General features: G+C 36.0%; 2 protein-coding genes across 3 annotated transcripts; both read right to left on the reverse strand.

Moving 5' to 3' along the window:
* Window positions 1-2,138: 2,138 nt before the first annotated feature.
* On the reverse strand, window positions 2,139-11,409 carry LOC140141842 (uncharacterized). 2 transcript variants are annotated; one of them, XM_072163710.1, is made up of 8 exons: window positions 11,273-11,409; window positions 7,985-8,101; window positions 6,289-6,501; window positions 5,065-5,209; window positions 4,322-4,368; window positions 3,791-3,983; window positions 3,025-3,101; window positions 2,139-2,642 (listed from the first exon to the last, which is right to left on the reverse strand). In XM_072163710.1, coding segments are annotated over exons 2-8 (708 nt in total). In that variant the 5' UTR covers window positions 8,016-8,101; window positions 11,273-11,409; the 3' UTR covers window positions 2,139-2,640. The 2 variants fall into 2 exon arrangements, with proteins under 2 accessions (XP_072019811.1, XP_072019810.1); XM_072163709.1 differs by lacking the exon at window positions 11,273-11,409 and adding an exon at window positions 10,958-11,246.
* Window positions 11,410-26,335: 14,926 nt separating this feature from the next.
* On the reverse strand, window positions 26,336-63,019 carry LOC140141843 (tudor and KH domain-containing protein-like). Its single transcript, XM_072163711.1, has 11 exons — window positions 62,908-63,019; window positions 56,302-56,467; window positions 54,993-55,111; window positions 48,665-48,866; window positions 36,781-36,923; window positions 34,562-34,736; window positions 33,514-33,704; window positions 30,986-31,164; window positions 29,660-29,724; window positions 28,653-28,804; window positions 26,336-27,651 (listed from the first exon to the last, which is right to left on the reverse strand). The coding sequence occupies exons 2-11, from the start codon at window positions 56,402-56,404 to the stop codon at window positions 27,430-27,432; spliced, it is 1,551 nt and encodes a 516-aa protein (XP_072019812.1). The 5' UTR covers window positions 56,405-56,467; window positions 62,908-63,019; the 3' UTR covers window positions 26,336-27,429.
* Between the last annotated feature and the right edge of the window lie 81,160 nt (window positions 63,020-144,179).

Consider the following 144,179-nt stretch of genomic DNA (forward strand, 5'->3'; position numbering starts at 1 on the left):
AACTTTATTGACAGTGGGCATCCCTACTATAATTATGTAGTTTTATCCCCTCCACTCACATGTGATGTGTCTCTCACATGTGATGTGAGAAACACATCTCATATACTCGCTAAACCATATGTCCTAGCATTATTTTGACGCCACTAGTCGATTGAGCCCCCCCCCCTGTTTCTATTTGATATACCCCCTCTCTCACCCGTGATATATGCTTCCTATAAGAAGTTGAGAGACCAAAACACACTCGGGACATAGTGCTTGTGACCCCCATAATGGAATCATTTTTGGTGGTCCCCATTTTTAAAACTCTCTAATCACCATACCTTACACCCTCTCTCTCTACGCACGAAAAACGACGAGATATGGAGACCCCTCTACCCACTGAACCCACTCTGTAAAACATCGTTTTCTTAACTTTTCTGCCTACCGTAGAAGTAAGTGGGGACACTTGATGTTTTCAGTGTTTTCGTGTCCCCATATCCCTTTGTGAATGAAAATCCTGCAAATGTCCCCACATTTCGGGATCCGTTGGTGCTCTCTCTCTCTCTCACTCTCCCCCCTCTCACTCTCCCCCTCTCATTCTCCCCCTCTCACTCTTCCCCCTTTTCTCTCTTCCTCTCTCTCTCTTTTCCCATTTTTAAGGGCTCGCCGGGGGGTGTCCTGGATGGGTGATGGACATGGGGTGAAAAATCTGGTGTGTTCTTCAGATTTTCATTTTCTTGTATTCCACCTAACCTAAGGTTTTGTTGACACGTTCTTCGCGGGCATGACTAATAACATCAAGGCCAAAGTAATAGTCACTGATCTCTATATTGAATATTCCAGTGCACATCTTTAAAGCCGCATCTACATTATTAAAGTCCCCTGTTCCAATATCTGTGGTCCCATTCAGTGATCCCAGCGAAAGTATAAAAAAATTGTGTAGGCCTATAAATCCCTTAAAAGTGAGGGATGGGGTCGTTAAAATGTCATTAGGTATTTCTGAAATGTAACACTAGCTGAGGGCAAAAAACAAGGGAACCGCAGCATTATTGACAAAGATGAAGCCCCATTGAAATACATGTAGCTAATTTATATAGATTACAGATTCATGTAAAATGTCTTATTTTGTCTTTCATACACGGCTTTCGGCGGTACTACTAGCCCCTATACTAGCAGGCTATGTTAGCACATCTATGACAATGACAAAGGTACCAAAATCTGAGCAAATCACTGAATGGGCGTTTAATAATAATCATTTGTAATGCGCCATCAATCTAGTAGAACTATTCAGAGACGCGGATATGAAAAACAAATAAGTACAATTAAACATTAAAATACATATATTTGGGACTCCCAAAGACAATGACAGCCCCTTGATGTTTACATCCGGGGTTTACATTTGGTAATTCTTTTAAGGTTGGTCTGAACCCTGGAATTATGAAAACTTTCGGGCCTCATAACTGCTAAATTGTTGGTCTAAAGTATATAAAAGTATACATATTTAGAATGGCAAAGACTTGATAAGTTCATCTGTGAGGTCAAATTTGGGCCAAAATGCTAATTTTGGGCCCAAATCCCAAAAAACTGTTTTTTGGCCCACTTCTTTTTCGTGCATCCTACCAAAAAAATTCTTGGGCCAAATTTTTTTTAAATTAATTTTTAAAAACTAGATACAAATATCTAGGAGCCGTTTTTTATTTTTTTAAATTTGGACCAACTTCACCAAAAATATTTGAAATTTGAGCGAAAATCGGGCTTTTTATGATTTTTTTGAAAATTCAGCATTTTTTGACCATTTTTGGTGCAAATTTCGAAAGTTGGTCGAAATTCAAAAAAATGAAAAAACGGCTCCTAGATATTTTTATCTAGTTTTTAAAAATTAATAAAAACATTTTTTTGGCCAAAGAATTTTTTTGGTAGGATGCACGAAAAAGACGTGAGCCAAAAACAGTTTTTTTTGGGATTTTGGGCCAAAAATGAGCATTTTGGCCCAAATTTGACCTCACAGATGAACTTATCAAGTCTTTGCCATTCTAAATATGTATACTTTTATATACTTTAGACCAACAATTTAGCAGTTATGAGGCCCGAAAGTTTCGATAATTCCAGGGTTCAGACCAACCTTAAACTCTAAAAAGGCTAGGAGGTCAATAATACGATTTTGACAAGTTTTTATTCCACTATCATGTTATAACAATCAGCATTTCTTCACCACTCATTTTCAGAAAAATAGCAACAGTCGGTTGCCAACAGACTTTTATTTGAGAGTTTGAAAAAACAAACCACCTTTATTTCTATCGGCTATTGTCGTCGCCGTCGTATAATGTTCTGTATTGTCGTCGCCGTCGTATAGTGTATTTATATTGTCGTCGCCGTCGTATAGTGTTTTGTATTGTAGTCGCCGTCGTATAGTGTATTTCTATTGTCGTCGCCGTCGTGTAGATATTGTATTGTCGTCGCCGTCGTATACTTAGTGTATTTCTATTGCCGTCCCCGTCGCAATATTTTGCTATTGTTGTCGTCGTCGTCGTCGTTGTGGTTGAGAGCAGATATAAATGTATATTTTTTGGTGTGGGCAATATAGCATTAGTGTCAATGTTAGCAAATTGCTCGATCATGTCGATACTGGTTCGTGAAGCCCATCACTGATTCAGCATGGTATCCTGAAGGAGAGATATAAACGAAACAGTCAAGTCTTAATGGAATAATAACATTAAGGCGTTGAAGTTTGCAAATGTGTTTTTAATTAGAGTAGTAAAAGTGAAACAATACGATAATCTTATGCTTAATGTTTACTAAACTTTTATAAAAACTTCTGCTCCTGGGTGAGCATGATTCGTGAGGACAGCAATAGAACTGCAGCAGCAAATGTAAAATAATAATTGACTATTTTAACACTTGCACGCATCTGAGATGTCACGCTATTATTTTTTCTCTCCATTATTTGTAGGAAGAGAAATGTCGAGAAAATAACGCGGCAATCGTAACAACGATGTGAATTAAAATATCAAAATATTCATTCAAAGCGACACGTGTCATACTTACAACAGACGAGTGTCTTAGCTTCCCATATTGGTACTTCTTTACCCGTATGCTTGCCTTCCCTTGTCGTACAGTAGCACCTGAAATAAGTCAGAGAAAACAGTAATCGAACCTGAAATCGTAGTTAAGTGCATTGATGATAAGTCCCTTTCCTGTCTCAACTAACAAGACACTTGAACACTTTAAAAGAGCCATCTTTTGATAAAGACTTTGAGATTAGAAACATTGGACGTCAAAATCCAGTATTACTCCGTAGCATCAAAAAGCGTCTATCATTCAAGACAACCTGAATCACCCCTTTCTCATTTCCATCTTGCTTTTTTGTTCTGATCCTTCCAGCCAATGCGGCAGTCCAAATATTGCAATTTAGGGAACTGGCATTTTCTTCGGAAGCTGGGGGGGGCAAAAGTCGGCGTCAATAAAATTGCAACCCCCCTATATCGGCAACAAAAAAATTATACCCCGCCCCCACCACCACCGATACACCTTACCCCCTAAACAGGCTAAAATTGCATTGAAATCAGTCTTTTTGAATAAAATAACACACTATCTGTGGTCATCTTGTGACTCCCTACATCAAAGACTTTATGACTCACCTATTTTTTTTACAACAAATTCTCAGTATAATTGGGACCCACTCCCTCTTGAAGAAAATGCCAGCCAACTTATGCCAGCGCGGATTGTACGGACAAGGATTGTATCAGAACTCGACAGCATCAAGTCCACACGGACAAATTGCACTTTATACAAACCAACCAAAGTAGCTTACTTGGAACCGAGACACTGTTTGGACTGGTAGTATCCATCTTGAGTACAATATGGGAGACGAGCTTCAATTATTGGCTTCCCGGTCTTAGTGGCTTCATTTATGGCTTCACGAGCGGCTTCATATTCATCACTACAAGGGGCAGAAGTGGTCACATTTGGATCATCTCCAAACGGACGTCCTCTGTTAGAAGAACCTAAAAATAATATTTAGAATAAAAGATCGTATTAAGGTGACAGCGAGAATTGAAATTCGTCACAGGTTATGAAACGGTTAGTGAAAAGTCTGAAATATCAGCCATATTGTATCACAGGTCCAGGAACACGAACAGTCATGTGGGATGCACTGATCTGGGAAAATTATCCCAAAGCATGTCCTTAGGCATGACACCGTAAAGCAATGATCTCGTCGCGTGCGGCCAATTATAAAAATGTTATTGGCTATCGGACAAAAAGCTACTAAGTTACAAAATAAAAGCGACCTAAGAGGATAATATTTGACATTTCAATAAGTTTCGGTCATGACTTTTCTTACCTCTTCCACAAGAACCCGGTGGTGCTTTTCCAGGAATGCAGAAGCATCTGCAAGAGACGAAAATAAGAAATTTTGGTTATTTGGTTCTTCATGTGACATTATTATGACGACTTCCTATCTTATTGCCTTCATTCGGCTACGTGACATTATTGGGATGATTTTTTTTATCTTTCTCGCCTTCATTCAGTTATTCACGTGACATTATTGGAATGACTACCTGTCTATAATTGCCTTCATTCGGTTCTGCACGTGACATTATTGGGATGACTCAATATCTTATTGCCTTCGTTCGGTTCTTCACGTGACATTATTGGGATGACTTCTTATGATTAGGTTCTTCATGTGACATTATAGGAAAGATTTCATTCGATCTTATTGCGTTAATTCGGTTCTGCACGTGACATTATTGGGATGAATTCTCCGAAATACTAAATTTTCCAAGAGCTCACAAGAGGTACTTCCACCGGTAAATTCGTGACCACTAAAACATGTTAATTCATTGGCATTGCATACGGTGATGTTAGTACAGAAAGCTAGTTTTGGGTCTGACATGGGTCAGACTTCAGAAATATTTTAGTCTGGGACTAACTCTTCCAGTTGATGCAATTCCGGTCGTATCTAAAAGTGAACCTCGCAATATCTAACTTAACTTTCGCTCTTGTATTCAAAGAGTTTGTATAGGTAGTGTTTGAAGTTTTTATTCATTTATTAGTTCTGTAATAAATTGTTTGATTAGTGCCTACACAGCGCCATGACATTCGTGGTTTCCATAGTAACCGTCGCAGTAGGGCAGTGGTAGACCAATCATGGCAGATCTACCATTCATCCAGATAACACGCTCTTTAACCTGTTCCACAGTTTCAGAACCCTCGCAATAAAAAGGCTGTCCTATAGGATACATAACGAAATGAAAGTGATATATACAAAAAGACAAAATATAAGTTTAGAATCATTATATAGTCTGCTTACAAAAAAAAGAAGTTATGGTTATTGTAATATTGTTCCGAGAAAAATATCTAACTCGTGCACTCTTCTTATACTCCAAAACCACCATAGTAAGTGAATTATGGTGTCGGTATGTAGACAACAGATCTTAAACTTTAAGGCCTATTCAGTGATCCCAGTGAAAGTGTTAAACAATTAAAATGGTATATAAATTGCTTTTAAAGTGACGGATAGGTCATTAAAATTGTCACTAGGTATTTTTGAAATGAAACATTCGGCTAAAAACAAGGTAAATTGCAGTATTGACAATGTTGAAGCGCCAACTACACTCAGCTAACTTCGCTACTATAACTAGAGAAATTACAGATTCATGTAAAATATTTTATTTTGTCTTTAATATGCAGCTTTCGGCTTTACCACATGCACAACAGGCTATGTTAGCACATAAATGACATTGACAAAGGTGCCAAAATCGGAATTTTGATGGTTTTTACGATCCTCCGGAAGAGCAAAACACTGAATAGGCCTTTATACTCTGACCCTACTTGAGTGTGTTTTCCCTTGCGGCAGACATATCGGGTCATTTTCTACCACCGTGTTTCGCAGCGGCTAAAATTATCCATGGAAATAGTAGTATTTCCATGAATTATCCAAAGCTAAATTGAGCGGATCGAGAACTGAATGCGACGTCTGAGAGAAAACGCACACAAAGGACTCGGACTATTCAGCAGCCCTTGCTCGGTTCCGCCATGGTAGAGCTTCGAAGTGAAGTGACAAAAGATATTAACCTGATATTAAGGACAAAATGTAAACATTGCACAATTATAATACGGATGGTTCAATTCCCATTCATGAATCCCAGTTCTAAGCTCTGCCCTCAAACTTGATGGCCTTATAGCATGTATATACAAAGAGCAAAAACCCTGGCATTTTCTTCTAAATCGCTGCAAGCCATAGCATTCTCTATATTGGAAACTTCTCCCCACAATTCACATTATGATGTTTTATTAGGTTTGTCATACCTGCATCTGGTATAGAAGGGGTTGAGAATTCATGAGGAGGGTCAGAAAATGTCCCGATGCCATTGTCAAATACGGGAGCCACTTTGACGTGGTAGGTAGTGGAAGTTGCTAAACCTTCTATTGTGGTTTTAGGTGTGTTTCCAGTGACAAGGACTCGAACGAATTCAGTCCTTGACGTCACGTAGCTGCCTGATGCATATTCTACTGCATAACCTGTAATTAATAATGGAAAGTTGGAGAATAAGAAGTGGCAACAGAAAGGACATCTTAATCTTAATCCGCTTTGCTATAGTCCCGGGGGGCACTCCAACTTTGGAGGTGACGCTATGTGGGCTGTAAAGACCCCTTTTTCAGCATCGCTGTAACCCAAAGACCCCATATTTTTTTGCGAACACGTGCTCTGTAACCCGAAGACCCCCTATTTTTCCATTTGATCTGTCACCCAAAGACCCTTACAAGTTCAATTTGAACAGCAACTTTCATTTTTCACTGATTTTGTTACTTATTTTGAAAAAACAATGGAATTTGAAGCCATTTAGAACTAGAAATTCGATTTTCGAGGTTTTTGTGGCGCAGTTTCGGCTCTCACCCAAAGATTCCATTTAAAAAAAGGTCAATCATGTTCTCATCCAATGACCCCATATTTGTTACATTTCGCTCTCACCGAATGCAAAAAATCATGCTCTCACCCAATGACCTCATATTTTTTACATTTTGCTCTCACCGAATGCCTTAGTGCGAAAGTGCCAGCCCTACACCTATATCCATTTCATATTGAAGTGCCCCCCCCCCCGGGGGGCTATTATAGTACCTTCATTATTTAAAAGGAACTTTGGAATGGGCTATTTCCAGAAAATAAATGCACACCCCCTATAGAGTAGTAACTTTTCAATAAAAGAAATGTCTGGGTATGTCCAAGTTTGCTTTGTGAAAACGACTGGTATTCCAGTTGCCAATGTTACTTGAAAAAGTTTGGAAATGCAATTAAATGAATGAAATATCACGAAAATGTTCAAAATGAGGTCTCAAATTGCGGATTTCTGATAATGAACTATTTTTCTGCTGGATTTTTTTGCCTTTGCACACTTTAAAAGTCTTGATTTCCAACAATTACGACTGGACAAAAAGTCCGGAAATCCGAACTGCTCTATAGGGGGTGTAAATCTATTTTCTGGAATAGCCCAATAAAGTGATGCCACTTTCATTCTAATTTGAAATGTAACCCTTAAATGCTAATAATTAAGTTAGTTTGACTCATTTTTTACTGCTATTAAACCCTAATACCATGATTAACTAAGACCTTAAAGCCATTGGTCCACATGATTGTTATGCCCAATATGAAAGACTAAGCCTGAACAGCCTGAAGTGCTGTAATTAAAGTCAAATTTAAGTTTTATATTAAATCAGGAGATCTCCGGTTTGATTCCGAGTTCACCGATTGAGTGATGGCTAATAAGTCTCGCGCATGTGTATGATTGAATCAGTGACGCATAAACTGTGTGCATATCGCTAATCGTCTTATGTCTTACTTATACGTCCCAGCTGCGTGAAGCTCCGCTCAATAATAATATGATCGGGGAGCTAATACACGCATTGTAGGCGCTGGAATAAACCGCATATTATTACTTTAAAGCTGAATCCAACGCTTTTGCATAAAATCGAATCGTAGGCATACTCAGTATGCAACGTCACCTACCTGTTATCGGTCTTGAACTATTTGGTGGCATCCAGTTGAAGAGTGCTTTCAAATGATCTGGACCAGTCACTGTAACTTGGACTGATGTTACATCTCGTACTATATCGTCCCCTATGACTAAAAAATTGAGTAACAATGAAACAGTTGTAGTCATTGTAAACAAAATAATTGACTATGTACATCAGAAGTCTTGAAAATCAACATGAGAAATACGAGAAAAGGTTAATTAAACTTTATACAGGGGCCAATTCAAAAGTGCGCATTATCTTCTTGAAACCCGTCTCCAATATGTCCAATGTATTCCTCTACCATTAGGACTCAGAAACAAAGTATAGTTTGATCTATTTGTGACCAAAAAGGGTCACGTGTCAAATGTTTGCGATCTACAGGGGTCAAATACTTGTAAACGCTAAACTTATTTGACCATTATTATATTTTGATGAATCCAAGTGTGTGAAAATATTGGATCCAAAACATAATAATGATAAAATTGGATGCTTTACGCCCATTATTTATTGGTCTCGCTAAGAGTTTAAAAATATTGAACTCGACTACGACTCGCCCAATTTAAAACTCATGGCTCGACCAATAAATATGGGCTCAATCGATCCAATTTTATATCACAATAATGTCACAAATTATTCCTTTTGCAATAACAATTAAAGAATAGTTTGCACCTGGGGCACATCATACATTTTTGGTGAGGATGCTCACCGTGAGCTACCGTGAGAATGTGGATAACATCGCAAAATTGGTCATGTTAGCTCAGCCTCATGGTCTAGGAAGTTCAATGTGGATTGATATAGACTATATAGGCCTAAATGTATATTTTCTGAATTTTTCTCCATGATATCTGTATGTAGGTGATAAAATCACCAGAACCTTCCCAATTTCGAAAGCGTTCCTGAAGACAAAGTAAACATCATAGGTCGAAATCATCATCAAATTGACCTTTTCGCTTATAACTCGAGAACGGTGCATCCCAGATAGGTCAAACTATGCTTTTTTCGGAATCTTTTAAATGACAAGAAAAATACTGTGGTGTGGTGTTAAGATTATATCTTGTATGTTGATTAGTGTCTTCATTAGTATCTTAATTATGTTGCTTCCCCTCATCTTTAATAATAGGCCTACTTGACTGGCCTACTATATTGCATTCAAACAATTCCCTTCGCTGAACCCCAGTTGTTGGTTGCATGGGGAGGGGATCAAATTTTGCAAATATAGGTCATTCAGTGTCATAACAATTATTTGGAGGGGGCTGATTTTGAAAAAGTAGACTTGGGGCGGATTTTGGAGAGAAAAAAGACTTGTTTTCAAAACTTTGAACCTTTTTGACCAAAAAACCTCTATTAATTGTTACAAATTTTGTCGCTCGCTACACTCGCAAATGGGACTTTTTGGGTTATGGAGGGGACTCTTTTGGTATTTAGCGATGGGGCGGGGTGGGGGCTGGTGGACCCAGTAAACGAGCAGGGACCCTTTTTGCCGAACATTATGAATTGTTGATCCCAATTGTTCGCCAGAGCGAATTCTAAAAATGTTGGTAGAGCTCGAAACGGCACACACTCATACCTTTCAAATAAAACGCTCTAAAATGCTTGAACAATACTAGGGAAACATTTCAATATGCAAAATTTCTGATGTTTTCCGAGGAGAGGACTTAAGGTTATCTAAGGGGCCCAATCTTAAAATCAGAGATCCGGGGTAACATTTACGAAAGGCGAACCAATAATTGCTTGCCCCCATTAAATATCAAATTTGGATTTTAACAGACCGTGAGTAAGAAGCAAGTAATGGTTGGCATTATTATACAGGCAACCTTTTTAGCATGTCGAGAAAATTAGGGGGGGTTGGCAGGTCATATTGAAATTTGCCCACCCGTCGTGGGACTTCTAGCTACTTCTGAAACTGCTCACAATTATTATTTCATGCACACAAGTTACCCAACAAACACAAAACGTCATACATGTACAGACAACACTTTTGAAAACTGATTGAATGCAAATCTAAGGGGCCCAATCTTAAAATCAGAGATCCGGGGTAACATTTACGAAAGGCGAACCAATAATTGCTTGCCCCCCATTAAATATCAAATTTGGATTTTTAACAGACCGTGAGTAAGAAGCAAGTAATGGTTGGCATTATTATACAGGCAACCTTTTTAGCATGTCGAGAAAATTAGGGGGGGTTGGCAGGTCATATTGAAATTTGCCCACCCGTCGTGGGACTTCTAGCTACTTCTGAAACTGCTCACAATTATTATTTCATGCACACAAGTTACCCAACAAACACAAAACGTCATACATGTACAGACAACACTTTTGAAAACTGATTGAATGCAAAACATATTCTAAAATAATGTAATGTTTACAAAATATTTTGCCAACATTTTTGCCAAAAATATTTTGCAAAAAAATTGACATTTTTAAAATGTTGTGTAAGTGCGAAAATAAGGGGTGGTGCAATAATTATGTGTACCCCAGGATGGTGAATTATAGGGGGGCAAAGATTTTTGGCAGGCCGAAAGGGGAGGGGCAAGCATTTTTGGCAGGTCGAAAGGGGGGGTGTCAAGCAATTTTTGGCAGGTCGAAAGGGGGGGAGCGATTTTTGGCACAGATATTTTGGGTACCGTTTCGATATTACACCATAAAAAGTTGTAGGAAAACGGCAAAGATTTTTTGGCACGTCAAAAAGGGGGGGCAAAGATTTTTTGGCACGGTCAAGGGGGGGGGGGCAAGCAATTTTTGGCAGACCATTTTGAGAATTCACCACCCCGGGGGTACACATAATTATATGCACAACTCGTAAGTTATTGACTAATACCCGACATTTAAATGTTATCAAAACCAAAACGCGTTTAATATAATTATAACATGTTTATAACGTTTTAAAAATATTTTTGTGTTTGGTGAGTATTTTAGTTTTATGAAAAATAAGAAACACAGTGCAATAAGAATTGACCGTACATACCTCCAAAGACTCCGGCTGCAAAACAAATGACGAAATATTGTAAACGCAGTCCCATTTTTATGTTGAATATTAATTGTTTTCAGTTGCTTGGGTTACTTCTCGATATTTTCGCATTCAGCTAAAATAGCTCTATTTTACAAGGTAAAATAAATGGCTTTTTACAAGGACGTGTTATCTCGCATTCTGATAGTGAATAGCTAGTGATATCGGGACCAGGAAATCAATCCCCGGATCAATCCAAACCAGCACAAAATGTTACTTTCCCAGCTCAGTTCAATTTTCAAGCATTGTTATATAAGTTTTAGTTTTCATTACCTTATGAACCGGCACTCGCCAGTTCGAGATTTGTTAACCTTCTACGACAGCCATATGAATTACCATATTAATCTCAAATGACATTTTAGTCCAAAGAGTCTATGATAAGACAAAGGGAAGCAGGTGCGCAGTCTTCCAACAAGTTCACCAAAGTACAGAACGGCATAAGGGGCTGTGCAAAAATTATGAGCCCGGGGGTAGGCCTATAACATTTTTAAACGGCCTGCCAAATATCGCTTCCCCCCCCCCTTTGCCTAGCCAAAACATTCTTGGCCCGCCCCTCCCCCAATTTTAACCTCACCCAGGGCTCACAATTATTGCACAGCCCCTAAAGGGAACTACGAGGGTGCTTTAAAGTCATAATACACGATTTCGGTCAAATTATAAGTGACGTCAATTGCCAACTTTAAGTCTAAGGGGTGGTGCAATAATTATGTGTACCCCGGGGGGGGGGGGGAATTCTCAAAATGGTCTGCGAAAAAACGCTTGCCCCCCCCTTTGGCCATGCCAAAAATCTTTGCCCCCCTTTTGACGTGCCAAAAACCTTTGCCCCCTTTTGACGTGCCAAAAATCTTTGCCCCCCCTTTACACATGCAAGATTTTGGAGCACCCGAATTTAAAACCTGAAATTGTCTTATCATATAAATGCGAGCGTAGCGAGTAGGAAATTTTGCATATTTGAATGTGTTCCTATAGGTCTGTCACACTACGACGGACTGGATCAACGTACATCACCGAATACAAAAATATTTTATTCGGTGGAAAAATCACCAGTCCGGCAGAAGATTCGGTGGGATTTTGGGTCCGATTCCCGTTCGTCTCTCTATGCGTTGTGGCCGCTAATAATCCTGCAGGCGTCTTATATCCGATCGTTCAACGTCCGACAAATAACCGGATTTGGGGGTCCGATTCCCGTTCGTTTCTCTATGCGTTGTGGCCGCTAATAATCCTGCAGGCGTCTTATATTCGATCGTTCAACGTCCGACAAATGACCGGATTTGGGGGTCAACGTCCGACAAATGTCCGGATTTGGGGGTCCGATTCCCGTTCGTTTCTCTATGCGTTGTAGCCGCTAATAATCCTGCAGGCGTCTTATTTTCGATCGTTCAACGTCCGACAAATGACCGGATTTGGGGGTCAACGTCCGACAAATGTCCTGATTTGGGGGTCCGATTCCCGTTCGTCTCTCTTATGCGTTGTGGCCGCTAATAATCCTGCAGGCGTTTTATATTCAATCGTTCAACGTCCGACAAATGACCGGCGAATCCGTGGCATGTGGCACCAACAGGGACGTCCACCCTATCAGAAAAGTGGGGGAGGAGAGGGTGTTTGAGAGGGTTTTTGACCCCTTAGAGGCAGTGACGTAGCAAGCACTTTTTCAGAGGGTGAACAAAGTGGGGAAAGACAACTTTTAAGAGGGTAAATTTTGACGAAAATGGTCAAATATTGGCTAATAAGTACAAAAGGGCTACAAATCTGATATATCAGGGCAACCAGCGTCCGGGGGCAATAGAGGTGAGAAACCTTTCAACAATGAAGGCCCAATTGAAGCCATTTGTCATTTTTTGGATCAATTTTAGCACTATTATTGGGTACTATTTTAGTACCGAAAGAAACGAAAGCTAAATTGAAGCCATTAAAAAGTTTTCACCATTATTGTATAATATAAACAATTGTTTTAAAAATAACACGTGGATGTCCATAGCAGAAGCAAAAAGGAAGACTTGTCCATTTTTGAAAATGAAGGTCCAATTGAAGCCATTTGCATGGGGACTGTAGGGCCTATTTACATTATTAGGCCTAGGCCTATTGTGTATAAAATTAGTTTCATAAATTGAAATTTGGAAAATAGTGTTGAGGGCATCATTTTTACACTATTATTGCCTTAAACAAAAAACAAAGAAGGCCCGATTTGAATTTGCAAAATTTAAAATCCCAGCAAACACAAAACGTTTTCGACATCAGTCGCAAAAGGTTACAAAAGGTTGTCAGAAAACGTTTAAATGTCGGGTTATATAAAGGGTATATTAAGAGTATAAAACGTTTCATAACCTCAAAAAACATTTGTTGATAATCTACTGCTCAGCAAACAAAAATGTTTTACAGAAAACGTTTAAATGTCGGGTTATATAAAGGGTATAAAAACGTTTTCATAACATTCCAAAAACATTCTTGAAAACTTGATACAAAACATTCTAAATAGAATGTTATTTTGGGGTTGAAAAATATTTTGCGAAAAATGTTTGCCCAAAATATTTTCAATAACGTTTTAAAAACGTTTTCATGACCTTTATATAACCCGACATTTAAATGTTATTAAAAGGTTTAGAAAAAAACATTTTAAGAACATTTCTGTGTTTGCTGGGTTCAAATATTTTAACATAATGTTATTTAAGTATTGACACAATATTTGGCAAAATGTTTGCAAAAATAATTTACAATAACATTTTTGAAAACATTTAAAAATATTGTTGTAGTGTGTTTTCATACAAAATGTTTTAAAACGTTATCATGACCTTTATATAACCCGACATTTTAATGTTATTAAAACGTTTTTACCTAAACCAAAAGCCAAAATATAACTTATTTAAAACGTTTTTAAAAAGTTTTTGTGTTTGCTGGGATGTTACACTGATCCACTGACACTTAGATATAAGACTTCAGACTCGTAATTTCAGGTAAAGCATGCATGGATTGATATGTTAAAGTCAGGAATAGACCTATAAGTCCGTCTAAAATACTGACTTTGGTGACAAAATATCACGGGCCCTGCATATGGACTGGCCGGCAGTAATTTTCACAGACTTTTTGGGGCAAGGAACCACATTTAAGCACTGTCTATAATAATCACAGGCCTATATTAGGCTTACTTGTACTACTGTCCTGGGCCTACTCAATAACGTATACAATTGAACCTTTCCATGTTTTCTCTTCTTTTTTCTTTCTTGTCAATCACTAAAACTGGTAGGAATTTGATATTGCGTCCTCTACCCTTCAGAAAGTGCCCCTCCCTCAATACTACTTACATGCATAGGCCTACTACTAAATTACGTGCAATTTAACTTTTTCTCTTCTCTTCTCTCTTCAATTTTTCTCACTTTCTTTTCTTTTTTTCTCTCCTTCCCCCCTTTTTTCTACTTGTCAGTCACTAAAGTACTGGGGGAAATATGATATTGCGTCACACACCCTTCAGAAAGTCCCCCCATGATCGATGCACATGTTCGCCATAGGCCTGCATCCGGCACAAGCGCCTGCGAAACACCCGCGGTATATAAACGAAAGAATAACGAACAAACCCAGGGTATATATACAGAACAGTACGAACACACATCGGACAACTTCCGAACATGTGTATTCAGCACACTCCGTTTCAAGTTTTGTACATGCACAAAACTTGAAACGTATTGTCGACGGACTAAACAAACATCACCTAACACGAAACGCATTTGGCGGATAATAACAGGACATATGAAGAACATAAAACGAACATTGACGAACACTAACGGATTTGCTAAAATACCATCCGTTTCTTATACGGAAGACCGATCCGGTGTAGTGTGACACTAAGACGGTATGGATCAACGTACATCACCGAATGCAAAAAATATGCTATCCGGTGGTGAAGGCCTCACAGGAACGTATTTGCAACGAACACGGGCCGAGTGCAACGAACAAAGAACGAACATGAACGAAAGGAGAGCGAACAAACTCCGGCAATATGCAGCACCATACGAACACACATCGGATAAATACCGTGCCGAACATGTGTATTCGGTACACTCCGTTTCAAGTTTTGTGCATGCACAAACTTGCCGACGGACTTAACGAACATCACCTAACACGAAACGCATTTGGCGGATGATAGCAGGACATAAAAAGAACATAAAACGATCATTGACGAACAACAACGGATTTACTAAAATGCCATCCGTTTCTTGTACGGAAGACCTATTCGGTGTAGTGTGACAGACCTATAACGTTTTCCTACGCCTTTTTAGGGCGTAATATAGAAACGGTACCCAAAATATCTGTGCCAAAAATTGCTTGCCCCCCCCCTTTCGACCAGCCAAAAATCGCTTGACCCCCCTTTGACCTGCCAAAAATCTTTCCCCTATAATTCACCCCGGGGTACACATAATTATTGCACCACCCCTAAATAATCAAAGCGAGATGAAAAAAAAGTTGGCAACAAGGCAACAAGTATATTCACGGTGGCGTTCTATGGAGATGTAAATAAAAATCCCTTTAAAAAGGGATGCGTCTGGTCCAGAGAGAAGATTGGGTGCGTTGTGGGCATGGAAACAGACTTGAAGAATCGGAATCAAATACTAGTATAATATGTACTCTCATGGCGTTTTATTAGTCGACATATAAAAATAATTGTAGTTAGTGGTAATTAAATATAAAAATGATAAGAAAGTTTTGATATCTTGACAATTATAGTGGTATTAGAGATATAAGATGCACTTGAGTTATGTCTGAACAATTATAAAAAAAAGACTTAAGTGAATGTGCAAATTGTATAATTTGTCTAACTGATTGTATACTGTTTGAATAGTTTAGTAGGCCTAAACTGTTTGAATAGTAGTATAGCAGCGACAGGTGTTTTCTCTAATTTGATAAATACTTTTTGACACCATTGACCCCATATGACCTTTGACCAAGGATGACCTCTGATTGATAACCTCTGACCTTGGATGACAATTAATTAATTCATTCCATCATTCGTTAATTAATTAATTAATTAATTAATTTTTAATTTATCAGTTTTCAGTTAAAACTGAAAACTCTTTCTGTCACCATTTATTAAGTTATTAAGGGTTAACATATTTTTAAACCAATCCCTGTCACAAAATATGGCCACAAAAATTGTTGTGTACTTGAGGGCAACACAACAATATATTTTTTTTGGCCTAGTTTCATATCGCCAGTCTATTAAATGGTGGGATGGAGAAAGTTCACTGACATCGACCTAGGCCAGGTACGCATGCTACCGTCTCTGTCTCAGACACTGTATGTATATCTTCAACTGAGTTATAACAGATAACTTCTAGAATGTGTCAGAAAGTTCACTGACATCGACCTAGGCCAGGTACGCATGCTACCGTCTCTGTCTCAGACACTGTATGTATATCTTCAGCTAAGTTATAACAGATAACTTCTAGAATGTGTCACTGGAACTCACTAGGGATTTAGTTCAGACACTATATCAGCGTCAGGTCCCGTGGGACCAGACGCGAAAAGGGTGGTGCAATAAGTAAAGTAGGCCTATTTTTATCCCTGGCCCGGTACAAGCTGTATCAAAATGATTGGTACCCTGGGATTGGTACCCATCAGTTTATAGATGTGTCTGACACATCATAATTCAGCATGAGATCCAAATAATTTGTAGATTAATTGCCATAAAAATCATAAACTATATGGCCCTACATTCTGGACGTTTCAAGAGCTTCCAATGTTGCATTGGAAGAGACAGTCTTTTAAATAAACATGCACATTGATTGGGTACCAATCATTTTGATACAGCCTGTATGGTGAATTCTGAAAATGGTTTGCAAAAAAAAAAAAAAAAACCCTCTTCCACCCCCTTAGGCCGTGCCAAAATATCTTTTCCCCCTTTAGACGTTCCAAAAAATCCTTTGCCCCCCCCCTCTACACATGCAAATTTAAAACTTTATGTATTAAGGCAAAAAAAAAAAGGTTCGTCTCAAAGCTTGCGCGCGCATTTGTTTTTAAATTTCTCGTGAGCTTTGAGACAAACCTTTTTTTTTTTTCCTAATATAATGCGAGCATAGCGAGCAGAAAATTGTGCATATTTGAAACTTGTTTCAAACGTTTTACTACACCTTCTAGGGCATAATATAGAAACGGTGTCCAAAAGATCTGTGCCAAAAATCGCCCCTCCCCAGTGCCAAAATGCTTGCCCCAAACCTTTTGGCCTGCAAAAAAATATACGCCCCCTTACGGCCTATAAAAGCTGTGTTGTCCTACAAACAAAACATATTTTGCTGGTTCCAGTTTATTGTGTAAGTCGGGAAATTACAATATATACAAATGCAATTGGGTATTAGCCTATATTGTGTTGATTAATAGGCCTAGATGTTTTGTTTTCCACCAAAATAGTGAGGCCTACAAAAGAACAATGGATACCCACAGCTACCCACGGCCTCGCATTCTTCGAATGGCCACCATAAAAAACATAAAAAGTTTTTGAGTTACTCCACCTCCCCTCTTTCAAAAACTGGGATCCGCATCTGCTTATGGAACCGGCCCTGCCAGAAGACAATGAATTATTGAAGAATTTGAGAGAGTGATGACAGTACCTTTAAACATGGATATACCATCGATACCAGCAACAGATGAAGAATTCCGTAGAATGAGATCAAATATATTCTCAACAGAACAAATTATAATGTAAAGATTCCTTAGACATGTTAGAGGATGGTAAATAATTGGGGAGTTTCAGAAATATCATTATCATCAGCAGGGTTGAAACAGTCAGCAAAAAATTGACTGAAAAGGTTAGCAATGTCTCGAGGTTTATCAGCAAATTACGTCATTGTATTGCTTGGTTATCAGGAATGGATGGGCTACCTGATGATAACTTCGCATATCCCCCAAAATGACTCAAAGGCCGAAATTTGATGTTAGAATAAAACCGTATGTTATTGTGATTTGCGCATACGGGCGAACACCAGATAACTATGACACGTTCCTGTATACTTCGCGCGAGCAACACCTTAAGCGATTCGCCGAGCGCGATTAGCGACCACTGTAGGCCTAATACCATCATGGCACTGTACCGGTATATAATATAAAAATAACGTCGCCAGCCAATCATTATAATATTAAGGCATGGGATCATTAAAGTAGCGTTCTCCGAAAAGTTTTTCGATAAATTCATTAATTTCTCAAAAAGTAAAAATCTCAGTTTAATAAATAACGGTTAAAATGAAAGCCATTATTGGGGCCTAATTATCGTATCATTATAATAGGTCTGGCACCAATGCAAGCATTTGTTTCGGTGTCCCAAATTCATAGTAAAATATGCTGACGCTATTTTTTACAAATCGCCTAGAATTGCATATTTAGGTTTCAGCGATTGCTGAAAAAAGACGGGTATATTTCTGAAAAGCGTTTCCGCTTGGAATGTAGATGCCTATTGTGGAGCTTAATGTCCGTGATTTTAATTTATAAGCTCTTTCATTAACAATTTGCAACGTCTTTTGCACACCATGCGGGTCGCCTGCTTGAATCCCGATATTTTAAAAATTATGGTTTTTTTTAACCAAACAACCAGCAAAAAGAGTTCTCTAAACTGTCCTCTAACCGCAGATAACATTAGATCGACTGTGCTGTCGGTAGAATTTTAACGAGAACCAAAAGTGTTCGCCAAAGTCCGGTAAATATGGACTATCGCGGAATATGGCGTTTTAGTAAAAAGTTGCATTTTTGCCAGTGCTTTTTCTGTTCTTGCTATGAAGAACATTATGAACTTACCTCAAACGTAGAACATAGTTGGCAAATATATTCCGGTTCGACTATGACTTATTCCAGATCATCGATCTTTGCTATTGGCAAACTTATGAGCATATTTGTATTTTGTAAAATGGCGAAAAAATTGCAAAATTGGGTAACTCCACCAGCCATACTTTAACATCTAGTTAAAACGTGTCATAGGTTAGGTTGTCCTTTCCGATTTTGACAGAATGCCGTAACAAGCGTATTCAGATTCTTTCCTATATTGATTGATTTTAAACAATTGATTCGAACCAACGTCCTTGATCCTACTGTAAAGTGTTCAGAAGTTTTTGGATTTTGATCAATTGTACAACAGCTGTGCTCAGTCTGGCGTATAATAAGCGTCTCTTTGTTATTTACATTAGATAAATGAATGGGAAATAAAGAGAGTTTATTATCGTGAGTTCTATATATGTTTGTTGGTTTAGTTTATCACTATGCACAGCTCCAAGATATAGTATACAGTGGGTTTTATTTTTTAATTCATCCCATTATTTTGGCTTCAAATGGACATAAACCATTTTTACAGTTATTACTGATATAATTTCTTCACTTTTGGTAAACCGAAATAATAAACTATAAAACCATTAACTTATGGAATATATTTCCTATAAGGCGCGTGAAAGTCGATACCGAGTTTATCGTTCCCCGCCCGCGTAACTTTTTGGAAACCAAAATACCCGCGTCAAATTTTCAAAATGCCAAAATAATTCATTATTTCCAAAGTATCAGTGTTTTCAAAAATTTTAGCAATAATATTGGAAACATATATTTTTGTTTGTAAAACATATATTCATAACTTGGAAACAAAACCAGGCTTTTTTTCTACCTTTCCTAGTCCTTACCCATATAAAAACATGTTTATAAATCACTTGTGTGAGTTTGGCTTTAAATCAACACGCATTTTAGGTCAATAATGAAATCTGATGAAATAGTGAAAATGAAAAAGTCACCTCACCAACCGGGAAAAAGGGACGATAAACTCGGAATTGACTTTCATGGGCCTAATCTATACTGTCATGTTGGTGCAAAGTAAAGCATTTGAGATTGTTCATCAGGTGGTAAAAGTTGTTCCTGAGAGAATCTTAAGTCCTGTTGCCTTCAAATTTCAAGCCGTAACAGTATCAGAAATGTTGAATGATACCAGGCAGCTGTTAATTGCCTAACCCGCCCCTCCCCCATAAACCCCGGGCCATAAACACAACGCATGCCCCTCACATCCACACACCTCGCTCTGCTTTCACTTTGCAATGAACTCCCCATTAAGAACTCAGGAAATCATTTTGTATTCTTACATGTCAAAACTAAGCATAAGCATGCCATATCTTGCTATTCGGGGGGAGCACTTCAATTATATGATATCTACTAATGAGGCCTACTAATTTCAAAAGACTATTCGGCAACATCATCAGGGATAAATATAATAAAGGTTGTAAATGAAACAATAAAAGCGTCTGAATCAGGATGACGATAAATCCAATGGGAAAAAAGTGTGTGTGTGGGAGGGGGAGGGTGGTGGATGACAAACCATGTGTTCTGGGTGATAGCGAAAGGGGGGTCTTAATTTAAGGGTTATTCAGTGATCCCAGCGAAAGTATAAAATGGTAAAACAGATTTAAATTGTATATATAAAATACCTAAAAGTGAAGGATAAATCATTAAAATTGTCATTAGATATTTTAAAACGTTTTGGCGAGAACCGATGAAAAGCAGCAGTATTGATACAGTTGAAGCCCCGCCCCGTTCAAATGCATGTAGCTAATTTCTCTACTAAATAGAGAAATTACAGATTCATGTAAAAAATAACTTATTTTATCTTTAATACAGGGCTTAAGGTCCTTCAAATTAAAATCTTAGTTTACTGTTCAAGATTTTCAAAAAGGCACGAGGTAACTTTCAATTATTAATTATTAATTACTTATTATTTTCTTTATTTTGAAATGAGTGGTTACAGCCCAATATGAACAGCACATTTTGGCATTGCGGATTTAACTATTTTGCAATTATGGTTGATATTATGCATTGATGATAATGTATAGTTAGGATGATCAAAGTTTAAAGAAACTAGCAAATAAATGTTATTAAAATGTCATTTAACAGAGAAAATGTCAAATAAAAAGAAAATAATTAAATATTTTGAATTTCTCAATTTTGGATGCGGGAGGGAAACAGTAAACTCAAAATCAATTTTGAAGGGCCTAATGTTTGCACATCGAAACTAACAAAGGTGCTGGGCAAGGTGCTAAAATCTAAATTTTGCTGATTCATGGATTTCTACATTCTCCGGATGAAATCACTGAACAGGTTATTTACAGCCCTACATATAGGCCTACTACGCATCAGTCACCTTCATCATATAGATCCTAGAAAATAACGCCACTGAGCTCCCCCCGGACAAGACAAATTTCAGTACCATTTAAATTGAGAGGTACTTGCCCACTGAAGCATGATTAATAGGTGCTAGTATTGCATAATATTATAAAGCGTTTTCTATCGAATAAAAATAGTCTGATCAGTACTAAAAGCGCAGAGTGATTTAAAAATATTACTATAGTCTGGTCAGTACTAAAAGCGCAGAGTGATTTTATTTATTGCATTTTTAATTAAAAGAACCACTTTTTAGGTAAGTTACACAGCTGAAGATGTGATAGTATTGAGATACAACAATATCATGGTATAAACAAGAATATGATCCTTTGGTAAAAATTTCTATTGTCTCTACCCTTAAGCGACCGTCATCAGCCAGGAATCACGGCAGTATATTCGTTTGCTGCCTAAACATAAAAGGAGACGTTTCTCATCACCTAGTAAACTATTTATGAAGCAGTAATCGTTAAAAATAACTTGTCTGGATAAGAAATTATTTTCTGCGGAAATCAGCATGCTTATCAATTAGAAATCAAACAGACAAAATTATGATCAGACGCCTTCAGAAATTACTTCTTTTATCATGTTTATTAACCAGCATTATGGAAGAGTTGTGAAGTATCACACACAAAAAGCAATGCAGGCCCAAACATGGCAAGTTAAATAGGCAAAAATGTGATATTTCTATATTATGGGAAAAAGTATATCAGCCATATGTCTCAAGTTAAAAACATATTCATGACATTGAAAAGACTTAATAATAGAATTCAATACCTACATGTTGTATACATATCGTGATTGACGCTTATATTTCATGACAGAGATTTCATGGCTTCTAACACTTAAATCTGAAGCAGCACGTTGTTGATTTAAAATAGCACTTGCATTTAAGGCACCCGAGAGCTTGTTCTCTCTCTCTCTTTCTCTCAAGTCTTCATTAGGCAATAGAAACAAATCGATTCGATCTTTCGATCGAACATCAATGCTTGGTCGATCCTTATTATTTATGAAATCAATTAATTATAAGTATTGTTAATTGTGATAACATACAAATATTTGCCTGTTTTGATATTCAGTGAGCAACATAAATCAAGTATTAATTTTGATTAATTAGTTGTCAGTTCATTAATAACAATCAACGAAGCAGCATCAACGGTCGATACAAAGATCGAACAAATTTGGTTCTGGTGCCTTAGTCAAGTTCACATGACATTCATCAGAAGCCTTTCATGTACCAGTTGTCACCATGAGCATTAAGTTTTGATTAGATATCAACGATCATTAATTTGTAAAATTACATAGACTTTCAATACAAATACACATAAATATAAATACAGGGAACAAGCTTACATTCATCTGGAAAATAAACACAGCACAAGAAATAAGTCCCCCTCTCAACATTTTGACATAACATTGTAGGTTTCGTTTTGTACCAATAAAACTTTGAAATAATTATGACTGTTTACTAAGTGTTGTGTGAAAATGAAAGATGGCCATGACTTCAGGGCTGAATGAGCCCAAATTGAAGACAAAAACTGCCCTTTTCAAAAGTCATGCATATAACTAAGTTAGTTTTATTGGAACAAATTTTATTTTACGATGTTATGACGACATTTGGTGAGGGGGAGGCTTATTTCTTGTGATGTGTTTATAATCATAATACTAGTAGGTATGAATAGGGTCTGTACAAAGCGAAGAATTCCAGTTCACTAATTAGTCCCAAAGTTTTATTTTACGATGTTATGATGACATTTGGTGAGGGGAGGCTTATTTCTTGTGATGTGTTTATAATCATAATAGGTATGAATAGAGTCTGTACAAAGCGAAGAATTCCAGTTCACTAAACAGTCCCTAAAGTTTTATTTTGAAAAATGAGAGAGCAGCATCAATACTTGCAGTAAGAACCTTTAAGGCATTTGGTGATTTTCACTCTGCACTCGGTGCATGCAATTCACACAGGTTGCCAAAACAGTTCTTTGGCTTGCAACAGAGTTGTAAATGATTGTAACCCACCTCCACAAAAAATTATCTCTTCACCATGTAGCTCATCATTCAAACAGAAGTTGAAGGCTCTTCCTTCTGGAGTAAGGAGTTACTATACCAAGTAACCCAAGACAATAGAGACCCTAAACATGCTCCATATCATTATCATTAGTAGAATATTACAGGTTAACCATTACAGACATTCCTGAACAATGACAAATGATTAGTGTTTATTATAGTTGGTTTCTTTTTACATTCTATACACTATGTGAATTTCACTTTACTTGGTTAAAATGTGGGTTGAAGCCTCATCAGTATAACCAACAATTGACTGCATTGAAGTACTTAAAGGGGATCCAGTTGATCAGGCAAACTTTCAAGGACAACCCAATTAAGTAGGCTTAAAATATAATCAAGTCAATGTTCACCTCTATACCACCAAACTTCGTACAGCTCCCAACTTAATGTGTTTTCCAGATATTTATAGCGGCCTTTAAAGCCAAAGCGCTTATAAACATGGGAGAGACTGCATAATGCATTGGTCCTTTGATGCCGATTTGATTTGCTGACAAGCTATTCATTAAGTGGTACCTTTTGTTCAGGACAAAAGGGTTCCACTGTTTATATTAGTAACTGGTCTGACAGTGTTTTAACGCTTTACCAAGCAGGCTCCTGTCAATAAGCCAGCAAAAAGAAAATCATGTGAAAGCGCCCACTTGAGGGGTAAGGGTGAAAAGACGGGAAGCAGAGGGGAGATCGGGACGTGAGGGGAGGAAGACAAAAAGAAAAAGAAAGAAAGAGGGGAAGGATAAGGGGAGAGAGGCAGAAGAGAGGGATGGAGTGATGAAGTATAGCCTAAGAAAATATAATATACAGAGTTCAAGGAAAAGAAAGGAATGAATAAATAGATGTAGTAATAATTATCAGAGACTAAACACATAACAGCACAAGGCAGCCATTCGATTATGCCAAAGTCTTTATGCGTTACATAATTAAAATGCCCAGTTAGATGTATTTCACACCTGCAAACACAAGTCACCCAATTGTGAAAACTTGATGTTTAACCCTAACCGCCTGGGGGCTTTTTGGCGATGGGAAGGGAAAGAAGGAAAGAATAAAGAGAGCAAAGAAAGAAAGAAGTAACTGTTGTTTGCTCTGGGTGGGATTCGGACCCGAGACCCCTCGCATGCCAAGCACTCGGTCGGCGACACTTTGCCATGGGTCTTGGGCTTCGCTGGCCAGCGAAACCGTGCATGCCTATATATCACTTAGGGCGATTAAGCGTCATCACACCACGTGGGATGCATGCACGAACAGCGAATATAACAAGTAGTATTTTGTAGTATTCAGGAGGGTTAGGGTTAATGTACACTCACGAATATTGATTGGCAACATTTTCCAATATATCAGCACTCAAATAGGACACAATAGATGAATACATGCTGCAGTCCGTTGCTTAAAGCATAATGAACTTTGCTCACAGCAACACTCTCAGGTTTTCTAATTTCTACTATAGGCACGATTGTAAATACCCAATGGTGTACTTTCCATACCTGTGAAAGACTAAGCTTGAAGTGCTCTAATTACAGTAAAATTAAAGAGCTTTTAATAAACCCCTGGGTAGAGGTATACTGTACATTTAATGTGCTGTACAATAACTACAGGCTTTTAGGAGTACATTATATGTCGGAGGGCCTGAGTACATAAATATATAATATATTGGTATGTGAAACTAATACACTACGTAATATAAAATATAATTAAAAAACATAAATTGCCATGACTTATGTACAAAACAAATTTCCACCTTTTTGAAAACACTTACAAAAATGTTGATTAATACACTTTAGTTCTGACACAAAAGCCTGTTACCAATGAAGTCTGATAGGGCATTATGTGATCCGCCACATCAAAACAGATACAACTGCCTTTGGAAATACTCATTTTGATGTCGTAACCATGTTTTATAACTCCTTTGTTGTTTTAAAATGACATATCACATATTTGATATCAGATACATCACTTATTTCACAGGACAAAGGGTGTCAAAATAAACTAAATGAAATTGGTGGCAGTTTCAGTACCCAAAGTCCAAGTATGCCAATGTAGTAATTGCTATTTATTTTGTGATGGGGAGGATGAGGCTGTCAATGGGGTCACCCTCCTTTCAAGTTAAAAAGTTAAATCCTTCCCAAGCCTTTCGGCCCATTGGGCAGCGCCTATCTCCGTTTCATAACCCTAGACCACATGTCTGCAAGCAGAAAAGCTACAGCAGGGGGTTAGTCCACTGGTAGCCATGTGTTTAACTTTCCCTACTCCATTCTTTCAATGCCGAACGCCTGGCAAGAAGGCAGTAGGTACCATTTTTAAAGCCTTTGGTATGGCCCGGCCGGGATTCGAACCCGCGACCTCCCGATCGTGAGGCGGACTCTCTAACCACTAAGCCACAAGTACTGAGATAAAATGATACACTTTAGTACTATGAATACATAAAATGGATTTTTTTTGTTAGGTTCAAATTGTTACAAAATGTAAGCAATAAGGCTCAAATTTGGCACTTTGAAATTGAGAGTTGTAAATGGGCATTTCCTGTTGAAATTCATACACACAACCATATAGAAGATATGAACTTAATCTTCCACACAGGGGGTGTGAATTTCCCATTTTGAATAGGTCACATCTTCCATAGGAGATGTGTAGATTTCAACTGGAATATAGCACAATGTATTGGGCAAGTTGTGATTGTCAGAATTACTTGCCCAAATTTGTCCAGTTATAAAGTTGGCAATTGCCAGTCAATTTCACTGATCAGTTGGTACTCATTATAGAAAACCTGGATAACTGTGTGCACTCAGCAAGATTAATCTAAATTTTATTATAAAATATTTTTTAATATTTTAAATCAAGTTGCCATCTGGTTCAAGCATATGATTATAACATCATTCCACTTTTACCACAGAAGTACATCTTGGCCAACCCATATCTTGGTGGCCATCTCACATCTTTCAATCTTGCTACCATACGCTTGGATGATGCCTCTGCCACATCAATATTTTGATAAAGATACTGCTTTACAGAAATTTTCCATTATTAAACATTAATTGCGCCAACAAATGATAAAAAAGCATACATGAGCCAATATGATCAAAACATCTCAAGATTATTTCATAAACCATTGCAAATAATTCGCTCTATATTGCAATACCCAGCGTTGACTTCTAGGTCACATGTTATAGCCATGGTTTCCAAATTCTGCAGCCACTTGCATGATATAAATGTATGGCCATACTATTTTCCCATCTTTATTTTGAATGAAATATTTTGCCTTCATCAGTATGTAGGTCTATGCTTTCACCTTTGCTATTTGACTCATTAGTATGTCTTTGCTTATTCCAATAAAACAACAAATCTGAATAGTTGAATGAATTTAAAGAAGTTCCATTCCAGCATATCATTGATAATCCCTTCAACTGGAAATAGGAGTACTAGAGCAAAACCTACCACTGTCTTGGCTGGTGGCTTGCCAAGTTTTTCATAGGCAACCCTACAGTTTCTGTCAAAGAAGAACGGCACTTGTTTTCATTTTGAGAGCGTGCACAGCGTAAATACGGAAGTGGGGTTCTGATTGGCTGATTCAATCGTCTGAGTTTCATAACATCAGACGCGGTAATCTGATTAACCGATTACGCGTTAAAACTTTGGTCGGCGCAAACAAAGTTCTGCGTATGTCGCTCATTAACAGGGCGCTCGCATCAATCTGAGCAAGGGACTGCCGTTCTTCTCTGAAACCGAGTGTAAGCACTAACCAACTTCTACTACAGATGAATAAGTGCAATTTACTGCATTCAATTTTCACATCATTAATGACCACATCATGTGGCAACATATTGGATAAATCATGCAGTTTCACTCATAGTAACTTTGCACAGGGGAGAACATGTATGGTTTCTCAACAAACCAGTAAATAACCAATCAGCACGCTTGACATATATTTTGTCTCTCAACAAACCGGCAAACAACCAATCAGCATGCTTGACATATATTTTGTCTCTCAACAATCCGGCAAACAACCAATCAGCACGCTTGACATACGTTTTGTCTTTCAACAAACCGGCAAACAACCAATCAGCACGCTTGACATATATTTTGTCTCTCAACAAATCCTCAAACAATTAAGCAATCAGCATGCTTGACACATATTTTTGGTTTTTAAAACTCACTTACAACAAGATAAATACAGCATCACTATGATACAAACTCTATAACATGCACAATATTAGCCAACGTCATCCTGTCCCTCCATAACTTGAAGGGTAATCCCCTCCTGGTGATGGAGCATTCTTTGGTTTACTAGGACTCCCCATATGTCTATTAGGAGATCCCATTGTCCTGGATGGGGAGGGTGGTGCTTGTTTTTGTCTTTGGTTTACTGGGCTCTTTGGAGCCTTGGGCACTGCTGTTGCTTCTGCATATCCTTTTTTTATCAACTCCTCCAACATATTTTTGTCCTATTGAGAGGCAAAGAAAGGAAAGGAATGAAACAAAATTATTAGATTATTCATTACAGCACAATCACTGAATATAAGTGTTTGATAGGCAAACATAATGACTGCCCCTATTCCAACTGTTTGGGTGAACATATTCCAATTGTTTGGGTGACCATCTCCCAATTAAGGGTTTCCAAAGATTTTTCCCATGACTTCGATTGAACTAATCCGAAATTGAAGCCTCCAATCATTGAGCATTCCTTCCCATTTTTATGTCCAAAAACACTAATATTTTTCTGTCTATTATTCAAAACCTGCACACTTGAAAAAGATTTTCCACAACTTTTCATCCCTTTGGAATTTTCATATCCAAAATCTTCAAAATTCCATGAACTTTCCATTAAAAAAAAAAATCTAGACTCTCATGAGAACTAAGTTAAAATTACATCCCTGGAATAATAAGTCACTAAAACTCAGGGTTATATATAGCTACGCTGGACGGTAAACACTCACTTCTGGAGCCCACCACTCAAAAAGTTTATTTCAATGTTGCAGCCCAACACTGGAACTCAAACAAACATGTGTATTTTAGGGTCCATACCTAAATACCAGTGTGCAGCTTCCCCCAGCTTGCCTGAGGAATCCCACATTCAATGAGAGCTTAAACATTGTGGCTACAGTAAGCTGCAGCTTGGTTAGGGAAGGCTGCACACTGGTAAATAGGTATACTTTACTGAATTTATCCTGAAAGTGCCCAGGTATTGGTAAAATCTTGCTCAAAAATACCAAGTTTCTGTAAATTGCTACCCAGCACTCAAAATCTGCTAGCTAAGTACAACCCTACTGGAACTGCAAACATTATTTATATAGGCACTGTCTTTTGAGAGGAGCAAGAAGGTTTGCTCCTCTACAGCTCTTCTTGAGGGGACCCACAGAGCATTTTGCATATCTTAATAACGCATCATTTCAAACGTCAGCCCCTGTAACATAACACACTAAATCTGAGTGAATACTATACTTACTGTAGTCCCGTTTGTGTCTATTAACTCCACACATGGTTGCTGCATTAGAGATGGTTGGCTATAACTAACTATACGAGCCATCACTGGCTTCCACTGAGCGCAGTAAGTACTGTCTTCAAAAAAGTCACAAGCTGCTTCGGACCATTCTGTATCTGCAAATAATAAATTATTCTATTTTGTGTCAGAAATCTCAAAATGACACAGAGTAGAGTAATTTCGCCCACACCTTTACATGAACCCCAAACCTTCTTACAACAAAAGTTTCAAAAATTAAATTCCAGGAGAACAAAGAATATATGTGACGTGTCATGTCAAAAGGAGACACTTTTGGGCAGGTTATTAATTTTGAGGTTTTAACATATCTTCAATATAGAGATATTTTGCTCCACAACGTCGTTTTCCCCAATGAAGTCGAACATTCTTAAGCGAAGATATTGAGTTTGTAAGTTATGGTATTATAAAATTGGAAATTGAGATATCGGCCTTTATAAAAATATTATTGACAATGTTAAGAGTAGGAATTATCTTGAAAAATGTCTCAAAAAATACAAGATGCAAGTTACATTCCGGTCTGAAACTATCAGACAATATTTTTAACATTAATAACATCACAAATTCGCAACAAACCTAAATTGTGAAAAAATCACACCCGGGCAGATTTTTGGCTATTTCTCCATTTACGATCCTGCCCAAAAGTGTCTCCTTTTGACATGACACGTCCCATATAATGAAAAAAAAGAATAATCATGTATTACTATGTATATACATGACAGAATATACAGCACACATATTGTTTATTTCAGGGTGCAAGTTTTTTGATCTTTACAACATATATTCAGCGTGAACCTCAAGTCTATTGAACTTAAGTGCTGGGTGGTATTTTAATCAAATTTGATTTTACGAATTGATCATAATTATGTATCCATTAGTGTAGTGTTCAAATATGTTCATGTTTAAATGTTAAATATTTGCATTCCCTTTATTTCTTGAGTAAAACTAAGACTCACCTGTAGGTTTAGCACCAGACAATGAAGCTTCAATGGCTTGAAAAGGCATGCCTAAGAAATCAGTTCTGCAAACAAAAAATGGTTATTTTAAGTTTGTTTACTAAACAGGATTCAGTATTATATTCAAATATTGAATTTTGTCGAATGCAGAAAAACTATGTGTCTGTTTGTTAAAGTCATGTTGCACCATGAATTATGCTGATTTCACACTTTCTGCTGCTTGCGCTGAGCGGTGTCATGCTTCATCATGCTGCTTGTACTTTTCTGCAAGTGGAGCAACATGCTGCTGAGGCATGACTATGAAGGCCACAGTGGCGTAGCTGGGATTTTTTCCAGGGGGGGAAGGGCAAGCCTGTATGGGGCGTGGGCCCAAATCCACCAAACAAAATGTTGCCGCCTTCCTCAAAAAAAGGTTGACCCAATTTTTTTTTTTTCGGTGGTTTGAAAAAGTGAAGAGCAAAAAAAAGGAATACAAGGGATAGCGACTTCATTTTGTATCGTTGGCCTATGGATTCTCTCTTTCTCTTTCCTTTCCCCTTTTTTCCATCTCTCTCACTCGTTTATTATTTTGCCCTGCGCTGGGGGGGCAAATAGGCATTGCCCCTACGTCACTGGTTGCAGCTCAGTACCACCAAAAATTATTTCATTTCTCATACGTCAGAGTGGCACCGCGCTCCTAGCATTCTTGGGCAAAGAGGTGGAGTGATCGATATATCTGCTTGCCACTGGTTACTGATAACATTTATGGTGCGACAGCGCAGTGAAGCCAAATCATCATCAGAGCGGCAAGAACGTATGAAACCAGCATTAGAGAACAGGGATCAGATAGCACTGTTAACCCTATATGCCACCCTCTGTAGCTCACTTACCATGCTAAATAAATATAATTCATTGTTAAATAATAACTGTTCAAGCTTAGCTGGATGTAAAATACTACACACAATACAGAAATGGGCCTCAAAAAAAAAAAAATAATGCTCTCAATTCTGCAGTTGACTGTGTCGACCTAATTTATTTGACTGTATTTTATAAAGTGATTTGAATGGCTCTGCTTCATATTGTTTGCAAACTACATACGCCATGCAGTATTCATTGTTTAAAATCACAAAGTTTTATTAAATGATCTCAGCAATGGACATGTGAACATTTTCACTACTGATAGTGAAGATTAAAAATATCTGTGTAGGCACCACTTACGGGGGACTATACTATGAGATGTAGTGAATTGTTATGTACACCCAACATACAATGTACTAGAGGTCCTTATTGAGAAACCATGTACTCATTACAAAAATGACCAATTTAAAACCATAAAAAATTGCTTACTTTATAGAAAGCACATCTGAGCGAGGCACCTGTCCACAGTCCCCGTAGTCTACATAGTAGAGATCTACTTTGTTATCTTCCAGGAAGTCCAATATACGTGCCCTATACCACAGCTCGTCTCCTTGGAATGGGGCAGCTACAATGTCGCCGGTACTGAGACCATCAGCTGCTCTGTATTTCTGTGCATCAAAAAGAGAAAAGAATGGGGAATTTGAAAATGAGATATCACGCACTGATATTTGTGATATTTTATGATATATATATAGTAATAAAAACAGGCACACCAATTGATATTCGTAACTTCATGAATATACGCGAAACCTGTGATTCAATCAAAAGAAATGGACTCCTGGAACACGGTGATACACAATGTATGCGCTACAATGACTTCTGCGCGCGTGCGTACACTAACCGTTATAGCAACACACACGCCCACATCTTGCCGTAGCGTTTCTATGATTGGTATCTCTTGTTGTCAGAGCTACCTGGTCGATTGAGCCTTCATTATGTTATGTTACAATAACATAATGAAGGCTCAATTGCCAAAACAGGAAGCAAAACCATGTAATTGTAGAAAAAAAACCAGAGTGTCCACTGAACGGAGAATGCAGAGCGTCTAACATCATCTACCAAGCAATTGTAAAATCTGATAAAGGAGAAGAATCACACGTAGGCCTAACCAGCAACGAGTTTAAGCTAAGACTCGCTAACCACAAGCAATCTTTCAAAAACGAAAAGCACAAACACCAGACAGAACTCTCCAAACACATCTGGAAGCTAAGGACAATAATGTTAATTTCACTATCGAATGGAAAATATTGAAGTATGCCAATGCATACTCAAATGTGAGCAAACGATGCAACCTATGCATCATGGAGAAATACTTCATCATACGCCACCCCAAAATGGCATCTTTAAATAAAAAAACTGAACTATATTTAGCGCATGCCGACATGCGGCAAACTTCAAACTGAAAAATCTCGCGAGACACAACCTATACTGCAGCTTGAAAGTTAAATGCGCTAGCGAGAGTTAAATTCGCACGCTAATTCCGCAATTACGCTGGAAAGATACACTTCATCTTGTTTTGTTTTCATTACATTTGACTATCCCTGATGAGAGGAGACAGCAGTCTTGAAACAAGTTTGTAGGATATGAATAAAATTTAATGAACTGATCCATCTGTATATTTATTTATCGCTCCTTTACACTTAAAGTTGAGCACTCTCTGAAGAAACTTTAGTTCATTACTTTGGGCCAAAAAAAAAAAGGTTTGTCTCACGAACATTTGCCAAAAAAGCTAAGTGCTATGCTTTTTTTTTTTTTTTTTTTTTTTTTGGTTTAGAAGCTATGCTAATGCGTTGTTTTTTTTTGTTTGTTTGTTTTTAGCCCGAGACAAATGAAAATCACAAGACAGGTATTGGAAAACTACAAGTGGTCTTACAATGAAAGAGAAGCAACAAATTTACAATGTTAATATTCTGTAACTGTATTTTATTTGCCTTCCTAGAGCTGATCACTATTAAAAATCAGTGCAAATTAGGGCATTCAGAGTAACCGGATCGGCGCACCGATGCAGTGCCCAATTCCTCAGCACAGTCCCCCCTGTTTTATTAACTATACGAATACGAACAATCATGTTGAAATAAACGGTAAAAAATTCGTTAAAAAACAGCTACAAAAAATACAAAAATTTATGAAAACAACATGGCTTCACTCGATCGCAGAGTTCTCCATAGGCTAAGTCCTTTTATATTGCATCCACTTTGCTTCGCCGGCTTTACGCTCCGTGCCGTTGCAAGGATGGCGTGAAACTAGCGAGACTGAGGCTACGGTGTGGGTTACGGGCTATCTGCAACACTAATGGCATACGCGCTGCCTGACATTTTCGATGGTTTTCTGACATTGAGGAATTCATTTTTACTACGTTGGTCGAACTATCGGGAACCGGAAAAATCGGGAAAAAAAAAAAAAAACCTTTAAAAAGGTGGTCAGCGCGTGAGACAAACGCTGCTGTATCGCTTTCACATACTTATGCGCTGGGTTCGTGAGACAAACCTTTTTTTTTTTTGGCCTTGTATATAGTTATATATATATTAACAAGTTGCTCCGACAAGAACAATTTTTAACATAGTTTGTTAAATTTGTGTCGGTTACCGATATTCAAAATTATTAAAATCTTTAACAAACAACCCTAAAAATTTGTTCTTGTCTGAGCATCTCGTTAATAGGCACATAATTATGAATACCTAAGATGAAGAAGTGCCCAACTCCATCTGCATAATATTCCCAATACTTGTGGAAGAAAGGCCCTACTCCATGAAGTTGGGCCTTTCGTCCATGGAAACCATGATTTAAATGTACTTGGAAGACCATGGATTTGAGATCTTTCACACAAAAGGAAGAGCTGTCTGCTAGCAATAAAATCCCCGGGTCTAACTCATATTTGTAAAAATGTTTGAGTGTGGCCCTTCTTCCACTCAGGTAATCATATGCTCATTATCTAATTTTTAGGGTATACCACTAACCTCTTGGTTTTCTCTTTGCCTGTAGAATTCTGTCATTTGTTCCACCAGTAAATCAAAATGTCTAGCTTTAGGGGTGATGATTTGAAACCAAAAATGTCCTGGATGCTCTACAGCCGACACGTAAACTGTGAAAAAGTTGGGGTGGCTGGGCAGTTGCATAAGATTGGTTGTAGTGGGGCTACTGGGAGATTCTTCATATAAGAAAAAGAAAGCAAGAAAGAATTAGATGAGTGTGGATAATATTCATCATCATGCATAATTTCTATATAATTTGATATAAGGGCTTAAAACCAGAACAAGGAAAGCTATATGAGATTATACCCATAGAGCACTGACTCAAAATTGCCTGTGTTTAACTTTATGAGCATTTGTTGCTCATGTGGGGCAAATAGTGCACCTATTTCATTTCATCGGTATGAATGATCCATCAGCCCTGACATTTTTTGGCAATTGAGAGCATGCAACTCAGCGGTTAACAATTAACATCCATTGTTTGGCACAACATATGTACACGATACTGGCAGAATGCAAAAAAAACAACGCAAACTGAATTTCAATTTGCCGGTCGCATAGTAAAATTATCCGGACAGGGCATGAAATAAGCAGGAGCAAGGGGCAAATTTACCCCTGCTAAAAGGCAATATGACCCTGGTGCTGAAACAGAACTTTGTGTATTTGTGTAGACCAGGGGCAATATTTACACAAAAACACCCAAAATTCCCCTGGATCTGAAATCCTTATTTCAAGCCCTGTATCCGGAGGTACCTTTGACCTCCTCAAACTTTCATAGAAAATTTTTAATTAATTTCGATTGTTTACTTCAAATTGCTCTGCATCAGATAAAATTGTACCACAACTTTCAAAATGGGGTGCAAAAGTGCACTCCAAGGTAAAAAAATAATTCAAACACCAATTTTGCCCCATCTATAATAGCTGCCCTGTAGACATTTGACAATTTCTGCATTCTATATTGTACAGGTCTATATGATACCTGGCAGCTATTGCAGATAAGGTCTTCTTGCGCTAATTTTTAGATTCCAATGTATACCTTGTTCTTTGGTATTGTGGTTTGGAGTTGGTCCTGGAGTTGGTTGTACGGGAGTTGCATTCATAGCATTTGAGTCGGATTGCCTGGCTGGTTTGCGTTGTCTGCGATTAGCGGCGGCAGATTCTAGCTGTCGCTGGTATTCTTCCTCTTGTTCAATCTCTTCTTGGATCATGGCCTGAACATGATGAATGGGTATAGCATGTAAACAGTGTATCACAAATTGATATGCAGGGATAACATATAATAAGTCCCCCTCTGACAATTTCGTCATAACATTGTAAAGTAAAACTTTGTACCAATAAAACTTACTAAGAAATAATTATATGATTGTTTACTAAGTGTTTTGTGAAAATAAAAGATGTTCATGACTTCATGCTTGAATGAACCCAAATTGAAGACAAAAACTGCCCTTTCCAAAAGTCACAAAGTATGCCTATGCTTGTTAACGGCAAGGCGTGTTGGGACAAGGAATGGAACTGGCCATCTTACAACTCACTGTGCTGAACTCTGCACCAAGGGGATTTGCATGGCTGAATGATCAAGAATCGATACACATTACCGTAAATGTTCACTTGGTGAGGATTTTAAACTGCACTCAAACACATGGGGTTTTCCATTAAGTAACAAGCCATGAATCAACTTTTGTGACAAGAATAGGCCTACTTTGTGACTTTTGAAAAGGGCAGTTTTGCCTTAGGCTCATTCAGCCCTGAAGTCACGGAAATCTCTCATTTTCACACAGCACTTTAGTAAACAGTCATATAATTATTTCAAAGTTAGTTTTATTGGTACAAAATGAAACCTTACAATGTTATGACGACATGTTCAGAGGGGGACTTATTTCTTTTCATGTGTTTAGTATAACTTTGAAAGGAACATGGGGATGCAGATAAAAGCAAGATACTGACAGAGAGGGATAGCGTTGTAGCTTGAAAACTACAGTTCAAAATGACATACATGTATGACAGGTAAGAACCGTCGATGTTTGGATTTTAAAACATTGATATATTATTGGCTACTCAATATCAATAAAAAATCGTTAAGGGCTGGGGTATGAACGCTTTGGACAGTATTTATTTTGGGACATTAGAGCACATCAGACATATCGAATTGCATTCTGAATACAAAGAATGTCTTCTGATATCAATAATTTTGATTTTTTGAAATTGCATTTAATACACATTTTATGGCAAATCATTAAAATTGATATTTTTGATATTTAACAGTACTCAAGTAAACTTTACAAATCTGATGATTTATACTTAAAGTGTATGTAGGTGGGATGAAAAGCCGACGATCAATTGAAAATTTTGACCTTTCAGATTGGAGATATGGATTTTTTTCCCAAAACACCAACAAAAAAAAAGGTCTTTTTGGGAAAAAAATCCATATCTTCAATATGAAAGGTCAAAATTTTCAATTGACCGTCATGCGCTTCCTCCCAGCTACATACACTTTTAAGAATATATCATTAGATTTATATAATTTACTTCGAGGACTGTTATATATCAAAAACTTGAAAAATATTAAATTTTTATAATTTGTCATAAAATTTGTATTATATTGTGATTTTCAAAAAATGAAAATTATTTGATATCAGAAAGACATGCTTCGTATTCAGAATACAATTCGATAGGTCTGAGGTGCTCTCATGTCCATAAAAAAATACTGTCGAAACGCAATAAACGCTCATTCTGGATCCCTTAAATTGATTTTTCTTCCAATTTTACTCATAGTCATATCTTCTACATTCATCCATACATGTATGTTTGCGTCCATAAACTTTCTTGCAGATTGGTCGTTTGAAGAAGATATTGTCCAATTTGTATTTCCAACCATCCAAAATTACAGCACAGTGGGGGATGGTCTAGGGGGCGCTGTAATACTGTGTATAATGTAATTATGCTTAATTTGCAAATTCTATGTCCGAATCAACTGAAATTTTGGAAGCAAGCTTTTTTTGTGGATATATCTAAATTGAACCATAAAAAGAGGATTTGTGCAAATAGTAGTTTAATATATTGCCTTTTTCGTAAGGAAACCGGAGTGAAAGGCCAGTAATTTTGTTTGAAAGTAAGGTTGGTATTAAACGTTTATGAAGTACCAGCGTGACTGGCTATAATTTACACTTCTCTTTATTGTTGTTCGGAACTCGTAATTTGGTAGTTACAAATGAAATTTTGGCTCATATCAATATCAATATCAATATAAACACCAACCTGAGCACATTTGATTTGGTCTACAGTTCCTTTGATGTAGCAGAGTCTTTTAGAATTAGGATCACGTTTTCCGTCAGTCCTCTCTATGAACACTTTGGCTTTGCTGGACCGACTTATAAGTCTTATATTCTCACCGCCTCGACCTAAAGAAAGAGACAAAACGATACAATTTCAAAATTGATTTTATATCAATTCAACAGAAGAATGTACAGAATGTTTTGCAATGAAAAGTTCTATAGTATTTTCAACGTTCTTTGATTAATACGACAGTATAGTTTCATATTCAAAGTTCCTGTGTTGCTTTATTGAAGACCGAACTGTACTTCAATGACATAACATCCTCTCTGTAAGTGGTCTCTTATGATTTTATTGGACCTTGCTCTCAGTCCTTTCACTGTATTTGTGCCTAATACTTAACATCCAAAGCATGCAGAGCGTAGACTTAACCAAATCATTTTGGTATTCTTAAAGATACATATGTAGTAACATTTGTAAAATGAATCTTTAAATTGAAGTGTGTAAACTTAATGTCATATTCAATGTAACATCCTCTTCGTAAGTGGTCTCATATTGGACCTTGCTCTCCGTGTATTTGTGCCTAATACTTAACATCTAAAGTATGCAGAGTAACAATAAGACCAAATTATTTTGCCATTCTTAAAGATACAATATACACGTAGTAGCATTAGTAAAATGAATTTAAATATAAAATGTGTGTAGGCCTATATTAAATCACTCTTAAACATACAAATGCACCTTAAAAGCGAGATTTGCAATTTCGAACACTATACTGTAGGATCTTTGAGTTTGATTATAGTTGCCTACTTTTCAGTACTTTCAGTAAAGAGTGCATGCAGGTTCTCACCATATATGTTCACTGAATTTGAAGTTGACTATAGAAGTTCAGTGAAGTTATCGGTTCTGTATTTAGTCATGCAGCTATTCCATTAGAAAAAATAAAGGCATATTTTCAATGACTTCATAACTCCCAGCCTTGATCAAGGCTAACAGTGTAATATTCGTTTGGCCATTTCACGCTCCCCTTCCCCAAGTTCTTGAAGTTCTTAAACTTTACGCACGTCATATTCAATGTTTTAATTTGGAGTTTGTGTGGGAGTTTCTAAGTATTTGATGAGAGTACACATCAATATATGATCTGGTCATTTGTCTTCATTTTTGCACATCATCAGGTTTCATCAGGGGTTTTATTTCACTCACTTTGTACCACTATCCTCCTCTTCAATCAATGCTATCTTGCTTTTCATCTGATGATGTGGTCAGTCATGCAAATGGGTCATTTGGTGGGCCAACTTATCATTAGATGTGATCTTAATCTTTAACACAGGAAGTCGGTTTCAGACTATAACCTTCAGTTTGGGCTATTCCAGTTAAAAATCCATACACCCCTTGTGGAAGACATGACCTTAATCTCCCACACAGGTGGTGTAGATTTCAAATGAATTCATTTTCCACCCTTGGGAGTGATGAACTGTATAAAATCCGAACCAGAACCCATTCTGGTATTTGAAATTCACAATTCCCTGTGTGGAAGATAAGGTTATGTCTTCCATAGGTTGTGGATTTCTACTGGAATAGCCCATTTAGGACTTACATATATTGATTTTGAGATATAGCCAAATTAAGCAAATATTTCCTTTTGTTTCCTACTGTTTTGGAAACTCTTTAATTGCTCATATCATTGGAACTGGTTGTTCAATTTCAATGGGGTTTTCTGCAAAATGCAGCTTTGTAAATATTTCCGAGTTCCGACTGATTCTGCTTGATCGCATCACATATGCAGCTAGTGTGTAATGAAGCATTGAATAAAGTGCCACCAAGCTCTTAAAAGAGACGTAATTTGATGATCAGTTTCGAGAAATCGGCATGGAAATCTAATCTATGTTTTTGATGACAAATAACCAGTTATTCTGTCCTTCAAATAATAGAAAACACACAGAAAGCTGCTCACAGGACAGAGCTTGTGTTGGCCACACAACTAGATGTATTTTAAATAATAAAACATGGTGCACCAATTGGCAAAGTCAAGGCATCATCTGTTGTGACGCCAAATTGTAACATGTTACGACAACTCCGTGTCTGTTGACGGCCTATTCAATTTTTTAATACGCAGTCTTGATATTTTTCACGTACTCGTAAGGCACACAATGCTGTGAGTAAGTTACTAGACATGGACGACAGAATGATCGGCCCTCATGAATACGCGATAATTCTCATTGCATACAAAAGCACAGGGACTTTGCCTGTTGGGGCACTCTCTATAGTTCTTTAAATCTATGGTCTTGGCCAAATCTTTTCATGAATTTAACTCGTTTGCTTGATCGCGTCACACATATATACCTATTATCTAGAACGGTTCCCAAGAGGTATGCCAAACTAAGCATATCTGAATGAATAATGCACAACTACATATAGGTTAACTGGCTCAACTTAAATCAATACAGGGTTTCCAAAAAACTTTGGAAATATTGCTAATTGATATACTGACGTGTTCAAACCTCTGCGTCTAGTACTAACTCTGTTATACAAAAAATAAAATACACACGTGACGAACTTCTTCAGTACAACAAACAAAATCAATGGCTGCCAAATGACACTTGGTCAACAATTAAAGATCTTAAGATAATCTTCCCCCCTGTTACCCGGGGATGTCGAGCTGGTGCACAAATTAAACGTCGTCGCAACCAAGGGAACCTTGATACTGCTCATATTGTCAAAAGGTCAATGGAACATGCTGAACTAGTGCAAGATGTGAACATAACTAGTCTACCTGCTCAAACGCAGGATCAAACGCAACCTAAAACTATTAAACAAGATTCAAATATCTTTCAGGGACATTGAAACAAATCCTGGCCCCACCGAATCCCGTACTGAGTGCAATAACTGTAGCAGAAAAATTCAAAATAATCATTGGAGATTGCACTGCTCAGTTTGTAGCAAACCGCTCCATCTTAAATGTTCTGGCCTTGAAAAGAGAGAGTACCGGTCCCAAAATCGTCCTGTACCCCAAGGAAGATGTACCAACTGTCTACCTCAGATGCCCACAAATGGAATGACTGCAACTGATGCATCTAGTCAGAGCAATACTACGACAACTCAAGACTTGCAATCGGACTATAAATGTTCTGAACTTGACAATAATGATCACACTAAAATGTTTGATACTCTAAAAGGTCTTCGTTTTATGTGTCTAAACATAAACTCACTGAATATTAAGGTTGATGAACTCTCGATAATTACATATGACTGTAAACCTGACATACTTGGTTTGAATGAAACCAAACTTAATGATTATATCTCTGATAATGAACTTCAAATAAGTGGTTATGATCTCATTCGTAATGATAGAAACAGAAATGGGGGTGGAGTTGCTGCTTATATCAGGTCAAGTTTGCAATATTCCATCATTGATGTCAATGTTCCCATTGAAGGTATGTGGTTTAAGGTGACCCTCCCTTTTACCAGACCTATTATGGTTGGCATTGTGTACAGGCCTCCGGACTGTGACCAATTTTTTGAGCTCCTTGATAGTGCTTTCCAAGAAATTCACTCTTCTAACAGAAATAATCATGCTGAGCTTATTTTATTTGCCTTGGTGATTTTAATTGTAACTCGCATGCCAAAACATCTGCTGAGAAGTCTAAGTGGTCCAGGCTCCAGAACACAATGTCGAATCATAATATGAACCTAATCACTAAAGATCCTACAAGAATAACAAATCACAGTCAAACATATATTGACCACATCTGGACAAGTAGACCAGAAATGTACCATCAAAATGGTGTTGTCCCATGTTTTCTCAGTGACCATTCTATAATTTATGCTGCCAGGAAAGCCAACCAGGACAAATAATTGTGTGGCTAGTTTTAATTTTAATATTATTACGGAAGAAAGTATTTAAAAGATTCTTAAATCACTTCCCACTGAAAAGGCCACTGGTCTTGATGGTGTCAATACTAAATTTCTGAAAGCTGGTGCTAGTGCTCTTGTTACACCTCTTGCTCATATTTTTTATCTCAGCCTTCAGACAGGTGTTGTTCCTGCAGTTTGGAAACAAAGCAGAGTGAGTCCTATCTATAAAGATGGGCCCCGTAATGTCTCCAGCAACTATAGCAACTGAAGATCTTTGAAAGACTTAATTGTCTACGATCAATTTTATGTTTTTTTGTCGCAAAATAACATTTTATGTCCTGAACAGGGTGGTTTCAGACCCAAACACTCAACACTCACCACTCTTGTTGATGTAACAGATTACATCTTAAATCACATTGATCGTGGTGGTTATGTGGGGGCCATTTTTTTAGACCTGAAAAAGGCCTTTGACACGGTCAATCACCCGATCTTGCTCTCGAGGCTTCAGAGTGTTGGTGTTTGCGGACTGGAACTACGCTGTGCTCCTCATACTTGGGTGAAAGAAAACAGGCTACCAAAGTAGGTAATTCACTTTCTGAACTCGCACCTGTGACATTTGGGGTACCCCAGGGGTCAATCCTGGGGCCTCTTTTATTTACAATATATATCAACAATCTCCCTACAGTTGTAAAGAATTGCAAAATAAACCTTTATGCTGATGATACTGCCATTTTCTTTGCCAGTAGAAACATCGATGAAGTAAATAATGTATTGAATTCTGGTATGCAAAGTGTTGCTAAATGGCTTCACCAACATAGGCTCACATTGAATGTTAATAAAACCAAAACTATGCTGTTTGGATCTGCTCGTAAACTTGCATCCTCTAGTCCTCTTACTGTTCATATCAAAGATCAGCCCCTTGAATGTGTCCCACATTTTAAGTATCTTGGCATTATTTTTGATCAGCGGTTAACTTGGGAACACCAAATTGATAAAATCTGCGTGTCACTTTATAAATATATTGGTCTTTTTTACCGTATCAGAAAGTTTTTAGCTGTTGACACCCTGAAGTTGTTGTATACATCCGTTGTTTTACCTAAAGTTGATTATTGTGATCTAATTTGGTCAAATGCAGGCTTAACTCTCCTGAACAGGTTGGATCGCCATCAAAAACGCCTCGGTAGAGCAATCATTGGTGTCCCAATGCGCACTCCAACTCATTTTGTCTTTGATTCCCTAAACTGGGAAACTTTTTCTGATCGTCAGAAATATCATATCTGTCTCAATGTTTTTAAATGTCTTGGGGGCTGGTACCCCCAACCTGTGCAATATTTTCACCAAGTGTATTGATGCTTATATAGCAATCATACTCTCAGATCATCGACCGCTGGGAATCTGGTTATAAATAAGATGCGCACTGAGACTGGCAAGAGAACTTTCCTGTTCAGGGGGGCTAAGGCCTGGAATGATCTTTCCTGAAACATCAAAAATCCCCTTCCTGTCAATGCAAATGTCTTCAAGAACATATATACTAACTTGCAATAATATCTCTTTTATATAGCACATTGTAAATGTAATTATCATATGTTATTTAAATTTCTTGTACCTAGTATGTGTATAATTTATATGGTATTAATTTTATGACTTTTATGTATATTTTAAATACTTTTAAATTCATGTTTGTTGTTTATCTGTGTTGTATCCTGGGCAGCAAGGGAGAATAGTGCTGGTCACTGATTGCATGTCCCAGGTTAAAGAAGAAATAAATAAATAAATAAATAAATGACGTCTTCACATTTTCACACAGACTATTGGGTTACACAAAAGAAATTTTTGGTGGGTATGCTCCCCCGGAATTTGAGGTGGTGGGTCTTAGGGAGCTGATGATGACGTACCGGTAAGAGGAGTTTTGGAGCTGCGAACAAGTAAAAGGGGTCTTTTGAAGCTGCGAAACAGTCAAAACAAAGGGTCTTTCTTGGCTTTCAGGTTCAAGTTGAAAATCGCCTGGAAAAAAATCCCCCAGAAATGTGAGGAATGAGCAATTTAGAGGTCATTTAGAGCTGAAATTATTAAAATCAAAGGTCTTTCTGTGCTTTGTTTTGGTTAGTTAGATCTTTTCAGAAGGTCTTTTGGAGATAGCGGTTCAAAGAAAGGGCTCTTTCCGAGGGAGCATACCCGTATGGTCATTTGTGTTGAGTGCTCCCCCTCCCCGGAACTAGCTAACCTTATTTCATATTTGACAAGTGAACCTTGCTTATTTTCGACAAAGCAAACCTTATTTTTAGACACATAGCTCATTATAATGGCTTGATATGTATTGCACCTAGGGCCGGTGTCGGCACCGTTTTTTGATGTCGACATATTTCATATCTTGATGTCGACAGAGTGTCGATACATTTGGGTTCCGAAAAAATACCAGGACTTTTTTTTTCATGATTTTAGGAATATTTAAAACATTTTAACCTAAAAATATCTAGAAACACCGTCGGCAATTTCAGCAAATTTCCAAGATGCATGTCTTCATAGCGAGCATGTAGCGATGAAGTGTACAATATACACCGGAAAACAAGGCTATGTTGACATAATTCACTTTGTCGACAGGATTCCGACAGAGGACCTGTCGACACCGGCCTTAATTGCACCAGTCCAAAATTACCCCATTGTCCTGAAACATGCACAATTTTGTTACACACACACACCCAACAGAACCGTACAAAAAGTAAATAAAATAACGTAAGATATTTAAAAATCTACTAGTACATAATCAATGTTAATTTTTTCTTCTGCTTGTTTGGAAAGAAAATATTGTTCTCTAAGTTGTCAAATCTATGTCATTATTTTTCCTATGGGAAAACATACACTTACGCAGATCTTTCTGTTCATTAAACTCAATTCTAAAGGGTTAATTTCCATCTGACTGTTATTCTATTTAATTAACCTTCCTTAATAAATCAGGGCATTAAACTCTTCCCTGTCCCACATTTACTACCATACCATGATAGTCAACTTCAATTTATAGCACCCTGGAAAAGTCAGTCACTTTTGCTGGGCGCTTCTTATTAAAATGATGAAGTAATGAAAGTTAAAATTTGGGATTAAACATTAACATGAAAAATCCAGTTATCATAATCCTACTGGTTCAGATGGTAATTTTATGCAGCACTATATTCTGTAATATCTAACCTGCTTATTTTTAAGAGTCTATCTAGTTTAAGGCTTAAAATCGATGAGGCATCTGTAAAATTTGGACCACCCTGTATGTATCGAGTGGGAGGATAATATTGTAAGATTCTTAAAAACAGGAAATTCAAAAACACTTTTAATGAACATTTTGTTCGGTAAGCTTAAAACATGGAAACTGTTGGTAAATATAGAATCATTATGAGCATACCACATGAATGGTAATTATGTTAGACAAACATTCTCTTTGTACAGTCTCATCGGGCCTGTACATTTGATGATAATACATTCGATATAATTTCCTGATGGGAAATCTATAGCAACTATTGGGATTATGTAGGGATTATGTCTCTCCGCTTAAAACAGCCTCCAATTCCCATTGTTATAAGAGGGTCAGTATCAATAGACCTTTTCAAACTGAGTCATTCCGATAAAACCCGAAGCATGACATAATTTCCCCTATCGCACGTGCGTAAAAGTACCTCTTCAGCATCACATACAGTGCAAAGTTCCAATGTGTAACAGGCATCATAAAACTACGATGAACTTTCAACGGTCAATTATGGATGAGAGAGGTACTTTTGCCAAGGATACTCAATGTGCAATCAAGCGTGTGGTGGTATGTCTTGTGTATAAGAGACTAACTTTTGTGGAATAGGTGATGCATAAAAAAAGTTACAAAAAAAATAAACTGATGAAAAATGACAAACATTTGATCATTTCTTTCCATTAGTATTTTATTGTGAAAAACCAAGTAGCTGAGGTGTTAGCTCAATATGCTAGGAAAATATTGAAACCGATGAACCCATGTTCACATTGGCTTAACAAGCTGATATTCACGCAAAAAAGGGTACCGGAATTCATGACATTTCTTGTCCGCCAGTTTGGGTACAATGTGACCCCTATCTTACGGAATAAATAGCGTGGTTTTCCGAACTTTTCTGATCTTGTTATGAAATGGTCTATTACCTGAATACACTTCAGGTATGTTATATTTTGTAATGTACCGTAATCAAAATGAAACAAGTCTGATGTTGTGAAAATTGATTTTAAGATAAATTATGACCAAAACAAGATAGACGCAGCTTGTTTTGTTTCCTCTTGTTTTAAGGTATGCAGTGGTGGACTAGCCCTTAGTGGTGTAGGGGGCATACCCATAACTTTGGCTTTTCACACAGAATCCCACTATTTCTGGCAAAGAATGTTAAATTTTCTTCCCCCTGAAAATAATTCAAAGTGCCACCACTGTTTTGATGCACTTTATTCAATAAATATCTGTCAAAACTAATTAGGCAGAAAGTAAACTTGCTACTAATTATAATTTTACACTAAAATATTTACATCTACATGTACACACTTAGGTGAAACATAAGAGGGCTAGTGGAGTGTGGACAGAAAGCGATATATGGTCATGTGTTATATGGTGGGACCCCAAAATAGTGGGAGGCGTTACATTTTTCTCTCCTCTTCCAGATTTAACTTGTTGGTACAGAGCTATTCTTTGTCCAATTGCATACAGTTTGGGCTCATTATACAGCTTGATTATTCTACTTTTCAAATATGTTTCACAATTTGAAATTATCATTTGTTTAATTAGTGAAAAATATTAAAATGTTAACGAGGATAAACCTGGAGGATAAGCGGTAGAGGATAAGCGGTAGAGGAGTATGTGCAATCTCTATGAGAAATGTTGTGGAAACATGATATATCTTTTTGAATTTTAAATTTTATCATTGCCAAATTCTGTGCTATACATGCAAATCATATCTCAAATCAAAGCTTGTTCATTCATTATTCATATTCAACTATTAGTTTGATCTATTTCATGTTTTCAAGTACTCACTGAGAACCGCAAGTCACAAGACCCACAATTTTTCCCTATTCACTACACACAAATGCCAAGATTTTCAGTCACAACGTGCGTTTTGGCTTTAAATTGTTGTTACTTGAGAATTATACACCCTAAGATAGGAAAAGTATACACTTTTGGAAAGCATTTTACCCAGGGAATCCAAATATGCAGTTAAAATAAATGTAGGATACACTCTAAAGAAAATATTTTCAAAAATGTAATCAACATTTGGTGCGTAAAGTTACGTACATTTTCACACCCTGTATCACCACTTTGGCCAATCATAACATAGTAAAAGTATACATTTTATTAAAGCTCATAGTGTTGCCTGCCACAAAATTAGATTACATTAGAGGTATTCCATATCAGTAGCAAATGCAATAAATTATCAATTTTCTAGTAAAATTTTTTTTTTTCATGATATCACCCTATATATTTTCTTACACACCCTGTATACCAACATCAATTTTGCATTGTTGGATTCCTTGGAACATTAGCTTTCCAAAAATGTATAGTTTTGTTGGTGTGAGATGTATAGTTTTAGACATGCATCAATTTAAGTGAAAATGAAGACAAATGATCAAAATCAGTGTTTGTAACGCAAATGTGCCCCACCATATGACACGTGACCATATATGAAATATATGCAAGATGGATTAAATGCTTACCCCTGTTATCAACAATGTTCAGTCCATGTGGTTCAGATATGAAAATTGTTTGCTTATGAACACAACAAAATTCCTCATTACAAGGCACTACAGTGTACTTCAAATGGAGCTCATATATCAGTGATGTCATAGAGAGAGAGTCATAGAGAGTCCATGCTTTCGATTATGGTCGGCGCAATTACGAAATTATGGTCTAAGCTTGATATCATTTCTTTGTATCTTACTGTTTTTACCAATAATCAATGTAGTTAATGAGCTAAGAATGTTCAAAAGATTTTTAAAATGCTGATAGATCCATCCACACCTTAACAGTCATCTTGGACTCACAACCATTCAAGATTTTCAGAAATAAATTTCAATATATATTTCACTCGATTAGTTCATGTGCTTGACAATTGGTTGCACTTGTATGTGAACAATGTATACATTGAATGCAATGTACATTCGTCAAGCACATATGTGCTATCAAATGATACCATGAAATCGATCAAAGACGAAGACAAGAGATAGCCAGGTAAACCTTTTCCCATATTGTGTGACAATTAAATATATGCCAGATATGTATTTCTCATAATCATCTTATATCAAGTTCATTAAAGTACTACCATACATCTTACTCCACGGTATCATGAGTATTATGACACCACATAACAGGTACTCCCAAGGTGCATTTTGTGTAACCCACGCATGAATCTGGCTGTTCATGACCATTCTCAAAACTCCAGTCACCAACATAGAATATATATATACCAAGGAAGTATTGATTTAACTTGATGAGCCTTAACAATTGCAAATACCGCTTAATTGATTTGGGAGTGAAACTAGTCCTAAGTCAACAGTCTCCTATGTATCCAACAAAATGTATGTTGGTTTAAGACTCACCAATAAGGGATTTTGTTCTAAGATGTGGGGAAATGGAATCAAAGCAAAAGCCTACTTCCAGTTAGATAAGGATTTGTGTCCGGATATAATACGATGGAACTTACAAAGATGTGAAGAAAATTGAATGGCTTATGATACCACTAAATATTACACAAGATATCAAGATTGAAGATTGAATTTTAGAGGATGACGCCTCTGGTAATTTTGGAAAGCAAACAAAGACAAAAATCTGTATTTTCTTGCGGGATTTCTGCACACAGCAAGCATGTTGTGCCAATATTTTTTGCAAATTGTATCAAATAATATGCTTTTAAAAATAATGAAGAAGGAGGTGGCCTATTTGCTTCAACCTAGCTGAGTCCTGATTTTTTCTTTCTCAAAATTTCCATAAGTCAGTTTGCTCGAGCCCCAAACACGTCATTTAAATAATATGCTTGTTATATTAAACTCTTTGTATTGTAAAATGTAAAATGATCACCTTACCTGACATACATACAGTGTTGTAAAGAGTCACAATTGAGAAAGCGAGTCGAGTCTCAAGTCAAGTTAAGTAGGCGAGTCGAGTCTCAATCAAGTCAAGTCAACTGTGGTTGAGTCACAAGTCAAGTCATTTATTATTTACTTGTTTGCTCAAGTCGAGTCAGACACCTTGTATAAGTCTAAACCTCGGTCAAATCAAGTCAAACACTTTGCTTGAGTCATCTCGAGTTGACTTGAGTCAATAGTTGACTCAAACAAGTCACCTTGAGTCACTTCAAAGTGGTAACTGAACACATTAATTCACTGGTCCCCGTAGCTTTTGTTCATATTTCAAGTCCATGCCATGCATACGAAGCAGTGCGAAAGATTGAAGCACCATCTCTGTGCTCGCTTTACAAACAAACTACAACAGGGCTTCTCAAACTGTTTTTCCTGTGGCCCAAATTTCATAAGAAAAATATGGCGTGAACCACAGCATAAAATATTGCTGTTACTTCCCAAAACTTATCAGCAGCGTAATTTATAAAGGGGGCACAATTTCAAAGTCATCCACGGCCCCCAAGGAAGAACAACCTAGGGTTGAAGTGGGCACTCCATGGCTGAATAAAATTGAATCTGAATCTGACTGGCTACAATAGAATTACTTTTCCGGGACAAATGCACAAAATCACACAAAAACTTTAATGCTAAAATGGGTCAAAATTGGGCCTTGATCAATAAAATGGTATGGTGGTAGCCTGCACTTTATAATTGAAGAACCGAATTAAAAAGACTAAGTTTGCGTATGACGTCCTGTCAACTAGACCAAAATGTTGAACTGCATTGCGCAGGTCAGCAAACCCCCAACCACATACAATTATCATGTGGTGTATTTTTTTCTGGAATAGGAAGCAGTATTCTGAATGTGTTTTGAATGAATGAACGAACAAAACGAACGAACAAAACAAATTACCTATAATTCGTCCTATAGCCCTCTGTGGTAGGTATATCTCTACAGTGTCTATGACGGGTTGCTCTGAAATACATTTATTGAGCAGTTGCTCTGCCATCATGGCATTCTCTGGACTACCTCGGATGATCACGACACGATCCTCTTCCTCCTTCAGGCCACTCTCGCCTTGAAATCGAACCCTAGCACCACTTTCCTCTTGGATCTGCAACCAAACAGATAAATATATACATGTAAAAGATGGAAAAGAGCAGACCTCTAATAATAAACCCATATTCCTGGTTCTTCATCATGTGCCTGTCAATTATAGACCCTCTTTTTTGAGACAAATCTGCCACCCATGACCCCCTATTTTCATCAGCTTACACCCAATGACCCTCTTTTTAAAGACATTTACACCAAATCTGCAAATTTAACATTTGTAGCCATTTTACACCAATTTCTAGCTTCAAAATGGCTAATTTTCGCCCCAGAATGTTACTTTTCATGGTCAATGACGCCTAATTTTTAGCGTTTCCACACTGATTGACCCCCATTTTCTTGGAGGCCCCACTGAATGACCCCCTTTTTTCGGTAAAAAAACCCTCAGACCCCTAGTGTCGTACTCTGGTAGGCACATGTACATCACCTTCATATTCTAGTGCCCCCACCCGATAGCACAAAGAACCAGTTGAGAAAATAATAATTATAATCAAGTGGAATAAATAAATAATCAAGTGGAAAAGATGTCTGCATAAATATAGCTGATCTCCTCTCTGATTGACTGTCATTTGGCGTAGTTTGCCAGAGGTGGTGGCATGTAGATATTCATATAGTGATATACCACTACACCACTGCATGTGTATTAAAATGTCCTGCACCATGGTTCATACATTTTTTGACTTATGAACTTTCTCCCCATCCCAATCTTTAATTAACTACTATCTCATTTGACAAGTGATAAGTAGACAAGCAGCATTCACTCTATCTTGAAATCTCATACGGTACCCTAAATAAAGTCTCCCCCCCCCCCCAAATTAGCACAATTTTGGCTAAAATATGTTTATTCTAAAAATCTGGTGCATCAAATCAGGGATAACAATGATCAAATTGGCACAATTTTGGCTCAAAAATTCCTCAAATTCATTATTATAATGCAGACTTGCATACTCTGCTGGGCTAAAATTGTGACATATGGCCTCCTGAGTAAACACTAACCAGTGACAAGATGCACCTGATTATGAGAAATTCTATCCATCTTGTTGCATGCCAAATGCTTCTTGAGGCCAATATAATGGGGGCTTTGGCCAAGTCTCAAGCCCACTGATTCAAACAGAAGAGCACTAACTAATTGAAGATTTCATCACCCTTGCCCTGTTTTTGTTATGCCACTGCATTTTGATGCCTCAACAGTGACGGCGCTTACGGGTGACAAGGGGGAATTTGCCCCCCAAATATTTTTTCTTGCCCCACAGTCTGCCCCCCCACACTTTTGAGGCAAAACCCTCCAAATCACATAAATGTCCCCCTGAAATTCACTTTTCCCCCCAATGCCCCCTCCCCTGAAAAAAATTCCGGGGGCCGCCACTGTGCCTCAATACTACACAGGTTGTCAAACAGGCGACTTTTATATCGTCCTGCGACTTGAACATGGTGACCATGATTTTGTGACTTTTGGGGGGTACTCTTCAGTTTCTGAGGAAAACATCCATAATAGCCCCTTTTTGCTATAATTTTGCTACAAACCTGTGATTTGGTAACCCAGTCAGGCGAGTTTTATATCGTCCTGCCTGCGACTTGAACATGGTGACCATGATTTTGTGACTTTTGGGGGGTACTCTTCAGTTTCTGAGGAAAAACGTCCATAATAGCCCCCTTTTTGCTACAATTTTGCTACAAAACAACAGATATTGAAAAGGATTTTGGGATAAAATTCACAACAACAATTATCAATTTTAGGCCACTTTGGTCTTAAAGTTTGTGCAAACATTTTTGCTGAACCATGAAATGGTATCAGCCTATAAGTGTGAATGTTACTAGCTTACTTACTAGCTTACTTACTAGCTTACTAGCTTACTAACTAACCATTTGGTCTGAAATGGACATATCTCTAAATGTTGACGAAGGTATGACCCCATGAGTGGTGTCATATGAAAGAGGAAAACATAAAGAATATAATAAAAATATTTCCAAACGTCAGAGGTCATCCAGGGGTCACAGGGGTCAAAAAGGTCATTTTAACTGAAAATGCTCCGATTGAGCTTAAATTTAAATGCAATGATCCTTGTGACATTCTAAACATGTTCAAAACATTTAAAAATGTATTTAAGGTCATTAAGGGGTCATAAAGGGGTCAAAGGTCAAGGTTCTCAAAATGCTCCAATTGAGCTGAAATTTAAATGCAATGATCCTTATGACATTCTAAACATTTAAAAATATTTTAAAATTCATTTAAGGTCATTAAGGGGGTCATAAAGGGGTCAAAGGTCAAGTTTTCCAAAATGCTCCAATTGAGCTGAAATTTAAACGCAATGATCCTTATGACATTCTAAACATGTTGAAAATATTTTTAATTCATTTAAGGTCATTAAGGGGCAATAAAGGGGTCATAAGTCAAGTTTTCAAAATGCCAGCTTCTCACGATCAAGGTATATTAAAACGGCAATTAATGAAACAGTCTTATTAAAATTAATACTATCCTGCACAGTATTGCTGCTTGATCAGATCGTCGCAGTCATCCGCCTAACTAATATGGTACCTCGTGCACTTTGCAAAGCTGCACAGTATTGCTGCTTGATCAGATCGTCACAGTCATCCGCCTAACTTATGGTACCTCGTGCCCTTGCAAAGGGCACAGTTGCTCTAGTTCATTGTATATTCTTTACTTTTCCTCTTTCATTAACACCACTCGGGCGGTCATACCTTCGTAGCATTTCGAGATTATGTCCATTACAGACTCCGGGTGACAGTGGTATAGGCCTACCACAATATACTGCCGAAGCCACATGGTTCAGCTATGGTGCGGTTATCGCTCTAGTTAAGTGTTGTGCCTGCAAAATTGTATTGTATTGTAAGTGTGAACTTTTTTGTATTGTATTGTAAGTGTGAATCTTCTTTTTTTGGGGGGAGGAGGCAGTGGGGTATCAGGGTCAGTTGTTTGAGGGGGTGGGTACAATTTTGGCTGTGTGTTACTGTGTGTGCGAAGCGCGAAAAACAAAAAATCAATAGTAGTTAGTACACTATTTTAGCCCAAAAATTAAGGTGAAATTTTGTGTTTGCCAGGCTAATTTTCAATTTTACACTATTTTCCCCAAAATTAAGGTGAAATTTTGTGTTTACTGGACCAATTTTCAATTAATTTTTTTTTTGGAGGGTTAAGAAGTTGAAAATTTCTTTGGGTTGGTTTTAAGGGGTGTTGACATTTTCTTTTGGGGGGAGGTTGAGTTAGTAAAACAATTCATTTGGAGGGGGAGGGGTTCAACCCCCCTAACCTCCCTGCAAAGACCACACTGGTATGAATGAACATTGAGTTAAGGGGGTACTACACCCCTGGCCAATTTTGTGCCTATTTTTGCATTTTTCTCAAAAATTATAGTGCATTGGTGACAGGTAAGATATGTATATTATAAAGGGCAAAGACTACAACTACTGCACTGAAAATTCAGCAACTCAAGGCAAGTAGTTATTGATTTATTGATCAAATATTGGTTTTCCTCATTTTTGACTGTAACTCCACAACTGTTGTCTGTGCTGAAATAAAATTTCCAGTGCAGTAGTAGTTGTACATGTAGTCCTTGCCCCTATAATATACATACATGTATCTTACTTGTCACCAATGCGCTATAATTTTTGAGAAAAATGGAAAAATTGGCACAAAATTGGGCAGGGTGTAGTACCCCTTAAGATACCTTCACTGTCTCTTGCACTATTAAAAGTTAACATTTCCAAACCCTACAGAATTTGTTTTCCCCAATCGATTAATTCACTGATGTATTTACAATTACTTCCAGTTGATTTGACGGCATTTAGAATTTGAGTAGGAAATGTGAAAGGTGATCATCTGGGGAGGATTCAAGCTATAGACACAACCACATCAAGGCCACCGGGTGTCTGAAATCGAATTTGTGGTTGAAAGTAAAATAGGCCTGTATTCTTTACAGCTAGATAGGCAAGTAAATAATATCATTTGAACAAAAACTAATGAGGACCATTAAACCTCAAATGGTAAATTACCTGATAATTGGCAAAAGTGTTGATGTATTCAAGCAATTTAACAATGGCAAAATATATTGCAACCTGTTTTCTATTCCGCTTCTCACATACACTATGGTTTTAAAGCAGGCATGGGCAACCTACGCTACGGATGCCGCCCACCTGTAATGTTCATGCCCCCGCGAGACCATCTAAATATGAAAATTGTTTTAATGGTATTTTCTTTAGCCTATATAAGTGTGTTAGAAGTAAATGTACTGAGTTATGAGTATATAGTTTTTACATTAAACCTTTAATTTTCATGATGCATTTCTTTAAAAAAACACAACATCAAAAGCAAAAATAACTTGTGTGCACTTTAAATACCCTAAAATCCATGAGCTTCCGGTGGCTCCCCTAAGGCAGGCCCCTGGACACCACCCTTACCGCTTCGCATTTTGAACATGCTTGCAATGCACACATACATTTGGACTCCTTTCAATGGACTTCTATTTCTGGGTTTTGAATGTTGGAAGGTACGAGATACATAAATCGAGGAATCTTAAAAGTTTGTGCGAATCAAGGATTCTTGTAAAATTCTCCTGTGAGAGTTTCCAATTTTTGTTGAAAAAAACAATACTATCATGTTTTAGCAAATGAAACACATCCAAATGCTTATCCTGATCTTAATCCTTTTTTTAACCTGGATGAATTGCAGACACTATTCTCCCGTGATACCCACGGTAGGATATACAGACAGCCAGACATTACCGTGATCGGAACTGGCTGTGAGGTCTTTGTCATTACACCTAATGAGCAGATAATAAATTTTTTATATTTGCTTCCCCCAAGAATTGAACGAACTTACCCACTGGCCCCACACTGCACTCTAAAGTTGGACCTACATGTACCTTGCAATGAAAGTTGGTGGAAAGGGGCAAAAACCGGCAATTTTCATCTTTTCGTACAATCACTGCCACAAAATTCAAAGACTTGGCACACGCATTTAGTATCTCAAGAGCATGCCAAGATATTACTCTTTAATCTTATTATTTTAAGTTAATTTTAACTGTGTTTGCTAAAAATTAGAGTGCAAAGACTAATATAAGGCCGTATAAAATTAATATTTTGGTTCTCGTCCAGAGGATTTTCATGAATTGATGAGGGAGGGAGGTGTTTTTTGTTTTGTTTTTTTTTTCAGTGTAAAATCAGCATTGTCTGTAGTTTTCGGTCTTTTCCAACAGTGCTCGAGAGAAACGATGAGGCACTTTTTTCTTCAAATGTGAGATTCTGAGGATAAACCCCTAGAGTACCACAAAAAGACTTGGAAGTGGTCCTTGTTCTCTAATAAACTTATTTATATGTATGAAAAATTCATAAATCATTCCAAAGTCTAAAATAATTGAAAAATCTAAAAAAAAAGAAAAAAAAGGGACAAATCCCAGAAATTGAGGAGGAGGGACGAGAACCAAAACATTAATTTTATACGGCCTAATGGGGGTATGGACAGGTTCAGTGTTCGATTTTCATCTACTTTTTTGGGTAGCAAAAACTGCTCTCACTTTCAGATTTGAGTAGCAATTCCAAAATTGTTGAGTAGCAGTTTGTTTTCACCATATTTTGTCGATTTTTTTGTATACCTTTTACCATCGCCAAAACATTCCTACTTTCAGGGGAATTCCGGCCATAACTGTATCTATCATCTTTTTTCTCCCTTCTTGCAAGTTTGTAGACAAATGAAGTGGCCATTGATTGATTTTCGTATATTTTTTTGTGTAGCAAAAACTGCTACTCACTTTCAGATTTGAGTAGCAATTCCAAAATTGTGAGTAGCATTTTGCTATGCTAATCCAGGTAAATCGAACACTGGACATGTTACAAAAGGTCTGTCAAACCTAAGAAACCTTTTTTGCAAATCAAGTCTACATGTTTGTGATTTGCCATTGACTTTTATAGTTGAACTTTCATAACTCATTCCCAAATCGATTCTCATGATTTATTTATACATTTTTGACCCATTTCACCGTTCCAATGCCCTAAAGGGCTGCCCCCAATGTAAAATAAGGTATGTTGTGAAGTCCGCAGGGATCCATACTATGTAAAGGGTGTTAATTAGGTTGATTAATGTACCACTGGCATGCATACCACCTGTCTCTCATACCTGTTTTATTTTGGCTCCTTCTCTTCCAATGACAGTACCGACCATCTTAGCTGGAATTTTCATCTCTATCATCAAGAACTGCCCAGTTGCTAAATCGTTGGAAGGTTTTTCATACTCCTCTGAAAAAAAACCCACAAACAATCCAAAAAAATAAAATTAATAATAATATAAACCCAAAAACACAAAAACACAATTTCCCAAAAAGAATGCAAAAAAAAAAAAAGAAAAAAAAAAGTTTTTTTTTTTTTTTTTTAAAGAACTTATACACCTTCCAAGGTTGGATCCAGAGAAATGCTGCTTAAAAACAAGAAAAAAGAAGTTAAATATTGGAAGTTTTTTTCCAAAAGCTGGATGAAGTTGTACATTTTAATTACTTTTGCTTCTATTGAATAGCTAGCAATGCATGCTATACTTGATCAGCTCATAATATATCAGCTCACATAGAGAACAGAGTGTTTATGGAACTACTCTGGAGTCCAAATCAATACAGGACTAATTTTTTTAGAATAAAAAAAAATTATATCTTGCTTTGCCATTATTTGAAATTTAGCTCCATCCTTTTATTCAATCTATGGGAATAAATGTTAAAATTTCATATTCAAATTTATTTTTGGAAAATTGTAACTTAAATTTATAGGCTTTGGCACACGATTGCAGCATTCAGTGTTAGGTTGGGGACTCTCAAAATCAACAAAATAGAATTTAAAAATTGCAAAAATCATGTATTCCTAAAGTATGTTATTGTGAGTTTGCAGCACAGACTACTACAGACAACTGTCAAAGCCCCCATGCTTTGTATGCTGTGAATTCTCACATATTCATGAGAGCCGATTGTTTGATTGTGCCGTGTCTGACAATAGAGCGTTGTGTGCCTTCGTGATTAAGATAGGCCGTAAAAATATGCGGTAAGTGTAAGTGCGCAGGAGCTTTGCCTGTCGCATTTCATGGAACAATCAGCCCTCATTATATCGGGTGATGCTGAGACTTTGACTGCTTGTACGCGGTCTGTTACATGTATCTATTTCGTCCATGATATGATTTGAAGTCTTACACGATACTGATTTAATAGGAGCATCAAGGTAGCCCTACCACATGGCCTTTTTTTTTTTACACACTACATACTATGAGACACCACTATATCCTGAGAACTGCTTAAAACCCAGTGACAGCTCACAACCCACTAAGCAGTTCTCGCCCGAGTTCTCGGGTATAGCGTGTTTTGGAGTATAGCGTGTAAAAAGAAAGAAAAAAAGGCCCTGTGGTAAGGCTACATCAAGGACACATCCTTAAATAATACCAAGCAACATACCTTCTTCTCTTTTCCTAAACAACAGATAAAGTAGAAACAGTGATGTTGGGAGAGTGATGGCCAGTGCCACTTTCTGCTTGGTGCTGAGGTCATCCAGTACCATGATGTCTATAGTGATCAATGCTGACTGATGGCTGGATTCTTCATGAGGTATATAACTGGTGGACTGTAGAATAGTGAAATGAAAAGTTTGAATTAGAACATATCATACAAAACATGCATGGGAAGTAAAAATAGTATCATGTTGACAAGATATAGATCCACAGCAAGCATGGGCAACCAGTGGTGGGTGGATCTCAAGCAGTCAGGGGGGGGGGGGCAATGTAAGAAAAAGAAATAAAATGTACCAAAAATGGCTGTGGGAAATGGCAGTCCATAAAGCCTTTCGTGGACAAGTTTTCCCCATTATTGTAGGCCTAATTGCTGTGCATGTACAAATGTACATGTAATGATCATATAAACACTTCAAGGCTATTAAAAGGACAATCAGAATGGTGATTTGCTATTAAGACAGATAGAATATTGTGCATACTGTACATGTACAGTGCATGCATTCATGGGTATACCATTTTTCACCCTGATGTGGCAGTGAAGTCAACACGTTGAAGCAACTGTTTCAGTCGCACATCTATATTGATCAATGTCTGTCTGGGGTTCCTTATAAGCATGTGCGTGTGTACACCAGCACTTTGAGCATATATATGCTAGCAATTTGAGGCTGCCCCCAATGTTGATCGAGAAAACTACAAATGTACAAATGTACGTATCTACTATCCACATGATCCACGACGACACAATAGTTACTATGTGTGGATAGAGATACATGCACGGATCTGTAACTATACCAAGGGTGAAAAAAAGAGAGCTTGATATCGAACCAGGGGCCACTTTAGCAAAAAGTGGCCTCTGGTTCACCAAGATTTGGAGTGAACAGTCCTTCATTTAAATAAATCAGTGGAGCTCAATTAATTGCTCTCCTGGAATTGTTCAGGAGAGCAACTTTGAGCACTCCTGGTAGAACAGAGGAGCTCAATTTGTGCTCCCAATTGAACATGAAGACAGATCATTTTGCGTCCATATCCCATGCATTTATTGTATGTGGACGCAGATAAAACTTCGAAATTTAATCATTTATAGTTGATGATGAAAATTAGAAATTTCAATTTATAAAAATAAAAATATTTTTTTAAAACAATAAAAGCCCCAAAATTTTGACCAACCTGCTAAGAAGTGAAGTAAATTCTGCAATATTTGTAAATGCAACGTCAGGAAATCTTGTACTTTATGTATGCTTTCCGTAACGATGGTTTGATGGGGAAATCCCAGCCAGCGACCCGGTTGATGAAATTCACACTTTGGACTGACGATATGCGGTTAATGTTTATTTACTTATTTATCACAACCTGAAAATATTCAGTTTTTAATGTTTTAAGGGGGTACTACACCCCTGCCCAATTTTATGCCTATTTTTTGCATTTTTCTCATAAATTATGGCGCATTGGTGACAAGTAAGATATGTATATTATAGGGGCAAGGACTACAACTACTGCACTGGAAATTTTATTTCAGCACAGACAAATGTTGTGGAGTTACAGTCAAAAATGAGGGAAAACCAATATTTGATCAATAAATCAATAACTACTTGCCTTGAGTTGCTGACTTTTCAGTGCAGTAGCTGTAGTCCTTGCCCCTATAATATACATAGCTTACTTATCACCAATATGCTAAAATTGTTGAGAAAAATGTAAAAATAGGCACAAAATTTGCCAGGGGTGTAGTACCCTCTTAAGTGTATTTTATCATAAATAATCTACGTTTCCTTTATTAATATTATTGTTATGATGAATAAAAGCAATTTTAGAAAAGGCAAAATCAAAATGATAACTTTTTTTTGCATTATTGTGGCACCACATGTTTTAGCGCCATTAACAACACATTAATTTAAGAAGTCTGGACCCCGAAAGTACGAAAATTTGCTAGAAATTGGCCGAGTTTGTGCATGTTTTTGCACCTGTTTCTGACCACGTTTTGGACCAAAACTGATACAGAAATGTATGGAATACGTGAGCTTGGAAAACGAGCTATAAGCAATCTTATGGTTTCTGCCTGACTCCCATGTGCTACCGAATGTCACAACCATAAAAATGCGCTCATCCAACATGAATTGGGGTTGACGTTGTTGAGCTGCTGCTACGATTCTTAGTAAACGAGGTTGTTATGTCAGTGCTTAGTTGTGCCTTTCAAAAACTCTAGATATTTCTACCATTTCGAATACCCCATTGTTTAAACACAGACCCCAGAAGAGCACCGACCACTTGGTCCATGGTTCAACTCTATTCAGTCACTTGTCATACTCAGACAAAAGTGGCCCAAGTGGTTTTAAGACTAGGTTACATAATTGGCCATATCTTCACTTGTATACCATCAATTTTATTGGAACAAAGCTTATTTGGTGGCTAAAGAAATGATCTTGATAGACATATAAATATCAAACCAAAAAATAAGCGGAATACTTGTTTCATTCTATTTTCCAAATTGTATAAATTTTATTGTTACACCCTGTACATGTACAGTATGTAAAGTAAGTAGGCCCTACTGCAAAATAGTTATCTATGCTCCAGGCAAGTCTAAGCTCTATATGAAGCTTCAAGTACATTGTAGGTATGAGAGGCAAACCTAAAACACGCTTGCTAGTCAGCCAAATTGGCCTAGACCGGGGCCCAAACACAATACATATTTACATAGAAATTTAAAAGAAAAGATTGGTCAAGGAAACCTACATAAATATGTTGTCTATACTTCACATGACCCAAATCTACATGTATGATTTTTTTGGTGATGAGACAATCGCATTGGAATTTTAGAGGATTTTGATAGCAGTTCCACATAGGAAAATCACACGTATCATGAGACTATTATACACATGTGCTGTTTTGTTTTTTAATTGAAGCATTAAATATTGGCTGAATACTTTTGATGAAAGTCAAACTTTAATTTGACAAGATGTAACTTTGGTACGGAAAGTGCTTTAATTTGATATAAAATGATGCATTTTGATGGCAAATTTGAATTCACCTTTCATACCTATACATTGACTTTTTGTATCATGAATGTATTTCAATTCATCATGTTCATGGCATGCTATCCTTTTCCATTGCGTCGGTTATCACTATCAGTAGCATGGATTGAGATTGAGTTAGATTTCTCGATCAAGCCGAGTGGAATGAGCCTTGACATCACTGTGGCACCAGGGTGAAAAATGGCATAGAAAATTTGATTCCATTAATTAAATGTACATCAGACACAAGCCAATCCTGTCTAAAGTGGGTTTTCTTATTCCTATAAAAGATTGGTTGCGCATTCATGAGATGCTAATTTCTATTGTTTTTAATTTCTGTTGTGACGAATAGTGATAGTACATGTAGTAGTAGTAGTAGATCGTAGTTCCCGCCTTTATGTAGGCGCATCCCTGAGTCACAGGGTAATAGGGAGCTGGGGGGTCGAAACAATTATATAAAATCCACAGAAGCGACGACACAGCACATAAATCCTCCACCAACAAACATCTAGGTGACTAGCTAATTAAACACCAAAATACCGCCACGAAATATTATACAGCATCTTGCCCGCTACCATCACTCTTGCAGACTAGATGAAAAGTACATAGGTGATCAGCCCAGGCTGAAGTTAAAGGGCGTTTATTCTTCCATGATGAACTTTCTCCTACGGTGGAGCCTCCTTGTTTCACTTTCTATGGCTTCAAGACTCTTATTATCTGGGGGTAGGGCAGAACTCCATCACAGGTGCAGTCAAGAATGAGTTGCATCAAGGTGCCTTCCTCTCTTGTGATGTCATGCCATGTTAAGCTGGAGTAGGCCTATTCATCAATTACTGCTGGACGCAAGTGTTGCATGTGAAAATCTCTTGTTTGCTCCAGACAATTACATGAGAGCAGGAAATGACCCATAGATTCAGGCTCAGTCTTGCGCATCTGACATGTGGCCTCTGTGCCAGGGTAGTATTTTGCCTTCGTTTCTTGGAGAGTGTATGTTCCGGTTAATAGCAGTCTTTTAGCAGACGTGCCTTGACGGCTGCTCTCTGGGTGTCCATGACATCTGGGCTAGTGGTTGACCAGACATGATGTGGGGCCATAGTAGGAGGTCCCAGTTAACATACTTAAGGGTAGATTTCCTTGCAGCACCGTCACGAAGCCTGTCGAACCAGAAAGAGTTGACTGCACTGTCAACACTTTCTTTCCACTTAATTTTCGATGGTGCCTAGTCTGTTCGGTATAATCTATCAGTAAATGGTGATAGTCTGTTCTGTATAAAATCTATCAGTAAATCAGGAGCTCTGGCAGACGTGGTTTATACTGTAGTCCGACATCTTGGTACCCAATTAGGCGTTTATTGATCACATAACCTGGCGATACTATTGTTGGGCGTCATCGCTATCATCACATATATTGTAACATCTCCCTTTCTTTATAAAAGGAAAACAATTGAATGGCTAATAACATACTATCACATATATTGTAACAACGAACACGCATCTATTCAATTCTCTCTCACTTCACAGGACTGATATTCTTATGGCCAATTCCATGCCAAAAGTGCCTTTGTAACGTCCGTAACAAAGTTTTGGAACATTATTGCTCAAAACAGGAGCATTTATTTCAAACTTGCTAATCATGCCTCCATAGATTGATGTCACAGCTACTTTTTTCATCATGAAAAACGTTACGGACGTTACATTTGAGATAAAATGTAACGTCCGTAACACTAAATCAACAGTGTAGGACGATACAGGAGTATTAATTTCAAACTTGCTTTTCATGTTTACAAAGAATGGAGTCAGGGCTTGCTCAATATAGTTAACAGAAAAAAATAAAACACAGAACTGAATAGAGATTTAAGGATATGTACCATCTGTCAAAAAGGCAGGCACTTTCGCGTAACGTCCGTAACGCTCGTTTCTAATTTCTGTAGCTAATTAACTAAGAAAGCCGAAACAAAATTGCTTCATTATAAGGCCCTTTACACTTGATTATTAGTTTCCTGTTGAAGATTTTGAAAAAGGGATGAGGTGACTTTTAATTATTAATTATCTTTTATTTTATTTATTTAGTTTGAAATATTACAACCAACTATTGACTCGTTTTGACTAGGGCGGGCATTTAATTATTTCACAACAATATTTGATTTTATAAATAAGTGAAGGTGGAGTTGTACTCTTTGTTTATTCATCATTATTGTTGATATTATTAAAGTCAGAAAATGGCAAGTAGAAGTAGTTGAAAGTTATTTTAAAGGAGAAAATTAGAAATAACAATAAAATAATTAATTATTTTGAGATTTCCAATTTTGGATGCGGGCGGTAAACAGGAAACTAATAATCAAGTGCAAAGGGCCTAATGAACATTAGAGTGTGTACTAGTAGCATACTAAGAAATAAAGTGTTATCCTAACAGCAAACATGTGTGCTATTCACTTAAAAGTTGCAAGTTGCATGTATCTGTAACGTCCGTAACGGTGGAATTGGCCTTAAGCTGAATCTATACTCGATCGCCGAGTGATCGAGAACTCTAGCTAAGAATTTAGCTCACCGATAGCTTCACATTCTAGGCTAGAGACCTTTGCATTCAAAATCTAGTTGGATCCGCTAAAGCATGACAACGTGTAAAGCAATGGAAGGTCAGAAGTAAACACAGCCGATCACGACAGGTGATTGCATCAAAAATGTTGCTAAAGTTACACTTCAGCAAAATTGTAGCCATGGTCCAAAATATGCAAATCTTGCTCAAAAGATAGGCCTACAGTTGACTCGTCGAAATAACTTTCATTCAAATTTCAACATTAACAGAATAAATAACCTATGGTGTTAAAAATTGCACCGCTGTCCGACCGAAAAACCATCTATAGTAAAGTAGTCTAGCATCGAATGCGTAACTATCGTGTGCAAATTCGAAGCTATATAGAGTTCTCTAGCAAAATGTCAGTTGCTGTCAATAATTGTTTTGACTTTTAATTTTATCACCAAAAGTTAATAATAATGGAGAAAGGTAAATTAATTAGCAAAATAATAGATCCAGTTGGTTGTGTATGATTCGTTGACGCATTCAAGTGTCAAGCGATATCGCTGGGAAGTTGAGATTTCTTCAACAAACTTGCAAAAGCGACATTGTTTTTGCCTCGGCGATTTGAATCGATTGATCCGCTTGACGCTCTAGAAATGTAAGTTAACACTGAGCATGCGTGAGAATTGCTTTTCGGCAAAAGCGATAGAGTATAAATTCAGCTTTGTTTAATTTAATTTACTCTAAATGATAGCCATCGCTCGGTTTTCTACCAAGTTTTCTACCTACATGTATGGCGCTCTAGCTGAAATACAGCAAGATAATGTAAGATAGTAAAATGTAATCCTGTATTTTAGATAGAGTACACACGTATAGAATGTACGTATGCAGTCAAGGCATGCAAGGTGGTCGAATTCAGCGTCCATTTGTGCATGTGGAGTAAGCTTACAGTTCAAGCTGTTGGAAAAACGCTCAGAGATAAGAAACTAAACAAAACTGCTACAATCTATCACCACAAGAATATTACCTACCCGTTTGCCAAGTGTCAATGCTTGCCCTAATTTGCTAAATCTGTTGGTCGTGGTTCTTCGTAAATTCGCACACTCAGCTCATGTCATTATGCGTCGGGTGCAATGACCTTTGACATGTACAATTGACTGCAAACTTTGACACGGAAGAAGATGAAAACCTTTTTGGGAGTAAAGGGGGTGTGGCATATTCATGATGTGGATTTTATTTCTTTGTTGGGAGGGAGTGTGATATATTCCCTTTCCTTTCATTTCCTTTCCTTTCCTTTTTCCTTGAATTCCTTTCCTTTCCTTTTCTTTTCTTTTTTCTCTTCTCTTCTCTTCTCTTCTCTTCTCTTCCCTTCCCTTCCCTTCCCTTCCCTTTCACTTCCCTTCCCTTCCCTTCCTTTCTCCTCTCCTCTCTTCCCTTCCCTTCCCTTTCCTTTCCTTTCCTTTCCTTTCCTTTCCTTTCTTTTCTTTTATCTTTCTTTCTTTTCTTTTCTTTTCTTTTCTTTTCTTTTCTTTTCTTTTCTTTTTTTCTTTTCTTTTACTTTTTTCTTTTCTTTTCTTTTCTTTTCTTTTCTTTTCTTTTCTTTTCTTTTCTTTTCTTTTCTTTTCTTTTCTTTTCTTTTCTTTTCTTTTATTATTATTATTATTATTATTTTGACAACAGATTTTCGGACAACGTAATCGTATATAAACGAAAAAAGTTATTTAAAAAAATAAAAACTACATACAAATATCTAGCACCAGTTTTTTTGTGTTTTGAATTTTGATCAACTTCACCAAAACATAGGGCCTATGTGAATAAAAGGCATTTTGCCTGACATGATACTATGTCAAAAGATAATAAAAAAAAAAACTTCACCAAAACAAATTGAAATTTGGGCGAAAATCGGCTTTTATTAATTTTTGGCAAAATTGAACATTTTCACCCATTTTTGGTGAAAATTTCTCAAATATGGTCATAATTTAAAAAAAAAAAGACTAAATAAATGGCTATAAATAAATGACTAAATAAATAAATGACTAAATAAATAAATGACTAACTAACTAACTAACTAACTAACTAACTAACTAACTAACTAACTAACTAACTAACTAACTAACTAACTAACTAACTAACTAACTAACTAACTAACTAACTAACTAACTAACTAAAATAACTAACTAACTAAATAACTAAATAAATACTGTGCAAACTTTGCTATCCGATCCCTTAAACCAACGTAAGTGACCAAATGGTACAATCCAGAAATTAATGGCACCACCCTAAAGTCAAAGAAGACATGTAAGTTAGTACCATAAATTTTTGGGAATTCCCAGACGAAAATTTTATTCCCCCCAAAACGGGAATTCCAATTTTGACAATAAAATGATTAAAACATTGAGAATTCCCAGTGTCCCTAAAAAAAGACAGGCACATTTTTGCCAAAGTATTTGGGAATTCCCAAGCCTAAAATTAAAAAGGTGTCTTTTTCTTGAATTCCCATGTCTTAGGGTTGTGAATATAATGACCATTGGGGGGGGGGGTTCCCAGAGCAAAAAATGGTGACAAATTTTGGGAATCCAGACCTGCCAACCTACAGAAGTCAGAAAGAGGGACATTGAGGCCCAAACCTTGTACTACATAATGTACCTACCAGATACCGACAAATTCAAAGACTTGAGGTGTGCAATACTTTCAGAATTCAGAGAAGGTTGTGCAGGTCTAAATTTATCACAATATAGACTAAAGAGAATACTATAGTGCAAATTTTACATCATTTTCTGCTGTTCTTACATTAAATTAGCCATCACTGAAATTTTCAGAAAGCAGGACTGTCCCTCATTTTCAATTTGGAAACCCCAAATGTGGGACAAAATTGAGGGACAGTTGGCAGGTCTGGGAATCCCGTGTCTTCGTTGGGGGTGCCTTTAATTTCTGGAATATCCCATTTCCACTTCAATGTAGTATTTCTTTGCGTCTTTTTTGTATCTGCACAGAATTTCACAGTTTCCTCTGATTATCTTGTCATTCGCTTACAATGAATACAAAAAGATATCACAAGCTAAATACGAACCTGATCCGGTTGATAGCCTCTATACATGCACAGGCAAAACATTGTAAGTCGTCAAAATGAGCAATGGAATGAAATGAAAATACGAACGGTAGGCAAAACTAATATACAGAAACTTTTTACTGTTTACATCAGACAAGTTAACTACATGACCGTTAAGATACAATCTAAAGTAATTGAAGGAGTACTTTATCATCCCAGTGAAAAAATGTGGTGACTATTGTGATGTGCTTTGAGTAATTTAATTTGATTATTTAAATTTGTTTACACTTAAAATCTATTCCATGAGAAATTTTAGGGATTCCCCTCTCTCAAGCAGCAAATTGAGCAACAACAAATTGAATCATGTCTAATTTGGGATAGTTGGGAATTCCCCTGAGATTGTAAAGTGAAAATTACATCATAACCGGGAATAACCCACAGGAAGTGATGTAGGCTAATGTGAAAGGTTAATGTTTATAATTATTCTTGGTAATTTCCAAGATTACACCATGTGTTGTAAAATAGCAATTGGCTATTAAATAATGGGATTTCCCAAGGCTTGATATATAAGAAAATGTTAACATAATTCTTCACAGTTGAATGTTGTTCTGAGCTGTGCTAGCTAATGTGCTTACAGTCCAATTCCTTCAAAGAAAGGAAATTGCGAACTAGAAATATTTTATGTAGTCAAATGTACCTGCCAGTATTGTCGGAGAAGATCTAGTTTACATCAAAGTGCGTACCTATTCCAAGAAAGAAAATTATATTCTTCTGACGACTTGCTGAAGTCAATATGAAACAACACATATGGCAATATAAGTGGAAACAATGGAACAACTGCAATGCAGTCCTGCTTCCTGAAGAACGGTGTAAAAGGTGAAAATAGCACCATGCATTTTGGAGATAGAGAACGGTGCAAGGAGTTAAGTGTTTGGAGAACTGCGCAAGGAGTTAAGTCCCGGGAGTTAAGTGTGGAGAAAGCAGCACCATTTCTGAGAGAAGATTTTTATACGCAAAGGATTTTACGCATAGGATTATAAGTGTCCTGAAGATATTCAGTCAAATCTTGTATAGGGGGCCTAATGGAATGAGATTTGCGTGGATGAATCCATATCTAACCTTGATCGAGTTGTATTAAAGTGTTGCTTTCTGATCATTTGATTCTCATAGTTTTAGTTGTGTACGCGTTGTGTTGCAGTGCCGACCCAGTGGTTATAAAATTCTTGAAATTTAGAATGAGAACAGCAGGACAGTGGTCCGATTGATTAGCCTCTATACATGCCCAGGCAAAACATTGTAAGGCGTGAAAATGAGAAATGAAATGAAATGAAAATAACCATGAAATGCTTAATTAACACCCGAACCTGGTTTTCTGTTTACATCGTGTAGAGGTTAACCAAATATGACCTATTTTTTTAGGTATCGCCCAGATGCAATATGAAATTAAATGAGTAATTTATAACTCAATATTATGAGGCCCGACAATTGAGCACATTGTACCCATCATATATTGACGCTACGAACCATGCATTTTGGAACTATTTTATTCAGTCTTAATTGGAAAAGCAAAAATATATAAATATAGCGTGTCAATAAGGACCCAAAAAGAACATACAAAAAGAGAATAGAAAATTCACTGAAAAACGGCTTAGAAAATATTATTACATTATCACTTGAAATGTGCATGATGAAATGATCAGGGAACAAACATACCTGAATATAGAAGTACCTTAGACTGTTAGATATACATTATTCGTGAAAGGTAACTCCTTCAACGTATCAAGATAGCTGCATTTTGTAAAATGCAACAATGAGCGATTGACAAATAGGATGGGTCGTTAGTTCTTGTATCGTTTTAATATGGTGCAGTTGATTGGCCAAGATGCAATCGCTCACAACTAGCGATGAAACTATGGATTTAGCAGTTAGGGACGTTTATATCCCAAAGGTGTTAACAGCAGACGATTGCATGAATCCGGATACAGAAGCTGACAACTGTTTCAACGCCTTAATCGGTTAATCTTTAACGTGTTCTTGAAGAAGGCGTCGAATCCCCAGATGGTGTATACATACCATCTCGGTAAAAGAACGTGAATATATCGACATGACTGGAATATAGTAGATAAAAAGGTATGCTCACGAAAATTTGAAGAATATAATTATAATGAAATTGATAGGTATTACTTCTCATAACTAGGTCACATATTTAATATATAGTTTGTTTAGAATGAATGTTCTTTTACACATTTAAACATATAAGCTCATATATCTCAACATAGTTAATACCAAAATAATACACTTGGTGGATTGCCTTGGATGGCTATTCAGAATCACATACACTAATAGTGTATCTCATTTATTTACAAATTGTAAACTTGCCCTTGCAGGGTATATGAAACGCACAGTAAGATACACTGCAAAAATAACATGATTTCATTGTAGCCGAGAAGAAGCAAAAGTATAGTAATGGACAAATTCAAAAAGAAGATGAAAGAAAGACGAAAACGAGGAGGACGACTGTGACTGTGATGGAGATGGAGATGATGAAGAAGAGAAAGAAAGAACTTGATAAACGAAGAAGGAAGAGATTAAGGAAGGAAAAGAGTTATATAGAATAAAGGCTAGCATAACAGATGAATAATGATAGAACAATAGTGAGCAACAATTATTACTAAGCATCGTATCTACATGGTGCAAGATCGCTGAATCGCATGTTTACATTTATTACCTAAAAGGCCTCTTGCATCTTTGCACCAAGGCAAAAACAAACAAACATCGTATCGTAGAACATTATGTGTCCTGAAGATATTCATTCATATATTGTATAATGGAATGTGATTTGCGTGGGTAAATCCATTCCCAGCTTTTGGTTGAGTTGTATTTATCGTGTAAATGTTCTTCGTTTAGGGAACAAACCAAAAGATCGATGACGTCCTATAAACGAAACTAGTTTCGTTTAGGGGGGGAGGGGGTAAAAATACTCGATTACGTTTGTACAAAAACATCGGTCTGAAGAATGTGTCATTATTATTATGTCAAAATTTTCAAAATTTCATTATTACGTTTCTGGTAGGGAGGGAGGGGGTCGGCTGAGAAACGAAACTAGTTACGTTTATAGGACGTCATCGATCTTTTGGTTTGTTCCTTTATCATAATTGACACAGCCGATATCGATAAAACCGTTTAGCTATACTTGTAGCTATGTAACCAGTAAAAGATTACATAGGGAATTGTGGTTGAAATTCCGTTTAAATGTTCAAAATTTGGTAGGTTAATCTAAATTCTCAAACCGTACACAACTCCCGGCACAGAAGTATTGTCAATTTTGAGCAGTTTTGAGGACTTATATATGTATAGGTTTTCACATTTTAGGGTAACCAAGTTGCGCAACTTTCTGCATCATATGTCATAAGCCAACATAAGTCACACAGGGGAAAAGATGCATCTAGATGTGTCATAACCAAAAAGGTACAACAAAGAATTGGCTCATAAGTGAGTGACTTCTCTCTAGTCCGATGGGTTGCTAGTCCGAAGCCTCGCTAGTCCGAAAACCAAATTAAGTTCGCTAATCCGAAGGTTATCTAGTCCAAATATAGAATAAGGGTTAGGGTTATAGTTAGGGTTTAGGGTTAGGGTTAGGGTTAGCGAGCTTTATTCTATATAGCTAGAGACCTTATTTATTATTCGGACTAGCGAACCATCAGACTAGAGAACCCGTTACTCGGACTAGCGACCCTTTGTTAGAATTCGGACTATAGTGAATGGTAAATTACGTGTTCGGTCTAGCGAACCTTCGGACTATTAAAGGAGCCTTCGGACTAGGGAGCCCTCGGACTAGAGAGTTGTCACCCAAAATAAAGTCCAATAGAACCCTACTCACATAATTTTTCCAATAGTTTCCTGTTTTCCCTTCAGCTTTCCTTCAATCGCAGTGCTTCACATAATCATGAGACTTAAAGTACACAATATGTGCCCAATGCAGTTAAATGACGTGTTAATAAAAGTTTTCAAAATTTGATTGATACCGGCATGCCCGGCCGGTACGACACTTGTCCGAATGAATAGCTTTATACATGCCCAGGCAAAACATGCCAGGCGTGAAAATGAGAAATGGAATGATATGGAAATAACTCCAATAGGATAAATTAACGTCTAAACATTATTGTCCGTTTACATCGTATACAGGTTAACCATATGACCTATTTCAAGATATGGGTCAGATGCAATCTAAAGTGAAGGAGTAATTTACCAACTCAATTTTATGAGGCACACCAATTTATCACATTGTACACATCATGTGATTTGATGCTACGAACTCTGGGATTCAGTTTTGGAAAGTCGTGTTAATAAGTAGCCATGATAGAAAAAGATAATAAAATATAGACAAGAATTTATCATGACTTAAATTTGTAGATGTATCTGATTGTAGAAGTACTTGAAATGTATATACAACATCCGCTAAGAGCTTCAAATAACTCAAAAGGCAACAATGAGCGATTGACTAATAAAATGGATCGTTAGTTCTTGCATCGTTCGGTACGATGCAATTGATTGGCCAAGAGGCATTCGCTCATTACTAGCGATGAAACTATAGATTTAGAAGTTCGAGATGTTTAATATATCCCAAAGGTGTTAACAGCAGGCGATTGCATGAATCCGGATGCAGAAGCTGACAACTGTTTCAACTGGTTTCCTGCGCCTTAATCTGTTAATCTTTTATAATTATGTTGGTAGAAGGCTTTCAACCTCAGAGTACATACATCTGAAACTGGTGTACACCATCTCGGTAAGGAACCTGCATATATCAACAAGACTGAAATAGAATGAAATTACATAATTATCTCACGAAAATGTGAATGATGTATGAAAATTCAAACTGGGTCACATATTAGGCAAGCTATTTAAAAAAAAATGTGCTTCCACGTATTTGAACACAATCTCCATAAAGTATTACCAAAATAACCTACAGTAATTCACATTTTTTGGGAAAAATATAGTGGAATGGAAGACAAGTTCAGAATCAAATACAATGACTGTTTGCCATGTTTTATTTACAATGCCAACGCATGGCCAATTATACATCGGATATTTTTTTAACCCGGAAATACCTAATATCAAAAGGTGAAAGTAGAAAAGATTTGAGAATCCCATGGCAATGTCCCAACGGTTGTTTGATGTGATCATTTAATAATTAATTAATACCAACAGCTATCACGCTAATAAACTACTGTACATATACACATATACATTTGCAGCAATTTTAAACATAAATTTTCGTTTCTATATCAAATTTTCATCTATTTCTGCTTTTTTGTGGTAAGTTAATTCTATAAACTGAACATTTGTGTGCAAATTGAGGGCGCTATTTACATATATTTTAAATTTAAATTAGCCAAATAATATGAGTTATACCTTACATTTCATGATAAAATTGAAAATTCCCTTGTCAAGTGTCTACCCTTTGTAAAGATGCAAACAAGATTTTAGATAAATAGCGCCATCATTGTTCAACTATGCTGAAAATGAAAGAAGGAAGACAATACGGGCAAAGAGACATATTAAACAAGTAATAAAGCAACAATCATCACGAAATATTGTATCAACATGATGCAAGATTGCAGAATCACATTTTCAAATATTTAAAATGGCTTCTTACATTTTGCAATTCTGTCGGTCCAACATCCGGGCTATCTCTAGTCTCGGGCCCAAACTGCATGTGGCTCACGGTTTGTTATGAACAACAGAAACCGGCTGTGAAGGAGGCTACATAGCGATGTTGTTGGAGTGACATTCAATTTCGGAAAAAACGACACTCGACCATGGAATTTAATTTTAAGTTTGTCAGTATATAAACGGTAAATCAAGTAAGTTTCTTCCACTCTGAAGACTTAGAAACGGTTGTTTGATTCCACTGACTATTTCCGATCGAAATTTACATAACACCAATGACAGAAATCATCAACAAAAATCGATCAGGGAGGGACTTGTTTTCGCTCGAGCGTGAGTCGCATCATCAACCGGAAGTGACGTGGCACGGACCGACAGAATAAGGTAAAAACAAACATCTTATCGCGGAATATAAGCGGCCTGAAGATATACATTCAAATCTTGTATAATGGAATGAGATATGCTTGGCCATAATGTGTGATTTGCTCCAAAGCGACGCCCTCAATTTTTCTCGAATTTGTACTTTTTGCATGATTGAAATGCCCAGTGGTGTACTAAAATATTTTGGGCACTAAAGACTTAGCCTAAAGTGCTTTCTCTCTCTCTCTAGGTGCCATATCCTAAGACGTTGCCGATCATGTCATGCCACAATTCTCTGTTATAAGCCATCTCCAGAAGCTCTGTCGCTTTATGTTCAGCTCCCCTTTCTTTTAGCCAGTCTTTCAGATTCGATAACCACATCACTCTCTTCCTGCCTCTGCTCCTTGTTCCTTCTATTCTTCCTGTCAATACTAGGTTCTCGAAACCATCCTTTCTGAGGATATGACCAAGGAATTTGAGCAGCTTAACTCTGATTTCACGTAACAGCTTCCTGTTCACATTTGCTCTTCTTAGGACTTCGTCATTAGACACTTTATCAGTCCACAGGATCTTCATCATTCTTCTATAGTATAGTCACCAGAGGGGGTTCCCATGCACCGAGTGCTTTTTTTTCTAACTTACATTTTTGTAATCCTGAAGGTGTCTAGTAAATGAATTTTGATGTTCCCAAAATTAAATATTGTCCCATGGGGTTCATTTGGCGGCCATCTTGGATTCCGACAAATTCAATTAAATTGACATAACTTTTGAACTAAACATCATAGGAAGACAAATGATCCCATTTTTCGGGATAATGTGGACATGAGCAATCAATTAAAAGGGTTATTTTCATGATTTAAACATGTTGGATACATTAAAATGCAGAATATTAGGTCCCATGGCGTTCATTTGGCGGCCATCTTGCATTCCGACAAAATTCAATGAAATTGACATAACTTTTGAACTAGACATCATAGGAAGACAGATGACCCCATTTTTTGGGATAATGTGGACATGAGCAATCAATTAAAAGGGTTATTTCATGATTTAAACATGTTGGATACATTAAAATGCAAAATATTACTAAAAATAGCATCTTCAAGGCATACTCGTCTGTATATAATAGGAGCTCTTTTTGGTACATTGAGAAGGATATTTTGATGTTATTGATTTATTTACTACTTTCTCTTCTAGGTGCATGACTTAACTTATTATTAGCTAGAACTGGTGTTAGTGAACTAAAAATCGTAGCATAGTTATAGTGAAGTGGTGGATAATCATACCAAAACGCGGGTGATAAAGGTACCGAGTCAGACTCACTGCAGAAACGTCCACCTGTAAATTGTATTTTACATGTGAGATGTATTGAGCATCTAGATTATACGCCGCTCAGTAAAGTAAGGGGCTCCGCCACTGACAAGTTGGCTCAGCTACATAACATTTGCGACAAAAGACACATTGAACCTCATGATTCACCTATCGCATGGATGATGTCTGTAATCACATTCCGGAGAGTCTTGCTGGTGTAGATTTATATAGAAACAATTGGATATCATCGAGGCTGCTACCAAAACTTTATTGAAAATCAATATCGTTTGAAATGTAGTGCAGGAACTAATGAAGCTTCAACATCACAATCCTCTCGTATTCGTAAATTACAATTATCAACTGTCATGCGACTGTTCCCTCCAGAATGTATCTTTTGTGAAAGACTGGAAATGAAAGTGTCTGGAAAGACTGAGAGACACATCAAATTCCCAGTATTCAAGGACAAATACGGAGCATTTAGGGAGCCTACTTGGAAACAGATTGAGCCTCGGGCACTAGAACTAGGACTACATCGTCTACATAGCATGGTGCTAGGTGAGCATGGTGAGGACCTCTTTGCAAGAGAGGCGAATGAGAAGCTGAAGGTCCTACTTGAGAACTTCTTTTTCTTTGTTATCGTTGTCTTCATTTTCCTTATCCATGACTCGATCGCCTATGCCAAATTTCATCTACAATCCCCGAAAAATGTCGTTGAAACGCTTTAGGCATCTTGAATGAAATCCAAAGTGTATATTTAATGTGGATAAAAATGTTCAATATTTGGAATTAGAAGAAAGCTGGGCCATCAATTAACACTTTTCCTTCCCCACCCCCCATCATTCAATGTTGCGACACTTTGGAGACACGCTGAACACATTTGCACGTTTCAACATTGCACGGGGGAGTGGGGGGACTAATTTTCCCCTAAAGACGCTTTAATGTTTCAAGACATATTTCGGGGATTGTAGGTGACAAAGGGTATATCACCAACAACCTGGTCTACAGCGGCAGCATCTCTGTCGCAAACGCGGTGGCTGGAAACTACCAAAGCACATACTACTCTGCACTATCATCCGGCACCTCTACAGAAGCAAGTAACTCGCCACTATTCTCAGTAAGCTGGATATAACTGTGACACTGAGACATATAACTTCGTCTTGGAACTTGAGACAGTGCTGGCCAAGGATCTTGATGAGGTTTCCACATCCCTTACTCCGCAGATCATTACCGGCGAGGGAAAGGATGTGTTTCATCTCGAATGGGACAATGTAAACAAAACAGTGACGAATATTTATGGGCCAAAACTGGTGAACAGCACTGGTGGGATAATGATACAAGATGTGAAACCCGGGTTTGATACCACTACTAACCAGGATCGGACTCTCCCTCTCTACGAGCGTAGATATACCCGAGACCATGGCTTCTGTTCATATCTGTAGTCAAGTCGGGCCAAAATTTCCTGAGGGAACCGTGTTCACTCCGCCCATGATAAATAGCGAAATGTACTCAACATGCATCTCAAAAAACATCGTGTCTGGTCATTTACACGAGAAGCGGTGGGGAGAAGCAGTCTGTCCCAGGGTTTGGTGGCTTCCTCTCAGCTACCGGTGTGAAACCCCAAATAAAGTCAACTATCGACTCTTTCACCCCTATCCATCACCCCTTCACCGAATACTCGACTTTCAAGGAGCTTCTAAAGTGGTCAGAGGATGCCACCATCCAAGTGGGTCAGGAGTATGTCCTTGTCTATATGTGACATACTTCACAAGCATGGTAAAAGTGGAGGGGTCCTGTAAAGCGAGGTCGAGGGTCTCACGAGGAGTACATGTCTGTACGAGATTCAGCAAGGTCTTGGGGTTGGTGACCTCAACGTTCTCCTCCTCAATGAATCGCTCAATTATCAAGCGCTTCACCGGCTTCACCGACTGTTTAGAGGCAGAACAGTGCTTTTGCATATGCCTTCCCTGTCAATACACTACGTAGACATCCACTGGTAATGAGATCAGCCACCAAACCCTCGGACAGGTTGCTTCTCCCAATAGCTTCCACAAAGGTGAACAGGATCAGGAGCCATGGTCTCGGGTGTATCTACCTTTAGGGAGCGCACCTTGCTCCGCGCGTAGAGAGAGAGAGAGAGTTCGATCCTGGTTAGTGGTATCAAACCCGGGTTTCACATCTTGCATCATTATCCCACAAGTGCTGTTCACAACATTTTAGCCATGGATATTCGTCATTGTTTTCTTTAGATTGTCCCATACAAGATGAAACACGTCGTTTCCCTTGCTGGTAATGATATGCGGAGTATTATGTGGAAACCTTAGCCAGCACTGTCTCTAGTTCCTTAGGCGAAGTTGCATGTCTCACAGTGACCCAGCTTACTGAAGATAGTGGTGAGTTGTTTGCTTCTATAGAGGTGCCCGATACTATATAGTGCAGCATATGTGCTTTGGTAGTTTGGTAGAAGAAACAGGGCCACATCCTTATACTTATCTTTGAACCCCAGCTTATATGAATAAGTCACCGCGTCTGCGACAGAGATGATGGCGCCGTAGACCAGGTTGTAGTTGATATAGCCTTTGTCACCCGGATAAAACTTGGCAAAGGTGATCGAGTCATGATCTCATGGTTCTCAAGTCGGACCTTCAGCTTGTCACTTCTGTACTCTGGATTGGAGAAGCCACTTCTTTCAAACTCTTGTATGATTGTACAGAAGACTCAGCGATGTAAGTAACATAACCTCCTTCTGCCCAACAACTCGGTCTTGAATGAAATCAAGGACAGCAGTGAATGCCAGCAGATACGCAGCAGCTTTACGATCCTGCTCTGTTTCAATTGTCGCTTTCACTTCATCACGCAGGTAAGTTGTGTACTTCGTGTTGAAAGAATCGCGACAGGAATAGTGGAAATTCGCCTCTCTTGCAAACAGGTCCTTACCTTGCACCATGCTATGTAGACGATGTAGTCCTAGTTCTAGTGCCCGAGGCTCAATCTGTTTCCAATTAGGCTCCTTAAATGCTCCGGCTTTGTCCTTGAATGCTGGGAATTTGATGCATCTCTCAGTCTTCCCAGACACTTTCATTTCCAGTCTTTCACAAAAGATACATTCTGGAGGGAACAGTCGCATGATTGTAATTTACGGTTACGAGAGGATTGTGATGTTGAAGCTTTATTAGTTCCTGCACTACATTTCAAACGATATTGATTTTCAGTAAAGTTTTGGTAGCAGCCTCGATGATATCCAATTGTTTCTATATAAATCTACACCAGCAAGACTCTCCGGAATGTGATTACAGACATCATTCATGCGATAGGGTGAATCATAAGGTTCAATGTGTCTTTTGTCGCAAATGTCATGTAGCTGAGCCAGCTTGTCAGTGGCGGAGCCCCTTACTTTACTGAGCGGCGTATAATCTAGATGCTCAATACCACTCACATGTAAAATACAATTTACAGGTGGACGTTTCTGCAGTGAGTCTGACTCGGTACCTTTATCACCCTTGCGTTTTGGCATGATTATCCACCACTTCAATATAACTATGCTACGATTTTTAGTTCACTAAAACAAGTTCTAGCTAATAATAAGTTAAGTCATGCACCTAGAAGAGAAAATAGTTAATAAATCAATAACATCAAAATATCCTTCTCAATGTACGAAAAAGAGCTCCTATTATATACAGAAGAGTATGCATTGAAGATACTATTTTTAGTATTATTTTGCATTTTAATGTATCCAACATGTTTAAATCATGGAAATAACCCTTTTAATTGATTGCTCATGTCCACATTATCCCGAAAAATGGGGTCATTTGTCTTCCTATGATGTCTAGGTCAAAAGTTATGTCAATTTCATTGAATTTTGTCGGAATCCAAGATGGCCGCCAAATGAATGCCATGGGACATAATATTTTGCATTTTAATGTATCCAACATGTTTAAATCATGAAAATAACCCTTTTAATTGATTGCTCATGTCCACATTATCCCGAAAAATGGGGTAATTTGTCTTCCTATGATGTCTAGTTCAAATGTTATGTCAATTTAATTGAATTTTGTCGGAATCCAAGATGGCCGCCAAATGAACCCCATGGGACAATATTTAATTTTGGGAACATCACAATTCATTTACTAGACACCTTCAGGATTACAAAATGTAAGTTAGAAAAAAAGCACTCGGTGCATGGGAACCCCCTCTGGTGACTATACTACTAAGGAACCACATCTCGCAGCTCTCCAATCTTCTTTTAATGTCTGTTGTTATTGACCATGCTTCACTTCCATACATTAATACAGGGACAACATAGCAGTTGAGTGCTTTAATTACAGTAAAATTTGAGTTTTTACATTAAATCCGGAGATCGGGCCCTATAGAAGTAGTCAAAGGCCTTTTTTTAGACAGATAACAGCTTAATGCAAAGGAAATCGTCACTCTGCTTGAATTTTATCTAACAACCACATATTTGTTATTTGAGTCACACCATCCCTTCCTCTACTGCAAAGAGTAATTATTTTGTTGTTGTCCCATATGAAGAATATGGTAGTCACTGGAATGAAATAGCATTTTTCTTCGTTTTACCTCATTTGTTTGGCTCGAAATTAAAAGGGCACAAATGTGATCAGAAGCTATCAGTGGAAATTAACATTTATTCTTTATGCAAATCACACATCATGGCTTTAAATCCATGTGCAGCTTTAGTCGGATTAATATTGGTCGTGTTAATGTTCTTCATTGCCGCTGATCATAATTGACACAGCCGATATCGATAAAACTGTTAATGCTTGTAACTTTATAACCATTAAATGTTACGAAGGGAAATGTGGTAAATTCCGTTTAAATATTTCACACTTCGGTGCTTTCCTCTAAATGATATAGTAAATAAAAAAGTATGCCGCAAAGTTTCAAACCGTTTATTTTGTACGCATCTCCCGGAACAGATCTATTGTAAATTTCTAGCATTGTTGATAACTAGGCCACTTTAGGGTACTTTGTGCAAACTGAACGTATAGGTTTTCACATTTTCATTTTGGGCAACTTTGCGCAACTTTCGGCATAATATGACATAGGCAGCTATAAGCCTCAGAACACCGCATAGGGGATATCATGCATGTTGATGGTGCATACAACAAAGAGTTGGCTCATGAGAGTTTATACGAGTATACATTATTTATAATGTGATGGCTCAAGTAGATGTTATTTATATCAAGTCCAATGGAAACCTACTCATATAATGATCACATTTTTCTTATTTTTGGAATTTAAAAATTCTATTCTTCTTTGATTTATAGCTAAGAGCTGTCTTTGCGAAACGTGGGTTTTTAATTCCACTTTGTGGGTAGAACCTCGTTTTGAGATGACCGTGCCATCAGTGAATACATGCCCAGGGAAAACATTTTAAAGCGTGAAAATGAGAAATGGAATAAAATTAAAATAACAACAATAGATAAATTATCACCGAACATTATTGTCCGTTTACATCGTATACAGGTTAACCATATGACCTATTTCAAGATATGGGTCAGATGCAATCTAAAGTGAAGGAGTAATTTATCAGCTCAATTTTATGAGGCACACCAATTTATCACATTGTACACATGTGATTGTGATGCTACGAACTATTGCATTCACTTTTGGATTGTATTAATAGTTTTGGAAAGCCGTGTTAATAAGTAGCAATGATTGAAAAAGATAATTTATCATGACTTAAAGTTATTACATTATCCTTTTCAAATATTCATGTACATGATGACTGCATTAAAACAATAACAAACATACCGGATTGTGTAAGTACTTGAAATAAACCTGCAGTAATAACTCAAAAGGCCACAATGAGCGATTGGCCAATAAGATGGATCGTTAGTTTTTGCATCGTTCAGTACGATGCAATTGATTGGCCAAGTGGCAATCGCTGATTACTAGCGATGAAAGTATGGATTTAAAAATTAGAGACGTTTATATCCCAAAGGTGTTAACAGCAGACGATTGCATGAATCCGGATACAGAAGCTGACAACTGTTTCAACTGGTTTCCTGCGCCTTAATCGGTTAATCTTTGACATGTTTCTAGAAGGCTTTCAACCCCACAGTACATACATGTGAAACTGGTATACACCATCTCGATAAGGAACCTGAATATATCGACAAGAATGGAATTGATGAAAATACAATCTCACGAAAATGTGAAGGAAAATTGACTATGTCTTGCTTTCATCATAATGATTCAGAAAAAGTATAGTTTGACCAGTGTCCGACATACAGTTCTTGAGTTATAGGCAAAAAGATCAAAGGTCAAATTTTAGGTTCCACGTTCGTTTACAATGGAAATATGCTCCAATTTTAAACCAACTTGTCTCAAATTGTTCCTTTGGCAAAAATAAATCAAAATGAGAAAAGTTGCATTGTTTTCGATGTTTTGTTACATAGGTAACATCACAAAATAGGTCAAGGTCAACAGGGCATCTTTTTTGGCATGTTCCCAAGGTAACAAATCACCTGAGATATGGCAAACTATTCTTTTTTTAAATGTGTCTGCAAGCGGAGCAATATGAAACCATTTTTTAAAATCAAAATCTTTCAATTTTTGTCCCCTGTGGAATTTTGACATTTGACCTTTCCCTTATAACTTAAGAAATGTATATCGGAGGTCAAACTATACTTTTTCTGAATCCTCATGACGAAAGGAATACATTGGTATGTTTTTTTAAAAACAACAATTGACCAAATTTGAACCCCTGCATAAGTGGCCATTTTAGATTAATGCAAATTAGGCACTGTTCCACAACTTGGAATTAGTGGAAGAAAAACAAAGTAGAAACGAAGAGTAGACAGCTACCTTCGACTATAATTATGAATACGTATTTATAAATACGCTCGTGCCCCATGGGCCCGACATACCAAGACCAACAAGCGTGACCAAATCATCCTGCCATTGAAAAGGATATGAACTCTTTAGATAAATATCATCAAATTTAAGTATTAATTGAATATAGCAAATTATTACACATGTGGAGGATTCCGAATTTGTCAAAAAAAGTATTTGGCGACGGAAATGTTTACAATATAATCACGGAGTTGAAAAAAAAGAAGACAATTTTGCTGCACAGTAGTCTCGTGTTGTTTACTGCCTTTGCATTTAAATATACAGGAAGACCACGCACTATGTAGAAGGTCACTTACTGTCTACAAGCTGTTATGGCAGCGCGGAGGTGGTCACATTTGTATTTATAAATACGTATTTATAAATATAGTCGAAACATACTGGTGGAAAAAGAAAAAGATGTTCAAAATAAAAGAAGAATGAAGAGATCAGGAAGAACAAACATATAATGCTAAATAATAAATAAATAGCATTTAAATAGATGAACAATAATAGGATAACCCCCAGTGATGACCTACGGTTCAGACACTTGGGTCATGACTCAATGAATGGAGCAAAAGTTGAGAACGGCCCAACACGGTATTGAAATTAGCATGCTTGGGATCACAAATGGAGACAGGAAAACAAATGAGTGTTGTCATCTAGAATGTGAAACAAAAGAAATGGTCTTGGGCTGGTCACCAAGCTAGAGCATCAGATGGACGATGAACCAAACTGGTTACAGAATGGATACCTAAATATGGTACACACCGTCATCATCCCTATATCTTCGTGTTAAAAATTGCCGTGATAGTACGATGAATCCTCACGTTTTTCAACAACTACGCATGGTGATTTTATTCGAGATAGGCCGTGCAACTCAGGCTAAGCATACAATTTGAGATTTTGAGCGCCTGCCACACTGTTTCTATTCTATGTTTTACGATTTTCGCATGATCAATATATGGCTGGCCGTAACCGCCACAACGTGGAGCTGCAACGCGGAGCGTACTTTTGCTTCGCGGAGCTAAATTGACCAATCATGTTAGATCTTTTCATTACGCGGAGCCAGTGGATGCATCCTCGTTCCAGAGAGAGAAACTCTTGCCAAAATTAATGTTTACTATGGGGATTTTAAATGAATCGATTGTAAATAAACCACGACCAGTTGTACAGGATCAATACCATTGTTTGATTAGTGTATAGTCAATGTTACCTTGCATGCATGTGTCATGTGTGTGGCGTGTTTGTTTGTTTGTTTGTCTACTGTGTCAGGCCAGGATCACTGACACCCACGGTACTGATACTCTCATACTATCACGGTGATCATATTGTTGAATGTTGTTGACTTAAAAATAATCATGATGCAGTCATGTCTACAGTAGAACTCACCACGACCTTTGAAGGACTTAAACCCTATTAAAAGCTATTAAACCAAGATAACACTCAATGAAAACGGCTCAACTATGTTACATCAGATCTTCTCTGGTTAAATACACACTGCACTTGTGTCTGTTTTACCTGTGCAATGAGCAATGAGCTGGTATTATAGTTTCAGTTGGGTGAACGATTATAAAGCGAACGCAAGGTAACAATACTGTGGGCTTTTGTTTACGAAATGAGACAATAGTCTGCTTATTGTTAACCAGCGTTCTTGAAAATGAGAAGCTTAATGACTTAACACGGTTTAGAAATAATTTCTTCATATTTTTTCGTACAAAAGTACCAATATTTCCAAACACCTAAATTAGCTAAAAATTTAGGACATGTTACAAAACTATATTTTCTAGAATTTCAGAGAATACTTTAAATATTGGTCGGTTATTTTTTACACAGTAGTGACGTCAACTAGGCAATGGCCTATACTTCTAACATACACTATTTGTAGAGGTCACGCGTCAATGGTGAGCGCACTGAGTATTGTGTATAGGAAAACGGACAGTAACTACAGTATGTATGGCCTACTACTAGTATATAAAGTAAATCCGAACTGGTTTGCAGTTTGCTGAAGGTCGAATTCCGCAGGGACACCGCGCAAGTTATACAAATTAGCTCCCGGCGATACACTGCAGATCGCAGAACTGTGTGCATAGTTTACCACCACTCTGCCTAGCTATATAGTTATGTACAATACTGTATGAGTTTCTTATGAGTGCATGTCCATCTTAATAATAAGTCAGTTCGTACTTTTCATAAACTACTTTTTGAATCATAACTTTCGTGACCGAGGATATCTTGCAACTACGTGACGCTCGTCTGGCAAATTCTTAATGAATAAATTCGCTTCACGTAATGAGTAAGTCGTACCGGTACTTAATTAGTCAGTTTTACCTCCGAGTAATGAAAAACTCTAACATGATCATGATTGGTCAATTTGGCTCCACGGAGCAAAAAAGTCAGCTACGCGTAATACATATCCAGCTCCACGTTGTGGCGGTTGCGGCCTACCATATCAGTATCCCATATGATATTTCTATTGCAAGAACATTTTATTTGTTGTCAGGTTTTATCTTAAATACACTAACTGGAAATTAAATACACTAATTAGTGAGGACCGGTATTTTGCTGTGGATATGTTTAACTGCAATTTGCGGGTAAAAATTTGAAATCCTGAGTAAAAATTTTGATCATATTCAACTCTTTGAGAAAAAATTTATATAAAAGAATGCATGTAAAATCCAGCTGCAATACAATGTACATTATTGACACACTATCCCTCTTTATCTACGGCAATAATAGAATATCGATTTCAATCGAATTGAATACGATGCTCAGTTTTGAGTTTGTAGTTGACTACTAAGCGACCTAAGCGATCGATTGCTAGCCAATCAGATAGAACTCCTTTTCTTGCGTTCGGTGAAATACCAGTCGCCCGTCGCTCACCAACGGAGTATTAAATTTATATTTATCGAATAGGAAGTCGACACTGTGTGGTACTAGGCAACTAGGAAGACAGAAAGTTATATGGAGGCATGAAATTATAAAATGTCTTGATATTACCTGGATGAGAAAGATGCGGGATTAATCAGAGTGGCGTCACCTTGGAGAGGCCTTCACCCTGCAGTGGGTCGACGATTTCTTAGTTGATGATAATCTACATGATGCACGATTGCAGAATCTCATGTTCAAAATACTTAAAGTGGGCCTCTTGTATCTCTGCACCAAGGTAAAAATAAACATCTTATCTTTGAACATAAAGTGTCCTGAAGATATACGTTCAAATCTTGCTAATGGAATATGAGACTTGCGCGAGTAAACCGTAAAGTCATATTCAGGTTTGGTCGAGTTGTATCTATCATGTTTATAATTATACTTTCTCTTTACCTTTACTTGACCCAAAATTCACATGTCGACAAAAACATTTGTAATTCGATTATCCACCGTTGCACAATATTTTTGTAGGATCTGAGAGCACATCAGACACACCAAATTGAATTCTGAATACGGGGAATGTCCTGCTGATATCAAAAAATATAGATTTCTTTTAAAATTCACGACATAATACATAATTGATAGAATGACCCGTTCTGACAAAACCAGGAACAAGTCGCATTTTTGACATTTCATGATTTGAATAAAAAATAAGCACGGGACAATAAACTTCAAAATGATACCAAAATTATATAACATCAATACTTTTCAAGATGGATAATTTTGTAAATGATACCTTGACATTTTTTGCCAATTGCTATTCTGAGTAATTGGATAGGGATTATTATGGTTCAACTGTCAATTATTGATTAAATAAAGCTCTTTTTAATAAGTACTTTTAATGATTTGAAAGTCCCAAGGTCAAATACAATGAAATTAAGAATTCAAAATTTTGATGGGATTTTTATGGGAATGTCATCTTTAATCTGTTGGAGCTGGTCACATATTATCAAAAATCGACATTTTGACTGCCAGTCTCACAATAAATGTTGTGCAACGGTGGGGTGGGTACCGAGGCCTTACATGATACCTTATGATATATGGAGGGAAATATTTTATTATTTAAATGTTCACATTTTGTATAGGCTACTTTATCACGTTTTTATTTTACTGTTGCTATAAATTTGAGACAATGAGCTATTGTCAGTTTTTCTAATTTGGTATAAATGATACAAGCAAGTGATTTTCAGGGCAGAATTTATGAAAAATTTGTACAGTAGTACGCTAATAGGGCCCATCTTTCCTCAAAAGGGAATTTGTATCTTTTCTCCACTTGCTGAAGTCCATTTAAGGAAAGAACACGTCTGTCAATGAACTGAGTGGATGAATACCTGTTTTTGAAGAAAGTTAGCAAATGGGGAAAGCAGCACCGTTTTTGATATTTTCATCCATGCGAGGATTTTGCACGCAAATGATATATACATTATTTCAAGATAACAGTGGACTTCGCTAGACAAGTTTGAAGCCAAGCAGGAGAGTTGTCCGGAATGTTGTGTGCAATAGACATTACGACTGGAAAGAATATACTTTTGTTGTACTTGTAAGTGTGTGACATTCTTCTTCTAAAATGAGAAAACGAGATGAATTTTGTGTAAAAGTTGATAATGCATTGTTGTCTGATTCCTTTCCTGAATGAACGATTTTGCTGTCTGTTAAGAGATCTGGAATTAGCGTTTTGAGCGTTTCGACAGTATTTTTTGTGGGACATGAGAGCACATCAGACATATCGAATTTCATTCTGAATACGAAGAATGTCTTTCTGATATCAATTCCATAATCACGTTGGGCCAACGTAGTAAAAAAACGTTGGCCCAACGTACAAAGGTCAGTTCACCTACATTGGGCCAACGTGATTATGGCCAGGGTTTCATCCGTCGTGAAAATGCCCGAACGTGTTTTCGCCCAAACGACCTAAGCTAATCGTAGATCTATCGTTTGCGCGCATTTATATAAAATGTTACCCCAGCACCTTACCCGGGGTAAATATCTATCAGGCTTAGTAAAACTATCTTGAAAATCAGTGTTTTGCAGTGTTTTGTAAGCTCTAACGCGTCATGGTCTTATCATTTGTTGGTTTGGTCACGAGTGTACGGAGTATTTCTTGTGTGGGCTTCCAGTGTAATACTACAGTCCTTGAATAGTGTATCGAGTTGGACTAATTAATATTCCATAAAGTTGGTTAAACATTTAGGTTAAATGGCTCAGAACTAATGGTTACAATAGAGAGTTTGCGAAATGAAGTTTGAAAACTTACGTCAACTGCAACGGCAACTTCAGATATATCGATTGGATTTCTTGCTCAAATTTACTTGAACGTGAACGTCTGATTGGTCACTGCACCAACAGCGTCTTGTCGCTTGAACTCGGGACATGTGTACCAATGGGCGATCAAAAGAAGGGAATCTGTAAGAGCTTGCTGCATCAATATGTCTCCCTTTTGTTTAAAGTCAAGTTAGTTATCAGTCACATTTAAAGACTCTTCCTTAGGTGCTTCGTAAACATGAATGAACTCGCTCTACTTCTCAAGAAGGATTATGTCGAGACCCAGCGATAATCTCCTATCAAATTATTTTGAAACTAGCTACATGTTTTAATTTATATTCTTATAATAGTTATAGGCGTATATTATTTAATAAAGGCTCAAATATTAAAGTTAACGTTAGCTTTGTCAATTTCATATTTCCATTTTATATATTTCTATATTACCAAAGCGTAACGAAACACCAATTCTTTATTTCTTCTCCTTCTCAATCTCTCTCTTCCTCTCCTGTTGCCCTCACCTCCCTTCTCCATATTCTACCCTTCCTCTCTCCTCCATCTCGCTCTCAAAAACTTTATCCCTCCTATAATACCCTACTCGCACTCTAGTTTCTCCCCCTTCGGTGGCGTTGTCAAGGTTTTCTTTTAGGAGGGCATGGGGAGGCGACTTTCGAGGGGAAACATTATTGACAAAAATTGGCAAAAAAAAGAAAGAAAAAAAAAAGACCTAGAAACGTTAAAGTTTTCATTGAACGCAATTTCGCAAACTGATTTTTTTACGTTATGATCACAAAACAAAAGTATATAGTAGACAACTTTCGTAATTGACCACTTCGTTGCCATTGGCGGCGTTTGGCTCTGCGGAAAACTGAAAGCGAGGCCAAAGATTTAATTACATACTCCCAATTATGCAAAGTTAAAACGCCGCCAACGGCGACGAAGTTTTTGGTTTTGAATAGATAATCCTCTATAATCCTCTAGACGTTAAATTTTGTTCTTTTGAACTGCATTTCGCAAACTCTCTAATATATTTCACTTTACTTTACGTATCATTTAAAATACAATGGGAGGTCAATATAATCGGGGCGCTGTTTTGATCGGGTGTTTTGGGTGTAATATTGTGAAAATACGCACAACACCCACCCCACCCCACCCAACCCTACCACCCCCACCCCACACACCCACACATATAGCATTAAAGCATGGTCAGATCAAGACATGTACAGTCATGATACCTGGCAGTACATATAAGTTAATACGGTTCAATATAAAAATCAACAATAATTGAATCAGAATTCAATGACCAAAAATCTTCTCTCATTATGGTCATGAAATTTTTTTTGCGTTGGTTAAGGGATCTAGAATGAGCGTTTATTGCGTTTCGATAGTATTTTTTGTGTGACAAGAGAGCACCTCAGACCTATCGAATTGCATTCTGAATACGAAGCATGTCTTTCTGATATCAAATAATTTTCATTTTTTGAAAATCACAATATAATACAAATTTCATGACAAATTATAAAAATTTAATATTTTTCAAATTTTTGACATATAACAGTCCTCGAAGTAAATTATATAAATCTAATGATATATTCTTAAAGTGTATGTAGGAGGAAAAGCCGACGGTCAATTGAAAATTTTGACCTTTCATATTGAAGATATGGTTTTTTTTCCCAAAAGACCTTTTTTTTTTTTTTTTTTTTGGGAAAAAAATCCATATCTCCAATACGAAAGGTCAAAATTTTCAATTGATCGTCGGCTTTTAATCCCACCTACATACACTTCGAGTATAAATAATCAGATTTGTAAAATTTACTTCGAGTACTGTTAAATATCAAAAATATAAATTTTTAATGATTTGCCATAAAATGTGTATTAAATTGCGAATTTCAAAAAATCAAAATTATTTGATATCAGAAGGACATTCTTCGTATTCAGAATGCAATTCGATATGTCTGATGTGCTCTAATGTCCCAAAATAAATACTGTCCAAACGTTCATACCCCAGCCCTTAAGATTGTGTACAAAAAACGGAGAACAGATGTAAATTATTTAGCACTGTGACGCGATTGATTTTTGTGGTGTTTTGAGCATATTGCTTACCAGATGGAAGATTTTAATTTAAATTAATCGGACTTGAATTCATTATTCCACTTTGATGAAGTGGTCACTGACTGCTAGTGGATGGTATTCTTGAACTAGTACGACCACCATAAATCGATAGTAGACTATACAATATAGAATAATTATTCCATTCTCCAATCTCTCGTTCTTCTGTTTCCATTTACGGATCTCACGCCACTAAATGCCAGTAATTTGGAGATGTGTACTAAATTCACCTTAAGAAAACGCCTTAAGGGTATACGAGGTATTGCTTTCGCTGGGATCACTGAATGGGCCTTTAACTCAGTTCTTAGCGACAGCATTAATAGTTGAAATTAACCGTTGTCTGATCTGTTTGACTAAAAAACAATAACTCATTATGTTTTACGACTGGTCCGCAATGTCCATGATGTCTGTGAATTACATACAGACAAAAACAGAAGGAAAAGGTCTCTTAATAGCATTAAAAAGTACTGGGTCTTTACAATGCATACCTGCAGGACTTAACATTACTAATCATGACCCATCCAAATTTAGCTCAAATTATGCAAAATTTCATCTTAGTTTAATATTTCATTGTGTGTTCCAATAAATGAAACAGGTAGTATTAAATGTTAAAGGCTCCAACCATTTCTATTTGGTGGTGTGAGATCTTCAGCGAAACTAGAAATTATATAATCAATGGATTTATAACCAATACCCAAGTTCATTTCTTGCTTAATTGGATATTATGATCCAGTTCATTGGCGAAAACTTTACATCTCGCTCATCGCTGACGAATAAGTTTCACATTTTCATCTGAAGGTATAAAATTATCATTCTGAAACTTTCCAAACTGAGACTTCGCATATAATATTCACCATTAAAATAACAAAATTAAAACTCACGAGGATTATTTCAAAAGTAACTTGACAAATTAAATTTGTACTCATAAAACCCACAAATATAATGAGTGTTCCATTTTTTTATATTTTGGAATACAGTCGACTGGAGTCGCATTGGCTAGGAAATATGATTGGAATTACAAATGTACCCACGTTAACGTTTAATCGTGATATAGACGAAATTTATTTAGGGTTTCTTCTTATAGTGTGACGTTGTTAAAATTCTTCCTTTCGTGTTTCCTTTAAAAAAAAATTTTCATGTGCAAACTGTGCGCTTTCATTTGTTTACAATTTTAATTAATTACCCAGAAATACAGGAGAAACTTCCAGGTTTGTTTCTTTTGTTTTCACGTACTTTACTTTCCTCTTTATACAAACTGCGACAAACATTCAAGAATGATTGGAATACATATCACTTAGTCTTAGCCCAACTGTAATTGAGCTCTTTTCCACGAATGATTAGCCATCTAGTTCAGTGCCTTCTTTAACATTTTCTACACCTTCAATGTCACGTACCATCTCGGTCTACTTACAAATGAGAGTGCGTGATTTCATGTTTTGCGCTCACGTTTCCTTGTGTTCAAAACCATCACACCAATCAAGATTATTAACACGCCATCTGACATGTTTATCACTACAACAGGTATACCAATCCACCATCCTATGTACATAATTCGGCCAAGGTTCTGATTCCATGTGAAGACACTGACTAAGTTGACTTATAACAAGCAGGCAAATAAACTAACGAACGAAATTTGAAAAATAACAACAACAAAGTATTGCGCAATCATAATCAATCAATCAATCAATCAATCAATCAATCAATCAATCAATCAATCAATCAATCAATCAATCAATCAATCAATCAATCAATCAATCCGACCAGGGATAGAACGACGTTTGCTAGTCTTAATGTCCAATTATTAGAAAATTACATCTTTTCAAACAAGTATCTAAGAAATCGTAAATTGAGAAATTTAACTTGTTTTTCAATTCCTGAACTAATGCTAAAATTTGCAAATAATCAAATTACGGGACTTACAGCAAAAAATTAATACATTGACCAGATTGAAGCTTTTACTGAAAATCAAGGATTTGTTGCATATTGTATGATTTGTATTACTTTCAGTATATTAATCAAGATATTTACCAAAAATCTTCGATTATCAGGATTATACTTGGATTATCGAATCAAACCTTGGGTTTGTCTTATTACTGGACATATGTACCTCTGTCGCGAATATTGCACTGCGAAAGATAATGACATCTTTTTTGTTACATTTTCATCCCCGTGACATTTGCTCATCCGCCTAAAGCTTTAATAGATCCATAGGATATTCACAACAAGTTATAGTAAATTTTTTTTTTAAATGGCAGCCATTTTGAAAATCAAGATTTTTCCATCAAGACTTTTCTTGCTCTTTGGGACCTATGTAAGGTATCTAGATAGGTGGGATGTTTTAATCATTCAAATCCCACGGCTGACCACAGTCTCCCGGACTAAAACCGTGTTACAAAAATGGATGGTTTTATTCAAACGGATATAACGCGGGTTACAACCTCTCAAACATAAGTTTCCTTTTTTTTTAAAAATCAGCTTGTCTATTTGCCGATACCAATTGCATAACGGCGTAACTTTTTGACGCTCTGGGTGTTGAGTTTGCTTTTGTCAAATCTTTGAATTGAAACTGATAAAAGGGTAAATCCTCCTACTTCCTTGTCCATTCGTATTCAATATACATTGGCATGATTGGCAAACTGCTGTCAAAAGTATTTCACACGACCTTGGATTTGGGAGAGGTAGTTGCGTCACTAGTAATCGTAAAATACTCAAAGTTTAGTGATATATTGTTTTCAAGTTAGTTTGAAAACCATTCTGGATCCAAAATTGTGATATGAATTCACCAATGTGTACGCATTAGCAGCTAAAATTACATACAACCACAAATGAGTTTGTTGCGTGTAAAGAACAATATGGCTGATAATATCCGCTTGGCTACCAATTGCTATTTAAAGTGTAAAGTATACCAGTATTACATGACGCACACTACGTTTAATTTAAGAATATCTTCAAGTTGGCAAAAATCTGTTTTGGCGGGAGTTTATATATATATGAAAAGGATATGACATACAGTGGATTAATGAATTTGGCAATGAGGATTTACAAAAGGAACGACCATCATTGCGTAGGATTCAGTTGGTTACATACATTTTTATGTTCCTGGTTTTTCTTAATCAGACGAGCCAACCGTATAATATCCTGAGTCGTTTCAAGCTATTAGTTTCCATATCTGGCCTATTTCCGTATTATATATACCATCGTACCATAACGGTTATGGTAAAGTTGTTGCCTATATTTGAACACCTTATCCCTACAGCATGCAGGATATCTGTAACTAAATAATCTGTCTCGAATAAACATTTGAGGAAATGTACTTCGCAATGCGTATACATTCTTTTATTTAAAGCCACGTCATAACATGGGAGGGCGAGTAAGCGCAGCGGTAATTCCCTCGCTTTGCACCACTGAGGTCCCGGGTTCAAGCCCCGGCGCGGCCCAAGGACTCATGTGCATTTGGTTTATCCCGATCCATGCTCGCTCTCGCAGGTTTTCTCCGGGATCTCCGGTTTCCTCCTGCTTTCAAAATCGGTGATTAGTTGTTTCGTTATCAAAAACTTCCTTCACCCAATGGAATTTGGGGAGCTGCAGAAAATGGGTGGATGTTACAATCTAAGTGCGGATAGGTTTGCGCCGGGTTCGGCTGCAACTAGCCTAGTTGATGCGATCTGATTGTGATGATTCACCACGCAGCGAAATTACAGCACTTTGAATCCTCTGGAAAAAGCGCTATATAAATTCCGAAATTTATTATTTATTTATTTATTATAACATTCATGTAAAAAGAGATTAGTATTTATTTTCCATAAAATATTAGCGTTTACTGTCAAATATGTCCCCTTTTAATTTTGAGCCGAACAAGTAAGGTAAAGCATAGAAAATTTGAATTTATTACTAGCGCCCATGCATGTTACTCCCGCGGTTGTAATACGGTACGATCCTCGGGGTGTGTGTATGTGTATCCCGCACGCCGTGTACGTACTGTGATGTGCATACGTGTTCGACTAATATTTCCATCGTAATAATAAAACGCCGGTTCCATCGTTTTATTCAACATCTCGGATTTTGACAAAACTACAGCACCTAAAGTCTTGACTTTTGCAGAGTATCTTTATTGACTGAAGTACATTACAATCGTGTAAAAACTAGAATTTAACAATTTTTTGAGGGCGTTCTCCTCAGCAAATGTTATAATATGGCTTTAATCACCTTACGTCGGAACTACACAAAAGTAAGGATGGATAACGATTACACAGGACTAAACCGTGTGTAGTCCTACGAGGAGGTGATTTACAGTAGTTCTATTTTTAGTCACTGTGTACGGGGACTTATGGCGGTTTACTCCACTGATACTTTCAACAAGTTAATCCTCCAATGGCCACAAAGATTTCATGTAAAACGTAACAGCAATCAAATCTAAACTCTGTGCATTTACGAACCGCGAAAGACTTGTGATCTTCCAGTCCCGCGGGCTTTCAGTGTATATATATATTATTGTGTCAAAATAGCCTTAAAATGTTTTATATACGGCATAAGCTTAATATTAACAGATGGCGCTATCACTGCACTAAAATGATTCATAAGATCATTTTAAGACCAGTTGTAGAATGATTAATAACTGAAATAAAAAACTTACGGCTTTAAGTAATGGTATAGCGCGGGCCCCCATTGAACACGTACATGCCATGCCACCCTTAAGGTGCCTGACCGTTGACGTCTGAAATCATCAGTAAATCAGGTTAATTATTAATATTGCATGTTTCACCTGTTTCAAGTGTGACTGTCATCAACTAAATTAAAACGATGAATTTCTTCACCCCATTACTCTGTAAACGCAACCTATATAGCTCTAGATTTTTAGTCTCGCGCCCAGACTGCATGGTCTATTACGAACTGCGAATGTTAGGACTGGCATAATTCGGCTGTGATTTCGAGCACAATGCGAGCACAAGCCTAATGTTATCGGTCATTCTGAAGAAAAAAAAAGTTGAGTTTTGAATATATTAAAGGAGGCTGGTACTATTTTTTATATTGTGTTTCATATCTTACCTTGAGTCCAACCTTTAAAACAATCTTCTGTCAAATTTTGAGATATATTGCTCCAGCGGTTTTGATGCTACAAGTAAAAACGTGATTAACAATGTCCCAAACAGATCATATCCTTTTGGTGGTTTTGCAGGTTGCTACTTTTTAATACCGTATTAACGAAACATATCTGGGTTGCTGGGGTAATGATATGAAAATCTTAGTTTTTACGAAGATATTAAAAAAAAAGGAGAACACTCGGGCGATTCCAGACAGCCAGTGGCAAGCACAGCATGCAAGTTGCATTAAACAAATTATAATCTCTTTACAAATGGGAGGTTTTTCAAAAGTGTGCTTTCTATATTCCTTAATAAAAGTGCGCAGTGTATATTCAATTGCGACTATAACTGTGATATGAAGTATATTGCACGCTTAAAATTAAATAAAGTGTTTTATTATCACAAATCTTTATTTATTGAGTTCTGATATAAACTTAGCTTTAGGGATACAGTAAAGTATTTCAGTGTAATGTCTGTACGTAAATATACGAAGTCTTTTGTAGTTTGATACATAAACGAAATTTCTTATAAATTAGAGTTCTCCAGCGTCTTGGATAATACAATGCTCAAATTGAAGATGAATCAGACAAATATAGCTGTAAGAATGTTGTCTTAATTGTTTTGATAAATTTAGATTAATAAACGTATTCAACGGGTATATCAGGCATTTAGCAAACACGTAACTAAGTTAACCAAGTTCAAATGGTATCGCATTGCAATAAACAATGCGGGAACGAACACGCCTATGGCTATCGGTAATTTTTAAAACATCTTATTGTTGAGGTTTAAATAATTATATTAAAGGTGGATGGTCCTAAATTTTCATATCGTATTTTACCTCGAGTCTTACCTTTAAAGCAACATGTTTCGAAATTTTTGAGATATATTGCTCTAACGATTTTGATATTAGAAGTAAAAACGTATATAATATGTATAACGATGCCCCATAGAACAGTACATAAACTATTTCCCGCATTTGTGTTCACACCATCTAAACGAAACATATCTTGTGTATTAAACGCTATACTGGGGTAATGATATGAAAACATTAGTTTTGATATCACGAATTTTCAAAAAATAATCGTATTCAGAATGCAATTTGGTGTGTCTGATGTGCTCTCATTTTCCACAAAATTAATTACTGGTCAAATGTTATTATCCGATTCCTTACGTCTGCCACAAAATTGTTGGACGACCAAAATTGCACCTTGGACGTCCAAACTTTAATATAAGTATAATCATAGGCGTGGTTTAATTAAGTCGGCCATTCACGAGGTAAGCAATGACGTAAGAAATCACAACCTTCTCAAATAAAGATATGCACACGTGGTATACGTGCTCATCTAAACAGCTTAGAAAAGAAACCGCTCCAAGCACATTAGCACTATGTGACACAAGTAGGTTCAATTCAAAATAAACACTTAGGCATGATTTTACTTTAAAAAACAAGATAACTTTTAAAAGTTTCCAAACATTTTTTGAGGAGTTAATTTAATTTCACGTTTTATTTTACTTTCTCCGGGAAGTTTGAGTTTTTATTTTGTTAAAGCAACCTTTGCATTCATGCACAACTGATTCTTACAAATATTTCAAAAATAAATAAATAAATAAATAAATAAATAAATAAATAAATAAATAAATAAATAAATAAATAAATAAATAAATAAATAATTGATAAATAAATCAATAAATCAATCAATCAATCAATCAATAAATAAATAAGTAAATAAATAAATAAATAAATAAATAATAATTCCAAGCGACAGTAAAACCAATTATTAGTAAATAAAAAAATAAATACATAAATAAATAAAAAAAATAAAAAAAAATAAAAAAAAATAATAAAAAATAATAATAATAATAATAATAATAATAATAATAATAATAATAATAATAATAATAATAATAATAATAAACATTTACCATGTTTGTCAATCCGTTTTGGTGTCTTGTTTCAGCAAAACAGCTACAGTAAGCAAAAGAATTAAGGTAGCAGTTATGTTTACCCCTGTATATCCTAAATAAAGACAAATGTGTCAAAATTAAAACAAGCAGCAGATGCCTATATTCCTTAGCTCTGCTTTAAGGCCTTATTTGTTGAAATTGGTTGAGAATTAAAGAAACGGTGATCCAAAACCTAATGAAGACACGAAATAAAAAGTTGCATTTTGTTTTCTAATCAGTGAAAACACGACACTTTTTTTTCGTGCCGCGCTATACGCTAGTTCTCTTGTTCGCGAACGCTTTGTGTAGAAATCAATAGGGCTGTTTAGGGCATGCAATGTGGCAAACTGCAACTTTAAAATTTGCATCTTTCTTGTGTTTTTGGATCGTTGTGTCTTTATTTCTTGAAAAATTTCAACGAATGAGCTCTAATTTCGAGCTAACAGATGCAGCTATTGGCTGTTGGTTCCAATTATGACATATCTGCCTTTGTCATGGGATATACAGGGGATGAACGTAACTGGTACCTTAATTATTTGGCTTACTGTATATCATAGTTGCGAGATAACATGCTTTTTAAAAATCTCACGATAACATAAAAAAATAAACATTTATCATATTTTGACAATCTGTTTCTAATGTTAAACTATAGTTGGGCAAGAAGGGTAATTAATATAGAGAGATTCAAACCATTCTCTTATTCAATTAATCTATAAAAGAAAGTAAGGAACATAACTGCATCATTCACTACATATTAATTATACAGGTGATTATCATTAATAAGATATTTAGTGTATATAGTGTGGATAATGGCTAGTATTACAATCACTGAAATTTGAAATACCAAAGTTATCCGCCAAAGAATTATGTTAATATTGTATGCTCCTTTTGGGATATAAATGAATTATTCTAATTGGATGTCGGTAAACCAAATCCAAGATCCATATCAGGTTTATATTTGACATTTTTGATAAGTTGAGCAAAAAATGCTTTATGTATAATATATTGGCGGGTAATCCACTGCAGGTCAACACTAGAATATGAAAAAGTATGACTATAAATGACAATAATATCCTACTCATAATAGAAGGTTAATTATCTGTTGATTATTGCTAAAGGCGTTTTACAATTTTACAACAAAAATGTGTTATAGACTGTAAATCTTGAAACATCGGGGATTTGAAGGGTAAAAGACAGTGTGATTAGCCTGTTTCTAAAAAATTATTTCTTTGTTGCAATAAATACTGACATTAGTTGGCAAGATGAAAGCTATGTAACTCGTGGGAATTGTGTTGTATATTGCGTTTTAATTCAAAATTGTAATTCATGATTGCACTTGCAGGAATATCAATGACGCAGAGGCCTGAACAGCAATGTGTTAAAATGGTTCAGCTCCAAGTTGGTTTATAGGTATTCAGTGGTTCAGAGTCAGACAGCATATCAAACAATAAGTTTTCATCAACCTGATTATCCTGAAAACATGCTCAGCAAATTGAGAAAGATAAAAGAAGAGCTGAACGATATCAACTAGTTCCAAGACAGAACTGTCTCATCTGACCGGTTTGTTTCATTTTCTGGTGATGGTATTGTGAAAGGCAATTCATGAAAATATGAGAGGATATATCTTTTCGTATCTTTACATTTCACAATTCATCTGAGTCACTATTATTGAACATCGCGTCCCTCTTGTTGAGCTCTAATCAGTTATATATGCCTTAATATAGTATATGAAGTTGACATCATACTAATCACGACACTCCAATCAGCTCACAGAAAACCCCTTCTTTTTCGTTCCACACCATCTATCTGGAACAATGAACCGAGAGCGATAAATTACATCACACGGTTTCAATAAGTCTCTACGAACTTAAATCTTAACTTACCTAGGCCCTACAGGGATAGAAGGTTTTATGTTTTCCTGATTTCTTAAATGAGTATAAAATGAGTACGGCCTCTATTGTGTGTTCTGGCAATCAGAAATCTAAGCCAATGACCTCTTTGGTTATTTAAAAAAAAATAGTATGACCTTTGACAACCTGTTTAAACAAAAACTTTTAAAGTAAGATGATAATTGAAGGGGAAAAAGCATGGCCTGTTGGCAAGGCCAAATTTTTAAACAAAGGCCTCATAGTATATCTTTATTTTTTTTCTGACTTACTATAATAATATAACTTACTTGAGAATGGCTTGTGTTTGAGGTGTTCCTAACCTAAGTCATATGGATACATAGATTTGTTTGCTCTCTATCATTGGGCATGTCTTGAATAGCCATCATAATTGTTTTAAAATTTGTTTCCGTTTTATCTGGATTGTTGTTGGATTGCCGGTTGTTATTTGTGTTTATTTGTATTTTTTGTTGTTTTGTTTAATTGTAACACTTTCTTTCTTATTAATTATATGCAGTTTCCTCTTGTAGCGAGCAATCGTTCCCCATTGTGTTTCTTTGTTCTTGTGCAGGATGCGTAGTCCCATTTACCTACTTTACTTGTCTTATGCTGGGAAAACAATTAAACATCAGTTATGATCTCTTGTACTTGTGTACTTGCGTAATATTTGTTTGTGTGTATTGTATACCTCGACTGCTCACATTAGACCCAGTTTTAACCACCGTTAAAGATAAACAAATATCTAAATAAATAAATTGATTGCTAAATGAAAAGTAAAGAAATACATGATATTAAACAAAAATAAAAAAATCAAGAAATTAAAGCATTTTGCATAACTTGCTTCTCTTATTATCGGTCTTCAACAAATTGTCAAGAATATCTAATTCTCCAGCTCTATAGTCCAGCTCACTGAGGGTATAATTTCTGCGAAAACATATAATCTCTTGTATATACATGTATCATATTGCAAACCCGAAATTAGAAAGTAAAACGACTTTTCAGGGAAATGGATTTTAGCACCTAATATTATATACAACCAAAAATTAGTTTGTTGCATATAAAGAATAATGTGGCGGATAATATTTCCGCCAATGTTGGCTACCACTTTGGCTAATACAGCGTAAGGTATACCTGTATTACGTGACGTAAACTACTTTCAATTGTAAGGATGGCTTCGAGTTGGTAGAAAATCTATTTTGTTGTGACGTTTATATATCAGTGGGTTAATGCATGTGGGAGTGAGTATATGTTTTCAAAAAGAACATCTTAAATTGTGTATGATTCAGAGCGTTGCCAATTGTATATTTTAACGTATCCAGTGCCGGATAAACGGATTTGAAAATAATGTTATCTTGTGAAACTAAATTTATGAGCAATTACAGCACTCATTATTGAATCACCAGAGCTCATCATCTTTCCATCCTATTTTTTTTAAAGATATTTTGACCTGACAATTTTATATAATTTAATTGGTTACATACATCTCCGGTTACCGTTATTTTTATGTCCATGTTTTTTCTTAATTGGACGAACGAACCATATAATACACTAAGTCGTTTTAAGCTATTAGTCTCCACGTCTGGTCTTGTTCCGTTTTCATTGATGTATTCCATTGTTATAATTAAGCTGTTGCCTATATCTGAACACCTTTAATATCACAGGTTATCTGTCACGAATGACAATTTGAGGAAATTCGTATACGTCGCCCGGGGGTCTTCAAAAAAATTACGGGATGTGCCACGCAGACTTTCGGATGCTGACTTTCTCTATACCTACTTTTTGCTGTTTTTGCCACCCATCTGTATACCAATTTTTCACAAAAAGCACCCAAAAGGCACCAAAATATGCCCTAATTGGACGCTTTTAGGGGCACCTTTTCTCCACTGAAAACCCACCCATCGATATACCAAAATTGCTGAAAAGGTACCCCAAAACCGTGGCACATCCCCGTATACCTTCAACCAGGGAGAACCCCCTCCGGGATACGTCGGAACTTCAAGAAAGGAAGGATAGTCAACGCTCACATAAGATAGAAGAAGTGTCTAAATTTGTAGGCTAATTTGACCAACCCAGCAAACACAAAAACGTTTTACATAAGTTATATTTTGGCTTTTGGTTTAGGTCAAAACGTTTTAATAACATTAAAATGTCGGGTTATATAAAGGTCATAATAACGTTTTAAAATGTTTTGTATGAAAACACACTACAACAATATTTTTTAAATGTTTTCAAAAAATGTTATTTTAAACTATTTTTGCAAACATTTTTGCCAAATATTTTGTCAATACTTAAATAACATTATGTTAAAATATTTGAACCCACCAAAATGTTCTTAAAATGTTTTTTTTTTCAAAACCTTTTAATAACATTTAAATGTCGGGTTATATAAAGGTCATGAAAACGTTTTTAAAACGTTATTGCAAATATTTTGGGCAAACATTTTTCGCAAAATATTTTTTCAACCCCAAAATAATATTCTGTTTAGAATGTTTTGTATCAAGTTTTCAAGAATGTTTTTGGAATGTTATTAAAACGTTTTTACGCTCTTTATATAACCCGACATTTAAAATATTTTTGTTTGCTGAGCAGTAGATTATCAAAAATGTTTTTAAGGTTATGAAAACGTTTTATACTCTTAATATACCCTTTATATAACCCGACATTTAAACGTTTTCTGACAACCTTTTATAACCTTTTGCGAATGATGTCGAAAACGTTTTGTGTTTGCTGGAAGGACAATGTAGTGGTACATTACACTTACCACTTGTAGAAGCTTTGCGGCAGGAGGCTACTGATCGAAGAATACAAAAGGAATATTTATCTTGCAGTTCAATTTTCGCGAGCAGTGTACACTTATGTCCCAGGCTTGCATTCAATTGTCAAACATTCCAGAACGGATGGTCACTGATCAAATGGACAAAACAACTGTTATAAGTTACAGTCTAATTTTGGCGTGTAGCGGTACATTATCATTCACTTGTTTGTTTGTAGTTAGTGTCACACTAAATTTCGCTTTGTAAGTGTTCTTTGAAAAAGTGGCCTTGGAAATAACCGTGAAAAGGTTTGGTAAAATCACCGCTGAATTGAATTAAATCTTCTTTCTATTTGAAATTGATTGACACAACTAAACTGAGCTCAAAAAGAAACTTATAATTTTTCACAAGGTCATATCTTGAAATGCTGTCCATCAAATTGAACCAAAATTACACATAGGTTTACTTCAATACTCTACTCTTAACACATGTCAGTAACAAAGCAGTTATCCAACTGACACAACAGCAAGATGCACTGACACGGAACAGCTTCCTGGACCACATTCACAGCCCAGCCCTGTTTCATGAAAAAAGTGTATGAAAATCAGAAAGCAGCACCGTTTTATAATCTGTGCAAGGATCTTATGTGCATTCTCACATATTTTTTGTGCTGGGTGCCAAATGTTGGGCTGTGAAAGTGGAGAAAGTCCAGGAAGCTGTCCCATGACAGTGCATTTTGCTGTTGTGTCAGTTGGATAACTGCTTGGTTACTGACATGTGTTTTGAGTAGAGTATTAAGGTAATCCTGTGTGTAATTTTGGTTCATTTTGATTGACAGTATTTTTAGATATGACCTTGTGATTCACAAGTTGTACAAAATTATAAGTTTCTTTTTGAGCTCAGTGTATCTTCCACTCAGCTATAGAAACACGATTGCATACTAACATCGTTATGGCCACTAATTTCGTGATTAATCGTTATTACAGCAATGTATTTACAAAAAAGAAAATATTTTGTATCGTGAGTGTACATTGATGGTACCTAAATTGTACCTAAAGTAAAATGAGATTTTGTTATTTTTAAAACATGTAAAAAACATGTGTATTTTGTTTTACCTGGAAGAAAATAACAAAGAAGCAAAGAAAACGAACGAAGACACAAAGATAAAGAAACCAGAAATGATATTTTCAACAACTGTATTATTACATATCATACTGTTATAGCTTACTCGTATACCGTAAAACCTCGTCTACAAGCATATAGAGTGCTTCTGATGAAAGCTACATTAATACAGGCGCCATCATTATGGAGTTAAAGCAAATAAATTACGAATCCAAGCATATAAAAACAAGTATTATTTTAAGACCAATCTATTGTATTGGTATATTTACGCTTGCTTCGAATTAATTTAGCTTTCATAAAAAACACTATATATGCTTGTAGACGGGGTTTTACGGTATGTTAACAAGTGTAACGCGGATTCAATAAAGGCCACTATGCATGTTGATGCCAGGAAACCGTTACAAAAATTGCCTCCGTATATTATCCAAAAATGCAACATGTGAGGTGTTTTGTGCATTTTAGGTACTTTACTTTCGTCGTGAAAATTAAAGATTGGCGTAAATAAATAATTGGTTTTTGGAACGACTCCCAGAAGCCGTGATATCGGGTATTCCTAAATAAATGTTGAGAAATACATCAATAACGTGTCGTGTTAGATTCAAAACAGGAATAAGAAGCGTTGTTATTATATAATGTTATTGAGTTTAGCTCATAGGATAGTAGCGCCAATTATATATTTTGTTTCAGACATTATTAACATTACTATCGATGTAATTATCTGCAAAGATACGGGAAGACTATAACAGAATGTAATATGGGTTAAACGCAACATTATCAGAAGTTTGTAAAGATTTATCCCTTAAGCGATGACAATCAAGCATTCTTGGCGGAAGTTCATTGTTCTGTTCGCGTAATTAAATTATCCTTACGGTGGTAGTTGCAAAGATAATGCATGATTTTGAGATGAGGGAGAAGAAAATTTCGCCTCTCCTTTTTAAATTTTATGAAACATATAACATTGCATTGTTGCCAGTTTAAAATAAATCACATGTCTCCTTGTATGATTCGAACAAATTATCTAAAACTCTCCGATATTGGGCAACGTTCGAAGGTATTACCAAAACAGGAGGAAAACACCGGCAATTCCAGACAGCCTTTAGCAAGCATAGCATGCAAGTTACATTAAAAATTATTATCTCTTAACAAATTGGGGGTTGTTCGAAAGTGGGTGTCTTTCTTCTGCGATAAAAGTGCGCTATATTAATTTTTGAATATGAAGTATATCGCATGCTTGAAATGAAATAAAGAATGTTTTTATTACCACAAACTATTTTTTATTGATTTCTGATATCAAAGTAGTTTTAGGGATGTAGTCAACATTTCAGTGTAATGTCTGGAAGTAAATATACAAAGTCGTTTGTAGTTACATTGCATAAGCGATATTTTCTCTAATAAGCACAAGTTCCCCAGCGTCATGGATAATACAATGCTCAAATTGAAGATGAATCAGACAAAGATAGCTGTAAGAATATTGCTTTAATTGGTTTGATAAATTAAGGTTAATAAAGGTACTCAACGGGTATATCAGATAATTAGATAATTAGTAAACACATAACTAAGCCTCAATGGCTTTTTGGGCTATCCTTGGTCTTATCAACGTGCTCTCTATAAATATGTGCTGTTTATATTCTTATTCTGTTTTTATATGTGCCTTTTAAAATGTCAATTGTTGTTGTTTATAAGACTAAATAAATATGAAATGAAATATGAAATGAACAATGCGAACACAAGACCGAGCACAACAAAAGCTAGAATGTTGAGTTTCAAATATGTTAAGGGTGGGTGGTCCCATTTTACCATATTGTGCATACCTTGAGTCCTACATTTCCAAAGGTTGAGTTATTTTATTGCTCCAGCGGTTTTGATATAACAAGAAAAATGTGTATCACTATGCCCATTTGATCTTACGATGGTGGTTACTACTTTTTACTCCCCATTTTTTACATCATGTAAACGAAACATATCTCGTTCATAAAATGTTACTGAAGTATAATGTGAAAATCTCGGTCTTGATGAAGTATTAGGGGAGGGGTAGGCTATACACATTTAAATGTACGTATTTTTCACAGTTCACATAAAGTATGGTGTCATACCACGATATAAGTATTCAGCAAAAGACCCCAAAGACGATCAATCTTATTTTGTTTTTCGATCAATCAAATTTTCGCTTGCAAGATATTGGCTCACTTGTCCTTACAGTCGTGCATTCTGAAAATTAACTATGTGTAAATGATGTCTTTATCCGAAATCGATTTTGGGCTATATTTTGTGTACAAGTGAGATTTTCCATAGTTCTTGATGACAAAATGTGGAGACTGTTGGCACCGGGGTTGGCACCTATTTTTCTTGTATAAAGAAGAGACATAGCTATACATTAAAACCATATTGTAACATTTGCTCAGGAAGACGCCCTCAATAATTTTCAAACTTTTGTTTTCTTACATGATTGTAATGTATTTTCGTAAACTAAGATACTCTGCACAAATCAAGACTTTAGATGCTGCAGTTTTGACAAAATCCGAGATTTTGAATAAAACAACTGAAGAAGACATTTAATTACCACGATCGAAATATGTGATGCGATCAAGCCAAATCAGTCGGAACTCGGAAATATTGATTTTGAGATATAGCCAAACAAAGGAAATTTTTCCTTTTGTTTCCTATTGTTTTGGAAACTCTTTAATTGCTCATATCTTTGGAACTGGTTGTTAAATTTCAATGGAATTTTCTGCAAAATCCAGCTTTATAAATACTTTTTACAATCATATAGGAAACTGAAAATTTATTATTGCCGAGTTCCGACTGATTTTGCTTGATCGCATTACATATTAGTCGACGCGTACGCGATGTGCATAACACAGTACGTAAATGGAGTGCGAGAAGGTCATAGCACATCAAAAGAACCGACGCCAGTCACTTTCGACGAAGTGGCTCCCATTGCCGACACATGCGCTGGTATAAAATAGCGGGGTTCTTTGTATTGCCTCATTTGTTCGGGCCATAATTAAACGGGTACATATATCACAGTGGAAAAGATATGCAATTCTATTTCTTATTGAAATGTTACAACATGGCTTTTAAATAAAACAACTCTATAATACGTTTAGTGCAGAAAATTTACAGGAAGTTTTCAACAACCTTTTTGTAGACGTGTTACAAAAAAATATTTATTAATATACTATATGTGACCGTACAGCACGAATGAGCCGTAAATGTCCTCAATTGTATTCTGAGTTACAGTGTAAAATGGGCATGAAGGTCATATCCATAGGTATTTCAATTTGGTGCTACGTGTATCTCATTAAATGAGGTACACGTAGCACCCAATTGAGGTACCTATGAATACGACCTTCATGCCCATTTTACACTGTAACTCAGAATACAATTGAGGACATTTACGGCTCATTCGTGCTGTACGGTCACATATTGTATACTTGAGGTGGGCGTACATTTTGATTAGAGAAGAAGCTAACGAAGTCGCTAATCATGGTAAATGATCAATTTTGGACCTTTGGAAATTCTTAGGCGTCTAAAATCATACGCGTCTAAGATACCATTGGTCGAGAATTGAAAGGCTGAAGAAGAAGTTTGTGATTCATGGCCCATTGCTTCGTCGCTTTAAAATTGGCAACAAAATTGTTGGTTGTCCAAAATTGCACCTTTGAGGTGCAAGGTTTTGAGTATTATTTTAGTATTATTCATAGGCATGTTTTAATTAAGTCGGCCATTCATGAGGTAAGCAATGGGGTAAGGAATCACAACCTTCTCAAATGAAGATATGCACACGTGGTATACGTGCTCATCTAAGCATCTTACAAAAGAAATCACCCCAAGCTAGCATAATAACACTATGTGACACAAGTAGGTTCAAAATCGGAATAAACACTTTCAAGTACTTACACAATTCAAGTATGTCTTTAAGCTAGAACTGGGTAAGATTTTAAACTTTGCTTCAACCATTTCGTGAAGAACTTGAATAAATGAAAAGTTAATCAAATCAAATCCTTGTACAATGCCGTGTTTGTTACGAATGATGGTTACGTTGATAGAATGATTGGTGTCTTATTGGTCTTTATTTAAGAAATAAAGGGTAATGCATGATCCTTTACACGAAAATAATGTGTCCGAGGCATTAAAACGTAAATAATGGGTGAGGCGCAGCCGAACCCATTATTTAAACGTTTTTACTGCCGAGGACACATTATTTGCGTGTAAAGGATAATGCTGCACCCTTTATTTCTATTCTATTACCACAAAATAGTGTGATTTAAAGAGAAAATATCAAATTTTTTGTCCAAATATTTCAAGTTGTTTACCTCAAGGTGGAGCGCATACGCGTAGCCAAAGCGTTATGCACATTCCAATATTACAACCTAACATTCCATTCTCCCCTATAAGCAGGTATGCACATACGATAACACACCCCTGACATTCCATTCTCCCCTACATAAGCAGGTGTGCTGTGCGCTCTGATGATAGAAGAACATAAAGTTCGTTGCCCTTGACACTTTATCGCTAATTAATGGTCTGTCACGTGACGCGTTTGGGTCGTGGGGGTAATAGAATTGTCTATTAACTTTTCCGTTTTTTAAACTTTTTACTTTCTCGGGAAGCACAACTGATTCTTATAAATATTTCAAACACCCCCTCAAAAAAATAAAAATAAAATAAACATTGATCATTGTTTTTCCAATCCGTTTCTAATGTCTAGGTTGTTTGAGCAAAACAGCTAATTCATATTGCGAGATTTCATAACTTTTAAAAGAAGAAAAAAATAATCTGCGGAAGTAGGGAACATAATAACATCATTTATTACATATTAATCATACAGGTGATTATCAGTAATATGATATGAACAAAGTTTTGTATGCTTCGTGGATAATAGCTAATTTTACAATCATCATAAATTTGAAATACCAAAGGTATCCGCCAAAGAATTATGTACATATATGCATAGGATGCTCCTTTTGGGAAGTAAATGAATTATTCTGATCCATATCAGGATTATATTTGACATTTTTGATAAGTTGAGCGAAAATGCTTTATGTGTAATATATTACTGTCTGTTCAATTAGCTTAGATTCTTGAATTTTTAAGATATTTGAAAAAATAAAAAATTGTGGCCAAAGTCATCAAAGAAAAGTGTTAGCACAGCCTTAGACCTAACGTGATTTATACTTTTCAAATTCCAAAGTTCAAGTAAAAACCCCATTTCTTTTCAATTTTGCCTCATTTTAGGCAGTTATTTGGGTCCACCAAAAGGGTTCGCGACCTTTTTACAAATCGAGTGGGACGGTCCATTCTCAACTTAGGGCATAGACCCTATCCAATTTAGCAAAGCAATCTATCCACCAATCTGTCCTGCCATTTCAATTGTTATACCGATCCGGTTATTGGATAGGTTCTATAGGTGATGATGGTCCACCGGTTTTTGTTACACGAAATTACATAGCGCGATTACGTTTTATGAGTGCATAACATTATTCTGAGCATTATTTTTTCCTAAACAATGACATTAAAATCATGGATTTCGTTCTTATTTCAACTGGTTTACAATGTAAATTGAGTTTTGTTTAATACCATCATCCCTTCCCAAGAATATCAGCATTCGCTTGACATTTTCAGATAAAGTGACTTTACAAGAATAGTTTTCTGTAACCTGATTGTTTTAAATAATATTATCTTCTACAAACGTTATTTTGTTTCCAAATGTCCTTCTCTCTCATAGTTTGTATTCAACAATACTTCCTGATGCGGATGGTCGAATCGCATTATGACATTCGTCCCCATTGCTCTAAATGGATTGATTCAAAAAAGTTTATGGTACCCGACGTTCAACGGCTTTTTATAAAAATATCGCGGGAAAAGACCAAAATTGAAAAGAAATGGGGTTTTAAATTGAACTTTAGAATTTAAAAAGTATAAATCACGTTAGGTCTCAGGCTGTGCTAACACTTTTCTTTGATGACTTTGACGACAATTTTTTATTTTTTCAAATATCTTAAAAATTCAAGAATCTAAGCTAATTGAACAGACAGTAGCTGGTAATCCACTGCAGGTCAACACTAGAATATGACTAGAGTATGACTATAAATGACAATAATATCCTATACTCATAATTATAGAAGGTTAATTATCTGTTGATTATTGCTAAAGGCGTTTTACAATTTTACAACATCAAAATGTGTTTTATACCGTAAATCTTGAAACATCGGGGATTTGAAGGGTAAAAGACTGTGTGATTAGCCTATTTCTAAAAGGCTCTGTGAAATCTGTTAATGATGATCTTTCAAAGATTGGCAATGATAAATGTCGATTATCAATACACAAGATACATGGTGGGTACATCATACCAATTTGTAATAAACTTCTTTGTTGTGCTAACATTAGTTGGTAAGATGAAAGCTCTTTAAAGCGTGGGAATTTCACATTGTGTCGTATATATTGCGTTTTAATTCAAAATTGTAATTCATGATTCCACTTGCAGGAATATCAATACCGCAGAGGCTTGAACAGTAATGTGCCGAAATTGTTCAGCTTCATGTTGGATTATAGGCATTCATTCAGTGGTTCAGTAACAGCATATCAAACAATATCTTTTCAACAATGCGACATTATCCTGAGTAGGAAAAACATGCTCAGCAAATTGAGAAAGATAAAAAGAAGAGCTGAACGATATCAACTAGTTCCAGTACAGAACTGTCTGACCTGATCGTTTTAATAATAATTTATAATAATGCTATCGTGAAAGGTAATTCATACAAATACGAGAGGATAGATCATTTCGTGCCTTTAAATTTCACGATTCAACCCAGTCATTATTATTGAACATCGCGACCCTCTTGTTGAACTCTAATTAGTTATATAATGGTCCAAACATTAATTCACTCAACTGCCTTTATATAGTAATCTCACATCTTGTTGACGTCATACTAATCAAGATATTCAAATCAGGGCAAAGAAAAATTATTCCTTTATGTTCCACACCATCTATCTGAAACAATATATTAATTACCTGGAAATACTGGGGATATATCCAGTTTTGTTTCTTTTATTTTCACTTACTTTACTTTCCACTTTCTTATGGAAACAAAGTGGGACAACTATTCAATGATAATTGGAATACATAATCACTTAGCCTAACTGTAATTAAGCTCTGTTCCACGAATGATTAGCCATCTAGTTCAGTGCATTCTTTAACATTTTCTACACCTTCAATGTCACTTACCTTCTCGGTCTACTTACAAATGAAAGTGCGCGATTTCACTTTTTATGCTCAAGTTTCCTCGTATTCAAAACGATCCGACCAATCAAGAGTATTAACAAGCCAGTCCGACATGTTTAATAACGACACTACAGAATGGGGGAATGAGTGGGGGAATGAGAATGTGTTTTCAAAAGGAACAACCTAAATTGTGTAGGATTCAGTGCGTGTGCCAATTTTAACATATCCAGTATACAGATACACGGATTTGAAAATAATGTTATCTTGTGAAACTAAATTTATGAGCAACTACAGCACTCATTATTGAACCACCAGAGCTCTTTTATGATAAATAATAAGTAAATAAATACTAAGTAAATAAATGAATATGAACCAGTAAATAAATATAAGCCCTTTCGCCATTCCATAACAGAATGTATTGCGGGTAATATCCATGCAAATGAAAGATAAACACCGCGAATTTTGCAGTATATTTCAATAGAAGTGAACTTCGCACTTTAAAATAATGCTACTTACTTGCGTTTTTCACATTCCTTGGTCCAGATGTCTTCTCACTTCTTGAATATACTAGCAAAATATTGATTGTGATTGTTTTATATGGCTAATCTTGTAAAAGACACAAAAAAATCACGGAGGATTCCTTTTGAGTCGCACTTCATTCACACGATTCACACTGCCGTCAATGAAGGGGATTGGTTCTGTTTATCTTTCGCCGAAGTACTGTGTGACAATGTCTGACCATGGGCAGTTGAATTTTTTTTTGCAATTGTGAAAGGGCTTATTATAAATATATGAAATAAAAAAATAATAAATAAAAATAAACAAATATATAAAGTAAATAAATTAACAACTAAATAAAAAGTAAATTAATTAATAAATAAATAAACAAAACAAAATAAAAAAAAATAAAAAAATAAAATAAAAAATAAATTAAAATTCAAAGTTTAGACCTTCCAGAATAGAAGTCGTTACTCTGAGTTCACCCTTGGTTTTACGCCTTAAAGGCGATCATTAGACGACACGGTGGAGAAATTTGGCTGGACAACCATCTCCTTAAAATGGAAAAATTTACATTCCATGGTGTCAACTGACACACTATTCCAAAGTCGGCCTGTACTATCATAGATAGTCACAGAGTGCTCAACGGCATAACAGGAGCGTAATAGCAACATGTATTCATAGTTAGACTACCTTTTGAATAGAGTGCTCAATCCCAATTAATTAATTAATTAATCAATCAATAAATAAAGTAAATAAATAAATAAATAAATATATTAATTAATAAATAAATAAATAAATAAATAAATAAATAAATAAATAAATAAATAAATAAATAAATAAATAAATAAATAAATAAATAAAAATAAATTAAAGCATTTTGCAAGATCATGCCTCATATAACTTGTTTCTCTTAGTAACGGTCTTCAAGAAATTGTCAAGAACATCCAATTCTCTTCTAATTTAGTACGATAAACACAAAGATAACACTGAGGGTATAATTTCTGCGAAAACATAATCTTTTGTATATGCATGTATCATATTGCAACCCGTAAAACAACTTTTCAGGGAAATGATAAAAATACGACTTCCGTTCATCTTTTAACAGCTAATATCATAAACAACCACAAATGAGTTTGTTGCATTTAAAGAACAATGAGGACTTGTGGAGGATAATATTTCCGCCAATGTTGGCTACAAATTGCTAATGCAGTGTAAAGTATACCCTGTATTACATGACGTAAATTACTTTCAATTCAAGAATGGCTTTGAGTATGTAGAGAATCTATTTTGTTGTGGCGTTTATATATCGGTGGGTTAATGACTGGGGGAGTGAGAATATCTACTAGGCTAAAATAATGAGCGAAGTGTGTGTGTCACTGTGTGTGGTTGTGTGTCTGTCTGTCCGGCTATGCGTTTCGCCACGCTTCAACACATCAATCTGATAATTGGAAAAGCATGTTCTTCGTCTGGTTTTCAAGGTCATCGGAGGTCATGGTTAAAGGTCGTGGATTTTAAACGTTGTCCGATCGGGCTCAAACTTTGTGGGTGGAATCCTTGACGCCAGGCGAACATATTGCGCGAAACGAAATCGAGGTCAATCAAAGTCAAAGGTCATTACGGAGGGGGTCAAATTTCAAACTTTGCCCGTTCGGGCTCAAACTTGGTGTGTGGAATCCTTGATACGAGGGGAATATATGCGCGAAACGATCTTCAATATGACAGGAACATGTCAAAAAGTCAAAAGGGTTATCAGGGGTCAAACAGCATTGCTACCCCGGTATCAGTTACTCTCACACCCAGGTTGTCACAGCTACGGGTGGACTAGTGTTTTCAAAAGGAACAACCTAAATTGCGTAGGATTCAGTGCGTGTGCCAATTTTAACGTATCCAGTACCAGATAAATGGATTTGAAAATAATGTTATTTTGTGAAACTAAATTTATGAGCAACTACAGCACTCATTATTGAATCACCAGAGCTCTTTTATGAAGCTAATTCCATTAATTACAGGATTTGTGAATTCAGATACTTATTTTTTAAAGAATATTTCCAATATATATCCTCTTTCCATCCTATTTAAAAAAAATATTTTGTTACCTGACACATTTATATAATTTAATTGGTTACATACATCTCCGGTTATCGTTATTTTTATGTCCATATTTTTCTTAATTGAACGAACGAACTATATAATACACTAAGTCGTTTTAAGCTATTAGTTTCCACGTCTGGTCTAATTCCGTTTTCATTTATGTATTCAATTGTTATAATTAAGCTGTCGCCTATATCTGAACACTTTTAATATTACAGGTTATCTGTCACGAATGACAATTTGAGGAAATGTATTTCGTATACGTCGGAACTTCAAGAAAGGAAAGATGGCCAACGATCACAGAGAACAAAAGAAGTGTCTAAATTTGTAGTCTAATCGACCAAGGACAATGTAGTGGTACATTTATCACTTGTAGAAGCTTCACAGCAGGAAGGCTACTGATCGAAGAAGACAAAAGGAGCATTTAACTTGCAGTCCAATTTTCGCGAGCAGTGTACACTTACATCGCAGGCTTGCATTCACTGGTCAAACATTCAAACACGGATGGTCACTTGATGTACAAAACAGCTGTCTCTAAACTTACGATCTATTTTTTGCGTGTAGCGGTACATTTTAATTCACCTATTTGTTTGTAGCTTGTGTCATACCCTGAAAAAGTGGCCATAAAATATATGTGAAAGGATTTTTTTTTTTTTTCTGCTGAATTGAATTGAATCTTTGTTCTATTAAAATTGATGATGTTGCCATCTTCCACTCAGCTATAGAAACACAATTGTATACTAACATTGCTATATCATTATCATAGTTATGATTATGGCCACTTGTGATTATCATTATTAATCAGCAATGTATTATTTTAGCAAACATGTGTACCGTGGGTTTAATTGATGGCACCTACATTGTATGTAAAGTAAAACGGGATTACATTATTTAAGATATGTATTTGTTTTACTTGGAATAAAATAAGAAGGAAGGAAAGACAAAAGAACGAACACAAAAAGATTAAAAAAACAGAAATGATATTTTCAACAACTTTCCCTTTATTTTTATTATCCAAAAATGGATTTTACATTCTATTTAGTTATAAAACTGACAACAATATTATGTTTCATAAAATTGAAAAAGGAGAAGCGAAGAAAATGTCTTTCCCCTCAACTAGATTTTCTTCTACCCCTAACTCTTAATCGTACATTATCTTTGCAACTACCATAGTAAGGATAATTTAATTACGTGAACAGAACAATGAACTTCCACCAAGAATGCTTGATTGTCATCGCTTAAGGGATAAATCTTTACAAACTTACACATCTGATATTGTTGTGTTTAACCCATATTACATTCTGCTATATTCTTTCCGTATCTTTGTAGATAATTACATCGATAGTAATGTTGATAATGTCTGAAACTAAATATATAATTGGCTACTATCCTATGAGCTAAACTCAATAACATTATATAATAACAACGTTTCTTATTCCTGTTTTGATTCTAACACGACACGTTATTGATGTGTTTAGGAATACCCCATATCTCGGCTTCTGGATGTAGTTCCAAAAACCAATTATTTATTTACGCCAATCTTTAATTTCACGACGAAAGTAAAGTATTCAAAATACACAAAACACCTCAGATCTTCAACATCATTGTTTTGTTTTTACCAAACTGTCTCCTTGGAAGAGTCGAACTAAATAGTTAAAACTCTCCAATATTGGGCAACGTTCGAAGACATTAACAGAATAGGTGGAACAATCGGGCAATTCCAGACATCCTGCAGCAAACATAGCATGCGCAAGTTACATAAAATTTAATCTGTATACAAAATGGAAGGAAGGTTGTTAAAAAGTCTTTTCTTTTTTTTTTGTGATAAAATTGCGCTACATTATTTTTTTAAATATGAAGTAGGCCTATATTGTATGCTTAAAATGAAATAAACAATGTTTTATTATCACAAACTATTTTTTATTGATTTCTGATATCAAAGTAGCTTTAGGGATGTAGTCAACGCTACAGTGTAATGTCTGGAAGTAAATATACAAAGTCGTTTGTAGTTACATTGCATAAGCAATATTTCTTATAAGTATAAGTTCTCCAGTGCTCAAATTGAAGATAAATCAGACACAGACAGCTGTAAGAATATTGCCTCAATTGGTTTGATAAATTTAGGTTAATAAAGGTACTCAACGGGTATATCAGATAATTAGCAAATACGTAACTAAGTTTACGAAGTTCAAATGATATCTAATTTCAGTCAACAATGCGAGGAAAGCCCGAGCACAATACCAGCTTACGGTCATTTTGAAGACATTTAATGTTAATGTTGAGTTTTAAATATTTTAAAGGTTGATGTCCCATATCTTCATAATTGTGCTTCTTATCTTACCTTGGTGGAAGCTCTATAGTCCGACGGTTCTTTATTCCGACGGTTCTTTATTCCGAAGGTTCTTTAATCCGACGGTTCTTTATTTCGAAGGGTCTTTATTCCGATGGTTCTTTATTTCGAAGGTTCTATAGTCCGAATTTTAAAAGCGGTTCTTTAGTCCGAATATCAAAATAGGCTCTATAGTCCGAATTTAAAAAAGGGTTCTATAGTCCGTATATGGAAATAGGCTCTATAGTCCGAATTTTAAAAAAGGTTCTATAGTCCGGAATTGCAAAAGGGTTCTATAGTCCGAAACGGATACCGTGTTCTTTAGTCCGAATTGGTAAACAGGTTCTATAGTCCGAAATTTATTTTCATCATTTGTTTCAGTGTCAAATCATCAATTGTTAAATACAAATCCAATGAAGTTCAACATGGTTGCTTTTTCTGGATATTTTACGTAGCATACATTGACGTCTATCTTCATTCTGGTGGTATTTTCTTCATTCTTGCCTTCCTGTAATGTTCATTTATTTTGTTCATTATCTTTGTATTCATTGTTCTTTCATTTGGACTTCTTTTGTTCTGTTTTTTTTTGTGTGTTTTTGCGCCTCTTCAGGTTTTTGTATGGGCGTAATGGGCGTAGCCATAGGCGGAGAGCCATACTTTAATTTTGTTTTGCAATATTTGTTCGCACGTTTAAGGGGTTATCTAGCCACTGTGTAGATTGAAAGTTGCAGGGTATATAGTATGTAAGCGAATGAAGAAGTAGATAGATTTTCAGGAGAGGAGATATTTAACAAAAACAAAAACACCCAAGTCCGTCAAATGCACGAATAAGAATACGTGTATAAGATAGACCTATGCACCATTGTGCATGATTGTGGAATTGCCGCAGCTGATTAGAGTCGTTCATTTCGTGCGGTACCTGATTAGAGTCGTTCATTTCGTGCAGTAAATACATGAAATAGCGGGCAATGGGTGTATTTTTTGTTTGCTTTTGTGTTGCTTTTTGGAAACGCTCATTTGTTTGCACAGACCTAGTCTCCTACGCATCCAATTTATGTCGGGCGATCCGAACAAATATCGTGATAGCCACATACAGTCTGGCCCGAGGCACAGACTATCATGGTGTTTGTTTACCAGTGACCTTCAATAAAATCGATACTGTAGTACAAACATGCTATATACAGGGTGTCCCTGAAAGAACTGTATCGTCGGAAACTTAATTGTTTGGGTATTTTAACGACACAACTAAACAAAACTAAATACTTGGTGCGTTTGAGCAATAAATCGGCTATCACATACTTTTGACAATTTGACAAAAAGACGAAATATTAAGATTAGAAATTTAATAAGATGGCATAATCACTGCGCGTCATAACTTTTACTTCATTTACTGTATAAAACATACATCTTTTGATTCATTATGACACCAGATTTTTTTTCTTTTTTGAGAAACAAAAATCCTTCCAAACTTTACATAGAGCCAAAAATTTACAAGATAATTTTATTTTTATTTTGGCATAACAATTTAGGGAATTTTGTTTTTGTTTGTTAACGTTTGTTTTAATACGCAATCACTCGGGCACACTCTTTCCAACGAAAAATGAAAACTTTAATTTCAACATTTAATTTTGAGCATGGAGAAAGGAAATCATAGCTTCCCTCCCGTTCCTCCCCATTTCCCCTTCTGTTTTTCTTCTCTTTTTTTCATTTTGCTTTTCACCTTTCCACATTTTTTCTTCTCAGACAACCCTTGTTTACCAAAAGTAATACATTTTATTTAATTTATGACGACACCTGGTTGGTTAAACCGGCGCAGGCCAGATGTCAGAACTGCAAATAAAATGCAGCAAGGTAGAGGTTGTAATATCGTGCACATAGCTTCCTATACCTTGCTGTGTATAGTGAACAGAGCACGTGTATTTTGCTCACTGCCAATTGATACAAACCGAAGGTGTCAATAAATGGGACAGTATGAATGGATCATTTTCGAAGTTTATGTTGTGATGAAGTTTGGAAGTCAACATGTGCGATGATGCCATAGGGTCTACAGGGGTTTTAACAACATGGTGTATCGCCTAAACTTGGTCAGTTGTATTTGTAGTTGATGTTCTTACTGAGCTGAATAGATTTCGGGGTCATCCAAGGTCACGCAGAGTTCATCTGAGGTCAAATTACTAAAAACTGTCATATGGGCACGAAACTTAGTGGGTATAGTCAACACTTATAGTCAATTTTTGGAAGGTCATTTCGGGGTCATCCGAGGTCACCCAGGGGCATCTGAGGTCAAATTACTAAAACTGTTATATGGGCACGAAACTTGGTGGGTATATTCAACATTTAGAGTCAAATTATTGGAAGGTCATTTCGGTGTCATCCGAGGTCACCCAGGGGTCATCTGAGGTCAAATTAAAAACTGTCATATGAGTACAGTCAACATTAAGAGTCTAATTTTTGGAAGGTCATTTTGGGGGTAATCCAAGGTCACTCATGGGTCATCTGAGGGCAAATTACAGACTTGACATTTAATATGGAATACTTTTTCGCAAAATTCCAAGACTGGTCTGGTAGAGGTCTGCATAGAAGGCACAGGCTAAATATTGATTGGGGTGTGTCGGGAGATGGTGCAAAATAATTGAATGACAGAAAATGTTCTTTCCATTAGTTTATATTATGGCAATCATTATGTAATGAATTTGCCAAAAATGGCGGATTTAAGGAGCCTGAATTTGATTTTGTGGGGGTACAATTTCTGATTTTGAGCAACATTATTCTGATATTATCAAGTTTATTGAGGTTTGAAGCGATTTGACTGAACCTGAATACCATAAGTGTTCGTCAGAACTGAAATTCACCTGTGATCTTCCAGTTTTGAAAGTGGGAGGAGCTTTAAAAAATATGGCCCTTAAAAGTGATACACACTCGGAAAGTTTGAATGGTCCCCTGGGGCCAAATGTTATAAACTTACTGTACACAAAGAAACAGTGTGAGTTCATATGACAACCAGGAATCCACACAGTTGTTTTTGTACCACAAGTTTATAACATTTGACCCCAGGGGGCCATTCAAACTTTCTGAGTACGTACAGCTTCTAAGAGCCCAATTTTAAGCTCCTCCCCTGTTCAAAAACATGGTACATTGTAAGCGTATTTCAGCTGTGATGAACGCCAGTTGCTGACGAAGTTTAAGAAATATCACCCCAAACCCCTATAAATTTGATAATAACAGAACCATGTTGCATAAAGTCAGAAATTGTGTTTCCCACAAAGCTCAAATACAGCCTCCCTAAATCCGCCATTTTAGGCAAATGTGCTACATTATGAACACCATAATGTAAACATATGTAAAACACATTTTCTATCAAACAATTATTTTACACCATCCCCCGACACACCCCAATTAATATTTAGCCTGTGTGGTTTATGCAGACTCCGTCAAACCAGTCTTGGAATTTTGCGAAAAATATTCCATATTAAATGTCAAGTCTGTACTAAAATCTGTCGTATGGGCATGAAACTTGGTGGGTACAGTCAACATTGCTAGAAAACTGTCTAAAATACGAGGGGATTTTCCATATCCCAACCCGTGCTCTGGGCATCTTGTAAAACATAAACATTACATAGCTGTGCGGCCTATTACATGTCCATATTATTTCCTTCTTTAATCACCCCACACTCCCCATCCACCATCCATCAGGCTTCGCCCATACATGGTTCTGAAATGAAACTCACATTTAAACACAACCACTACCATACCATCACCCAACAACCTTACACACCAACCGCGTATGCCGAAAACCGCGCAACCCGAGAACCGCTGTAGTTTTTTATATTTTCGTTCCATTCATAATTTTTCTTTTCGTTTCTGATGGTGTAAAAATACGTCAACATTTTTGGAGCAAATATCGTATTTTTAGGATCTTTGTTTACAATAAGTTGGGGGATATCAGGCGCGTACATAGGATTTGTTTTTGATGACGAGGGGGGGGGGTCTAAAAGTAGCGTCATCCCGTTTACCATAAACTCTGCTATTATCTAGCTATTGGGCGCAGTAAATGTTAATGTTATATAAAAGATTCGGACTATAGAGCCTTTTTATTGATTCGGACTAAAGAACATGGTATCCGTTTCGGACTATAGAACCCTTTTGCAATTTCGGAATATAGAACCCTTTTTAAAATTCGGACTATAGAGCCTATTTTCATATTCGGACTAGAGACCCGTTTTTAAAATTCGGATTAAAGAACCTCTTTTAAAATTCGGAGTATAGAACCTTCGAAATAAAGAACCATCGGAATAAAGAACCTCTTTTTAATTTTTTTTCGGACTAGAGAACCTCTTTTAAAATTCGGACTAGCGAATGATATGAACACATGTTCGGACTAGCAAACCTTCGGACTAAAGAACCTTCGGATTATAGAAGCGTCGGATTATAGAGCAGTCCCCCTTACCTTGAGTCCTACATTTCCAAAGGTGGGATATTGCTCAAGCGATCAAAGTTAAAAATATATAACGAGGCCACATTGAACCTACGGCGGTGGTTACTACTTCTTACCACATTTTTGTACCGATCATGTAAACGAAACATATCCCTTACATAAAATGTTACTGAGGTATTATGTGAAAATCTCGGCCTTGATGAGGTAATGGAGAGGGGTATACTCTCGGCCAGGACACATAAATTTGAATGCAGACATTTTTCACACTAAATACATATTCGCACTCGGCCACCTTTGTTTCCAATGGACATTTTATTGTGAAATGTCATTGTACAAGGAATACATAAAAAAACATAGCCCCCGAATGAAAAGTATTTAAATATCTTTGTAATCACTCAAAAAGCATTTGGTGTGAATTTTACATCCGAACTAGAGGCTATTAATTTTTTACGAGCCTTTTTATTTTACATGTAAAGCCTATGGGGGTGACGATTAGAAATGGACGGCAATATTGAAAAACCCTCATTTTGGGCCATTTTAGACACTAAAATGCCACACAAAAAAATTACGGTCTCAAGAAGGGATGTAAAATTACCACACAATGCTACCTGAGTGAGTACAAACATAATTAAATACATTTCATTCGGGGGCTATATCAAAAACAAAAAATGTCCTATACCCTAATGGTTATGGAACAAAGGTGCGGCGGCCCAGTCGCTACCAGCCGCTGTGATTTAGGGTAACTTGTCGCTTCCCCTCTCCAGTTACCTGTACTTTAATGTTGCCCGTATCCCGGGCCTTAAGAGATAAATCTTAAAACTTACACACCTGATATTGTTGCATTAATAATCTTTATTACATTCTGTTATATTCTTCCCGTATCCGTGCTGATAATTTGCACAATGCGGAGGTCCAGGGTTCGATTCCCATCTCTGCCTCTTTTTTCTGTCTGAGGGGACACGCCCTCTGGAATCAAAACCAGGTCCCCACCCTCTATACATCCCTTAAACGATGACAATCAAGCTTTCTTGGCGGAAGTTCAGTGTTCTATTCGAGTAATTAAATCATCCTTACGATAGTAGTTGTAAAAATAATGTATGATTATGAGTTGAGGGGAGAAGAAAATTTTCTTCGCCTCTCTTTTTCAATTTTATGAAACATATTATTGTTGTTAATTTTAACTAAATTGAATGTATAAAAATGTTGCATTTTTGGATAATATACGGAAGGAATATTGAACGATTTCCTGTCATCAATATAATGGCCTTTAATTTAATTAGCGTTACACGTGTCAACAGATAAGTTATAACAGTAAGATATGTATATAATAATAAAAGTTGTTGAAAATATCATTTCTGGTTTCTTTATCTTTTTGTCTTCGTTCTTTTTTTTCTTTCTTTCCTTTTTATTTTACTCCAAGTAAAGCAAAAGACACGTGTTAAATAACAAAATCCTATTTACTTAAGGTGCAATTTAGGTACCATCAATGTACACTCACGGTACAATTTTTTGTCTTTTTTGTATAGATATATTGGTGATTAATAACAGTTAAAGGATGTTTCCGGAATCACAACATTACGCCTTATATGATATGAATAAACCCAGCCGGCTCTCAACACGTGATATTCAAAATTCCCACGCCGAAATTGTCTAGTGCAATGACGTCATGGTTATTTGTACTCAATTGTTGTCAGTCTGCATTGCATTACTAGGGCAATTTTTTGCGGCGCCCGGAAATTTTGAATATCGAGTGTTGAGAGCCGGCTGTTTTTATTCGTTTTTAATGTCAATATGAGTTTGTTTCAAATAAAACCATGTGATTCGTACTTGATAATTAATGTTCTATCATATAAGGTATAATGTTGTGATTAGTGGTCATAATCATTATGAAGCAATAATAGAGCGATGTTAGTATGCAATCGTGTTTCTATAGCTGAGTGGCAGATGGTAGTGTCAATCAATTTTAATCGAACGAAGATTTAGCTTAATGCAGTAGTGATTTTACCCAACCCTTTCACGGTTATTTCAATAACCACTTTTTCAAAGAACACTTACTAAACGCTAGTTGGTGTGACACTATCTACAAACACACAACTGAATGAAAATGTACCGCTATACTCGAAAATTTAAATTTTTGTTTTGTCCATTTGATCAGTGACCACCCATTCTGGAATGCAAGCCAGGGACGTAAGTGTACACTGCTTTGCGAAAATTGGACTGCAAGTAGTTGTATACTCTTTTTGTCTTTTCGATCAGTCACCTTCCTGAAGTGAAGGTTCTACAAGTGATACGAGGTCGGTCAGTATGTAATGAAAGTTGTCTTGTGCCCCTTATATGGATTATTTTCATGGCATATCTCTATGATCAAATAAACATTGTACCTTTGTCTTTCAAACAACACATATGAAAATGATACCACACTTGATTACGTAACAGCATTAGCATACACACAATGGTCTACAGTCAGTCACTGGCTGAAAATGATTCGCTTTATTAAGGGAAATAAGATGCTGAAATGACTGAGGTATTGTTGTATATTTCTCAGGAATAAAACATTTTCTCAGGAATGAAAGTATGGAAAGTGCTGCCTTTTGGAATAGTAGTAGAACACAAACTGCCAGTTCATAAAATGACCTGTCAAGGTTTTAGTTTATCAATAATGTGTGGTCAAATGTGTTATTTTTGTCAAAAAGGTTTTTCTTTCTCTAAACATTTTGATATTGCTAACAATAGCAAACGTGGATTTTTTGTTTTTGTTCTGTTGACTAATCCCACAAACATTAAAACGGAGGTCTAAAAAAATTGAAACCGGGATAAAAATATAATTGTGTTTCTACTTTTGTTTCATTTATTAGTACATTAGTGGTACAAAGAGAGGGGTCATCGTTTGAATGAGAAATTTATACTTAAAATTGTCTGTTTATTTCAGGTTGAACTCATCTATAAAAATTATATGAATTATTAAATTTCTATTTACATAGGAGCACTTTGTAATATTTTGAGCACTAATTCAATGAAAATTTGCAATTTTTAGCATGATGAATCTATAAGCCCACCTACTCATGCGCAGATTGTTGTTTGATTTGTATCAGTTAACATCGTACTGAGCACCAGCTCTCACATGCGATCATTCATTAGATTTTCCTCTGTTTCGTTTTGGGGATAATTAATGTCATTTGTAATAAATGCTTTATCCTTTTCGAAATTTTTGCAGAAGTCCAAAAATTGTTGAAGTTCAAAGACGTCTCATTTCCACCCAAGTATAATGGCAAGTCTCATGTTAATACTGTTACGTCACTAAATATGTGACTATCCACCACAACTGAGCCCGGATGTCGCCAGTACCACTATTGAGATATACTCCATTGAACTTAACAATAAACAATAGGAAACAAAGGATTTATTGACTGTTTTATTGATTTTTCACTACTTAAATGTCAAGTACTATAGACATGATATACATCATTTTAAAGCTAATTTCAAGCAGAATATTTTGGTTGAATACCTCAAAAATGATGATTGGCGACTTCAGGGCTCAGTTGTGCTGAATGGTCACATATATGGTGTAATTTATACATACCGTATATATACTCGATATTTAGCATATGTGCTTAATATCGAGCGCTTTTAAAACATGCAAACATGAATAGCGCTATCCACAAAAGTGTAAAGGGTTTTGCGCTAATCATCGATACACATTGTTATACGAACAAGTAAACCTGTAAATGTGTGTCTCAACCCCATTACCTCAGTTGGTAATTTCGTGTATGTGGTTTGAAAGACAAAGGTACATTCGTTATGTGATCATCAAGAAATTCCATCTACGTATTCAATATAAGGAGTCAAAGGTCAACTTTCATTACATAATGACCGACCCTCGTATGTGTGAAAATGCTCCAATACATTGTCTTCGGTCAAATTAGTTTTAAATAAAAATTCCCTTTAAAAGGGAAAGCCAGCCTCAATGTAGAAGAGGTCTTGTAATTAGTTTTGGTCAATGTGAAAGGCATTTTTAGGATCACGCTTACATCTACATGACAGTCCACCAAACCATCAACGATGAGAACATACACACTGAAACAGCAGAAAACATTAATTCCTAATCTCATGTCAACTCTTTTAATTCATTACATGTACTCCAAATTGTTCTGGTCTGTTTGTTTTGTTGTTGTTGTTGTTGTTGTTGTCGTTGGGTTTTTTGTCTTTTCAGCTTTTTACCCACGATATCTCAATTTCCAATTTTGTAATACCAGAACTTACGAACTCAATATCTTCGCTTAGGAATGTCCGATTTCACTGCTTTCGATATATACACTGCCGGTTTGAGTTAACTTACATGTACATTTTATTTTAAAATAACTTAATTAATTCGCAATGTATAGTTTAAGCCTACTATATTATAATAGATAGTGGCCAGCACATTTATAAAGGACTGGTTACTCACTACAATCTTCACTCTTAAACTGTGTTTTTCTGAATGTGCTGATCATGTTGATTGCTAGTCGGAAACTCCTGCGAAGCTATGGACATGGCATCTTACATACTCCATTCTATAACAGTCTGCCTAGTGCCTTGTGTGTTTTCTCTTCAATCATTTTGTTGAATGTAATTTTATGAATCAAATAGTTATGTGTCATTTTATTTATAATAAAGAAGTTATTAAATTAATAAAGTAAGACAATTTATTTATCTATAAGTGCATGTCAAATGGGGTACATTGTTCAATACTATATGCATAAATTATGCCCATATTATAGCTAGGCCCTAAAACTTTATTTTGCATCGGATTTTTCCCGTTGAAAAGACAAAACTGATGTTTATGATAGCAACCATTTCATCAATAACATTTTGAGTCATTTTTATCCATAAAACGACACAGGATATGATAGATAACTACTTTCACATCAATATGGTCCATATGATCACAGATTGTTGAGAATCTGTGATATGATCCGGGGATATGATGAAGATTTTGATTCTATAGATCTGTTATCAACATGATATCACGCTGTTCAGTGGTCAAGGAGTAAGGACCCCGGTCAAGGACACTGATATGACATCATAGGTGATGTCAGATTTTCTTCTGCTGACCATATGATGCTATATATATTAACTATTATTGTTACATTTAGGCCTTTAAACTTTTAAAGTCATAATTAATTAGTTCAAACATAACTTTGGTAATACTCACTCGTTTTCGTTCGTTGAAACGGCAAAACATACTTACTTTTCCTAACAAATCGAATTAAAATATTTAAAAAAATTTAACCACAAAAAGTTTTAAAAAAATCATTCCAATACCACAAAAATATAATCTCTTGAGTAAACTGACCCCAAACCTGAAACAGGTACCAGCCCCGAATGGGCTGGCGAAAAAACAAAACAACAAAACAGGGACATAAATAACATAATAACACGATAACTGAAGATCCGGTACTGGATACGTTGAAATATACGTACAATTACCAAACGCTCTGAATCCTACGCAATTTAGGTTGTTCCTTTTGAAAACATATTCTCATCCAGATCACTCCCACAATCATTAACCCACTGATATATTAACGCCACACCAAAATAGATTTGTTACCAACTCGAAGCTATCTTGAATTGAAAATAATTAGCAATTGGTAGCCAACATTGGCAGAAATTATCTGGCATATTGTTCTTAATACACAATTAACTCATTTGTCGTTGTATATTAGCTGCTTAAGTTACAAGGAAACCGTAATGTTATACATTTCCCTGAAAAAGTGTTTTAGTTCCTACTTCGAGTTGAAATACGATACATCTATACATACAAAAGTTTACTGTGCTTCACGGCTTCCTGTTCACCAGGCGAATGATAATATCATTTAGTTATTTAACTATTTATTTATTTATTTATTTATTTATTTATTTATTTATTTATTTATTTATTTATTTATTTATTTATTTATTTATTTATTTATTTATTTATTTATTTTTGTTTTTTTCTTTGTTTTTACTTATTTACTTACTACTTTGTTTATTTACTGTAGTTTGTAATATGCACCTAATTATATTTTTGTTGCACAACGCCTGTTCTTCTTGTTAATATATGTTGTTCTTTTTCAGGTAATTTTTGTTTGTTTGTTATGATAAGTCGACTTAGTGTCTTCACATGGAATCAGAACCTCTGCCGAATTAACGCATTTGGTTGATTGGTCTGATGGCTTTGAATGTGTAAGTAGACCAAGAAGCACCTGACTTTGAATGTGTAGAAAATGTTAAAGAAGTCGCTAAACTTGATTATAGGTTATAGCTAGCATTCGTGGAACAGAGCTCAATTGCAGTTGGGCTAAGTGATATGTATTCCAATCATTCCTGAATGTTTGTCCCAGTTTGTTTCAATATTTCGTTAGAAAGAGGAAAGTAAAGTACGTGAAAACAAAGGAAACTAATCTGGAATATCCCGTGTATTCTAGGTAATTAATTAAAATTGTAACAAATGAAAGCACACAGTTTGCTCATGAAAATTTTTTTTTAAAGAAAATAAGAAAGGAAGAATTGAAATTATGTCACGCTGTAAGAAGAATCCTTAAATGAATTTCGTCTATACATGATTAAACATTAGGGTGAAGGTGGGTCCTTTTGTAATTCTAATAATTTGTCCTAGCCTATTCGACTCCAGTCAGTGTACTAGTATTCTGATTTAAAAGGGAATATCTATTATTTATTTGGGTTATATTAATTTGTCAAGTTACTTTAGAAATAATCCCCGTGAGTTTTGATTTTGTTATTATTGAGTATTTTAATGGTGAACATTGTATACAAAGTCTCAGTTTGGAATGTTTTAGAATTATATTTTTTTCCCTTCAGATGAAAATTATTCGCCAGCGATAAGTACAGTTTTGGCCAATGAACTGGACCAATAAATATCTAATTAATAAATAATAAATAAATAAAATATATTCAGCAAGAAATGAATATGGCTAGTACTATGGCTATTGGTTATCAATCTATTGAGTTTTTTTTCACAAGGTCATATCTTAAAATCTTGTCCATAAAAATGAACCAAAATTGCATACAGGATTACTTCAATACTCTACTCTAAACACTGATCAGTAACTAAACAGTTCTCCAACTGACAAAACAGCAAAATGCACTGACATGGAACAGCTTCCTGGACCACATTCACAGCCCAATAATTGGCACCCAACACAAGAAATATGTGCGTAAGTGGAATAGTGTGGAACAAGACATGTTTCTTGAAGAAAATGTGTGAAAAGCAGAAGCAGCCCCGTTCCACACTATTCCACTTACTCTTAGGAAATAATCATCTGTGTAAAGATCTTGTACGCATTCTCATAGATTTATTTTGCCGGGTGCCAATTATTTTCCTGTGAATGTGGACCAGGAAGCTGTTCCGTGTCAGTGCATTTTGCTGTTGTGTCAGTGGGACAACTGCTTGGTTACTGACAAGTAATCCTGTGTGCAATGTTTGTTCATTTTTATTGACAGGATTTTAAAATATGACCTTGTGAAAACTTATAAGTTTCTTTTTGAGGCCAGTTTATATACAGGGGAAAGAAGAATTACGCATCGCACACTAGCACCGCACACTTTCCCCTGTATATTGATATAATTATTAAGAATAACGATTAAGGGGGTACTACACCCCTGCCCAATTTTGTGCCTATTTTTGCATTTTTCTCAAAAATTATAGTGCATTGGGGACAAGTAAGATATGTATATTATAGGGGCAAGGACTACAACTACTGCACAGTTAAAAATGAGGGAAAACCAATATTTGATCAATAAATCAATAACTACTTGCTTTGAGTTGCTAAATTTTCAGTACAGTAGTTGTAGTCCTTGCCCCTATAATATACATACAGGGTTCAAAAGAAATAACTCCCCCTAAAATTACAAACCATTTATTTGCATAACTTGACATACATTTGGTTGATTTGTAAAATTTACTTGCAAATGGTAGACTGAAACAGGTGCAAAGATCTATAGCAACGGCTCTCTTGAATAAAGGCGTACATGACAAAGAAGAAATGGTCAACAAAGATTGTAGGTTGGAAGTCAGCATCCAACTGCATGCAGGCAACCTCTAGTGGCCACATCATGAGTGTTACATTTTTATCCAATAAAGCCATCATTTTAAATCAAAATGCAAGATGCTTCAACTGACCCACTACAGATAAATGTTCACCCTTTTGGTCAAATTTATGCGTGGAGAGCTCATTTCTCCACCCTAGCAACTACTGATTAAAAACATCAAAGCAACTACTGATTAAAAACATCAAAGAAAATTAAGTTCAACAAATCTTTGTTTTGCACTGAATGATGGTTGCATGGATGCCTGAAGGATCAGAGACAGAAAGGTTAAAAAAAAAAACATGAATTAAATCAACCTTAACATTAATATCGAGAACGTTTTGTACGTAATGTAGTAAAGTGCAACTTTTTCTGAAAGCATCATTTTTGGGAAATGTGAAAATTTTTGACCAACAAAAAATTATTTTTAAAAAGAAGAAAATTGGGAGGGTAGCAAAAAGATTCCTTTGTTCACAGGTTTTTAAATTTTTCAAATCAACCAAATGTATGTCAAGTTATGCAAAGAAATGTTTTGTAATTTTAGGGGGGGGGGAGTTATTTCTTTTGAACCCTGTATCTTACTTGTCACCAATGTGCTATAGGTTTTGAGAAAAATGCAAAAATAGGCAAAAAATTGGCCAGGGGTGTAGTACCCCCTTAAGCATCATTAATTTGATCTCGTGCGCTAGTTTGTAATGTTTGAATGTTTCCATGTTCCAGTGCATGATGCGTAAGCCTCTTTCTCTGTTTGTATGATTATATTAGGCTGGCGGGTAAGCATCATTAACTGATCTCGTACACTGGTATGTAATGTATTGTTTGTACTGTTTACCCTTGACTGCTCATATCCATAAGTACCAGACTTGGCCCTGTTTATCAGGGACAGTCTGTATAGCTCAGTGGTAGAGCGTTCGCCCGACAAGCGAGAGGTATGGGGTTCAAGTCCCCGCACAGGCAGGTATGTCCGGAGTTTTTACTCTGGTATATCTGCCTATGCATGTTATGTTTCCATTTGTAAATTCATGTTTAAAATGTGCTATTGTGCGATGCGTAATTCTTCTTTACCCTGTATATTGATATATTAAGAATAACGATTAAGCATCATTAATTTGATCTCGTGCGCTAGTTTGTAATGTTTGAATGTTTCTATATTCCAGTGTATGACGCGTAAGCCTTTTTTTTCTTTTTATACATATATAGTTTCGCTGACAATCTCACACCACCAAATATAAATATGGTTGAGGAGCTTTTAATATTACTGCCTGTTTCAATTATTGGAAACAGGGTTACAGACATCAATTAAATATCTAAGTGTGATGTCATTTGCTTGATGTGGTATTACTAATCATTTACAGTAGTAGTAGTTTGTTAAATCCTGCAAGTGTACCAGATATGTAATTCCCAGACATCATGGACTTTGAGGACCAGTCGTAAAAAATAATTAGGTATTGTTTGTCCTAGTCAAAAGATATCAGGTAAAGGCTATTGCATTTCAACTATCAAAGTTGTTGCTAAGAACTGAGTCGCTAATAAAGATTACTGTTGGTCTATAACTTGGTTAATGATGATCTTCCAAAGATTGGCAATGATAAATGTCGATTCTCAATACACAAGATACAGGGTGGGTACAACATATCAATTTATTTATTTCTTGCATTGCATTAATATAATCTGTTTATCTTCAGATAAAACGGAAATATAAGTTTCAAAACATTTATGTTGGTTATTCAAGACACGTCCATGCAATGATAGAGGGAAAACAGATCTATTTATCCATATGACTTATGTTAGGAACACCTCAAACACAAGCCATTCTCAAGTAAGTTATATTATTCTAATAAAATTATTGTTATTATCCCTATTCGGAATCGGAATGCTGTTCATAAGCAAGTCAGCTTTAAATAGAGATATAGTATGATGAAGACTTTGTGTAATAATTGTGCCTTGCCAACAGGTCATGCTTTTCCCTTCAATTATCATCTTATTTTAAAAACAAAAGAAATAAAGGTCATTTGTTTCGATTTCGGAACGCCAGAACACACAATAGTGGCCGAACCAATTTAAGAAATCAGGAAAACGTAAAACCTTATACCCCTATAGGGCGTAGATAAGTTAAGTCATAAGTTTGTAGAGAATTATTGAAACCGAGTGATGTAATGGATCGCTCTAGGTTCATTGTTCCAGATAGACGGTGTGGAACATAAAAGAAGAGTTTTTCTTTGCGCTGATTTGAGTATCTTGATTAGTATGATGTCAACAACATACGAGAATACTATATAAAGGCATACACGAATATATAACTGATAAGAGTTCAACAAGAGAGGCATGATGTTCAATAATAATGACTGGGATGAATCTATCCTCCTGAATGGAGGGCTCTGTAAATCTCACAGGTTGACCGATTCGACGTCAGTGTAGTGGTTTTCTCACTCGCCTCTCACCACTGTGGCCGGGGTTCAATTCCCCACGATGCCACATGTCAGTTTGGTTGCTGTACATGCTCGTCCTCGCAGGTTTTTCTCCGGGTGTTCCGGTTTTCCTCCTGCTTCTAAAATCGGACCTCTTCCCATATCCCTGTCCTGTCATATCCGGATGGCATCCCTGAATTTCTGAATTGTATGTCAAAAGTATATAAAACTATACATTTTTGAAAAGGAAATAAGTCACGGAATCCCATGGTGACGTCAGATTTGTTTAAAAATCTCGAGTTTTTGAAAAAATCACAAAATTTCACTTTTTACCCCAATTTTTTTTTGACAACTTAGAAAAAAATCCGTTCGGAGTAAAAAAAATCAGTTAGCTTTTCATAAAGAAGAGACATGAATTTAGGTGAAGATTTTTTATTTTTTGAAATTCGTCTCTTTTTTTTTTTTTTTTTAAAAAACATGTGAAAAAAGTTTTGTCACTCTATTATGCTAAAATTGCACAGAATGGTGTATATTTTTGTTTAAAACAAATATTTTGAAAAATGAGAAAACCTTCCCTAGGCTTTGATGTACTCTAAACGATAGTGCAAAAAGTTTACCTTTTGCTTGCATATTTTTCGAGTTACCTTGTCACAAAAATCGTGCAATATTGTCAAAAGTGAACTCTGAGAAATCGACGTTTTAGTAAAAAAATGTCAAAATTATGCACAAAACGTCCTTATATTTTAAAACGGTAAGACTTTCACGCTTGTAAAAGCTGTATCTGGTGCATGGTCTAAATATGCATCTTTTTGCACCAATAAATCTATAATGTCTGCTTTCAGTGCGCCAAAATTCAAAATAATTAAAAAATCTAAGTGGCATTTTGACTGCAAAATTTTGTTTTGTTTACACCACATTTGCTGGTGTGAACAACAAACCGAATGCGCCTAGACTGCGTTGGACATACGCGCAGAGTTGCGCCGCGTCACGCTAAGCGAATCGCTCGCGTAATCAAAATATTTCGCATTCGCGCATTTCTGACTCATTATTTCCCGCCAATTTACTAAGCTGTCTTGAGCCATGTGACTTTTTAGAGTTGAAAAGAGTGAAACAAATCAAGCAAAAATACGAGTAAATATTAGCAAGTTGTATTTAATCAGTTTCAAGTGAAAGAATACATCTTAGTGTTGATGAATATCAAGACATCTCAAATTCGGGCGTGAACGAATGTGTCTTCCATTACTCTGGCCTTAATTCACCTATTTGTTTGTAGCTTGTGTCATACCCTTAGTAAGTGTTCTTTGAAAAAGTGGTCATAAAATATATGTGAAAGGATTTTTTTTTAAATCTGCTGAATTGAATTGAATCTTTGTTCTATTAAAATTGATGATGTTGCCATCTTCCACTCAGCTATAGAAACACAATTGTATACTAACATTGCTCTATTATTATAATAGCTTCATAGTTATGATTATGGCCACTTGTGATTATCATTATTAATCAGCAATGTATTATTTTAGCAACAAAAACAAATGTGTACCGTGGGTTTAATTGATGGCACCTACATTGTATGTAAATTAAAATGGGATTACATTATTTAAGATATGTATTTGTTTTACTTGGAATAAAATAAGAAGGAAGGAAAGACAAAAGAACGAACACAAAAGATAAGAAAAAAAACAGAAATGATATTTTCAACAACTTTCATTATTATATGTCATACTGTTATAACTTGTGTAACGCGTATTCAATAAAGGTCATTATATTGATGGCAAGTAACCTTTACAAAAATTCCCTTTATTTTTATTATCCAAAAATGGATTTTACATTCAATAGAGGTTATCCACTTTAATCATGCGTGACTTCTAACAAAAGGCGCTGGTTCCCGTAGTATTCCTCATTCAAACTAATTCAATGCACGACCTCGGAGTTACCTGCATGACTTTGGCGGGCTATTTTGAAATAGTCATGGTTGCACAATGCACATGCAGGTACTTCTTTTGAAAGTCCTAAACAAGGTATAGGAGTCGCTGGTAGGATATGCAGCTTATAGAACACGGATAACCTCTATTTAGTTATAAAACTGACAACAATATTATGTTTCATACAATTGAAGAAAATGTCTTTCCCCTCAACTAGATTTTCTTCTCCCCTCAACTCATAATCATGCATTATCTTTGCAACTACCATCGTAAGGATAATTTAATTACGTGAACAGAACAATGAACTTCCGCCAAGAATGCTTGATTGTCATCGCTTAAGGGATATATCTGTACAAACTTACACATTCTGCTATATTCTTCCTGTATCTTTGTAGATAATTACATCGATAGTAATGTTGATAATGTCTGAAAGAAAATATATAATTGGCGCTACTATCCTATGAGCTAAACTCAATAACCATGATAACATTATATAATAACAACGTTTCTTATTCCTATGAGCTAAACTCAATAACATTATATAATAACAACGCTTCTTATTCCTGTTTTAACACGACACATTATTGATGTGTTTAGGAATACCCCATATCTCGGCTTCTGGATGTAGTTCCAAAAACCAATTATTTATTTACGCCAATCTTTAATTTCACGACGAAAGTAAAGTATTCAAAATGCACAAAACACCTCACATATTCAACATCACAATCCTTTTTATTTTTACCAAACTGTCTCCTTTGAAGAGTCGAACTAATTCCGATATTGGGCAACGTTCGAAGACATTAACAGAACAGGTGGAACAATCGGGCAATTCCAGACATCCTGCAGCAAACAGCATGCAGCATGCGCAAGTTACATAAAATTTAATCTGTATACAAAATGGAAGGAAGGTTGTTAAAAAGTCTTTTCTTTTTTTGTGTGATAAAATTGCGCTACATTATTTTTTTAATATGAAGTAGGCCTATATTGTATGCTTAAAATGAAATAAACAATGTTTTATTATCACAAACTATTTTTTATTTATTTCTGATATCAAAGTAGCTTTAGGGATGTAGTCAACGCTTCAGTGTAATGTCTGGAAGTAAATTATACAAAGTCTTTTGTAGCTACATTGCATAAGTGATATTTCTTATAAGTATAAGTTCTCCAGTGCTCAAATCAGACAGATAGCTGTAAGAATATTGCCTTAATTGGTTTGATAAATTTAGGTTAATAAATGTACTCAACGGGTATATCAGATAATTAGCAAATACGTAACTAAGTTTACGAAGTTCAAATGATATCTAATTTCAGGCAACAATGCGAGGAAAGCCCGAGCACAATAGCAGCTTACGGTCATTTTGAAGCCATTTAATGTTAATGTTTAGTTTTAAATATTTTAAAGGTTGATGTCCCATATCTTCATAATTGTGCTTCTTATCTTACCCTGAGTCCTACATTTCCAAAGGTGGAGTTATATTGCTTAAGCGATCATAAGTTAAAAGTGTGTAACGAGGCATTTTGTGTATGAATACTTAGTATTTGGACATGTGGATTTTTTGATGTTCAACATAAATTAGTATTATGTAATAATAATGATAAACATATCGTTATGAATTCGGCAGACGGCCGAATCCGGATTCGGCTTTTGGTAAATTAATCTTACGCATGCATAACATTTGAATTAGAGAACAAGGGATTAATGATGTACATAATAGAGGGCAGCATATCAATTTGTCAACGGAGATCAGATGATAACAGCATAATAAGTAATCAAAAGAGGGCGACATACAGGGTTAGCTAACGGTGCATCGCAGTGCGGTCAACGACGATAACCGTTAAAAAATCGATTTGCTGCCCTCTATTATAGGTAAAGCATAGATCCCTTGTTCTCTAATTCAAAAATAATGTATGCGTAAAATGAATTTACCAAAAGCCGAATCTGGATTCGGCTGTCTGCCGAATTCATAACGAATTATGAAAGTTGGTTGGTTGGATGTGTCAGCTTTTCTCTCCTATAGTGTGTCTCATTGAACCTATGGTGGTGGTTACTACTTTTTCGCCACATTTTTGTACCGATCATGTAAACAAAACATATCTCTTGATACCTTGCATAAAACGTTACTGAGGTATTATGTGAAAATCTCGGTCTTGATGAAATTTTAAAAATATGACTAAGTTTTAATTGAACTACTCTGTCTTGACTTGATAGCATACCCACCATGTCCAATTCTTTCTGCCCAATATGAGTGCGTGGCCCCACATCCAAAATAAAAACGAACAATCTTGTTTTGCATAATTTGTAATTTGTTTTTGTAGTTTTTAGATAACCCTGTATAATATGAGGAGCAAGCATAATCAAAATGACATAAAATTAAAGCTGAACACAGTGTCTTGCGTGTTTTCATGCATAAAAAATCAGCATGCCTGTACAAGAATTTAAGTCTTCCACTTGCTCTTTTGATAATATTCGAAGCAATTGATTTCAGCCACACAGGAAAGATGTTTTAAACTTGGCCCCTTTTTACGTTTTGAAACGTTTTTTTGTAGATATAAGTTATAACAGTAAGATATGTAATAATAAAAGTTGTTGAAAATATCATTTCTGGTTTCTTTATCTTTTTGTCTTCGTTCTTTTTTCTTTCTTTCCTTTTATTTTACTCCAAGTAAAACAAAAGACACATGTTAAATAAGAACATCCTATTTACTTTAGGTGCAATTTAGGTACCATCAATGTACACTCACAATTGTTTGTCTTTTTTTTAGATATATTGGCGATTAATAACAGTTAATACTCGGGGAGCTAGAGGACTAAACCAAACCAACTTTTTTAGGTTCCTGAGATGACCCCAAAACATAATCAGGATGTTCCCAAAAATATAAACTGGCCCCAAGTGGGTTTTTCCAAGATGGGGTTCGAAATTGCCCCCAAATGCAGGTAATCGCTATAAATGACCATATATGAATACTATTTCTGAATCAAACTAACTTTTTTAGCTTAATTAAAGAGCCCAGCATAAACTCAAGTTGATATAAATGACAACCTGGAAAGTGTGCTGAGGCTTGTGGATCAACGTCTAGGCGTTGTGCCCTATAAATCACTGCGCCTCTTTTTAATTTAAAAGGTCCGCCTTTTTGCGTGATTTGGCAGTGTCTCTAGCCTATTGATTTTATGTTGATACTGTTACGTCATTAAATATATGGTGTAATTTATACATACCGTAAAAACTCGATATTTAGCATATTTGCTTAATATCGAGCGCTTTTAAAAACATGCAAACATGAATAGCGCTATCCACAAAAGTGTAAAGGGTTTTGCGCTAATCATCGATACACATTGTTATACGAATAAGTAAACCTGTAAATGTGTGTCTCAAGCCCATTAGCTCAGTTGGTAAAGCGCCGGACTTTGGCACAATTTCGTGTTTTCAAAAGCGCTCGATAGTGAGCACATATGCTAACTATCGAGGTTTTACGGTATGTGGTTTGAAAGACAAAGGTACATTCTTTATGTGATCATCAAGAAATTCCATCTACATATTCAATATAAGGGGTCAAAGGTCAACTTTCATTACATAATGACCGAGCCTCGTATGTGTGAAAATGCTCCAATGCAATTGTCTTCTGTCAAATTAGACATCTCTTCTGTTATCTGTAAATACCTTTCCTGAAATTTTCGCGACAAACAACCTGTGATAAGGTGTTCAGATATAAGCAACAGTTTAACCATTATGATGGAATACATTAACGAACACATAAAAGGATCAGATATCGATATGGACAGTATTAGTTTGAAACGACTTAGGGTACCATCGTATTATATAGTTTTGTGCGTCCAATAACAAAAAACAGGGACATAAATATAACGATACCTGAAGATCCGGTACTACAATTACCAAACGCTCTGAATCCTACGCAATTTAGGTTGTTCTTTTTGAAAACTTATTCTTACGCCCACAATTATTAACCCACTGATATATAAACGCCACACAAATATAGATTTTTTACCAACTCGAAGCTATCTTGAATTGAAAATAATTAGCAATTGGTAGCCAAGATTGGCGGACATTATCCGGCATATTGTTCTTAACACACAATAAACTCGTTTGTCGTTGTATAATTATTAGCTGCTAAAGTTACAAGGAAACCGTAATGTTATACACTTCCCTTTTTTTTTTTTTCCGTTGAAATACAATACATCTATACATATAAAAGTTTATGGGTTGGCTACATTGTGCTTCACGGTTTCCCGTTCACCAGTATTAATTAATTAATTAATTAATTTATTTTTGTTTCTTTCTTTCTTTCATTAGTCCAGCCGAGCAACGGCTGGACTCTTGCATCCCAGTGGTTTCTGCTTCTTTCTTTCTTTCTGTCAACATTTGACATAATTGGCTCTAGCTCCCTAATTATTTGACCGATTCTAACCAAACTTGGGCAAAGGCTCCACTACCCCAGCCTTTACATTCGACATGACCCATTTGGGGTCAAATGTCACGCATGAGTAATTTTGGCTAAAAATGCGAATTTTACCAAAAATGCTTCTTCTTTTACAGATTACATGGTAGCACAATGAAACTTGGTCATCGGCATCGACTATAGTTGGAGTCTATGGGGTAAACACAGATTTGGGGTCAAATGTCATTAAGGGGATTTTTTCTGCACATAACCAAATACTTTCAAAATGCTTCCTATCCTACAGATTACATAGTACAGAGATGAGATTGACACATATGCACTGACATTAGCTGGTGTCTATAGGGTAAACACGGATTTTGAGTTCAAGGTCATGAAGGGGTAAAATAGGGTTGATTACTAAAAATCACCTTAAAGTTCACTTTTTCCTGCATATTAAGTGCTGTAATCATCAGAATAATGCCAAAATGACTATAGCATTGGGTGCATGTAGGGTTATAATCAGATTTGGCTTGAACATGGGGAGGGGTCTGTTTTGGGGTCAAAAGGGGTAAAATTTTGAAATTTGCCCAATTCAAATGAAAATTAGTATATGTAATCACGGTAGGATTCAAAATATATGGAGGTCATTTCAAGGTCACCAGAGGTCAACCAAAGGTCAAAATGGGTCAAATTCCAAAATTCGTCCAATTTTAATTTAAATTAGAATATGTAGTATTGATATGATTTAAAACAAAATGGAGGTCATTTCAAGGTCATCAGAGGTCAACAAAGGTCAAATTATTTTATTAGGTAGATTGTTATCAAACGTAATGCCAACATTTTTTATGAAAAGGCAATTGTGTTCCAAATCTTTGCAAGGTCATAGAAGGTCACATCAAGGTCACGGCTGGACTTCTTAGGATGCAATATATCTAGTTCTTTCTTTCTTTCTTTCTTTCTTTCTTTTTCTTTCTTTCTTTCTTTCTTTCTTTCTTTCTTTCTTTCTTTCTTTCTTTCTTTCTTTCTTTCTTTCACTTTCAATATATCATTGAATAATGATAATAAATTAACCAAACATACTATTTTAGCAATTTCAGCCAATCTGCAGACAAATTAAAGGTAAAAAAAAAAATTAATATGCAAAATTGATGCCAATAGAAAACCGTACATGATATAAAGGTGCGGTTTTTGCACTAAAATACAATACAAAAAATACAAAGTTTGACATTTTGACGTCTGGAATGGAATTTTCATTTTTTTTCCCTGTAAACATGGTATGTGTCACCATTGCTCAAAGCCAAATCCGAAAAGTAAAAATAAAAATTCATTTGCAATGCGACTTTAAATTAACATTTTGTTATCTGGATTAACATGGGAAGACAAATGGTAAAAGGAACAGCCATTCCACTGTACCGCGTATACAAAATAGTATGGTCTTGGACACACACAATGGCTTAGAGCTATTGTGGTTTGGAAAATTACTCCCTAAGAAATATCTTGAATAATGTTTTGTTTAAATAAGTTTTCCTCAACTGTTTCATTCGTTGTCGACGGAAATTATTTACATGCTAAGAAAGATTAATTTTTCAGCTAAATGGTGGTAGGTCCCTTTATTTCAATAGGCCTATATTTACTGATTTATGAGCGATCTTCAAAAATCCATCAAAACAGGCAGTAGCTCTTAAACAAAACAATATTTATTTTTTGATGACCCGATGGTAGCCTCGGAAAGTCTTCACACACCATATATTAAAATATATGAGGAAATTCATTTTTTGACATAGATGTTTTCTAAAATTGGTCAACTTTGAAGCGCGCGCTTTTCAATTCACTGTTATGCTTGCATGCACAGTGTGGCAGAATTATTGTGCAGCCACTGTGACATACCTAAATTACTAGGATGGTTGATTTGTATACCTGTTGTAGTGTCTTTAATAAACACGTCGGACTGGCTTGTTAAGGGTAGACGAGGTATTGTTGGTCGAAGCAACCAAAAAAAAATCGATTTTCATTATCTAGATCAATATATTATTGAAAAATAATACCTTAATGTTTTGCAGAAGTCCACTCTACACATCATATTCTTTGCAAACTTGCTTAATTTATTGTTGTTAATGAGTTATGTATGTTTTACAAAAGTGTTGTTGTTTCAATCCTTTTTACAACATAACTCAAGAACCACAGGACCTACAAAAGTATATTTGTGATATTTGAATTCTTCTACACGCTCGCTATGAAATGAGTAATGCAGTTTTTGCCAAAGCTCACTACCATTCGCAAGATGCTGTGAACTACCAAATCGCAACAGTTTAAAATAATTAATAACCTTAATACTCTTGATTGGTCTGATGGCTTTGAATGTGTAAGTAGACCGAGAAGTACCTGACGTTGAAAGTGTAGAAAATGTTAAAGAAGTCGCTAAACTTGATAGGTTATAGCTAGCATTCGTGCTCAATTGCAGTTGGGCTAGGTGACATGTATTCCAATCATTCCTGAATGTTAGTCCCAGTTTGTTTCAATATTTCGTTAGAAAGAGGAAAGTAAAGTACGTGAAAACAAAGGAAACAAAGCTGTAAATATCCCGTGTATTCTGGGTAATTAATTAAAATTGTAACAAATGAAAGAGCACATTTTGTTCATGAAAAAAAATTTTGAAAGAAAATAAGAAAATAAGAAAGGAAGAATTGAAATTATGTCACGCTGTAAGAAGAATCCTTAAATTAATTTCGTCCATACATGATTAAACATTAGGGTTAAGGTGGGTCCTTTTGTAATTATAATAATTTGTCCTAACTTATTCGACTCCAGTAAGTGTACTAGTATTCTGAATTTAAAGGGAATATCTATTATGTATTTGGGTTATATTAATTTGTCAAGTTACTTTAGATATAATCCCCGTGAGTTTTGATTTTGTTATTATTGAGTATTTTAATGGTGAACATTGTATACAAAGTCTCAGTTTGGAATGTTTTAGAATTATATTTTTTCCCTTCAGATGAAAATTATTCGCCAGCGATAAGTACAGTTTTGGCCAATGAACTGGACCAATAAATATCTAATTAATAAATAATAAATAAATAAAATATATTCAGCAAGAAATGAACATGGCTAGGACCACTTGACATGTGACGTCATTGCCCGGCAGTATGCGCACGCATTATGGTACTTTCCATTGTTCTTTGCCCTGCAGTGTGCGTGCGCATCGTAGTCTGCTCAGGACATGTGTATTTTAAATCTCCCACCACATTTCATATAGTACAAGAAAGCCATTGAACAGTGAAGCGGTTCGTTCGGGCATATCGACAGACCAATCCCTCGCCTTTGTTGATAAACAATGATGTAAAGTGGTCTATACAGAGGAAAGAAGAATTACGCATCGCACACTGGCACCGCACACTTTCCCCTGTATATTGATATATTAAGAATAACGATTAAGGGTCTTTTTATCTTTTCAGTTTCCGTAAGTCTTTTGTTCAGATACGAAAACGCAAGGGATTCAGTAAGTTACTGTAATCTGACTTCATTGTTAACTCTGAATAGAGAAGATGTAGTACCAATCAGCTTATTTCAATACAGGTGATTGCTTATGTCAATAAAACCGCGAGAAAAGATTATGTTAACACCAGTGTTTTTAATGGCATAGCGCCCTCTCTCTTTAACATTGGTAAATTGATCTACATTAATTTCACAAAATGCATGCCAATCCGAATAACAAAATCCACTTTTTTCTGTAAAAACGTTGCAAATAAGCCCTAAAATCACAAAAGGTCCGCTTATGAGCCTGTCGAACCCCAAAGCACTTGTGCATGGCCACAGTGTCGCCCTTCCATCAATGTCTATCTCCTATTTTGTTCCTCCTGCCCCTCCCCCATGATCAGTCTCCCCACTCCCTCCCCAGTCCCTACTCACTCCTCTCGAGTTCTTCTCTTTCTAGTCTTTCAGTCTCTCCCTCTCCTCTCTTCTTCCGCACCCCTCCCACTCTCACTTGTTCAGTCTCAAGTATTTCCCTCCCTCCCTCTCCATCCCTTGCGAAATTTATCAGTATGATCCATGACTGAAAATAAGCTCTGCAAAAATATAAACATTTAAAATAAACCCGAGCCTTGCATATAGACTCAACCAATTATCAGATTTCGCCAATATGAAACACTTTTGCTTATAACTTGGCAATATGGTTAATATATATTTCAATGCAAGACAATTTTTACGAGGCACTTACGTCTAGGCGTAAGTGCATATACACCAAACACAAGTCAATTGAAGCCGTACAATTTCCCGCGAATTTAGGACCGTAAAATTTAGACTCTTCTTTTGTCTAGATTAGCACCCAACCGCACATCTCGAGGTTTTATGTAAAAAATCAATATAACTTACCAAAACGAAAACTGAAATTCACGAGCTTCAAATTTTCAGTAACTAACAAAATGCTAGAATAAAAGATTGGTCATACCTGGGAGACTACCACTTCAGAATAACAATGACTTACAAAAACTATTACGGATACGGAAACAGAAACTGAAAAGATAAAACGACGGTAAGCATCATTAATTTGATCTCGTGCGCTAGTTTGTAATGTTTGAATGTTTCCATGTTCCAGTGTATGATGCGTAAGCCTCTATCTCTGTTTGTATGATTATATTAGGCTGGCGGGTAAGCATCATTAATTGATCTCGTACACTGGTATGTAATATATTGTTTGTACTGTTTAACCTAGACTGCTCATATTCATAAGTACCTGTTTATCAGGGACAGTCTGTGTAGCTCAGTGGTAGAGCGCTCGCCCGACAAGCGAGAGGTCTGGGGTTCAAGTCCCCGCACAGGCAGGTATGCCCGGAGTTTTTACTCTGGTTTATTTGCCTATGCATGTTATGTTGTAAATTCATGTTTAAATGTGCTATTGTGCGATGCGTAATTCTTCTTCACCCTGTATATTGATATATTAAGAATAACGATTAAGCATCATTAATTTGATCTCGTGCGCTAGTTTGTAATGTTTGAATGTTTCCATGTTCCAGTGTATGATGCGTAAGCCTCTTTCTCTGTTTGTATGATTATATTAGACTGGCGGGTAAGCATCATTAATTGATCTCGTACACTGGTATGTAATGTATTGTTTGTACTGTTTACCCTTGACTGCTCATATCCATAAGTACCAGACTTGAGCCCTGTTTATCAGGGACAGTCTGTGTAGCTCAGTGGTAGAGCGCTCACCCGACAAGCGAGAGGTCTGTGGTTCAATTATCCGGCTCAGGTATGCCCGGAGTTTTTACTCTGGTATATCTGCCTATGCATGTTTCTATTTGTAAATTCATGTTTAAATGTGTTATTGTGAGATGCGTAATTCTTCTTTCCCCTGTATATTGATATATTAAGGATAACGATTAAGCAACATTAATTTGATCTCGTGCGCTAGTTTGTAATGTTTGAATGTTTCCATGTTCCAGTGTATGATGTGTTGCCTCTTTCTCTGTTTATACATATATAGTTTCGCTGACAATCTCACACCACCAAATATAAATATGGTTGAGGAGCTTTTAATATTACTGCATGTTTCAATTATTACAAACATCAATTAAATACCTAAGTGTGATGTCATTTTTACTAATCATTACAGGAATAGTAGTTTGTTAAATCCTGCAAGTGTACCAGATATGTAATCCCCAGACATCAAAAAAATAATTAGGTATTATTTTGTCCTAGTCAAAAGATATCAGGTAAAGGCTATTGCATTTCAACTATCAAAGTGGTTGCTAAGAACTGAGTCGCTAATAAAGATTACTGTTGGTCTATAACTTGGTTAATGATGATCTTCCAAAGATTGGCAATGATAAATGTCGATTCTCAATACACAAGATACAGGGTGGGTACAACATATCAATTTATTTATTTGGGTGGGTACAACATATCAATTTATTTATTTGGGTGGGTACAACATATCAATTTATTTATTTGGGTGGGTACAACATATCAATTTATTTATTTGGGTGGGTACAACATATCAATTTATTTATTTGGGTGGGTACAACATATCAATTTATTTATTTGGGTGGGTACAACATATCAATTTATTTATTTGGGTGGGTACAACATATCAATTTATTTATTTGGGTGGGTACAACATATCAATTTATTTATTTGGGTGGGTACAACATATCAATTTATTTATTTGGGTGGGTACAACCATGGAAGAAAGAGATAAGAAGGAACCACAACGAACGCATTCACTTTGTACACTCCCTTTACCGACATTTAATTGACATTGTTATTCATGAGGATTTACTTTGATCAATACCCCGCGTTAAATAGGTGATTGGTATTGTACTCCATGTATTTGCATGTCTTCTGGAGCGTGTCTGAAGGATGATTTGAACTAATGACCTTCCGTGCAAGCACTCTATAGGATTTTCTCTGGTGACGTGATCATCGGTCATTGATGGCCTACATCTTTTTCTTCCATTTCGCCCAATTTTCCCGAACTTTGATGACTTTTTTCTCAGAGTTGGCAGTCTTTGGCATTGAAACGAGTTAGCTAGTTACGATTATACACATATAAACTATTAAATTAAACAGGTTTCATGTACCGGACTCAACCGGAACATTGTACATTATTTAAGAATATTTTGCATCTATTTTTCATCGATAAAGTCACCAAAATCTTACCTTATTTGCTAAAGATGAAACTCAGAAAAAAAACGGCCGATTTTGATGACCTTTTCGATGTTTTAAAGGACATTTTCTACATAACACGATCAAGAAAACAGTTTGACTGTAGATCCCAAAACAAAGCTACTATTCAAGTTCAGAGCATCAGTGAAATTCCATAATCTTACTTCTGGGTAGCGTTTGTTTGTTCTTGGATGGGTTTGTTATAGTTTTTTTCCAGTAAATATTTCGCCAAGCATCGATCGCGGTAAATGGATCATACATGAAAGTAAGTACCATTGATAGCTTTTCTTTTCATGCGTCAATAGATATGCGGATTAAAACTTGGCCGATCGAAGTCGTTGTGGTTCCTTCTCATCTCTTTCTTCCATGGTACAACATATCAATTTATTTATTTGGGTGGGTACAACATATCAATTTATTTATTTGGGTGGGTAAACATATCAATTTATTTATTTGGGTGGGTACAACATATCAATTTATTTATTTGGGTGGGTAAACATATCAATTTATTTATTTGGGTGGGTACAACATATCAATTTATTTATTTGGGTGGGTACAACATATCAATTTATTTATTTGGGTGGGTACAACATATCAATTTATTTATTTGGGTGGGTACAACATATCAATTTATTTATTTGGGTGGGTACAACATATCAATTTATTTATTTGGGTGGGTACAACATATCAATTTATTTATTTGGGTGGGTACAACATATCAATTTATTTATTTGGGTGGGTACAACATATCAATTTATTTATTTGGGTGGGTAAACATATCAATTTATTTATTTGGGTGGGTACAACATATCAATTTATTTATTTGGGTGGGTAAACATATCAATTTATTTATTTGGGTGGGTACAACATATCAATTTATTTATTTGGGTGGGTACAACATATCAATTTATTTATTTGGGTGGGTACAACATATCAATTTATTTATTTGGGTGGGTACAACATATCAATTTATTTATTTGGGTGGGTACAACATATCAATTTATTTATTTGGGTGGGTACAACATATCAATTTATTTATTTGGGTGGGTACAACATATCAATTTATTTATTTGGGTGGGTACAACATATCAATTTATTTATTTGGGTGGGTACAACATATCAATTTATTTATTTGGGTGGGTACAACATATCAATTTATTTATTTGGGTGGGTAAACATATCAATTTATTTATTTGGGTGGGTACAACATATCAATTTATTTATTTGGGTGGGTACAACATATCAATTTATTTATTTGGGTGGGTACAACATATCAATTTATTTATTTGGGTGGGTACAACATATCAATTTATTTATTTGGGTGGGTAAACATATCAATTTATTTATTTGGGTGGGTACAACATATCAATTTATTTATTTGGGTGGGTAAACATATCAATTTATTTATTTGGGTGGGTACAACATATCAATTTATTTATTTGGGTGGGTACAACATATCAATTTATTTATTTGGGTGGGTACAACATATCAATTTATTTATTTGGGTGGGTACAACATATCAATTTATTTATTTGGGTGGGTACAACATATCAATTTATTTATTTGGGTGGGTACAACATATCAATTTATTTATTTGGGTGGGTACAACATATCAATTTATTTATTTGTTGCATTGCATAAATATAATCTGTTTATCTTCAGATAAAACGGAAATATAAGTTTCAAAACATTTATGATGGTTATTCAAGACACGTCCAATGATAGAGAGAAAACAGATCTATTTATCCATATGACTTATGTTAGGAACACCTCAAACACAAGCCATTCTCAAGTAAGTTATATTATTCTAATAAAATTATTGTTATTATCCCTATTCGGAATCGGAATGCTGTTCATAAGTCAGCTTTAAATAGAGATATAGTATGATGACGACTTTGTGTAATAATTTTGCCTTGCCAACAGGTCATGCTTTTTCCTTCAATTATCAACTTATTTTTAAAAGTCCCTCTTCTTTAAACAGGTTGTCAAAAGTCATACTATTTAAAAACAAAAGAAATAAAGGTCATTTGTTTAGATTTCGGATCGCCAGAACACACAATAGAGGCCGAACCAATTTAAGAAATCAGGAAAACGTAATACCTTATACCCCTATAGGGCGTAGGTAAGTTAAGTCATAAGTCTGTAGAGATTTATTGAAACCGAGTGATGTAATGGATCGCTCTAGGTTCATTGTTCCAGATAGACGGTGTGGAACATAAAAGAAGAGTTTTTCTTTGTGCTGATTTGAGTATCTTGATTAGTATGATGTCAACAACATACGAGAATACTATATAAAGGCATACACGAATATATAACTGATAAGAGTTCAACAAGAGAGGCATGATGTTCAATAATAATGACTGGGATGAATCTATCCTCCTGAATGGAGGGCGCTGTAAATCTCACAGGTTGACCGATTCGACGTCAGTGTAGTGGTTTTCTCACTCGCCTCTCACCACTGTGGCCGGGGTTCAATTCCCCACGATGCCACATGTCAGTTTGGTTGCTGTACATGCTCGTCCTCGCAGGTTTTTCTCCGGGTGTTCCGGTTTTCCTCCTGCTTCTAAAATCGGACCTCTTCCCATATCCCTGTCCCGTCATATCCGGATGGCATCCCTTGAATTTAGTAGCATCTGAGCACTATTGGGCTTAGCCTGGGTTCGACCGAATGTTAGAAATAAATAAAATAAATAAATAAAGGTAATCAACAATGTCACTGCGACAAAGAAGAATCTGTAATTTTACCACCAGTGATGCATACCTTCACAATTGTGATGCGATCAAGCAAAATCAGTCGGAACTCGGACATATTGATTTTGAGATATAGCCATACAAAGGAAATATTTCCTTTTGTTTCCTTTTGTATTGGAAACTCTTTAATTGCTCATATCTTTGGAACTGGTTCTTTAATTTCAATGGGGTTTTCTGCAAAATCCAGATTTGTAAATGCTGTTTACTATCCTATAAGAAACTGTAAATTCAATAATTCGACTGATTTTGCTTGATCGCATCACAATTTACCATATTCCTGTTAGGCACAATTATTTTTCTCCAGCTTCAACAAATTTGATAAGTTTTCACAGGACCTTACGAAATGTATGATTTGTGGTCGGTTGCACAGATAGCAAATGATAATCAGATGCTGAAGAGATCCTCCGGCTTATCTACTGTATTTTAATCTTATATTTGTCCCGTAAGGGTTATATCACTAAAATTGTATAGCATTTTGTATACAAAATGGACGTGGTGCTGGAAAAAGTGCTGAAAATAAAGTGTTATTGTTTGAATAATAGGAATCTTCCCATCCAGTGGTAAACGTAAACATCATCCCGTTGTTTAATTCTCAGAGTGCACGGTTGTAAGAACAAGTGAGCAAATATCTTGCAAGCAAGACTCTCGAAAAACAAAATACGCATTTTAGGACGATTGACCGTATTCTTGGTATGACACAATAATTTATATGTACTGTGAACAATACCTGCATTTAAATGTATGTGAACCGGCCGAGAGTCTACCCCTCACAGCATCATCATCCCTATCTTCGTGTCAAAATTGCCGTGATAGTACGGCGAATCGTCTCGTTTTAAGCGATTTTGTTCGAGATAGGCCGAGCGACTCAGGCTTTGTTGTCAGATAAAAACCCAAGTTTTGTTTTCAATACACTAACTGGAAATTCAATACACTCAGTGGCGATTGCTGTTGTCTTTATACGCATAGATTTTACTGCATTTTATACATAACGATTTTCAAATCGTACATTAAAAATGTGATATATTCAACTGTTTAAGAATTATAATCCTGTAAAGCTCACACGTGCTGTATAGAATATTATATCACAAGTCTATAATACAATGCATTATATCGAGACACTATGCAACTTTCTTTATCTGCGTCAATAATAGAATATTGATTTAAATAGAATTGAATACATCTCTGCATTTTGAGTTTGTACTTAATCACTGAGCGATCTAGCGATCGATTCCTAACCAATCAGATAGGACTCCTTTTCTTGCGTTCGGTGAAATACCAATCGCCCGTCGCTCACCAACGGAGTATTAAGTTGCAGGGAAAAAATATTTATAATACAGGTGTCGACACTGTGCCCCTCCCCTTTACCACAACAAGACCGAGATTATCACATAATACCTCAGTAACATTTTATACCAGAGATATGTTTCATCAGCGAAATTTGCACTTCCCTGGTTTCATTTACAGCACAATGTGGTAAAAAGTAGTAACCACCACCGTAGGTTCAATGTGGCCTCGTTATATACTTTTAACTTTTAATCGCTTGAGCAATATAACTCAACCTTTGGAAAGGTAGGCCTCAACGTGATATAGGAAGCACAATATGAAGAAATGGGACCATTCACCTTTAACGTATTTAAAACTCAACATTAACATTAAATGTCTTCATAATTAGCTTTTGTTGGGCTCGTGCTTTGCTCGCATTGTTGAGTGAAATTAGATATCAATTGAACTTCTTAAACTTAGTTATGTGTTTACTAATTATCTGATATACCCGTTGAGTACATTTATTAACAAAAATTTATCAAACCAATTAGAGCAATTATTCTTACAGGCAACTTCAATTTGCTTATAAGAAATATCGCTTATGCAATGTAGCTACAAAAGACTACTTCCAGACATTACACTGTTCAAAACGTTGACTACATCCTTAAAGCTACTGTGATATCAGATTATCAGATATAAAAAAAAATAGTTTGTGGTAATAAAACAGTCTTTATTTAATTTCAAGCATGCAAAATACTTCATATTCAAAAATTAATATAGCGGACTTTTATTACAAAAGAAAGAAAACCCACTTTTGAACAACCTCCAATTTGTTAAGAGATAATAATTTTTAATGTTACTTGCATGCTATGCTTGCTAAAGGCTGTCTGGAATTGCCGGTGTTTTCCTCCTGTTTTGTTAATACCTTCGAACGT

The sequence above is a fragment of the Amphiura filiformis genome, chromosome 20 (genome assembly GCF_039555335.1).
Source record: "Amphiura filiformis chromosome 20, Afil_fr2py, whole genome shotgun sequence".
Lineage (NCBI taxonomy): Eukaryota > Metazoa > Echinodermata > Ophiuroidea > Amphilepidida > Amphiuridae > Amphiura > Amphiura filiformis.

Coding starts and splice junctions, on each gene's coding strand:
- LOC140141843 (XM_072163711.1), bottom strand. CDS start 56,404: ATGGTACTGGATGACCTCAGCACCAAGCAGAAAGTGGCACTGGCCATC. Junction 48,867..54,992: donor AAGGAGCCAAAATAAAACAG/GTATGAGAGACA, acceptor GTTTGGTTGCAG/ATCCAAGAGGAAAGTGGTGC. Junction 29,725..30,985: donor TCAGATGTGCTTTCTATAAA/GTAAGCAATTTT, acceptor TTTTGTTTGCAG/AACTGATTTCTTAGGCATGC.
- LOC140141842 (XM_072163709.1), bottom strand. CDS start 11,012: ATGGGACTGCGTTTACAATATTTCGTCATTTGTTTTGCAGCCGGAGTC. Junction 6,502..7,984: donor TAGTTCAAGACCGATAACAG/GTAGGTGACGTT, acceptor TATTAATTACAG/GTTATGCAGTAGAATATGCA. Junction 4,369..5,064: donor CACGAATGTCATGGCGCTGT/GTAGGCACTAAT, acceptor CGTCTCTTGCAG/ATGCTTCTGCATTCCTGGAA.